This window comes from Gorilla gorilla, chromosome 2 (genome assembly GCF_029281585.2).
Source record: "Gorilla gorilla gorilla isolate KB3781 chromosome 2, NHGRI_mGorGor1-v2.1_pri, whole genome shotgun sequence".
NCBI classification, from domain to species: Eukaryota; Metazoa; Chordata; class Mammalia; order Primates; family Hominidae; genus Gorilla; species Gorilla gorilla.
Genome location: NC_086017.1, coordinates 118724801 through 118868979, shown reverse-complemented (window position 1 = coordinate 118868979; position 144179 = coordinate 118724801). Strand labels below are relative to the sequence as shown.

The window sequence follows — 144179 nt, the reverse complement described above, 5'->3', positions numbered from 1 at the left end:
TAAATATATATATATACACACACACGTATATATACACACATATATACACATATATATACGTATATACACATATATACATATATACATATATACACATATATATACATATATACACATATATATCTTATATACACATATATATACATATATACACATATATATACATATATACACATATATACATATATACACACATATATATACATATATACACATATATATGTAATGTCTGGCAGAATATATGCAAAAAATTATCTTGGTAAATTGCAGGCAATTTTTTATTGATTTTATTTTTTGCTAACTGATTTTTTAAAATTCCCTGTAATAGATCTGAATTACACTTATAACATGAGGAAAAAATTAAAAACAGATAAACTTAATTTAATCCTCAAGTCTATTAGGTAGGGTCTTTAAGTTAACAAGAAAGAGACCTACATGGGTTACCTTCATGGATGGGCTTTAAAAAAAAAATAGAAAACTGAAAACCCAAAAGGGACATCACAGCAATTTGTCTTATCAGCTGAACTGTCATCACTCCAGACCCAGAATTTCTAAGACTGGGGTGTAGGGAACATCTCCCTGACAATTCGCTCAGTTAGACAGTAAAATCTTTAGGGAGCTGCATCCTAGAGAAATGATTGATGTTATGACTTAGAGTTCATCATAGGGCCATGATTTTTAAACAACAGGGAATTCTTTTCAGACTGTATTCGGCCTTCAAGTTGCTCTCTTCTGGCCAGTGAAGGAGGAGGTATCAAAACCTTTCACATGTTGCCAAATTCAGATAGCTGAAGCTCAGAGACAGAGAGACTGAGAACTTTTTGCAATTAATATAAAAATTCCTAGAGCTTCTGGATAGCTGAATATGTGGGGTTCCTGGCAGGTGGTGGACCCAGGGAAGGCATGGAAGCTCCACACCCCTTCCCTGTACCTCGCCCTATGCATCTCTTCATGTGTATCTTTGTAGCATCCTTTATAGTAAAATGGTGAATGTAAAAAAAATATAGATATATAAACATATTTATTTTATATATAATATAAATTCCTGGAATTGACCAATGGAAATGGCCAATTTGAAACAAACTGAATGAAAATACAAAAGGATTAGCAAAAGATAGAGAATCAGTATGATAATCCCTAAGAAAAGATAGGAAAAGAGATGTTTTAGTATTTCTTAGGAGGAAGGGATTGGGTTTAAACATCAAAACCACACTGCATATTTTATATTGAATGGCCCATAACTGAGTCTCCAGGAAGGGCTTACGGTCTATACAAGTTGAAACTTCAGGGATGTCTACTAGGCCTGTGGGCAAACTTCAAGCCATCATTTGGATACCAAGGGGCCTCGTGGCATGGAAAATTGACTGGGCATTTTGAGGATGACCACTGAACCCTGGCTCTAAAATGCCTAAGACAGAGGAAAACAAAGTTTACCTCTAAACACCCTCCCGTCACCCAGCCTCCGGCAGTGTACAGGATGGGCAGTGTTCCCTCCAGGCAGGAGCAGGAGAGTTGAGTTAAGCAGTAACTTCCTTAGGTATGCAGGTTCAATAGCGGATGCCAGATTGGCTACAAAGTCAGCCTCATTTGGACCAGTTCCATAAGTTATAAGGAGAAAGGCCTATATGATACAGAGCAAAATATAATAACAGCAGTAATAAACATAGAAACAAACCTGAAGGCACAAGACAGCACTGCTTTACTTATGGTAAACTTGAAGGGATATTTCTTCTCTTCCATTTCAGAGAGAGATGTTTGGTATGGAAAGGAGGGGAAACAATGATCACACATTGGAAGAAGACTGGGAGAGACTTGGTAATGAAACTGGCAGTAGAAATAAAATGGGGTCCCACCGGCTCTGCAAGGCACTTCTGTGGCAGTGACAGACTTCCCGCTGTGGCCACTAGGATGGTAGGAAGGCAGCCATATTTGGCAGTGGCAGAGACTGTGCTACTTCTTCCACAAGCAATTGTGTGACATGCTATGGGTTTGTGCTGGAACCAAAGATGGAATTAGGGAGTGGTGAAGACCCTAGAGCTGTATCTGAGAACAAACCCAGGAGTTTCTTATATATCTCTTAGAAAGACTGATTTGCAGGTGTGGAATAGGCAAACTCCAGCTAGTGACTTTGATTATTCTTAAATGACATATTCTGTTGTCATGTATAAAGTATATGATAAAATAACCCCTTCTTGTAGATGGTTAGATGTCTTAGCTAGGTGTATCCACTAGAAAATTTCAGCGATCCTTCTAGTGTCCACCTTTATATAAGGATGTTGGGAAGATAAAGTAGTATCACCTTTAGGAAAGCAATTTACCAATACGTACCTCATGAATTTTAAAGGCACTTTTACTCTTTGTCCAGTAATTCCATTTTTAGAAACTTATCCGAAAGAAAGAATGCTAAATGCAAAGATCGATGCCTAAAGATGTTTATTATTAGTGTGTTATTTTCCTTTTTTTAAAAGACAGGGTCTCACTCCTTCACCCAGGCTGGAGTGCAGTGACTTGATCATAGTTCACTAGCATGATACTTATAAAAGTTGAAAAGTGCTATCAATCTAAATGCTTAAACATTGGAGATTAAGTAAATTATGAAAATCCACATTATGGATGTAATGGAACTATTAAAATGATGGTTATAGTTTTTTGAAATATCATTGAGGTCTGATATAATTTTAAAAGGAAAAAAGCAATCTAACAAAATTTAATATTCAATATAAATTCTCAGCCATGTAAAATAATATGCAGTATACATAGAAATGGGAAATAGATTAAAAATTATATCTCTGAGTGATAAGGGTCTCTGATTTTTATTCCATTATGTTTACTTTTTTAAATATTCTGTTTCTCAAATTTCTATAATAAACAAATAACTTATAATCTAAAAAAGAAATGCATACGTGTGTGTGTATTTCTACATACACAGGCATGCACACACACATATATATATTTGGTGTCTTGACAGGGAAACAGCTCCACCTGTATATGATGTTTGCCTCCTGTGTCACAAGCTCATAATCTTTATAGCTTTTTTCCCCCTAGTTTGAATAATAGTTGTGAATATATTTGTACTATTCCTTTTATTCCCTCTCCCCATAAACTACCACACACACCCTACATACCCACACAACACACAGACATACCCACACACAATTAAAATCTTTTTCGACAGGGACCTGACATCCATTTGGATAATGTACATAAACTCCCTCCTCTGAATGTTTTCTCTCGGGCTCCCTTCCTCCCGTTCTTCCTGCCTTTTTCACCTTCCTCTTTGCTGCCATTTTCCACTCAGGCATGCCTGTGGCCTGAGGAGGAACTGAGTGAGATGGAGGTGGGGAGGGGAAGCAAAGGCCAGCAGATTTCCTTGGCAGGAGCAGAGGTGGCCGTGTCAGCGAGCAATGAGCCAGAAGCTGCTGAGACGGGGTTCGGGGAAGTTGGCAAAAGGCCTGGGAGGCAGGTTGGAATCATTTGGATAAGAGGAGACAGGCCATTTGGAGCCCCAGTATGTTGCCCGGCAGGAATAACCAACATTCCAGAGAAGGCTCACTGTAAGCATCGCCCCTGGCCAAGGTGCACTGCACAGCTTGCGAGCCTGTCCTCACCTCCAGTGTGCCAGGAAACACAGCAGCAGTGCAGAGTTGTTCTTTTGCAGTGTGTTGAGGAGGATATTTCCTCTCCCCTTTCCCTATATCCCTGGCTTTGTGTACAACAGAGGTCACAGATTCAAGTGCCTCAGGATGAGGCTGTTATGTAAGTGAGGCAGGCTAAGTGTGATGAGACACGGAGTGACAGGGACTGCAACATACTGGGAAGGCTTGCTCCCTGAAGTGGTCAGGCATAGTTCCATGCCAGCACTTTTGCTTATCAGGTATAAGGCCAAGGGTTGCAGGTCTTCCAGTTTCTTAAGGAAAGCTGAAAAATCCAGAGAAGCTTGGAATTCTTGCATGTGCACACACTGACATGTGTGTATATGAAATCTAACTGTTTAAAATGTTGGCTCAATTACAAAAACACTGTGTAGACCAAATACAACATATCTGCTGGCTGGATTTAACCTATGTACCACTGGTTTGGGAATCTAAAATAAAATCATATAAGACTGCCTCCCTTTTTTATGGCTGGTAAGAAACATGATGTCTCTTATAAAGAGACACATATTTAGCTGCTATTATGTACCCAACGTTATCCTAGATACCACAAGGGATCCATGAGAAAGAGTGTTGTTCTCTGCCTTCTAGGAGCTTAAAATATTGTTGAAGCAATAAGATTTTCACTCAGGAAAGTTAGGTAATAGTGCTATGCTGGATATCAATATTGAAGCCTAAATGGATCAGATCAGATACACCAAAATCACCTTAGAAAGAAAGAATGGCTTTTAAATCTACAGCAAAACTCAGCCATAGTAAAACCAGTGGCGTGAAAGCATCTGGGGTATTGTTCACCTTTGTATTCCCAGCACTTGGCACATAGTAGGTGACGTTCAACAAATATTTCTTGAATAAAAGAATAAAATTAATGAGTCACAGGAGGGAAAAAGTCTTGGGGGCTTAGAAAAATGTCAAAACAGAGAGGCAGATAGTTTTATTGTTGATATGACACTATTCACTGGAGAGAGACACTGAATTTGGGAGACTGGAGCATTTGGTCATTAGGGTCTTCATTGCTGCTAGGGAGCAGAAGTATGTAACCAGCTCTCACTGTAACCCATATCATAGTTTACAGGACTATTTGCCTTCTTTGCTAAAAACATCTACTCAACCTCCTAATGACCAATTAAGCTTCCCTGACATTTTGATGCAAGGAGAAAGGAGCCTGGACAGGGGACCCGGCACTCTGCTGATATGAATGGTCTGTGTCTCTTCATAATGAGCATTCTGATTTACATTTTGGTGTCTGGATTATTGGGTTAGCCTCCTTCCATGTCCCCTGGTCAGCTGCCACTCTTTGGGATCCTGTCTTGGTAACTGCAACCAATCTTCCTTGAAATACCTCGATGAAATCAGACCCTGTCAGACCCTTGGTCCAGTTCATCATCTGTTTACTCCTGCAATTGGCATCACAGAATAAGGGCCCAAATAAGCAAAGCAGATAGGATGCACAGTTGTAGATCAAAGACGGAACTAATTAATTTGTTTTCAATAGTCAAGGGAGTCTCAGAAACAAAAAGGGGTCAGGGATGGGTTTTAAGAAAATGAATCTGTTCTGGAAAGATGGAGAGGATGGAGAAAAGATGATTTGGATGGTGGGGATGAAACCAATTTGCTTTATCAGAAAGTTTGTTTTGGGGGAGCAGGGAGAAAGAATGTTGGTTAGGTCAGCCTGAAAGCCAGGCTGAAGGTTTGTGCTTTATCCAACACACATATGGAGGAGAAACTAAAATTCTGAGGAAATGAATGACAGGATGAAATTGGTGTTTTACTTAGATTGTTTGGTATCGGTGGACAGAGCTTCATTGCATTCTCATTATTGTTCAGAATTAATGAATCAATCCTGAAGGGCTTTGTGGGAGTCAAACAAGGCCCTCGCCAGGAATGTGAGCTGATTGCAAATGCCTTACGCTTGGTTTCCGGGAGACAGGTGGACTATCTGAGAACACAATGGTCCCTGGATTCCTGGAACAAGCTCAGCCATGAAGAATGCAACATGAGAAATACCTCGATGAAATCAGACCCTGTCATTATTAATAGCCCATCTTTGTCAATCCTGATGGAACAAAGCTCATGTTTTCATGGTTGTCCTGGACAACATTTCCAACACAGCCATTTACACCCCTTAGAGGCACGCTTAGCCTTTGGCAATGCCAGGAAATCAAAGTTGTAGCCATGCGAGTCCCCAAGATTTAGAAGTAAGAGAAACTTCCCTGGGCCTCATGGTCACAGTTCCATGAGGAACTCCTGGCAAGCAGCAGGGACAGGTGCTCACAGGGCCACTAAAATGAGCTGGAGAACTTGCACAGGTCACCAATATCTGGAGCCACAGTTTTCCATTTGTTGTGAGCTTAGAACCCATTCTTTAAATGAGAACTTATCTAGAATTCCAATACATTGAATGGATAAAAATGCCAAGGATCTGGCTAGAGGATGGGGGCGTCTTTTCTGATGAGTTTTTACCCGCCACGCTGTCCACAGCTAAGAGACCTCTATCTCTGGGGAGCCTGAGCCATCTCCACCCAATCCCAGGGATCCCTAAAACACAATGTGAAGCCAACTGGCCTAGGGCATACACCTGCAGGTGAAAACTTGGCTTAGCTGTGGCTCACGGTAATGTTATTAATTATAGTCACACTTTTAAGTTACACTTATTTTTCACTTATTATGTGCCACAGATTATTCTAATAACTTAACATTAATTTACTGAACCCCCCACAACAACCCCATGAGTTAGGAACTATTATTACCCCTCTCTTAAGATGAGGAAGCCAAAATCAAAGGAAATATAGCAATTTACCCAAGCTAGGAAGTGGTAAAGCCAGACTTTGATCCCAGGAAGTTGCATTTCAGAACCAGCTTTCTGAATAACTCAGTCTAATTAGTTCTACCTCATTACCTTGGGCAAGTTATTAAATGTGTAGGATTTGTGTGCAAGCGTCTAGTTTTAGCTCTCTTCCCCTTCCCTAAAAAGAGAGGAATGGGCAGAAGAGCCAATCAGGGTTCGCAGGGGCCTGGACCCATGGCTAGGTTTCTTCTGTTCCTCTTTGCAACACTGGAAAACAAACAACTCCTCTAATAGTGCCAGAGAAATCTGACATCTTTGCTCAGTGTTTCACAGGAGGAAGAACTGTAGCATTGAAGCCATGGCTATAAATATCAGAGTTAATGAGGGAGGACTCCTGGAGACCTAAATGAATCTATTTTATGGGTTTGTCATACAGCAGGTTAATATGATTCTGACAAATAATTATATTGAAAACTGGACAGGGACTGAGAATGTTGTTATTCCTTTTGAATGTTACAGCAGAGTCGTCTGGCCAATTAAAGGGTGATGACGCCAACACCCAAAGTGCAGAGCAAAACTGTAACAATTTGTGGCATTTAGACAAAGGAGCTTGCAGCCAGCGCCCACCCTGGCACAGGCAATAGGATTGTCATTGTCTAATTCCTTAATGAGCAGAGAAACTCCCTCATATAGAATATTGTATGGTTAGACTTGGTGTGGATCTAGGAGGAAGGGGATAAAGGCAGATGGACTACAAATGTGGCTTTTCTTTTCTTTCCTCCTTTTTTAAACACCAACTATAAGGTTTTCACATGGAAGGACATATACATTGGGTGAGCCCCGAAAACAGATTTTCAGTTTAAATACGTCAAACCCTGATGGCAGCTGCTTCCTGGGCTGGAAGCATGGCTTCTTCTCTCTTGGGTTAATTACAGTGGCCTCTGAGGGGAAAGGGCTTCTTACTGAAGAAAAAAATTAAAAGATGTTCTGTGGCTGTGATATTTGCCCTCATGTAATTGGGTTGCCCAGAAGTCCTGGAGCTGTGTTCCAGCCAGGAGGGCTGGGACTCCCAGGGAAGACATTCAAGTTCATGAGTCTTTCCTCAGCCACTGGGGGCTTCTCTCCCAGGTCTACAGGCTGTTACGGCACAAGGGCATTTTCCCAAGGGACTGCAGAGAGGCTGAATTTCAGCCCTTCCTCTCTCACCCTGCCTGACCTCCTGGAGGAAAGGGGACATTTTCTAATTTGTATAAAGATGCTACCAGGGTTAGCAGGGGTCCTCAGCTCTTCCGTCATGGTCAAGGACCACTGCTTGGGCTGCAAGAGCAACTTAAAGGCACGATTTTTACTTGTCTTTCTAATGTTCCCACGCTACTGCCATTGCTCTCTGTATTTTTCTGCCGTATCTCTCTCCTCTCATATGGCGTAAAGAGAGTGAGAAACAAGACATACAGTTACTACATTAAGAACGAAATCCCATCTGGCCTTGACTCTGTTGGCGCTGTTTCTTTTCATCAATAAGATCCTTTTCTCACTATGTCCCCCTTCCCAGTAGTTTTCCAGCCAGGAATTGCAAGTGAGATATTTTTCAAATGTCCACACCAAAACCCTCTTCTCACAACCTGAGTCAATCTGGACCTTGTGCAAAGTAAAACTTAGGGGAACTGCTTTAGCAAGAAAGCAACTCAGACACTGTGACCAATCAATGGATCAATCAATCGATCAAATTTAAAAGTACAGACTTCAACAATGAGCTTTTCTTTATAACATCCTCTAAAGCAGTTCCATATTAAATTGTTTAGCTAAATTCTCATGAAGGTAAGTGTGGTGACTTCCAAGAGAAAACAAATCATAATATTGCCATGAGAAAAACTCTCAATTCTTGAGGACAGCTGCATCCTCCCCTTATCCAAAAGGTTGCAAATAGTGTGGGACTCTCTCCAGGTCACTGAGCACTGGCCTGGGGACCCTCTGCCAGGCACCTGTCCCTGCATGGCTCACACTCCCTTCCTGCCACCACCCAGTTTGAGCAGAGGGCCCTTGGTTTGAGCAGGTCATCCCCCAAAACAGAGAAAGACCTATCTGAAGTTAATCCCTCAAATCCAGTATTTGGAAAAAAAAAAAAAAAAGTCCGTCCTCCTTTATTTTCTTTCCCAGTTTCAAGCCAGGATAATGCCATATATTTTTCTAGACAGCATATACACAGCATAAGATAAAATCATTTTTTTTCCGGTTAAGCCTCCTGCTGGGTTCCCTAGCCAACTTTCTGCAGCTCATAAAATAAACACAATTCCCATTCATCCCCCTAGCACAGATCCATCATTGCTTGGCTATGGACAAACGGGCAGGTGGTGCTGCACAACAGGCTGGGATGAGCTCTTTTTTTCCTTCCTGGACGGAAAAGGTAGGATTAACACAAGATCTTTTCTATTAGTGGATGACAGGGCAGACAACTGGGAAGTTAGAGTAAATTTCATCCTGGAGGAAAAATAAATATGGAGGTGGTCATCAGAACAGTCTTGCTGTCTCCATAAAGGCAAGTCTGGAATCTTCCATATAGATCACTATCTCATGCACAGTGCAGGCTGGCTTTGTTAGATGGAGATAAGCAAGTATGTATATGTGGGGATGTGAGGCGGTGAGGGGGTGGGGATTGGAGAGGTAATAATTTAAGTGCATCAAAAGTGGACCCTGATGCCAGGCAGTGGCTCATGCCCAGCATTTTTGGAGGCCAAGGCAGGAGGATCGCTTGAGGCAAGGAGTTTGAGATCAGCCTGGGCAACACAGCAAGAACCTGCCTCTACAAAATAAATTTTTTTAAGTGCGCCCTGATCAGAAATATGATGACCTACTTACAAAGCATTACTTCCTGTTAGCATTGCTTCCTTTCAAATTTTGAAAGTGTGGGGGGGACTTCAATGAAACAGCCTCAGCAAAAGAAAGACATACAAACAGACATAGATTTTCTATAAAGTTAATAGAGCTTAAAGTCCCTCAACTGCTTGAACCTCTGAGTAGTGAGAATTGTTGGGAGTTGCAGAATGTTCTAGGTGGGGAGGGGAAGCCGGGCTGTAATTAGAAAGCATTTCTGTAAAAGCACACAGTAATTTCAAAGCTGCTGAAGCTTTTCTGTACAAGCACACACACAGCTGCCACGTCTTTGAGCTGCTGAGATGTTGCCATGAATGTGGTGGTGCCTGAGGAGTGGTCCTTTCTTTGGCATATGCAGGCCCTGATGCATGGTCTGGAACTGGAAGAGGAACAAAGGGTTGCTGAAGTCTGCTCTGCAGGTAGATGTCAAGTGCTAAGGTTGCTAGAGGAAGAGTTAGTTGTGCAAAATTAGTGCTGCCATTAGAAAGAGTGTCTCCTCCTCAGTTAAGATTCAGAAATTTCTGTCTCTGATAATTAATGATTTCTCTAGGACCTTATCTACCTGCAAGAATATGATGCACTTGATTCAGTGACAACCTATCGGATGACCTTGCATAGTGAGGAGACAATCTGTACCTCATCCTATAGGAAACACCACAAATAGTCCTGGACTTGGAGTGCAAAAAATGCTTTCTGAAGTATCCTAAAAGTCCCCATCCCCACTGTTTCCTGAGGGAAGGATGGGATGGATTCTAAGTCAGGGTACTCCTTCTAGCTGGGGAGCAGATTTGCTTGGAGGGGATCTACATATAAAATTGTTAAGTGAGAATTTGTGAAGGGTCAGAGATTTTGTCTTACTTCCAAGCTAACAAGTTAGCTGGCCACAGTTTTCACCTAATGGTTCTTTTTGCCTAAGGAGGCAATGTGACCTCACATCAGTTGCCCAAGTCAGCTAGACTCATTGGATGCCCTTGACTTCAACTACTGCTCACGCCTGGATAATTCTCAAATATGCATCTCCAATTCAGCTTCTCTTCTGACCTATCAGACATCCTCATTTGGATGTGACAAACGTACCCCAAATCTGTGATGCCCAAACACATATATATACAATATATAAATTTAACAGATTGATATGCATACACAAAGATAAATAAACATATATATATAAATACATAGATATATATGTATACACACACATACATAAAATATGAGATCTCTGGGTCAGAGGCAAAGATCTTTTATTACTCTTAGTAAAATCAGCAGGTTAGAGTAATATCCCCCACAGAGCTATGCAGTGAAGGCCAAATGGCACCTATATGCACAGTGGGGTATGTTATTGGAGAGAAACCCCACAATTAGCAAACTCTGGTCTTATATAGAGCTGCGAGTGACCTGCACATCATACTACCCAGAGAAACAAAAGTATTGTCTTTACTCTGAAATTTAAGCTGCCCTTCTTTGGGTGAAGGACATGTAGGCTTTTATCTATACTACCTTGAAACATCTCCAGAGAGGGAAACATCTCTAAGGTTTACTACCTTGGAATATCTCCTTATACAAGTGTTCTCAATTTGGCTGTAAATATCTTTGTTCAGAGGACCCTGACTTTGAAGAAATGTAAGATATTCATAGAACATTCTCTTCCCTAAAAAACATGTAGGCAAAATAAAAATCCCTGTCCCCCAGCACAACGTCCTTTTAGTTATACACAATCCTTAAGGAACATTTTGTATAATGATGCTGCCCCTCCCATATAGTAGCATTTTGGACGCTAGAAGTAAGAACAGTAAAGGGAAGTGTGGCTAACTTCCACATTTATCCTTTTATTACTGACCACATGTGGAAAGCAGCTTTCTATTAAGGGAGCCTGGAGTCCAGGTGTTTGAGGCTGTGACCATCAGTAATGTGAATCGTGGTCGGAAGAACAGCAATAAAGAACACATAATGTGAAGGAACATCTGCCCAGCAGATAGCTCAGTAGAAAACACTGGATAAACTCCCTCTTTCTCAAAGTACTCTAGAAGGATGCAACTCTTTATGCAGAGAAGCATTATACTTGGATTGCAAGGGCACATTTGTTTGCTCCAAGGTGTAGCTGGCTTGCTGAATTCTTCTCCTTTGTCTAAAGAGAGAGGCTGGACCATTCCTAATAAGGTAAGCTCAGGCCTGGAAAATATCGGCTCATCACCTAGCTTCTTTGAGCCAAAATGCTTTTGACCTACCTGCACACTGCTCTTTTGCTAACAACTCTCTTCCTATCTCTCTGGGTTTTCCTATAAAGAAGATAGAAGGGTCTGTTTCTCCTTAAGGTTTGTAGGAACTCTATCCCAAAAATGAATCCCTCCTTAACTGCATAGCGGAACAGTTCACTGACAGCTCCCTGTCTCACTGTGGGCTGACCTTCTCCTGACTGACCCTGCCAAGACCCTCATATTTTAAGGATGATGTCTTACTTCCCAGTTTCCACCCCACAGCCCACCTGCCTCTTCCATTCTTCCCTCTACTCAAGCAGGAGATCGATGATCTAAATCCCTATTTGCAGATGGTGAGAATGAAAGTAATATAAGATATAAAGTAATAAGGCATAAAGATGGGACTACTTTTAGTTTGAATCATTTGAAATTCCTTTCTCATTGGTCAAAAAGCAGTTAAATATTGGCAATTTCAGATGATTCACCTAACGGTTCTTTTTGCCCAAGGAGGCAATGTGAGGTGCACATCAGTTGCCTAAGTCAGCTAGACTTATTGGATGCCCTTGACTTCAACTACTGCACATGCCTGGATAATTCTCAAACATGCATCTCCAATTCAGCTTCTCTTCTGACCTATCAGACATCCTCATTTGGATGTGACAAATGTACCCCAAATCTGTGATGTCCAAAATGACATCATTGTTCCCCACTTCAGACCTGCTCATTCTATATTCCTGTGGCAAGTGCCTCCATTATCCAAAGTCACCAAATTCTACCCAAGGGAACATTCGTAGCTGTTCTCTCTTAAATCCTCCGTCTCAGTTGATAGACACATAAGCTAATAATATCTCCTTCATGGTGTTTAATCTCCTTTCTACCTCCCCACTGCTCTCTTCTAAATTCTCATAATTTCTTACTGGCATTCTAGTAACAACCTCCTAATTATTTTCTCTTCCTCCAGTTTTCTCACATCTCCAAAGCCTGTGGAATCCTTCAGTCAGGGACATTTTTCTGAAACACAAATTTGATGATGCTCTTCTTCTTGCATGTCTCCTATTGCCTTTTGGTAAAGGCCTCATTCCTAAACACCCACAAGAATCTTTTATCTCATGGTTATCAAAGGGGGTTGGGATCTGGCAGTATTATCTCTCTCTGTCTCTTTTTTTTTTCAGACAGGGTCTCGCTCTGTTGCCCAGGCTGGAGTGCAATGGCACAATCACAGCTCACTGCAGCCTCCACCTCCTGGGCCCAAGCTATTCTCCTTCCTCAGCCTCCCAAGTAGTTGGAACAGCTATCTGTGTGACCTTGGGCAAGTCACTTGGCATCTCTGTACCCCCATTTATACAAAGGTAAGGTAAAGATGAACTAAAGTTTATGGAAAGGTAAATTAAAATTTGTCCTGTGGGATTTTGGATGTTTAAATGAGGTGATACATGCCAAGTACTTAGAACACTGTCTGCTACAGGGTAAGTACTCAATAAATATCAACAAATATTATTATTAATAATAGCAAGAGTATTATAGAAAACACTAGCTTCCCTTATCAATGACAATCATTATTAATATTTTCTTATGTATTACTCCGGAAATGTTATATGCATACATAAACAAATGTATGATATACTTATGGTTTTTGATGAGCAATTGGCAGCAAATTACGCATATTTTACCTTTTTCATTCGACAATACGCTTAGGGACCTCTGCCTAACAGCTCATGCAGCTCTAACGTATTATTTTAATGGCTTTATTGTCATGGCAATACCATGATTTATTGACTAGTTTCATAATTTTTGGCCAGCCCTGCCCCCACCATTGATAAGTATTTCCAGTTATTTGCCATTCAGTGAAGTTTGTTGCTGAATGAATGTGCTCATCACAGATAGTTCTCTCTTCCTTGGTAGAAGGGAGCCTCAACTTACTCTTTAAACCCTCGAGGCTTTTGATCATCGGTCTTCACATGGTCTCCCACACTGCCCTGTGCTGATGGAGCAGAGACGCAAATGACGTGGGCCATCCACTTTAACTCTCTTTCAAGGCCGTTCCACCAGGACAGTACCTCACAGGCCTTATGGCCTTTGGAGTCTGGACAGCCTGAATTCTCATCAGTAAATACTTCCGGTACCTAATTACTACCCAGGGAGGAACAATGTGGAACTACAAGCCCAGAGATGGCTACAGGCGGGCAGAAGCGGGAGACACACACCGTCATCCTTCCAGAAGAGGAAAGTGATACGTAACTGTCAGAAATCTGATTAAAATTTGCACATGAAATCAGTTAGATAAATTATAGAACGTAAGTCATGATTCTACTTCTGAAAAAGAAATAATGGGTAATTTTTCATCAAAATAGAAAATAAATATGAATCACTACAATACCCAAGTAGTTGTTCCCATCCCTTCCACCCCCTGCAAATGTATGCACACCTTGTGCCAGTGGATGGGATGCAGTATTGGAAGTAGAGGAGGCTGCAGGGGGTGGAGGGTAGGAAGAAAGAACCCAGATGGGAAGAGGTGGGAAAATGTCAGAGAGAAATTTCCCTTGAGTCCCAATTTGCCTGGAGCTGCTTCTGCCTGGAGCTCTACAAGGAAAGCTGTTCAGAAAGGAGGCCAAAGAGAGAGGGGAGAAAATAAACTCCTTTGTGAGGTTTTCCAGGGGTACACATTTCTGAAAAGCTGATTGTATTTCTTCCTAATCATTCCGGTCCAGAGTCCAATCAGCACAAAGACTGAGACAATAAACTCACATCACAAAAGTTTCTGGGATCCAGGCTTCTTTTCAGGGACAAATAATACAATTTCCATCTGGATAATTTGTTCATCATGGCCCTATGTTTTCTTAACTGTCGAGTGGAGAAACAAAGGCAGGACTCAGTACCAACTTCTATCCTCTGTGGATAGCACAAAGACATCCTGCATTTGCCCTGGAGGAGCAGTTCATCATTTGACTGTATTTTGTACACAAACAACTATTTTTCAATCAGATCAAGATTTTCCTACTTTCATTCATCCTAATACCCTACTTCTGCACAATCAGTCAGATTGGCTGAGCAGAAAGGCTAGCTTGTTCATCAGTGTCTGGAAATGCCAGATGTACTTTTTTTTTAAGCCTGGAATGTTTTTCACTGAACTTGGCCAAGTGTCTGCCCGGAGGGGAGCTCCAGGTGCTACCCCTGGACTACCGGCTCCCGGGCTGCAAGGGGTCTGGGTCTCGAGTTGGATTGTGAGGGCTAGAGCATTCCCACTCACCCCAGTACCCTGCAGTGAGCCGGCTTGAAGTGGTGGCAAGAGCATACATTTCAGAGACAGTTTCTAGCAACCTTCCTTACTAGCTCTGTGACTTCATGTCTCATAGTTGGCACGCAGTACATGGTAGCTATTGTTAACATTTATTAGTGACAAATGCCACCAGCATTAAGACACTATTATCCTCTAGTCCCTTGCTACTCATAATGTACCCACAGATCAGCTGCTTCTGCATCACAGGGAGCTTGTTAGAAATGAGTCAGAATCTGCAATTTAGCAAGATCTCCGGGAAGTTCCTACACATTAACGTTTGGGAAGTGCTGCAGTCTAGTCAACACTCCCTAGCTTCCTGGAAGGGCCAACCCACCCAGTCACAATGCTTTTTTCAGGACAATCTCTCCTGTGTTCAACATTTTTTTCTACAACCCAAATCTTGGCACGTAGCCAAATCAAATATGAATTCATCTAATGGAAACAATGAGATAGAATATTTGACGTTGAGTTTCACTATCACTGTGTTTAACTCCTGTCTCATAACCATTTTGCTTTCCTATTTCTGAAAAAGGGGAAGAATTATTTTAAACAGCTCACCGCTCCAGCCCCTTTTATTCTAGTCATGGGTGAGGCTATATGTTAGCTTTTTATGCATTTCTCTGCCTAAACATTTCTTCTAAGGAAAAAAGATTCCCCAGCAGACACACCATGGGAATCTGCCTTCTTCTGGAGATCAGTCCCTGCACTGATGGAGCTGGCCCAGGTAACGCCTGGCGTCCCCTCTTCAGTGAATGCCACAGGCCCTGCCTTTTTGATGCCCCTTTATTTCGGCTGCGTGGGCAGGACACCAGGCTATTTGCAACAGCAATTTCTAATTTCTGAACATGACTTGCAATGCATACTTGCCAGAGAGCTACCACTTCATCAGGACTGACTGAATTAGAGGCAGAGACAGCTGCTGCTGCTAAAGCCTTGGTTTCCTGGTCCCAGGCCTCTGGTTCCCACATGCGATGCCATGGAGATCCTGTTTGGAAGCAGCGATGCCCCCTGAACTGTGAGCTATCACTCTAAATGTTTGTGCAAAGGGAGTTCAGTCCACATTCATTTTTTGTAATGATTTTCTATTTTTCCGATTTTCCATTCTAGAAGATATGTATGTTCACGATATGAAACTTTTAGCCACAGTGGGCCTCATCAAGTAGCCTTGACCAAGAACTATACAGTTCATGGGCTGCATGGAATTGCTCTGGCAACCACTAGAATCAAAGGAGGGGCTGACTGTGGGTTCTGGAGATAGTATGATATGATAGCAGGGATTTGGTCATTTCCAAGTAATACAAAACCAACTCAAACCAGCTCAGATTGGCTTGGTAACTAGGAAGAATGCTGGGTGGCTCACAGGTAGAAGAAAGAGTTATAGAACCAGAAATTTGTGAATTGTAATGGGGATCTTAATGTTTCCAGGAGTTTCTCTCCTTGCTGTGTGTGTGTATCTATGGATCTATATCACACCTACATACCTACATGTTTGCATGTATTTGGTTATAATGAAACCTCATTAAATGGTGGGGTGCTGGCTTCCTTTATTCTACCAGAGAAGAGGGCTATGAGTCTTTCTTTGTCTCATTTTTTCTCTAATACAACCCTAAGGGGTCAGCAACCAACTGGCCTGGTAGCCTGTTTCTGTATACCCCCCACTCCCACACCTGGCAAGTTAAAATGATATTAAATTTTTATAAGGTTGTGAAAAAGCAAACAAACAATGAAGGCTATGAGACTGGACCATATGGCCTGCAAAGCCTGAAATATTTACTATCTGGCCCTTTATAGAAAAAAGTTGCTGACTCCTAGAAGGTAAGAGACAGTCCCTCACCTCCTCCATCAATTCTAACAGAAACTTCCCTGGGAGAGAGGAGTCCTCCCTGAAGAGTCAATGTGGCAAGGGAGACCAGGGATGCTGATTGACCAGGCTCAAGTCCTGTGACCTCAGGGTACCTGGGGGCAGAACAGGAGCTCTCCCAAGAAAAAGCAGTGTACAGTTTCCCAAAGAAAAGGGAAGAGTCATTGGGAAAGCCCAATGGGATACCCTGTAAGAAAACAGATGTCACTCTTAAAAGAGGACTATTTGCAACAGCGTGGACAGCGTGGAAGGATGGAGAAGAGCATTGGGACTAGGAACAGAGGACTCTTAGGCCTGAAGAGGTAAGGGAGGGGAGTCATTACCTAAATCTACAGGAGCCTTGACTGTCAGCTTGGTCCCTGAGCTGGAGAGAGAGAGAACACAGCAACCACTAAACAGCAGCCCAGGGGTGAGAAAGCTCCCACTTTCCCCACCCTCCCGCCAAGCCAACCAGAAGCCAGAGGCCAAGTCCGAGAGGCCAACTTCCTGGGCACAGAGCAAGGTAGAGGAGTGTGGGGAGTGGATTAGGAGCAGCAAGTGGAGGAAATCCTGACACCACGTCCACAGGAGACAGCAGCGTTCATGTTTTGAATCTACTCTGGGTGGCTTACACCCTGAGCACTCACAGAGGGCCTGAACGCAAAAGGTTCCTCTCCTTGGTTTCATGCTCTGCTGTCATGTCTTGAAATTTTTAATAATATCTGAGACTGGGTGTGGCGGTGCATGCCTGTAATCGCAACACTGTGGGCAGCTAAGGCGGGAGGATCTCATGAGCTCAGGAGTTCGAGGCTGCAGTGAGCTGTGACATGCCACTGCACTCCAGCCTGGGTGATGGAGGAAGGCCCTGTCTCGAATAGAAAAAATAAATAAATAAATAGATAGATAGATAGATAGATAAATAAAAATAATAATGTCTGAACAAGGGGCCTCACAATTTTCTTTTGCACTCGGCCCCACAATTTACATTGTCAGTCCTAACTCTATTCTATGACTGCGTGATCTCAGAAATAATTTTCTCTCCTCTGACTTTCAGTTTCCTCATCTGTACCACGAACTTAGATACGCAAAGGGCCTGCTCCACAGGCATGAGCAACAACACAGACAGTTTCCTGCCTTTCCCCCAAGTGCTCTCTCTCCCTCTTTCCCAGGAGATGGACCTAAACAGCTCTGAGCAGCCAACGGAGGGAAGAAGAGATTCCTAGAAGGCAAGAAACAAAATGGCCAGGTAACCCATCTGAATAGTATCCGGGCCTTAGCACAGGCCACCAGCCAATCAGAAGCAAGGAAGTGAAGACGAAAGGAGGACTGAGGGATTGTTTTGGCTGCTGGTCACTCAGAGACTAAGAGAGAGAGCCTTCAGACTCCCTCGTTCCCTTGTGGGATTTATGAGGAAACTAAGACCCATAAATATCAAAAATGTGACCCAAGGCCTTGGATATAGTGATTGTCAGAGTTGCCCTCAACCTGGGACCTCTGGGATCAAGAGAAGCGAGCCTTGGACTAACTACATGTTCAGTCTTGCATCGGAAATTGGGTGTAATTTGGCTTAAATATGGGGCTTGGGGATTGTTATCAATTTGTTATGGCACAAATTGTCCTTTTTCAATTTGCCTTTTCTCTTCCCTTCTTCCCTCCAAAATATCCCCCTATTCTTTCTCCCTCTGCACTTCCAATTCAGAGGAACTCAAGTTTTTACTTCCTTAGGAGGACGTGCTAGCATCACCGATGTTGTGGGCCTTGAGCCGAGGACCTCAGGACTGTGATGAGGCTCAGGGCCGCAGTAAGAGCAGGGTTTCCTGAACACAACACTGCACTTAACCAAACCTGGGTGAAAATTTCATTTTCTTCACACAAAGACTGGGCTCTAAAGTGTCCAGTGTTCTGTGAGTCTCGATAAGGTGAAATAATTCTGTTATTGTTGACTCATAGATTTTCTGCTTGCATGTATACCTAAAGACTTTTTGCAGTTCTTGCCAGGGTATATATTTTTTAAGATACAAAACTGTCTTACACCCCACAGCAAGCTTTAATCCTGGGAGGACAATCTGTTTCTCCTGGCAACACTAAGGCTACTAGATGAACAGGGGTCAGCCGGGTAGTTTGAAGAGAAGCCTTGGTAATCTGTTAGACAAAGCTGAGAATTCTCTGAAGAATGTCTAGCAAAGATACTTCAGTTTGAAGTGAATAGAAAGGGTTTTGTTCACAGGCCCTGCCTTGCTGCTGGATTCAAAGAATGTGCAGCACCAGAAAAGGACATCAATGTCCTTCTTGAAAATGAAACACACACGCACACACACACACACACACGCACGCACGCACGCACACACACACACACACACACGTGTCTTCTTTTCTGCCTGCATTGAGCATTGCGTAACTGTGGAAAAGTTCATCACGCCTGAAAATATGTATCTTCCCTTTGATCCAAAGCAAGTGCTATATTGGAATAAAGATGCCATATCCTCCGCCTTTAGTAAAATGAATTGTCAAGGATTTTGCTTCAGAAAGATCAAGAAAAGACCAAACAATTCTGCAGGGTGAGGCCTCAGAGTTCAGGCTGTGGATTAGGAGTTAGGGGCCCTGTGAGTCTTATTGGTTCTCAGCTTTCTCACTAGCTCATGTTTGTGACCTTAGGCAAGGCACTTAAGCTCTTTGTACCTTCATTCCTCCATTTGAAAATTAGAGATAATACTTGCCGCCTACTTAACCTCAAAGGGATATGTGAGGATTAGCCAATTGAAGTTTGCCAAATGCTTGGGAATCAATGGAGGGAAAAATCTATATGAATATAAAGTATCATTGTCAGTCCCGCCTGACTTCCTCTTCACTCTCTTACCCCTCCTGTTTCCACCCTCTCTTTTAAAGGATTGCCTTCCTGGGAAACTCAGTGAGCATTATGCATGGTTTTACTTATGGTTGCTATTGTGGAAAGTGGCCATCTCCTATTATTAAGTGATTTGTTTGAAGTTGGTCCTTTCTATACTATCACGGGGGAGGTTTCCAAACCAAAGCATCCTAGACTGATTGTCAGTGAGGCACAGCTGGCAAGGTTTCTTTTAGGTTTACCTTTAGCATCCTGTAGAGAGGAGAAAACAACCATTTTAATGTAAAATAGTAAGTATAATTTGGAAATATTTCCCCATTAGGAATACAAAGCTAGTGAAGTACAAAAATAAAGTCAATTTAGAGCCCTTGTTACAATCCTTGAAGAAATTCCCCTTTTAACCAAAACAATAATAATGCTTCCTATTTCATAAACGTTGCTCCTCTGGCTGTTACAGCCATGTGTAAAATGAGTGTAACATAACTTTGGCATATTATGTTTGTTTCACAATTGGAAAATTGAGACGCAGAGAGATTAAGTGACTTGCTCACCACAACTTAGCTAACGAACGGCAAAGCCAGGGCTGGACTCCAAACATCTTTATCTTCTGGTTACAAGGGCAGTGGATTTCCCCACAACACCCTGATGCCACCTATGACTGTGGCCCAAATGTGATGATAAAAGTCCAAACCTTGTTACTTTGGTAGCCTTTCCTTTACTTCACAGAGCATTTGGACTTGAGCAATGTATCTAGTCTGATGTGAGAACCTCCTGGAAAGCCTAGAGCACCACTTCCCCTGTGCTGTGGGATCATGTAATGCCAAATATTCAGAATCACCTAATGGAAGATAGGAAGTCAGGACCTAGAATTCTTATTGAGAGTGTTTGTCTCACGGTGTTGCCACTCTCTAATTCTGCCCATTCTGTTGCTCTGCCATGTCTAAAATGGGGTACACAGTCCATCTGTCAGGAGTGTTTTGTAGGCCTAAATCAGAGTTGGAAAATAGTTTTTATCTTGTGGATCCTTATAATGGAATTTATGGTGTGCCAATCAGATCCCTCTTTCAAGCCAAAGTTCCCACTTCCCTAGATTCTGGACACTCTTGGCTGAGTTCCTCTCTAGCAACTGGCAACAGCCAGATAGTTGCCTCCACCAAGATCATCCTCCCCTCTCTGGCAGAAGAGTGTTTGGCTAAAGGAGAAGTTCAACACCTCTGCCTCAGGGCAGAACAGCTCTGACAGACCATCTCTTTTCCAGAAGTCCTCATAAGCTTGGCTGAGGCCTTTGTTGTAATTGCATTACAGTTCCATTTCTTACTAGGCCCAATACTTTTCCCTTACCTCTTATGGCTATTATTCTCAAAAGTATGCTCTCAATAAACCTTCTGCACGGAAATCTAATGCTATCAGAGTCTGTCTCCTTGAAAACCTGACCTGTCAAAGATGGTACCAAAAGTGGCTTGAGAGAGCAGACTTGGGCCTCCTGGAAATGATGACTCCACCATTGGTGGGATATGAGGCATGAATAGCCCTTGGCATGTACTTGCAGTACAATTGTTAAGTTTATGGGGGTGAACTGGGATGGGATATTGGTGGAAGGGAATACAGTAGCAAGTGCAGTATTTCTGGCATCAGACAACTTTGTGGTAAATAAAACTATTAGGACTTTGGATTTGGAAGATTTGCTAGGGGCCATCCATGGATTAGAGAAAATCAATGAAAAGCTGAAGACAACTAACCAACAGGGGAAACCAAGTATGGAAGCCAGAGGACCTCCTTGGCAGTATTTCAAGACTCTTCTGCAGCAGGAAGACAGAAAAAGCTGAGGGTCAGGACCACGATTTAAGTGGAAGAGTAGCAGAGCTTCCTGGAGGTTGAAATCTCAGCTCGACAGGTTGGCTGCACCAAAGTCAAGTGGGAAAGAGTGGGACCATGAGATTTAGGCTGAGGAACCTAAAATCTCAGATTTTGATGGGTTCTCTGGGACTAGTAAAAAGAAAAGCACCTTCTTTTCTGTTAAATGCTAGTGCCTCCTCCTTACTTGAAGTTGTTGCAGAAGCCTCTGCCTTGCAAGACAACATGCAACTCTAAGAATTTACCCCATCTCCCCTGCTAATCACCAGAATAACAATGTAGGGTCAAGCCACAACATAACTCGGTTGAGGAAGTGCTGGGATTGCAAAGCAAAGAAAGGGATTGTACACTAAGGAGCTGAAGGACCTAGCCAACATTTACTGGCAAAGGCCAACAGAATATAAATGGACTGGCTTCTTGGAGGTGCTGGATTAAAGGAGGTAGAATATAATGTTGGATTAAGGATACTTTATTATTGGTGCACTCATCTTTAGTACAGAATTTCTGACCCTGGCAAAAACCTCAAGAGACATACCAACATTATTGGGGCAAATGATGAAGAAAAGGATGGAAAGTGAGCATATTGAAGCAGATATATTTTGCGATGTCAGAAAACCTGTTAGCTGATTATGTTCTGCGACAGAGTTCAGAGGACATTCCATTTACCAAAGTTAAATGGGATGCACTAGGGAGACCAGTATTGTTAAGAATCTTGGTCGTGGCTGACCTCTGTAGACCAGGATTGATTTTGGAAGATGCTGTCCCCAAAATGGGCTTTCAGATAGCAAAGCATTGATAGATGCCTAAAAAAAATAGAGAACAGATGGTAGCACTTAGCTATCAAAAGCAAGGTGAGCTCAATCACTGTAAAGAGTGGCCAGGCTGGGGGAGGGTGGTATGACTCACATAGTGCTATAGAGACAGTTAATAGAAAACAGCGTTTCCAGGGTCAAGTTACAATGAACAGGCAACGAGGTTATTTCTCAATCTACACAACAAAAAGAAACAAAGGCTGAGGGCTGCTGTCCCAATAAAATGTCACAGTTTCTTGCTGAGTTTCTGTACCTGGTCCTGTTCTCAACCCTGAGCCCACATGACAGAAGGAAAGGCTGTGTCTCATCAGAAAGAGACTGCAAAATCATGGCAAGTTTTAATTTTTAATGATTCTTCCTGTCCTTCTCCAAAAGGACCTACAATCATCTACTTAGGTAACAATGTACTGGGGAAAGGGGAACATTTAAGCCTTTCAAGAACTGAGTGTTAACATTAACACCTGGGGGCCCAAAGCATCATCAGGTACACACTCATACACACACACACACACACACACACACACAAACACACCTATTTTAAAGGGTGCAAATGAGGACTCTGGATAAAAATTGACTCATAGTAGATCAACTACGCGTATGGGCCCAACCAGTGGTCATTTCCCTAGTTTCTGAATACCTAATTGGAAGAAGCAATTGACAGAACCCCTCTATTGGTTTTCTGGCCTATAAGGTAAGAATTATAATGGGAAAGCCCAAAGAAGCCTCTGATACTACTCCATCAACTCTGGACAACACATTAAATCAAAAATAATATTGCATCCTGGAGGAAATGGCAGAGATTAGAGTCCATCTTGAAGATCAAAAGGATGCAGGGTTAGAAGCCACACCCTATCCCTATTTAATTGACCAGTCTTACATCTATAAAAGCCATGTGGCTTCTTGGTATGAATTTTTGGGCAACCAACAATTCTACCAAGTAGCAGCCCCAATTGTAGCTGCTGTACAAATTGTGGTGTCTTTGCTAGAGCAAGTTAACACGGTGTCTAATACATGCTGTGAAAATGATAAGAAATACACGTATTGGTTTCTGCCAGCAGTCCTTGGCACAGAGCTCCTCAAGCCTTCGTAATTTCCTGATGAATAGGGGTGCTACAAGCATCTTTTATTTTAATATTTGGTCTTTGACTCTGGATCTTGACCCAGCGCTCCTAAGTCCTTTGGCATTTTCTGGGTGACAGGAGCTTCTTTTGCTCTAATAAGGTGACTCTTGGTGGGCTTTTGCATAGCCTCAAGATAAGAGCCAGTTATCAGGGAACCAGCTATGGGATTAGAAGGTTGGAAGTTTCGGCCCCAGCCCCTGACCTCCAGGGAAAGGAGAGTGGCTTAAAGTTGAGTTCATCACTAATGGTCAATGATATAATCAATTATGCCTGTGTAATGAAGCCTCTATAAAAACCCCAAAGGACAGGGTTTGAGTGGGCATACAGATAGCAGAACACATGGAGATCCCTGGAGGATGGTGTGCCCAGAGAGGGCATGGAAGCTCCTCCTCTCCCATTCCTTGCCCTGTGTATATCTTCCATCCGCCTGTTTCTTTGTAATATCCTTTATAGTAAACCAGATAGCATAAGTAAGTATTTCCCTGAGTTTTGTGAGCTACCCTAACAAATTAATTGAACTCAAGGAGGTGGTCACAGGAGCCCTGATTTACAGACAGTAGGTCAGAAGCAGAGGTCAGACAACCTTGAGCTTGTGATTACCATCTGAAGTGTGGGGCTGTCTTGTGGGACTGAGCCCTCATCCTGTGGGATCTGTTGTTGATTGTTGAGTGGGAGAATAGAAAAAGCACTTTGGTTCGGTTTTCTCCTATACATCACACATGGCATGGAGCCATTGATCTGCACTGAAATGAACAGCAATATATACTTATGATCTTGCCCCAGGACTGTGTTAACTCTTTCCCTCTCCCCTAGTATAGTGACCAGGCCGGTAACTCCGGAGAACCATACATTTCTCCACTTTAAGCAGGAAGTCACAAGCATTTTGGAGGCCTTGGTGAGACACATGAATTGCAGAATGTGGAAAATACATCTAATGAAGATTGAGGGCCCTGAAATATCAAGGAAATTTCTTGATGGGGTCTAGTGATTTGGGCATGCCATGACAACCCTCTCAAGGCAAAGAACAAAGTATTGTATATTACCCCTCCCACCACTAAGGAGGAAGCATAATGCCTGGTGGGCCTCTTTAGGTTCTGGATGTAGCATATTACATACTTGGTAACAGTGCTCAGACCAAGTGTTCATTGCTATGTTCAAAACATAGCTTAAAAAAATAACCATTTTATTGGTAGCTTCTGTGGGAATCCAGGAAGTCAGGAAGGTGTCATTCGAGTGAATCTGGTTTGAGTCTCTTGTGTACTTGCAGTCAAACACTTGTTGGACTTAAAATAGTGGGAGAGGAAAGAAGACAGCCAGAGAGAGGAAAGGAAGACTGGAGCCGCTGAGAACTGGCCAGAGTCCCCTCCCGCTTTCCCCCTTCCTTTCTCTCTCCCTCCCCACTGTAGTCTCAGGATCTCTCCAGATAGTCTCTCCACATGGACTAGGTTGGGCTTCCTCCCGACATAGTAGCTGGGTTTCAAAAACAAACATTCCCAGAAGGCAGGGTTGAAGTTGCTTGGTCTTTTCTAACCTAGCCTCAAAAATCATGCAGCATTACCTCTACCATTCTCCATTGGTTGGAGATATCACAGACCCCACTCAGACCCCTGGGTGGGGGACATAGGCACCACCTTCTGATGAATGGAGGGTCAAAGGATTTGGGGGCCATTTTTGGAAACTGCTATAGTATGATACACTAGAATCAGCACCAATTCTAGAAAAATCTTGGCATGTGTCTTGGCTCTACCACTTTCTGCTTGTGTGGTTATGACCTATAATCTCTTTTTGCTTTAGTTTTCTCAATAGCAATGTGGAGGATGACAATGCTTTTTAGTAAAACTCCTTTGAATGCAAGGAATAGAGACTCATTCGTGTTACCAAGGGTTGCCAGAAAAAAAAAACAGACTAAAAGCAGGAACTACAGCTGTCCCGGAACTGGAGGTGGATCTTCATGACCTTAACAGTAGGAGGTCATGGAATCTCACTCTAGTGCTCTTGAATCTATCTGACTTGGCTATTCTCTACCTTTCATTTTCTCCCTCTTACTCCCTAATCACCTTCTGCTGTCTCTGTGTCTCTTCCTTATCACTTCTGCTGACTCATAGTTTTTGCTCTTAGAACTTCAGCTAGCATCATGGCCTCTGCCACATCTCTCTACATTAAGACATTTCAATATCAGCTCTCACCACTCTCTTACTCTTTGGGAATTTCTTGGTTCAAATTCTCAGGAAAGGGATAATTTGCTGGCCTCAGAGTGGATTGTGTTTGGGTCACATCCTTTTCCTGTTCATTTAGCAACCACTCTTGTGTAAAGAAAAGCTTAGCTGGTAGCAATTCAAGATGTAAGGAAATACAGGCATGCCAGCATATTAATGTATATTAACCGGCATAGTCCAGTGGAAATGTCTACCTCAAAGGACTGTGGTGTGGATCAATTTAAATAAGGAAAGTAGGAGGTACTATAAAATACAAAACATATTAAGGAGATGTGATGCCAGGTTTTAAACACTGCTGTGGTTTAAATGTGTTCCCAAAAAGTTCATGTGTTGGCAATTTGGTCCCCAGTGCAACAGTTTTAAAGTTGGAATCATTTGGGGGTAATTAGGTCATCATGAATGGGTTAATCCATTAGTGGCTTAATGAATTAATGAATCAATGGGTTATAGGGGGAGTGGGCTAGTTATCACGAGAGTCGGTTTGCTGTAAATGCCTTCTTGGCTGTCTCTCACGAGCCCTCTTGCCATGTGATGCCCTGTGCCACCTCGAGGCCTGCAGAGAGTCCCAGCCAGCAAGAAGGCCCTCATCAGATGTGGCTCTTAGACCCTAGGCTTCCCAGACTCCAGAGATGTATAAAATATATTTTTTAAAATTAATTACCCAGTCTGTTGTATTCTGTTATAGCAATGCAAAACAGACTATGACAAACATACATTTAAATGTATCCACAGATTTATTTTGTAATAATCAATACATCAAGTTAACATCCTTGGTAATTAGCCCAGCAAATTGATATTTATAGATTAATGTTTTGTTTCCACAAATGATCATTGCATCCATTCTTCCTTAGCATCCAGCCATACGCTAGCTATGTCAGGACCTCCACCAGTTGAGACTGAATCTTGCAAATCTCAAGCAATTAGGCATTCAAATGAATGCTGTGCTAATATATAGATTTTAGCATTGTATTTTCTTGGGTTCTTTTTAAAAAGGGGAAACTCAAAAATTATTCTTTGTTCAATAATAAAGGCTTGACAATGCATCTGTTTCTAAGTGCATGCAGTATCTACTCAAATCTGTATTGGAAAATTACACTGTAAATGCTTTGTAGGCTTTTTTTTTCTTACTCATTTTCAGTCTCTCACAGTCTCTCACTTCTTAATCAATTCCTATTTTCTCAACACAGACTGCATTGCCACCAAGCTATCAAGTAATAATTTTTTTAGAACTCAGAATGAAAAGAAAAAGCCCAACCAAACAAACAAACAAGAGTGAAGCTTCAGGAACCTTTTTCTCCTGTACCGGTACACGAAGTCATCCATCTCTGCCACAGTGGTGGTTGAATTCAGATAGGCACCTGATATGCTGATTGAAATTTTTTAGTTCAAGATTTTTTAAGAATCTAAAATAAATTTCCTTTTCCTTGTCTTCAGGAAAGCCTACAAGTACCAAATCCAATTATGAGAAAAATGTAATTTCCCTTTTGGTCTGTGACACAGCACAACAGTTAGCTGTGGATGTTTAAAAAAATGCATGAAGTAGGATTCTCTTGGTTCACACCAGATAAAGTCCCCAGGAAAGTGATCCATAGTTGGCATCATTTGCTGACATTCATGTGTGATTCAGCACCTCTAGACAATGATTTGGGGGAATCTGTTTTTCTATTATAAGCCAGACTTTGTCTTCTTGATAGAAACTGAAAGGATCAGCATTCTCAGCTTTTAAAGTAGATGCTTCCTGTGAGACCCAGCGCCCAGAAGCCACTCACAGACCCTTGCGGGTGTCTCTCCACATGCTGTTCAGTGCCATTGTAGAGATGAGGCATCCAGGTGACTGACGAATTTCTCACTTGTCCTCTGGCTGCTTTTGCATCTGTGGATACACTCTCTGTATTTATAGGCGTGATTAGATTGAGAATTCTTGGGTCAACCACTAACAGATTGTATCAAAAACAATCAATCTAGTTTGACTGTCTTAACATTTTGGCTATTTTTGTTGTTAAGGCAAGCAGATCTGATGAAGTGTTCACTCATCAGTTTGATGTTCAGCAATTGTCTGTCATGGTTCTGAAGTTGGAGGGAAAAAAAAGTAAAAATCAACTGTCAAAACAGTCAATCCAGTCATGAATTTCTCCCTGACACCAGAGAGCATTGCTTCTCTTCTCCCTCCCCCTTTCTTCCCTCCTCCTCCTCCTTTCCTTGGGTCTGTCCCTCCCACAAACAGTTTCTCTCCTCCAGTGATGTTGATAAAAGGCAGAGAAGGGAGATATTTTAGGTTTGCAAAAGCTTACATTCTCCTCAAAGATTTCCCTTTCCTTTGTTTCGATGTTGATTATCTTTTGCTATTGGGTAGTACTGAAAGGATGGCTACACTGTATGTATGGAAAATGTGTATCTTAATGGAGAATTTAGGCAGAAATGTCCTCTGCTTTCTCTTTCAAGATGAATTCCACTTTTCAGGGCGCACAGTTCCAAAGCCAGTGAGAGGGAGGCGGCTGGCTTGCAAAATCCTTTCCTGTCCCTGAGCCCGCTCCAACCTCCTTGGAACAGAAGAGCTCTGAGCCTGGCCCTGGTGTGGGATGTGGCTGGCTTTCCAAGTTGGGAAATGTGTTAGTAATTACTTTTTACTGCTGTCTCCATTTGTGTTTCCAGACTTTTCCCCCTCAGCCGGTGTTTTTCTCCACCCAGCTTCCTATGTCATTCTCACTGCTAATCTAACCTTGGCTCCTTTCCTCCAGAAACGTTTGACCTTGTGCAAGAACTTGGCATCCACTTCTGTCCTCCTTCTTCCCCAGAAGGGAAGCGCTGGACTGGGATCATTAGCATGAGCAGGCAGTGCTGCCAGCTGCCAGCCTGTGTCCTCTGGGCTCCGGCTGGTACAACAGTAGCCCCCATTTTCTGAGCAAAAGGGTGGTGGCCACTGGTTGTCAGGAGACCTTGTCCAACATTTTGTTTCAAGATGGTGTTACCAGGGATGTGGACTAAGTAATTAGCTCCTTTAATTGAAGGAACTTACAGGAAAAAATGTAGAAGCAATAAAACCTCTTTAGTTCACACATCCTTGCTTTGGATTTGAAAGAGCTCAGTCGATATTTTTTATGAAGACATGATACTCTGCATTAATTTGAATCTGGAAAGGGTTACAAGGAAACTGGGAGTTGTTTAACCTGCTTAAGAGAACAAACTTTGCAATCACTTAAGAAATGCTCACATTTCTTCCTTCTGTTGATAAGCTGATTACATACCACTTTTATCTTTCCATTAATTAAGTCCCCAAAGACAAATACCATGTATAGTTTTACAACTGAAATACCATCATATAGATACTTGAAATTAATACTACTTCAATTCTTTAAAAATACTCCACAATTCCATATTTTCACTAATTCGGTCCAAACTTTCTTGATTAAACTGAACAAGTGTGATTTTACCATATCTGTTTGTGAGTGTATGTTCCTGGAGTTTATAGAATATAGCTATTTTTGTAAAATGCCTTAGGTTATAGGGATTTGGTATAGAGCTGGAAATTGGTTGAGTAGGGATGGTGATAGAAGCTGAGGGTGAGAACAGTGACTAGTCATTTACAGTACGCATTCAATATAACCCAGACTATGAAGGGGTATACAAAGTACAAAATTGTGGATAATCTATTCTATTCCTTTATTTATTGGACGGGGAGAGGGAAGAAACTTACAGGAGGGAGCAACTGTATGGGTCCAAGTGATAAGGTCTTTATATATTAGGAGATTCATATCCAGAGATATGATTTCTCCATCTCATTCCTCTCAGATAAATGAAAAATCGGACTGTTTTTCTGATAATGAGATTTTTCCCTACCCCTACTTTGGAGGACTAGCTTTTTAGTTCAACATAAGCTTTCAGTAATGCAGTATACTACATATGGCCAGAAAGAGTGGATGTGGGAGCAAAAGCATCAGCTCTAGAGCTAAAGCCCTGGCTTGCGTACTGGCTTTCCCAGTTATAAGCTGTAAGATCTTCAGGGTATAAATTATAGTAAGTCAAAACTTTGTCATAGAAAAATACAAAGATACACGTAAAATTTTATTATTAATGAGGGAAGCATTAGGATTTTAAAATTGATTCCAGAATCAAAGAGACTAAATGTATATTTACAGATAGATAAATAGGTAGATAGATAGACAATGTCCTCTGACATTATACTTTTTATTGAACAGAAATCACTTGCATTTTTATCAAACAAAAATCTACCAGCTAACCACAGATTCATAGACTCTCGTCCTAATCAATAGTAAACAGTAAATCAAACAAAGGTATAGTCTCCAATAGAATTAATAATCCCCTGGGCCCAGTTTGATATTGAAAGGATATATAGGCATCTTTTTGCCTATTTTCAGGTTTGAGGTAATGTTTTTTAACAGGAGGTAGGGCAAATTACTTCATCTCTCTGAACCTCTGAAAAATGAATATAACAACATCTACCTTACAGGTTGCTGCAAGATTAGCAGAAAATCATATATCTAAAGCACCTCCCATGTCAACCTAAATAGCAGAGAGAGGCTTTCTAAAAGAAAATTATGTTTATTTGGGAATCGAGTATTGCAATGGGAATACACGTGCCATAGTAAATTATATGCGTATTAAGGGAAGTAAAGGGAGACAAGGGTTTTTAAAGAAAAAATGAGGAGGACTATTACAGAATTGTTTTTAGGCAATTATCCTTGGCTACAAAAATCAATAACAAGGTGGCGCCTGTCTGAGGTTGACAGGCAGTTGCTGGGCAGATGTCCTTGCAGAAGTATTTTTTGTGTAAGGTTATGGTGGCTTTTGCACAAAGTTGTGGTTTTTGCAGAGTCTTTTGTGGTGGTTTTATTTTTGGGCATACGAGCATGAGAACCCTCTCTTCATAGCCTTCTCCAGCTATGTATGTTAGGGTTTTTTGTTTGTGTGTTTGTTTTTTAACATGACTGACTCCATTCTGATTCTGACAACTTTCACACCTACAATACCTCAATAAAGGGTAATTCTCGCCTCTTCCTGTATTCTCCTTATTCCAGGTTATCTGACATTTTGCCAATCAGTTCTCTTTCAATTAGTGCTTTCACATATAACCAAAATAATAACTGAAGACTATGATGATAACACTGAGATTCTTCGCAGTCACTGTGTCATTACAGATAAAACTGTGTTTTCAGCATAATATCAATGTTGGGTGTAATTGATTATGGTCTACATTAAAAAAAAAACTCATCATCCATGGACATTGACTTAGTTGAAACAAAATAGTCAGTTAACCAAAACCATATCTTCCAGATTATTAAGCATAAAGGAAAATTCTAGCAAGGGTTTTTACCTGGAACACCAACTTGAATTCAGAAGTGCCTTTGTTAAGCAGTAGATTTGAACAAATGTTCTCTACATCTCCTTCCTATTCTAGGAGTTTATAAAAAATGTGTAGAAAGGATACCTAAAAAAATAATATGCAGAAAGGAGAAAGCCCATGCATTTTAATCACCAGGAAAAAGAACTACAATAGAGTATTAAAAATAATGAAAGTGGTGATCATATTTTTATTTCTTCAAAAACATGTAATTATGAACAATTACAAATATATAGAAAATTAAAAAAAAACACTCAGGTACCCACTACCCAGATTTAACACATCTTAACATTTTGCCATGTCTCCTTAAGGGTTTCTTTTTCTTTTTTTTTTCATAAATAAAGAAAATAAAATAAAGCTAAACCTCTCTTCCTGTCTATTTCCTCCTGTAAACACATCTAATAGCATTAATTTAAGCGTACCCTTAGAATGACCCTATCTGGCAGATGCACCTGAATGTGTGCTCTGAGTTAGAGCATCCAGGAGTGACCAGCCCAGAGATTCATTCCTTGTCTATGAGGAACATCTGAGCCCCCTGCCTGTCCCATGGAACACGGGCTGTTAGGGAATTGAGGCCCTGAGTTTTGGGTTAAATGAAGGTTGCCAGATAAAGGTCGTTAGGGGGAGGGTATTAAGTGAAAATGCCATATCAGCTGCATGCTGTTTGCAGGTGGTTGTGGTTTTCCTGTCCAGCCCACCACCACTTGACAGTATGTAAGCCTCCAATAAAACCCCATGTTTTGTATGTAAGCCTCCAGTAAAACCCCATGTTTTGTATGTAAGCCTCCAGTAAAACCCCATGTCTTGTTTGCTGGCTCCCAGTCTCTTCTTCAGCCTCTTGAATCTGGTGCCATCCCTACTGAGGTTGATAGGGGTTTAGCACGACACCTCCCTACTCCCCTATCTCCCAAGAATTACCATTATTCTGAAGCTGATCTATGTATGGCAATGTTATGTGCCCATAACAATAGATAGTAAGATTTTATGAGATTTTGGGATCTGTCCAAGTGCTGTCATGCGGTATACATCCTGTTCAAATTACCTGTTCTTCACTCAACATTTCTTTTTGAACTTTATCTGTTCAGACACATCTACATGTATTAGATGCATTCCAAAATGTAATTATCTCACAATTTATTGAACCATTTCTTTACTGAGTTATTTTCTTCAGTGTTTTGCTATAGCAACTCTGCCAACACTACCTTTATACACACAAAGGGTTTCCTAGATTATAGGGAATGTATATCTTCTACTTTAGTAGATATTGCCAAATTGCCCTCCAAAGTGATTATACTGATTTATCTGTTTACTAACATGCATATTTTCATGTAATTTTGGCTATGTGCCTTTTTGACGAGTTGGATTTTCATAATCTGTGCCCGTTTTCCTATTGGATTGTTTCATAGTGATTTGCAAATATATACATATATATTCTTTTGATGGTTGCATGCATTGAAAAGATTTTCTCCTTGTATTTGGGTTGTATTTTTAATTAAATCATTTAATATGTATTATTTTAACTTGAATGTAATCAATTTTTCTATCTTGAGAGGTAGTATAGAGCCAGAATGCCTGGGTTCAATTGACACCTCTACCACTTACCACACAAGATATGGAAGATAATAGTCTCTCTAGGCCTCTGTCTTTTATGAAGATTATAATAATAACTGCTTCATAGGTTTTCATGAGAATTACAAGAGTTAGTTAGATTATATATTCAGAATATTGTATAGTACATAGAATAGCTTAATAAATATTGGCTTATTATTATTTTACTTTATGGTTTGTACTTTTTATGTCTCATTTAAGAAACACTTATCTTCCCTGATATAAAAACATTTTTCTTAAATTTTCTATTAAAAGTTTTAAAATTTTGCTTCTACATGGATCCATCTGGAATTTATTTTTAAGTGTAGTATGGGTAAGAAGTCTATTTTTTTCTCACATGAATAGCCACTTTTTAGCAGTATTTATTGATAGCTTAACTTTTTCTCATAATGCTACCTCTGCCATGGACTCCCCAAATATTTATGTTTTGACAATGGAGTCTTAATTCTACTCCAATGGTCTATTTGTCAATAACATACTGTTATATTTTCTGTAGCTTTATAACACACCTGCAGATGTGGTAGTATGAGTCTTCCCTCCTTATTCTTCTTCTAAATTTCCTTGATTATTCCTGGCCGTTTTCTCTTACACATGAATGTTAGGACCAGGTTGTCAAGTTCTGTGGAAAGTTTCACTAGTTCACTTTGGATTTGAGGGAGGTTCAATTACAAGGCTGTATTGAAGTTCATTTGCACTACATGGCAGGCAGTGTGTTAAGTGGAAAGAGCCCAACTAAGATTTGAAGACTTGGGTCATAATATGCAACTATCCAAGCTCCCGTGGACAAGCTTCTTCTTAACTCTGGGCTTCAGTTTCCTCACCTGTAGAAGAGCCTAGCTCTTGATCATACAATAGCAGACCAAAACCATGCTTCTCAGAATAATTCCTGGAAGCGCTGCCTCAGCATCACTGGGGAGTTCCTTAGAATTGAAAAATAGAATCTGAGTCTTGAGGATGGAGCCCAGAAATCAGCTCCCCAGGTGCTTCTTCGGCATGGTGGATGGGTAATTTAACATGTCAGTTTGGCTAAGCTACAGTACCGGGATATTTGTTCAAACATTATTCTAGAATTTTCTATGAAGAAATTCTTCAAATAAGATCAACATTTAAATCAGTTGGACCTTGAGCAAAATAGATTGCCCTCCATAATGTGGGTGGGCCTCATCCAGTCAGTTAAAGGCCTTAATAGAAAAAAGACTGACCTTCCCTTTGGATTCTAACTGCAACTCTTCCCTGGATCTGCAGTCTACCCTACAGATTTCAGACTTGCCTATCCCCACAATTACATGACACTCCAATTCCTTAAAATTTCATAAAATAAATTCCAATTCCCTAAAATAAATCTCTCTCTCTCATTCTTTCTCTCTCTGTCTCTCTCTCGCTCTGTCTCAGGTTCTGTGAAAAAGTCTACTAGTTCACTTTGGATTTGAGGAAGGTTCTAATACACTTCCTATTGCTTCAATTTCTCTGGGGAGTTCTGACGAGTACACACGGTAAAGTTTGAGAAGCTCACCCTGCAATGTACTTGGCATTAATCCATCCTTTTATGTATGACTTGTCCAAATTCACCTATTTATGGAAGAACTGTGTCTAGAATCTAGGTCACAGGATGCCCAGTTCTCTGTGTTTTGTTGTTTAATAAAACATGCTATAAAGAAAATAAACTGTTTATGTTGAGTGGGTGAGTTAAGGAGAGCAGAAATTTTATTTTCACAATGAATTAATTTAAGTGTTCCTTTTAAATAAGGAGTTCACTTGGTAATTCATTTATAAATTTCTATATGCTTGACAGAAAAAGTATCAGCAGGGGACTGAACTGTTAGAGCTAAATACCCATTTAAGGCTGAATCATTAATGAAAATAAAGTATCTCTGAAATAAAAACATAAGACTTCACAGGTTTTCAATGTAAGCATCTTTTAGCAAAATATTTGGTTGCCCTATACAATTTAAGAAGCTTTTTTTTTTTTAATGAAGCCATAGCCCTAAGTGTAGAAATAAGCTGTGCATCCTCATTTCCCTGGGCCCAGAAAGCACTTCATGGGGGAAATTAGGCCCTGGGGATGTGAGAGACCTCACTGACTTAGTTAGGGATCTCCAGAGACACAGAACCAATAGAATATACAGTGCATAGACACATAAGAGGAGAGTTTATTATGGGAATTGGCTCACATGATTGTGGAGGCTGAGAAGTCCCACGATATGCCATCTGCAAGCTGAAGAAACAGGAAAGTCGGTGGTGTGATTCAGTCAGGAGGCTGAGGAGGAGTGGGCACTGGTGTAAGTCCTGGAGTCTGAAGCTCCAACATCCATGGGCAGGAGAAGACAGACGACCTAGCTCAAGAGGAGAGAGACTGAATTTACCCTTCCTCTACCTTTTTGTTCTATTCAGTCTTTCAGTTAATTGGATGATGCCTGTTCACATTGATGAGGTCAGGTATTCTTTATTCAGTCTACTGATTTAAATGCCAATCTCTTCCAGACTCCCCGCCCCCACCGGCCATGGTGCCAACCCCGGCCCCCGCAGACACACCCAGAAATAACATTTTATTAGCTATCTGGGCATCCCTTAACCCAGTCAGGTAGACATACAAATTAACCATTACACCCACATCCAAATAAGAAGGGAGAGTGTGTATATGGAGCTCTAGACTTCATGCACTTCCCGCCCACATACCTAGGATGTGGGGAAAACAGCACACAAGGATGTAGGGTTAGCACACAGGAAAAGATTCCATTATGCGAGCATTTTGAGATAATGGAATATACTCCACATGACCCATATACAAATTCCTACCCAACAGGTCAATGACCTTTGTAGTCCCTGCTAGGTCTCACGTTTTATGTTTCTAAATGTACGAACCTATTACTGGCAAAGAGATTCTGCTGACTTGGCCTCAATAATGGATGAGGCCTTAGCAAGTAACCAGTGGATTTAGCAAAAGGAAAATTAAAAAGAGCATCTTTCCAATTGGCAGATCTGTTTTCTCACTGTGTGAAGCACAAAACACACAAAACCATGACTACTTATAACAACTGGGAGAGTTTGCAGAGAGTGAGACTAATCCTCTCATGTGGAATATGAGCTTGGACACACAGACATGTATAACCTTTTATCTTCACTGAAAAGTCTTCTGTGTTTTCAAATGGCTCTGGCTTGGCTGGGGCTGAACCGGGGCCTTAGGAGAAATTAGGCACTGACTCTCTTGCTAGGGTGGGGAGGCTGCACAGAATCAGTGGGAGAGGCACTGGAACACTGCATGAATATTTATAAGTAAAAATGTGTCAGAAGAGCTTAAAGAACTTCTATCCCCAACCCTCCAAGAGACAAAAGAATTGTCCAAGGAAGACAGCTGACTGAATTTTTTAAGCTTTGGATATTTTTAAACCTATTATTTTTAAATGGCACCTCTCCTCCCAGCCATTGAATGGGGAATTTCAAACATACAGTACCCCATCCCCTGCCTTTATCAGTTGTCCTCTTAGGGACCCTTTTGGGAAACTTTCTTTTGAGCTTATCAAACCCAACTCTCCAAAGGGAAGTCAACAAAGCCAGCATGTTTCAGAAATGCATATGCTGTCATTAAAATAGCTGTCCGTTCTCCCAGAGTGCCTCCCATAAAAGCATTTTAATTCTCTAACGAAAATGTAGTTCAGCCTTTATTCTGCAAAGCCAATTTGTTTATGTTTCCAAGTTCAATCACAATCTATTTGTAAAACCTATTTAGAATCAGAGTCACATAGCCAGAAATGATCATGCTCTAATTTCCCTATTAGAGAGATTCTTGTTGCAGCTGGCAGCTTGATTTGACTGCTCCCAGAGTCTGGAGCGACATGTTCTTAACCTCTTTTCTCGATTTTGTTCATCATTTCTTTTAGCTTTTTTCCCCCAACATACAAATATTAAGACAGAGAAGAATAATTCCAAACCTTGTTGCTAAGATGGAGGTAAAATAAGAGACTACCACCTTTTTACCTATGGAAAAAAATGAACAAAATTGGGCAACTCAGAATATCTGCAGGGAAAAGAAAAGGAAGAAAAGGTTCACAAAATACACCATGACAAGAAAAATGCTTTAGGATGCAGATGAAAGGTCAATTATTTCAAAAGACTTGAAGGGCTGATGTTTTCTGGATAATTGAATCCAGATTAAAGCAGAACACCAAGGCAGCATTCAAGAAAACTTATTTCATCTACTTTTTTTCTTTAAAAATTTTCTTTATAAAACAGGTGAGTCAATCTCTCTGATGCAGCAATATACGTCTTTTCAAGACAATTTAAAAGTTCTCCGATGATGCAGGGTCCTGAGGTACTCAATACCTGCTGCTTCAGTTGGTGAAGTCTTACTCATCCTTTAAGGCAGTGGTCCCCCACCTTTTTGGAATCATCGGGTCGGGTTTTATGAAAGACAATTTTTCCATGGACCGGGGCTGGGGGGATGGTTTCAGGATGATCCAGGTGCATTACATTTATTGTGCTCTTAATTTCTATTATTATTACATTGTAATATATAATGAAGTAATTATACAACTCACCATAATGTAGAATCAGTGGGAGCCCTGAGCTTGTTCTCTTGCAACTAGACAGTCCCATCTGGGGATGATGGGAGATACTGGCTGATCATCAGGCATTATAGTGGCTAAAGTAATGTCATATCATAAGGGTCACCCCTGTAATAGATTTTCAATTGGCTACCACCTTTCTCAAACTAGATTGAGAAGCAACATGGTCTACCAATAAGTAAGTGTCAGATAAATGTGTAATACTTGTCACTGAGCACTAAGCTTGTTCTCCAAAAGAGTCTGGAGTACAGGGAACCAGGCAAAATGGAATGTTCCAGATCTCAAAATGGGGTTTTAATTTGAATTGGGCAAATCTAGCCCTCCTTAAGGCCATAGAATGGTTTCCACAAACATCCAATCTAGTATAATCTCTTCATTCGTGCTTCCAAGTCTCTTTGGGATTGCTCAATGATCCACTCATTCTTTCTGTTTTTCTCTCATCCCTCTCTCTGTTGAAATGCCACCTCCTCCATGAATACCTTAAGACATGCTGATAATTGCCCATTCAATATTCATTCATTCACCCCCTTTTTCTTACTAATTTATTCAAGGTACAAGTGTCCAATTTAAAATAATTTTCCAGACCCCCAGCAATGACCATATGACCCAGTTTTGGCCAAAGTGATGAAAATGAGATTTACTGGACAGAATTTACAAAAACTTTATTTTTTAAAGAACAATTCATCTGGCATGCTCTTTTGCCCTTTAATCTTGGTCTTTACCTTTTTCCATCTTCTTGTCTGGGACCTGGACTTAGCATTTGGAAGTATAGCAACCATTTTGCAATGTTAAGAACTGTAAACTAAGGATAATTAAATTGTAAGATTAAAGGAATTTGGACTTTTGATGACATTGCAGATTCACCACACTAGTCTTAGACTGCCTAACTCTAATCTTCTGTGACATGGGACTAGTAAACTCCTTTCCATTTAAGCCACTCTTTTTTGGGTTTTGTTGCTTGCAGCTATAAACAATCCTGACTGATACACCCTTCATAACCAATTGAGAGGCTCATAGTAAATTTGTTTGGGATTTTCCCTGTCCAAACATACAACTCCAAAAACTCCTATTTCACTCTCCACCTGTATTAGTCAGGATTCTCCAGAGAAACAGAAAAAATATATATATATGAACATTTTTAATGTATATTTATGTTGTTTAAAAAATACATATTTTTAAGGAATTGACTCATGCAATTATGGAAGCTTAGAAGTCTTAAGATCTGCATTCAGAAAGCTGTAGACCTAGGAGAGCCAGTGATGTAGCCAGTCCAAGTCTGAAGGCCTGAGAACCAGTCCAGGGGATGCAGCAGTCCCAGCCCAAAAAAAGAAAAAGACTGATATCTGATGTCCCAGCTCATACAGGTAGGGGGAGTTTCCTCTTACTCAACCTTTTGACCTATTCAGATCTTCAGTTGATTGGATGAGGCCCACTCACATTAGAGGACATCTGCTTTACTCAGTCTTCCAATGCAAATATTAATCTCAATTAGAAACACCCTCACAAACTGCTATGGTTGGCTCTGTGTCCCCGTCCAAATCTCATGTCGAATTGTAATCCCCACAATCCCCAAGTGTCGAGAGAGGGACAAGGTGGGAGGTGATTGGATCATGAGGGCGTCTTTCCCTGTGCTGTTCTCATGATAATGAGTTCTCCCAAGATCTGACGGTTTTATAAGGCAGTGCTTCCCGCTGTTGTGTGCTTTCTCTCTTTCTCACCTGCCACCATGTAAGACGTGCCTCTTCCCCTTCTGCCGTGATTGCAAGTTTCTGAGGTCTTCCCAGTCCATGAGAATGGACTAATACACAAACATACCCAGAATAATCTTTGGCCAAATATCTGGGCCCCCTATAGTCCAGTTTGACATCAAATTAACCATCAAAACCACTCCATCAGCTTCCCTTACATGAATGTTTGGCAGGCGTTGTCCGAGACACTGGTAATCCACGTAAATGAAATTCCTGGAGATTATCAAAGCCCTCTGATTTTTAACCATTTTTAGGGTTGCCAGATAAGACATTTTCATTTGCTAAATCTAGGAACCCCATTTTGTTTAGAAATATCTAAAATGTTTTCCATGCTTTATCGTTACCTTGAACGTTTTATAGTTTTTATATTTTCTGCATGTTGCTGTGATTACTACCTTGTGCTTACTATACAATGCTCTTTATTGATTCTTACTGATGTGTTTCCCCTGTATTACATTTTTCCAATCCACACAGTTTTTGGAATATATAAATGAATATATCAGTATATATATAAGCATGTGTACACACACACACGCACACACTTTCTCTTCTTGCCAGCTGGCACTGCTTTACTATCAGAATGCCTGTCAACAACATCTTGACCTTTGTCTATACAATTTACTGCTGCTAATCTGTTTTTAATATGCCTATATTAGAATTTTGTCTAAAATAAGAAATGACTCTAAAGAATGATTTGAAGGACTAATTTATTAGTAAAAATGATGGACTTGGTAACATTTATTTTGACTGCTCCGTCACAGAAATGTTTCTGGGCTCCTGGTTCTGGATTGTGTTTGGTTGTAGTACTTCTATATTCAAGTGATCTCTTAATCAGAGAGGTACAGCTATACAATGTTGTCTCTTTCAATATTTGCCCATTCTGTTTGTGTGTATGCATGCCTGTACATGCTCATGCATATGCACACACACACACACACACACACACACAGACATACACATATAATCAGGAGTTATTTGATAGTTTTTGTGTCCTTAAAAATTTACCTATATGAGCATTATCTGTGCTAGCATTTAAGCTCTTAAATGACAGGGAACAATTTTACTGAATTCACTTGACATCCCAGAATTACTCATTAGCTGGGCTTAACCAGTGGTCTCTGTTGGTGTGAATTCCCTCTATATTCTTGCTACTATGCAAGGACTCAAGGCCTGGAAGCACAAGCCTAGCCAGGGAGCTTGTTAGAAATGTAGACTCAGAAAACCTTCCCCAGACCTACTGAATGAAAATCTGCATTTTAACAAGTTCCCCAAGTGATGGTTTATCAAACTTTAGTGTGTCTCAGAATCTCCTCGAGGGCTTGTTAAAACACAGGTTGCTGGGCCCACCCTCATCATTTCTGATCCAGCAGGTCTGAGGTAGACTCTAAGAATTTGCATTTCTAACAAGTTCCCAGGAGGTTCCCAGGTATTGACAACGTGTCTTTGGACCACACTTTTGAGAGCTTCTGCTCCAAAGGAAACATAATAACAGAACTGGCCAAAATCTATTGGCTTAATAACCAGAGGTCTGCATTTTAGCTTTTATTCATCAAGCTGTGTGACCTTGAGAAGGTCTTTTTTGGTCTTTTTTTTTTCTTGTGGGTAAATAAGACAATGTGAGGATCGAGTGTAGCACAGTGCTTGTCTTCTCAACATCTGTTTACATGCCTACTCTCTCCCCTCTGCACTGTCAGCTCCTTGAAACCAGGAAGCATATTTTATAATCATTTTATCCTCAGTGAGACCATGAAGTCTCTTTCTTGAATGAGTTAATAAATGAGCAAATAAAGAAATGAATCCAAGACATGAGATGATAATGTTTGTAAAAGTGTCTTTAAAATGAAGGGTATTTTTATTATTGTTGTATATGGTGCCTAATTCTTTAAGATGGCTGATAAACTACTATAGTTTCAAGGACATCTATAATAATAATAACAACAATTGCAGCAACTAACTTATATGGTAGTATTAGGCTCCATGCAAAAAATAATAATTGGTGGGGAAGACATATTCAAAATACTGAGTCCAATATGCATGGAAACTGTAAGACACCAAGAGGCATGATTTGGTGTGTGTAGAGAAAGGAGGATTGGAATGATAAAACCAGACTCAAGGCTAGTCAAAAATTCTAGCAAACTGGCAGCCAACTTCTGCATTAAGGTTGCTGCAGCTTGGGTGAGTCAGAGGACTTTGGGGGAAAGAACTCTGCAGTTTGAAGCTTAGCAATTTTGCTCTCTTTCTGGAGGAGGGTTGGAGAAATAAGCAATCATGGGAGGGGCTGGGAGAGCCCATGTTTGCCTGTATCCCATCCCCTATCTGTGCCAGGTTCCTCTTGGTTTATATGGCAGATGCACCCAACAGCAATAACTTAAGCATACTCTGAGAGTGACCCTATGGCTTAAGAAAATATGTGTTTGGAGTTCTCAGCTAAGGAATCTGGGAGTGGCCAACCCAGAGATTCATTCCTCATCAATGAGGAACATCTGAACCCTCAGCCCATCCCATGGAACACAGGGCGTGCAGGGGATTGAGGCCCTTTGTTCTGGGTTAAAATTTGCCAGCAAAGGCTGCTAGGGGAAGGGTGTTAAGTGAAAATAAGCTGCATGTTTTTTACAAGCGGTTGTGATTCTGTCCAGCCCACTGCCACTCAGTTGCCGTGTATCTAAGTCCCCTCCATAAACCCTGTATCTTGTTTGCTGGCTCTAGGTCTCTTCTTTGGCCTCTCAAACATGGTACCATACCTCTGAAATTAATAGGGTCCTGGCATGACATGGTTCCTTGCACGACCTTCAGGTGCAACTCAAAGCTCTGAGCCAGGCCTTAGCTCTCTAACTCTGATTCCACAGATCCTGCTATTTCCAAGGGACTCAGCCTGGCTTAGAATTCTGTTCCCAGCTGACCTTGTATACAAGGTCTGACCCCAGGAGAGTTTCCAACTTTTTTGTCATCTTGGAAACTGTGAAAGTTTCCCTGCAGGCCACAACCTTACCACATCTGATTGCAATAAAACCAAGAAGCAAATGTTTCTGCGCCAAGAGAATATAACTTTTACAAAGGAAGATTTGATCAACAGCTCTCTACGTAAGAATATGAGCAGCTGAATGTGATCAGGAACTGGCAATATCATTTTATTAAGGGAGAGTAGATGCCCTTGGTACTTGAGAACTCAAATCTGTTTCTTTCCAAAGTTTTCATTTTCCCCTGCCTTGTACATCTGTCACCTACTTGCTTGTATTGATTAAAAAAAAAAAAGAAGAAGAAGAAAAGAAAAAATTTAGCCTATGTCTAGGCTACAACGTGGTACGGTTTAATTCATGTTTGGAAAGTGGTAGAATTTATTTGATGAAAGGTGTTGGCTGTCACTCAGAGTCTTACAGCACAATTTCCTAGTGTTTGTTGAGGTTTTAAAGTGAAATAAAATTCAATTGGATTTGAAACACTGCTGATGGATGACTTTTTATTTAATAAGTTAAGGAAACTATAGCATGAGATTCACTTAAGCACCTGAGTGCATCTGTGATATTGTTAAACTATAACCCAACATATCTGCAGAAGAAAAAAGGTTACAAAACCCAGAAAAATGGGTATCAGCTTTCTATCAACAGATAATAGTAACGACGATTGTGGGTTCCTGAGAGGTATGGCAGTAGAATCACCAGGATTCCCTGGTGTTTTAGGCAATTTACGTAGGAAAGTTGAATGTTGCTACAACTTGTATTTGAATTTGCAGTGGAAATTGGTAAATCTAAGGAACAGAACATTTAAGCACAATGTGGGTGTAGCAAACACAAACATTTATGTATTTACGTGTGCAAATTAGTATAAACATTTGATGGGCTTCGGATTATTTTGAATGGCTTTTTCTTCTCTCTGATGAAACTGAATTGTCACAGTCTCCAAGCCCTCACGCTTCTCCAAGAGCTAGAGCGGCTCAAGCCCTCCTCAGTGCATACCTACTCTTATTTGAGGCACAGTTCTAACGAGTTTGTTTAGGTGGTTTCTAAACCCACGACGTGTGAGAGGTGGGAAATTAGATCAGGGAGTAGCCAGTTACTCATTCTCTGAGTCTGTTCCCTCTGTAAAATATGAATCATAACAGAACTTAACCTAAAGGGTTGTTCAGAGGATCAAATGAGATAATGTAAGGAAAGCACTTCGCACATTTACAAAGGTTGATGTAGGAAACACTTTGACCTAGAAGAGGTCCTGACAATCGACTGATCTTCACACCTCATTTTGAAAATTAGGAAAATGAGTTCCAGAGACGTCAAATGTAAAAGCCAAACGTTGGCAGAACAGGAAATTTGATGAAAGGAAAGAAAAACTTTTGGAGACCTAGTCTATACCAGGAATATCACATCTGCGTCATTTGTGAGCCTCAGAAAGTTCTATAAGTTATCATCTCTGTTTTCTGGAAGAAGAAAGCTCAGAGAGGTCCAGTGCGTAAGGCCACACAGTCAGTGTGTGCTGGAACTGGGTTGTACATTCAGATTTGCTTGACTTCAAAGCCCATGCTCATTCCTGTTTCCTACTCTGTCTCAACTGTGTCTTATGTAACCAACTTGATAGTGAGTATAAAATGCTTAAAACAAACCAGAACACTCTGGAGGTATTATTACTGGGGTTAAATCTCTTTAATTGTATCACAGAGGTATCCAATGGAATATTCACTTTTTAGCTGAAATCCCACTATTAACGTTTCTTTTTAGCAAAGTCAGGGAAATGTGGCTCTCTTCACAGCCTTAATATGGCAGAGAATGCTAATAGAGGAGAGAAACACAGACAGGGCATGGAGGGCACAGTTCTGAGCAGACAGAGTCACAGTGCCATGTAAACAAACCCAGAGAGAGGCATTTCTGGGCAATTAGAGGCAGGTTATTTTGCAGAAAGTATTGGCAGGAGCCAATCTCTATAGAAATCAACAGACAAAGAATGTATTTAAAGCAAAATCTAAGAAATAGCAGAGATGGAGAATGAGCTCCAGATAGCATCAAAGTTCCACAAAGAGCTGCCGCCATTCTAGCACTGGCTGCCCATCACCAAAACAGTGGAGGAGCCACAAGGACCAGCAGAATCTGATAGTGGACAAGTCCTGCTCATTTATAAGCAGCAATGACTCCTTTAGTCACAGAAGAAACTGGAGGTTTTCACTAGTCCGCATTCACCATGTATTTTTTGAGGGATGGTTATCATTTATCACATGGGATTCGAAATCAGACAGCTGGGTGTGAATCCCAGCTTCACTCATTGTCTGCTTTACAACCTGGGGCAAGTTCCCTAACCTCTCTGCGTGTACTTCAGTTTCCTTATTTATAAAATGGGTTGAAAAATCGTGCCCACACCACATGATACTAAATAACCCACAGTATTACTGGGAGAATGAAATAAGTAAATAAGGGCATGCATGGCAGTTGGAATAGTTCCTGGCACAGAGTGAGAGCTGAATAAATCTTAGCTGTTATTATGACCTCATAGAGTTGCTTAGAGGAAAAGATGAGATAGAATTCTTGCCTGGCATGTAGTAAGTACTTGAAAAATGTTTGCCATTGTTTTATACTTGATGTATTTATCATATACAGGTTTAATGGACATTTATTGTTAAATTCATCAAGTCCTAGGTTAACGAATCCAGATACAATTGTAGATAGATATCGGACTTGGCTAGACCCTACCTGACCTTTGCCGCTAAGATTCTAGTACACAGAATGGGCAAATGGGAAGTGCCAGCCCCCTACCCCCACCTCCACCATGACAAAGGCTGTTCTAGAAAAAGATTTCTTTCCAGTGCCTGCAATGTAATCCATCAGTATGAGATTGTGGTACACTTTTTTTCCTGATAACATTGGTAATTAAAGGACACCAAACACCCATCATGATTCAGCATTCTCTCCCAAAAAATCATATGGATTAAAGGCATCACAGTATCTATATGGCATCTGATCCTTTCCCATGAACCTCTTCCAAAATTCTCCTGCAGGAAGCAAGCCCTGACCTGCAGTGTCTTGGAGTGGGAAGCTCTAATACTGTCAACAAAAGATACTTTATTTTAAAACAACCATAACTGATCCTAATAGGCAAAAGCTGAGAAAGATGAAAGTAGTGAAAAAGTAGCAGGAAAATATACGGACTGTCTTTGCACGAGTCAATTGAGATTCAGAATGAGGTTCACACAAAGGCCACCCTCCAACCGAGATTTATATGGTCTAAGTAATAAAGCAGCCACGGGGGAAAAACTCACTAACAAAAATGTTGCTTCCTCTGCTGCCTGACTGCAGTTGGAGAATGCAAGAAGCCGTGTGATCCCCAGAGAAAGTAAGAGAATGTGCGGTGCATAAGGAAGGGGTTAGGGAGGAGAGCCAGATCCAAAGGCTCCACTTTAACCTGAGAAGTACTGAAATTATCAAGAAGCAAAGAAAGCCTTGGCACCCTGTGGTCCATGATAAATAAAGCAACATGAACCATGTGACAAATCAGATGCCAGCAAAAAGTATGCTGTCTCTGGCCATCTTTTCAAACCTACTAAATCAACATCCCAAAGGCAAAGCATCCATGATACTAAATAACCCAGTCTTAAAATGCCCAGTGTGAAGTTTGTTTGCTTTTTTGTTTTAAAGAAGCAGCTTTGTATTCTCAGGCTGTGTCTATATGCAATTGCTTTGATCATTTTCAGTGACACAGGCAGTCGATGCAATTGAACCAAATCAAATAAGAAGTGTCCTTGGTCAAACAACTTGTTGGATCTGAGTGGCGCACTTCTCTCAGAACGTTCACACAGGTGAAGATTGCAGCGTGGCTGGCAGGCCAGTCAGGCAGTCCATCATTCAGTCAGGATATCTACATCTCCTATGGAAGAGTCCTCAGGGTACAGTGTGGCTCCAGTGGAAACCTAATTTAAAGTGGTTACCAGATGACCAGCCTGGGGCCTCTCTGTCCAAAATACAGAGAACCTTGGGGCTGCGTCTTTAGTTTAACATGACTATCAGCCACTTTGATTTCTCCTGGCAGGAAAAGTAAAAATGAAAATTGTGCATATCCTGCTTTTGACATAATGAAACATTTCATAAACTGAAAATCTTGGGATCCAATTATAAAGGCCAAATTGCTATTTTACTCACTAAGATAAATAGCTATGGTCTCCTTGATCTTGTCCTTTCTAATTTACCTTATCTCATGGATTCCTCACAATAACTCCATGGAAAGTATTTGTTCTAGTCGGGGATCTGTTGGTTGTGGTAACAGAAGCTCAATTCAGCTCAAGAAAACAGAAGAATAGGGGTTGGGGAGATGACTGTACAGGTATAGCGTCTCACAGAATCTAGGAAAAGCTGACTGAACCATCAGGCTTCAGGACAGACAAAGTTGCCATGGTTCTGGGACCTGTCAGTCTCTCCTTCCACCACACCTCCCTTGAGTCAAGTGCCCACCTTGGTCTCAGCAGCCTCCATTTGGAGGCAGGATCACATGGTTAAAGCAAGAGGTGTCCAATTATCAGGGTCAAAGTGAAGGTCATATTGCTGAAGAAGAGGGCAGAAGCAAAGGGTTACCCCCAAACAATTCAAATACAGCAATATGATATCCATTTGTCCCATTAAAAAAACAGGCACAGAAGAGTCAGGAGGGTTTAGTTATATGGCTAGCAAATGGCTCAGGCCTTCCAAGACCATGGGTGTTGAATTCAGACAGGTTTAACTTTTAATCCTACAGCTTGCTTGCTGTTGGCTCCTGGGCAGGTTATTTAATCTTTGTGCTTCCATTTCCTTAAAATTGGCTCATGTCAAAGGTTTGTTTTTAGGATTAATTAAATGAGATAATTTATGTAACCCATCAAATTTAGTGCCTGGAACATAGTAGCGCGCACGCACACACACACACACACACACACACACACACACACACAAAATAGCTTTTCTCTCACCTCTGAAACCATGTCCTAAGCTGCATGACCGTTTTACCATTGAATTACACATGGTCTCCTGATGTTCTTCTTCCATGCCTATGTGCTGCCACTCCCAAAGACTGCCAGCTTCCTGGGGACCATGTCTCATTTTTCTTGCATCAGACACTGGGGCTGGCTGAGCACATTGGCAGTCTCTTCAAATTCTTATGGAATTAAACTGGCTGAATCAGTTTGCATGTCACTTCTTTTCCTAGAAAATCCCCTGAGGACCATGTACCATCTTGGTTTTATTGAGTCTTTCTCAGGCTATCTACTTCTCTGGAACACCAACCTATTTTTCCCTCTTTTCACTTCTCTCTTTCTTTCATGCAGCTCCACCTGGAGGCCAGTGGCTTCAGTTTGTCACAAAGACAAATTTATTACAGCAAAAAAGTGCCCCCTACTCAAGAGCTGTTCAACTCCAGAAGACTCCAAATGAGGAGAAGGGATCCTGAATTCTGCTTCTTGAGTATGTTATCATGGGATTTATTTGTTGTGGTGTGGAGTAGAGGGCGGGCAATCTTTATGCCACATAGATAATTGAGTAGTGTTTAAAGTGAAGAAGTACTTTTATCTTTTTAATTTTATTTATTTTATTATACTTTAAGTTCTAGGGTACATGTGCACAACGTGCAGGTTTGTTACATATGTATACATGTGCCATGTTGGTGTGCTGCACCCATTAACTTTTACATTAGGTATATCTCCTAATGCTAACCCTTCCCCCTCCCCCCACCCCACGACAGGCCCTGGTGTGTGATGTTCCCCTTCCTGTGTCCATGTGTTCTCATTGTTCAATTCCCACCTATGAGTGAGAACATGCGGCGTTTGGTTTTTTGTCCTTGCGATAGTTTGCTGAGAATGATGGTTTCCAGCTTCATCCATGTCCCTACCAAGGACATGAACTCATCCTTTTTTATGGCTGCATAGTATTCCATGGCATATGTTTATTGCAGCACTAGTCACAATAGCAAAGACTTGGAACCAACCCAAATGTCCATCAATGATAGACTGGATTAAGAAAATGTGACACATACACACCTTGGAGAAGTACTTTTAAAGCAAGTATTCACATTATGAGAATATATCAGGTAGGAAGTTGATAATTGCTTGTCCAAAGATGTCTTCACATTAGTCATCTCACAATCTTCTGTGAGTTATATGCAAAGTCTAGATATCAACACAGTGCTTAAAAATCTCCTAGACAAGGTTCTGACTTTGAAGAAAGATACAGCATAAGGATGCATTAAAGATAGAATTAAGAAGGGGAAGAAAACTCATATATGACAAACACTATCATGTGTCTGCATTGAATTAGGCACTGTTCATGCAGTATTTCATTTTCCTGCAGCAATTTTGCAAGATTGGTAATATAATCCTAATTTCAGAGGTGAGAATTATAAAGTTTATTGCCATAGGCTATGCAATTAGTAAGGTGATATGCTGGGACCCAGCAAGAGGGCAGCAATAAGAAGATACCAAGTCAATCTTGCTTTCTCAAACTGTTCATTTCCCTTTTTCATGCTTTAGGCAACACAACTTGACCACTGTGGACTGAGAGAGAAGACTGGTCATCAAGGTGACTGGCTGAGCACAACAGAAAGGAGGAATGGAGTTGTTTAGAAACCAAGCCACTGGATTGGCCATCATTCCAATGGAAAGTTTTGCACCACAGGTTTGGAGCTATTGAAAGACCATTCTGATTATTGCAAAATGATTAGCACATAGGCTTTTGAATCAAATTGAACTGGGCTCTGCCCTTTATTATATGTCCTTGGGCAAGTTACTTAACCTTGCTAAGTCTCCATTTTCTTACGTGTTAAAAAGGAGGATAATATTAGTAACTACCCCATAAAACAATTGTGAAGATTAAATGCAATAGCTTGTATGAAGTGATCCTTGTTTAGCAGCCTGGTTCATAATAAGTACTCCAGAAATGTTAGCTGCCATCAATAGCGCATAATTTTAAAGAAATGGGCATTTTTTTTATTACTGGAATTGCTGCAAAGATGACAAATAGACATCCTTCCTTAATAAAGGGATGTGATTCGTTTACAAATAGCAGCACACATTTGCATGTAGACAATAGTGTGATAATATTCTTAAATACAGTTTGTTCAGTTTGTTCTTCTAAGAAAATAAAAACATACTGCTTCCCGTTGATCCTGAACATTTCCCCCCCTCTTACTTGTTTACATTGTTAAATTGCTTAGCAACCTCTTTTTTAGGCTTGACTAGAGACATACAATTTCAATCAAGAGCAGGACAAAATACCACAAAACTTAAATAAATATACTACTGCCACATTAAAGATAAAACATAAAAATCACATATATTTTTAATCACATTTCTTTTATCTTCTCATGACTTTGACTTTCGGCAAATTCAAATGTTTTTCCTTCCCCATATAAGAGGTGAAGTTTGGCTTCAGTAGCTCAGCGTGTAAGTGGAAGGGTGAGGAGCATCTCGGGAAGGGATGGGTCTCTCTGCTCTCAGTTCCAGAATCTCATCTTGTCATTAATCTTGTACTTTTTCTTCCCTTACTTTGGCACTCTGGACTAGCTCAACAATCGTGGGGGGGGGGGGGGGAAGTGACAGTGATCAACTTTCCCTGTAGAAAAGGATTGAAACCTTTCCTTTTTATGTTTTCAAAGGACAGGAACCCGGTCTTGTCCCATTTGCTCTGTTGAGTGGAGTAATTCATGAGCCCACATCACCTAGTCCTGAAATTCCTTCAACTACCAATGTACCCCTGCCAAAAGTAATATTCTCAGCTTTCTAATAACAGCCTTTCTTACCCTCTATATTATCATCCTATTTGCCTCATCTGTAACCTTCCCCAGAGGAGCTCTCATCATTGGCAAATTATTTTAAATCCTGTTTTCAAACCAGGTAGAACAACAACAACAATAATAATAGGCAAATGTTAGATGTAATAATTGGCTCAAAAGACCTAAGTCTGTTTTCCAGTGTTTCTGAGGGTAGGTCACTTCTGAACTCCAGAATTGGAGCAAAAACTTCAGAATTGCTGTTTCAGGTAGAGCCTTCCACAATATCTTCTCTCTTCCTCTCTTTCTCTGCTCCCTGTCCTCTTGAATAATAGATGGGATCAGAAGACCTCCCTCAAGTTTACCTCAGGTCCAATTTCTAGCTTTATCGTTTTTTTGGATTTGTTTGTTTGTTTGTTTTTTGCCTTGAATACATCACTTTACAATTCTGAGCACATGCCAAAGTCCGTTCAAGCTCCAAAATTGCTGCCCCCTTATACATATGAGAGGGACTTTCATTTCTAGATAAGAAGTAGATGGGCCGGGCCCGGTGGCTGAAGCCTATAATCCCAGCACTTTGGGAGGCTGAGGCGGGCAGATCACGAGGTCAGGAGATGGAGACCATCCTGGCTAACACGGTGAAACCCCATCTTTACTAAAAATACAAAAAAAATTTTTTTTTTTAATTTAAAAAAAAAGAAGTAGATGGTCACAGCAGGCTAACACACACATTGTTGCAATAAGAAAAAAAAAAACAGGTAAACTGAAAGCGTCATTAAAGACACTATCTTGTTGGAAGCAACAGGAACTAGATAAACTCAAGTTCCTACATGAGCTTATAATCACCAGCTGTTTGCTTCCCAAGGAGCATTTGTTCATTGCAGGTAAAGGCTGAAGATGAGATTTCGGCCAAAGAGAAGGACTTCACTGGGTAAAAGAGAAATCAGCAGAAGTTTTGGTGAATGAATGGGATTGGCATAATAGATGGGAAAATAGAAGAGTGCAAAATGCAAGGCTCATTTCCATATGTTTTGGAATGGTGGGGAAGTCTTAAAGGGGCAGGACCAGAAAGAGAAAATAAAATCTGCTGTAGTCTGCAGTGCTTGAGAAACAACATCTTGTTAGAAATACGGGTTTAAAATAAATGTCCAGTAATTTTTCCTCATAAACCATTTGCCAGATTTGAATCTTTGTGGCATGGATATCTGAGATACAGCCTCTAAACCTCTGAAGAGCAGACTATTTAGAACTGTGGAGACAGGTAGCTGCTAGGCTTCTCATCAAAAGCCCAAAATTGACCTCTGCAAAAATCAGGGACAAATAAAAGGTGAGCTGGGATTTGCTAAAAACTGCAACTCAACCTCCTATCCAGCACAATCTCTTACTGTCTGCCCATCAGAGGATAGGAGGAACCCTTGCTGGTAGACATTTCATCCGAATATTTTGTTTTGTTGTTGTCATTATTTTGTTTTGTTTGGGGTTATTTTTAATACCCAATATCTGTAAGATAACTAAAAATTACTAACATGAAAAGAAAATTGAAGGTATTATTTATAATCGAGAGAAAAAAATCAAACAATAGAAGCAGACTCACAAATATAAAAATTAGCAGAAAATGACTTTAAAATAATAATTATTATGTTAATGGATACAAAGGAATTAGATATGTATTAAAGGTTAAGAGTTTCAAAGAGAATAAAAATGGCTAAGAAAGCCATATAGGTATTATGGAATTTGGAAAATGTAATATCTAAACTTAGGAACTTATTGCATGAATTTAATAGCATGTGGGACATAGCATATTCAACTCAAAGACAAGATCAGTTTTTAAAAATGCCCAAACTGAAATACAAATGTGAGAACTAAGATAGAATAGAAAGAATGGAAAAAAACATTACAGACATTGAGTACACAGTCAGAAGATCTAATACATGCATAACCGAAGTCCCAGAATGAGAGAAAAGAGGGACTAAAGAAGAAATTGTTGCAGAGAAAACAACAGAATTTTCCAAAACAAATCGAGGATATCAAGCCACAGATCCAAGAACAGAGAATATCAAGAAGAATAAAAACAATGAAAACCCCATTTAGGCACATAATATTCAAAGTGCTAAAAATTAAAGACAAAGAAAAAATATGAGACAAATCAAAGCAGAGGTGGAGGAAGGGGGACACATTACTTTCAAAGTAACAACAAAACTGATGGATGATTTTTCGGTAGAAACTATGGAAGCCAGAAGACAATGTCTTAACATCTTTAAAGAGCTAAAAGAAAAATATTGCCAACTTAGAATTTTATACCAAGTAAAAATATACTCAAAAGTTAAGTCAAAATAAATATATTTTCAGACAAATAAACCTTGAGCAAGTTTAAACTGTTTTCCACTTTTGTGTTTCAGTTCAGGCATTTGTAAAAAATGATCTCGTCTTTGAGTTAATATGTTGTGTCCCACATGCTCTTAAACTCATCCAATGAGCTCCCAAGTTTAGAGTAGCTAGAGAATGGCACTATAAGTTTTACTCAAGGAAATGTTTCAGGCTGAAGGAAAATAATCCCAGGTGGATATATTAAACTTTAGGAAAGAACAAAGGGCACAGTAAAGGAAAAGTCTGTGTGTAAATATTAAAAGGATATTGACTTTTTAAAACAAAAATAAGGAAAGAGTTGGAGGAACATAACAATGTGGAAATAAAACTAACAATATCACAAACAAACTGGAGGGCCTTAATGAGGTTAAACTGTGGTAAGCTTTTTGCATTGTTTGTGAAGCGTAAAATATGAATTTAAAATATATATATTGAGAAGCTAGGAAGGCATATTAATTTCCCGCATAAGAGCTAATAATGTCAGGAATATATAACTAATAGAGGAGATAAATGGAATGAATACAATATACTTAATTCAAAACCAAGTAAAGAAGGAGGAATAAAGGAACGAAGAACAGATACGATAAACAGAAAAAAAATAGCAGGTAGGTAGAATTAAAGCAACTATTTCAGTCATTATATAAGTAAGTACACTAAGCACTCCAAAAAAAAAGATATAGTAGATATTTTTAAAACAGAAGACTCAATTATAGGTTCTTTATAAGAAATATATTTTGAAGTTTAACATTCTTATCTGAGAAGCAATAAGCCATAGCTTTGGCGATGAAGCACTCTGGGTTTGAATTTTAACTTCTAATTATTAACTGTTCAAACTTTAGTTAGTTACATAACTTCTCTGAGTTTTAGTTTCCTCATCTATAATAAAAGAACAATAATATGTATCTAATAGGGTTGATGTGAGAATGAAATAAAATTAATGAGAAAATCTAGGGCAGTGACTGGTAGACCCTCAATAAATGATAGATATCATTTTCACTCTCAGCACCAACACCTCCCCATCCCAGTCTCTCTTAGGGAGGCACTGTTACATTTTGATTAATAACCAGGGTGATAGAATTACATTACTTGACTTTTAATTCCATCTCTATCAGTTACTAGCCATGCAACCTTGAGTAAGTTGTTAAAACTTCCTACACCTTGGTTTTCTCACCTGTAAAATGAGTACTTCTCAGAATTATGAAAGTAAAATGAGGTCCTCTGTTAAGACACTTAGTACATTTCCTGGAACATAATGAGTACCCTCTACATGGTAGCCAGAGTAACTATTAAAACATAAGTCAGGGCCAGCCGCAGTGGCTCACCCTTGTAATCCCAGCACTTTGGGAGGCTGAAGTGGGCAGATCACCTGAGATCAGGAGTTTGAGACCAGCCTGGCCAACATGGTAAAACCCCATCTCTACTAAAAATGCAAAAATTAGCTGGGCGTGGTGGTGGGCACCTGTAATCCCGGCTACTCAGGAGGCTGAGGCAGGAGAATTGCTTGAACCTGGGAGGCGGAGGTTGCAGTGAGCTGAGATCATACCATTGCACTCTAGCCTGGGCAACAAGAGTGAAACTCTGTCTCAAAAATAAATAAATAAATAAGATCATGTCAATCATTTGTTCAAAAGTTTCTATTGTTCCATTTTACTAAAGTTTCTAAAGTTCCATTGTACTTACAGGAAAAGTGAAAATCTTTACACCTACCTACAAGATACTTCAAGATCTATTGCCTCTTTGAACTCATGTCCTAGTTACCTCTCTTTACTCATGTAACTAGTCACCCCCTTGCTTATTCCAGTTACTTTAGACATACTGGCCTCCTTGCACTTCCTTCAGATTCATGGCAAGTCAGTCATGCTGTAATCTCAGGGTCATTGCCCTTGAAGCTTTCATTAAGGTTCTTCCCTCTGTGACCACCCACACCTGCCCCTCAGATCAACATAGCTTGCTGCTTTAGCACTGTTGGGTCTTGCTCAAATGTATTATTCAGTGAGGGCATACAGGACTTTCCTAAATAAAATGGTATCTCACTGCCCCACCAACTCCACTTCCCTATCTTACTTCCTCAGTTTATTTTTCTGCTTAGGGGAAATCAACAGTTAACATTCTTTTCCATGAAAATTATGTGTGAGTTTACTGTATGCCGTCCTCCATAACAGTGTAAAGCCATAAGGGCAGGAATTTTTGTCTCTGATCACTGTTAAAACTCCTAGCACTTTGACGACTACCTGGTAGATAGTAGGTACTCAAGAAGTATTTATTAAATGAAAGAATTTTAAAGGTAGTCACCATTATTATTTATTTCTTTGGTCATTTCTTCTTTCTTTAGTAACCATCGGAGACATTGGGCCATAACTGAATTCAAAACATAGCTAAGCCTAGTCGTCACTTCCTCAAGGACTTCTCCCCTGAATTCTCTGACTATGTCCATTCCTCCTGTTTTACCCACTCACAGCATTGAACTCTGTTTTGTGATTCTTTGGTTTAAGTCTTTCTTTTCCACAAGACCCGTATCAGTAGAGACCTCATTTATTTTTGCTTGCCGCTCTGTTCCCAAATTTTGTACAGTGTGCTTGGCACATAAAATGAATGCAACAATGAATGAATGATCAAAATGGGCTCTCATTCTTTTTTTTTTTTGCCTATAATAAAACTAATTTTGCACATTATTTGTCCCCGCTGGCTGTGCTATGTTTAGTGTTTGTTTGTGGATGATAAGCTTTCCTCATTGACACTGCACTATATGACTTAAGCTAAGCTGTGTGCTAGTAGGTATTCACAACTGTTTCTCTTTGGTTTGTATTCAGAATAAAAGTTAGAAGAGCAATACGTTGCTAGTTAGCAAAAATCCATTTACTATTGCTCATGTCTGTGAACATGTCCAATTAATATTATGCATTAAAATTTCACAATAAGGATGACCCTGGAGATCAGACTGGTAAGAAAAAGAACAAAGTGAAGATAGAAGCATTCTTCTTTCTAGGAATAGGAAGATTATGGCAACTGTAGCATGGCCAAGAGAAAGGAATGGCTGTGTATTGGAAGGCTGTCATACCAGATTCCATTCAAAGTACTTTGCATTTATGATCCCATTTGAACTAAGCCACAATGGCAAATGTGGAAACGTGTGTCTGTGTTTTTATGTCTGCATATTTGTGGGTGTTTGAAAGTAGTAAGCTCTATCCCTGTCTCTGCTTTATATTAGCTATGTAAGCTTGAGCAGGTCAATTAATGCCCCTGAGCTTCTGCTTATACATACCAGCTTGGAGATCAAATAAAATAATGGATATGAACAGTCTTTGAAAATATCGAAAACAAGTGTATGTGTGTCCATGTGTATGTGTATGTGATGTTACAGGGGTCAAAGCAACAACCTGTTCCTCTGCATACATAATAATTTTGCATGTCCCCAGGTGAAAGGTTAGACTTGGTGTAAAGTCATACTATATCATCTTATTACCCATTTACTCATTGCAACTCAGTCCAGAAAATATATTAAACATCTGTAATGTGCCAGACTTCATAAGGACATGGAGAATAAAATGAACTAAATATGATCCTGCCTCGTAGAGTTCACACTTGAGAGGAGGAAGCATATGGGCATAAAAATAACTATAAAACTCATGGCAGAGTATGCAGAATGCTATTAATGGCATTTTACAAACAAGACACTAGGAAATCACACTCAATAATTTATTTAATCAATACTTACTGATTTCCAACTATGGACCAGGCACTATTCTAGAACCCAGAGAGATCACGGTGTACAAGAAAGACAAGGAGCCTGTTTTCATGGGGCTTACATTCTAGTGTGTGGAGACAGAGAACACCCTGGTAATGCCATGGATATATAAAATAATGTCAATTAATTACTGTGTTGAAATAGAACAGGGTGATGTGATAATGAGTACAGTTGAGGGGTGGGATAGAAGGTGGTCAGCTCTGATACCTGAGCTGAGGCTGGAATAAGAATGAAGTAGATTTGCGAAGAATTTATGAAGGAGATCTTCCACACTGAATGAATAGCAAGAGCTGGGATTAGGAGACAGAAATGAGCTTGTGGGGCTTGGGATCTGAAAGAAGGGATATGTAAAAGCATGCTGTGACAAGTGAGAAAGCGATATGAGATGAGGAGCGATGAGCGAGGGTGGATGGGGCAGATGGCACATTACATTTTGGCTATGGTGAAGAACTTGGGGTCTAATCAAGGTGCCATGGGAAGGCACTGAAGGTTCTAAAAAGAGAAGAGATAGGATTTGATTTCCATTTTAAAAGAGCAATCTGGTTGCTATGTGGCAAGTGAGGACTGCAGTGGGGAGAAAATGAATTCAGGAAAACCAGACAAGAGGCTATTTTTGCAATCCAGGTGAATGATGATGAAGGGTGACCTGTAACTAAACTAGGAGCAGTCTAGGTGGTGAGAAAGAGACAGATGCAGGATATATTTTGGAGGTAAGCCAACAAGAGTTGGAAGAAGAGGAGAAAGGTTGTTTCTAAATAAAGAATGCTTCCGTTTCTATCTTTAGTTCAAAAGCCTTTTATGTCAAACAATATAGCAGCTAATAAATTGATTCTATAAATATATCTAATGTACATTTAAGCTAATATTAAATTTCTTTGGGTCTTCAGAGTTTTTACTGTAAAAAATAGCACAAAATAAAAATGCTTAATAAAGAAAGTTGTAAAATACAGAAATGCATAATTTTTAGATAAAAATATATATTATAAAATATGCTACATACATATCTAAGATGAGAATGCCTGTTTTTTCCCTTAGAAATGTGATTCGATCTCGTATTTGGGGGCGGGAGGGGCATGCTGCTGTGCTGTATCAGGTTTTGCCTCTTTTTCTGCAGCATCTTTCAAAAACTGAAAACAATTTAGCCACGTTATCACAAATGCTAGGTGTGGACATTTATTTCCTCATATATGGGCGGTGACTTCCACCATTGGGGCAAACGGACCTGGAAATGCCGAGATGTCCCAGGAAGTCTGGAGCTGATGGAGCCCGCGTCCATCTCACCAAGACCTTAAATATAATGCAGAGTCCCTGCTGCAAATCCATTCCCATCCGTGCTTTGAGACGGAAGGAGGGAAATTGCAGCTATTTACAGCAACCACCATCTGAGCAAGGACTGATTCATGCAGTACCTCGGGAAAGCTAGGTTGGAAACCCTTGTCAACATGCAGTCAAGTCTATGGTTAGAACTGGCCAGTGTGCGCCCTGCATCTGCGGGAGGGTCCGGGGGCCATTTGGAATTTGGGTTTTTTTTGTTTGTCTGTTGTTTGTTTATTTGTTTTTTTAGCGCTCTAAGGGCTAAGGATTCCATCGAGGTAAGGAATGGGCGGGAGTGAGTCCTAAGCGGGCGCTCCCGGGAGAGCGGCTGCGAGAAGCGGGGCCGCAGTTCGGCGGTATGGATCCTCCCCCTGCCCGCCCCGAGCCGACCCGGGCTTGATGAAGTCCCGGGCAGCCCGCGAGGCTGCAGTGTGTCACGCACCAGCTCCCGGCGGCGTCCTCTTCCCCGCCGCGCGCAGTAATGGATCTCTGCGTCCTAAAAGAGGAAGATAATGCCGGGGTTAGCTTATAAATAGATGGTTGCATGCTCTCCCTGCGAAGCATTGATTGAGGCCGCTAAGCTGACTATTGATCTAATTTTAACTTACATGTTCGCACGCACCCTCCCCGCCTCCCTGTCGCGGCTTGGTGGAGCGCGGGGCACGCTGTCTCTCGCGGCCGCCAGAGGGCGGGCCACTGGTCCTCCCGCCACCCTGCCCGTCTGGCCTCTCTGTTTACGCAGACGTACAATGCTGGCCTTTATTGGGTTTGAAAAATAGGAGTTTGATTTTCCTGCACCGGGATGACCTCATCACTCATGAAAGTCGGAGGAAAGCGGGGAATCGGATGACAGGCAGCCGGGAAAATAAAGCTTGCATTTCACCTCCTCCCACTCCACCACCTACACAGAGTACTCGGGATGTGCTTCTCATTTTAAAACCACCTTGCCGAAGCCGGGAAGTGGGAGACGGCGGTAGGAGTGGAATGTTAAATTCTTGTTGGTACTCTGGCACTCGGTGTGCAGCGGCTTCTGTTTAGAAGGTTAATGTCACCTACTCTCTGCCTACAGAGCCTCTTGTAAGGGCGCTCTCCTGAACTGTCACTAAATGGCAGTGCAACAACATTATCTAGGAGTGACTTGACTAACATATTACTAATTATTTCTAGACATAATTCATCTTGCCAAGTTTAAACAATGGTCATCAGCAATTTTATACTGCTGGCTTGTAAATTTCAAATCCGCTTATGATTTCAAATTATTAAGGTAGGGAATTACAGTCTATCATAGTTTTGCTTGCTGCCTTTTGGGACCACAGCACATCAGGATGGGGGTATAGGGTAAAGTAAATGAGAGGGAAAGGGAGACAGAAGACAAAGAAAGATGCCTCCCCTGAAATTCTCCAGCCCTAGAACTCAGCACGTGAACAAACTTTCCTCTGGGATTCAGTGAAACATATTAATAGGAGTCAATGTTTATCAGGCACTTGCTATGTCCCAGGCATTGTACTAACCGTTTTATATTTGTTACTTCATTAAATCCTCAAGACAACCTATCGGTTAGATTATATTATTATCCATATTTTAGAGTTGAAAAAAACTGAGGCAAGTTAGTTGCACAAAGTCAATTAGCTAGAAAGGGACAAAACCAAGATTCAAACCTCAGTAGAGACTGACCCAGAGCCTTGCTCCACATCACCATGTCGAGTGTCTTGACGACATACCTCCCTTGGCAAAGTCTTAAACTCTCTGCATCTCTAAGCAAAGGAGGGTGCGTGTGAAGAAAGATGGCCACTTTCAAATAAGGCCTATCTAGGCTGAAATGGAAAAGCTCTTCATAGGGAGAGCTCTTGCAAAAGTGAAAAACGTACAAAGAAATGATCATCTGCAGCGTTGCTCCTGATAATAGCTTATAGGATGGAAATAAAGTAACCAGAAGAAGGAAACTTCCATTAAGGGGACCTCACCTGGCTATTGATTCCACAAACATTTGCATCCAGTGGACTGGCCATTGTGGTTGCCATTGAAGTATGGTAATGAAGAAGACAGAAGTGCTCTATCCCCTCATGGAACCTCGTGAGAGAAAGGGGTTATAACTAAGTGAACAATCAAACACATAATTGTAATTTGTGATGGTTACAAAGGGGCCTGGTATACTTGCGAGGAGGGAGTCAAGAAAGCCTGTCCGAGGAAATGCCATTTACACAGACAGATACAGCATGAGTAAGGGTTAGCCGGGTCCAGGATGGGCCTGGGCATAATATGGAGAAATATGAGGAAGCCTTGAGGAGGAAATGGTGTTGGGGAATGAGTGGGAGAGGAAGCTGGAGAGCTCACGTGGGATCTGATAAACCAGAGTAAAGATTGGTGACATCATGTTAAGTGCAATGGGAATACCCCCTTAAGAGATTCAAGAATGAGAATAAAGCGATCCAATTTGTATTTTAGAAAGATTGCTTTGTTTGCAGTGGGGAGAATGCATAGGAGGTAGGATGAGGGAGTGAGTGTGGAGAGACTTCAGGAAGTTTGTGCACTAGCTCAGTGAGGGTTGATAAAGGTTTGGACAAGGCCTGCCATAGTGGAAATTGAGAGAAGTGGATAAGCTATTTGCAGTTTGGTGATGGATTGGACAGGATGACTGATGGACAGAGCGAGGTCAAGGATCTCTCCCAGTTTCTGGCTTGAGGCACTGGATTGAATGAGGCATCATTTACTAATCCAGATGACATGAAAAGAGGAGCAAGTTGGGGAACCCTTGGTTTGGGCCTTTCCTATTTGACCATCCAGACAGAAAAGAGACTTCAAAAGTAAGGTTTGAGTGACTTACTGATATGGACAGAAGACAGGGAAATACTGGGTAGAAGAGGGCGATTCCCCAGCAAAGACCCCACCCTCAAGCCTGGATACCCACGGCCCTAAATGAGGACAGGCATTCTTGTTTTTGCTCCCCAAAAGTTGCCTTTTGGCCCACCATACCCCCTAACCTGTACCCATATAAACCCCAAACCCCAGGCTCCAGAGGCAGACTAGGAGATGAGGAGACACACAGATGAATGGCGGAAAGGTGAGGCAGAGAAAGAGAGAAGAGAAGGAGCATCTGAAGGCTGAGAGGAGTTTGGCTGGGGACAGTCAGAGAGGAGTTTGGCAACTGGATGGCCAAACTCCAGGGTAAGATCATCTTCCCATTCCCTTGCCACTTTCAGCTCCCTATCCATCCTGCTGAGAGCCACCTCTACCACTCAATAAAACCCCTGCATTCATCCTTCAAGTCTGTGTGTGACCCAATTCTTTTGGGATGCCTGGGTACCAAGGGGCCAATGAGCTGGTTAACACTTAAGCCATCTGTGGATGGCAGAGCTAAAACAGCATTGTAGCACTAGGGTTGCAGGCACCCATCCCTAGACGCTGCTGTGGGGCCAGAGCCCAAAAGTGCTCGCCCCAATTCCTGCGCCTGCCTGTCTGCATGCTCCCCCTCCCGTAAGGGGTTTGAGCTCATGGAGGTCGAACAGAGAGCTGCACCCCTTGTCACACACCCTGCAAGGGGGGGCCAGAGAACTCTCCCACCTCATTATCATTTCTTTATTGAAGTGACCTATTTGTCATTGTTCTTATCATTGCCACCACTGTCAAAAAGCTCAGCTTTAGTATTGCTATGTGTGAAGTGGAAGAAGAAAACAAGAAAGCTATGGTATATGTATTTGCTTTTTGATATGTTTTGGATCTATGTCCTTACCCAAATCTCATGTTCAGTTGTAATCCCCAGTATTGGAAATGGGGCCTGGTAGGAGGCGATGGGATCATGGGGACAGAGTTCTCATGAGTGGTTTAGCACAAGCCCCCTAGCGCTGTTCTCCTGATCCTGAGCGAGTGAGTTATTGTGAGATCTGGTTGTTTGAAAATGTGTAGCATCTCCTCCTGACACTTGGTCCTGCTCCTAACCATGTAAGATGCCTGCTCCGGCTTTGCTGTCTACCATGAGTAAAAGCTTCCTGAGGCCTCCCCAGAAGCAGATGCAGCACCATGCTTCCTGTAGAGCCTGTGGAACCATGAGCCAATTAAATCTCTTTTCTTTATAAATTACCTGGTTTCAGGTATTTCTCTATAGTAGTGCAAGAAAGGACTAATATACTTTTGTTACAAAACCTGGAGTCTGTGGTGGCCAAACTGAAAAACACAACAAGCAGCAACTCTTTACCTGTATGTCACTTGCAGGACTGGTAAGCAGCATTGTGGTTTATAGCCCTACATATGAGGAGGATCACAGAAAGTTAGAACTGGAAAGGATCTCATTACACTCATTAGGAAACCGAAGACACAGAGATGAAGTGATTTGTCCAGGGTCACACAGCAAGTATGTAAGTGAACAAAAGCGGGGGTCAGCGAATAGGTCTCTGGTTCTTTCTTATGCCACCGTGCCTCTCAAGGGTTAAGACTTTCTCTGTTAGACACATATGCCTTATTCATAAGGACAGGATGCCAGGTTATTATTAAACCTGGGAATACACTTTCATTCAACCTCTGAGAAATGCAAGTATCTAGACAATACATTCTCCCTACCATTCTGCAATTTTCCAGGACAAGAACCCCAACTTCCCTTAGCGTAGCTTGGCATTTGGCTAGGCCCGAAGTCATCCAGCTTCTGGCAACAGATCATTCTCCAGGCAGTGGGTATGGACAGATCATTTTCTTCCTCAAGTCCAGTAGGATGTGCTCTTGCCTGTGGGAGCCTGCCAATAATAAAGGAAGAGTTGATCACCTGCTATGCATCAGACCCTTTACCTACTGAGCTCTCCTAAGTTGTCATAAAGACTGGTTGCTCCTTTCCTTCTTGCTCATTCCTTTTCTCGCCTTCCATTCTTTGAAAATTTCAGAACTGGAGTGGAACTAGAAATCATTGTTCTGTACTAAAGAAGCGTCTTTGCTTTAGAGTCATAGAAATGTCTGTTTCTTCTTCCTGATATGTGTAGAAACATGAGATCAAATCAGTTGTCCCAGGACTTTGACTTATTAAGAGTGGCAACATAATTAAATTTTGCCACTACCAAGGTAAATCAAGAAAGATGAAAATGGTTTAAGTCTATTTATCCATTTCACTGTTTCAAAATAAGGTTTTCTACAACTATGATTTGTGGAGGTTATGGATCTTAGATGTTAGATACGAACAGTCCTATATCCCCAAATTCATTAATTTATTTTTGTCTCTTCAAGTAGTAAATACTACTGTTCATTCATTCATGATTATTCTGAAATATTTCATTTCTAGAATTATCACCCTCTCTTTCTTCTATTACAAGGACAGTAATATTTAATGGCAGTAGTTTTGGAAAGAAGGATACATTCTGTGCTATGATTTACAGAAAAGCATCTGATGGCATTTCTCAGCAGAGATTGGCATTTATGTAACAGAAAACAGTCAAAACAGTTTTTAAATTAAAAAACTATGTAAAAACAATGGCACAGAGAGATAGTTAGGAGTCATTCCTGCAGTGTAGAATTCAATCACTGGGGACTGTCAATAATTTAATCAAATTACTTAAGTGCAAAAAGTTGCCTCATCATTCAGTCATAGTTCTTTTCAAGAATTCTTCCCACCTTGTCCATGGGAGATTTAATATTTTTATTTATATTTTTCTGCATTTTAAAGTTTTCTATAATGCAAATATGTTACCTTTTTCAAGAGAAAAAAAAGCAAAAACATTTTTTGAAATGTATCCTGCATTGGAAAGACCACCTCAAAATTTAGAGGATTATTGAGTAAAAGGTAGATGCTCCTTTGATATTAATCCCCAACAAAAGTCATTGGGGGCAAGATGCCTGCAAAAGCAGGGAGGGTCTGCCATATAAATCAAGCTTGTCCAACCTGCAGCCCAAGGGCCACATGTGTCCCAGGATGGCTTTGAATAGGGCCCAACACAAATTCGTAAACTTTCTTAAAACATTATGAGATTTTTTCGCGATTTTTTAAAAAGTTCATCAGCTATTGTTAGTATATTTTATGTGTGGCATAAGACAATTCTTCTTCTTCCAATGTGGCTCAAGGAAGCCAAAAGATTGGACATCCCTGAAAACCATAGGAAGAGTTTAAGAGTTGGAAATACTATTGATGAGGCTGCCCTTAAATGGGAAAAACATGTTTATTCTTTGATATTGGAGAATAACAGTGATTTACCATTCACATACCAAGATACACCAAAATGACACTGCTTTGAGTTATTTCTCCAGAAGAGGCTAGGCTGGTGCTGGCCCGGAACATAGACATTAAATTGGAAGATGTCTATTTGGGATTAGGTGTCCAGTTTCTAACTATAAAATACAATCAGTTAATGATCCTAATTAAGTTTATAGTCCTTAACCTTGACCTCATTAGCAGACAGTGGCCCTTACTGCTCACTCGCATGCAAGAACATTCTTAACATAAGGTGCAAAGATTAATGAAGAAAAAGGACAATTTAACACTGTAAGAGACCTTTCCCAATCAGCCAATGGGCAAGGGATGGCAATTTCTTTCTGGAGATTGTAAGCAGATGAATTTTTAAGAACAACTCTCTAAATAAGCAAACAGAAGCATTTTTTTTTTCTGCTTTTCATGCTGCTTATCTGGCCTTGGCAAGCTGTTCATTGAAGGGAAAACATTTCTTTAACAACAAAGATTTTAGGAGGTTCCATTCTTTTCATGGCCATCTTGATACCCTTTGACATGCTGAAACATAAACACAGAAACATGGTGCTTTCATCATCTCTCCCTACTGGGCACACACAGCGTTTTTGTTTGTTTGTTTTGTTTTGTTGTTGTTGTTGTTGGTAGGAAACTAAATCTGGCTTCCTGATGCTAATCAAAGAAAGAAGACTGGGAATGAAAATGTCTAATTTTTGTTTTCAGTTGCATTGAGGCAGAAACACCTTTTCCTACTCTTCAGTTGTTTTAATTGTTTCCTCTACTTTTATTCCTTCCGTTTGGAGTTGTAGTTCCCCATGCTTTTCCTGCAGAGATCCACATATATGCATGTGCCACCCACTCCCTGGGTGCAGAGGCAGGATGGGCTGCAGGCTGGTAACACTCCTCCACAACCTTGCAAAGGCTTCACCCACTTCTCTCCTACTCTGAGAGCACATGGAAATGTGTGGGAGTGAGGTGACCTTAGGCAAGGATAATCTCACATCCACTCCAATTTACATGAAAAATGCTCCATTTGCAAACTTCAGAACTTAATTACTTATAAGAAATTACTTGTGGCAAACTCTACAACTGACTGGGGCAGTATGTGACAGCGCTGTACTTGGGAATTAGAACTGTAATATAGTCCCATTTTCACGACAGAGTGTGGGACAGGGTCTATAGAATTTTGCCGCAGGGGGCCCCAAGACCATCCAACCACAGGATTTCATATTCAGAGCAGAAGTGTCTTTGTCCGTGGTGAGTCGGTGTTTAGTCTGTATAACAGAAAGAACTTAATTCTTTAAGACCTGATGCAAATTAAAGAATCACCATGTACAGAAATACTGAAACAATCCAGATAAGAATGACACATATTAATACTGAAAAGCTACATTGATCAAGGCACTTACTGTTTTGGTTACTCAGTTTCCTCTTCTTTAAAATGACAAGGATAATAGTACTTACATCATAGGACTGTTAATACCTGTAAAGTACTGTGAATGCTACTTGCCATACAGTAAGTTCTCCTTAAAGGTTAACTCCATTATTATTACTCTCATTACACCAACACGGCCATTTCTGTGGCTAAACTGAGGATAAAAAACACTGCTAGTGTTGCTAATTTTAAGTTCTAAAGTCACCCTAAGTATAACATAATAATGAAAGAAAGATGGATATATGAGCATCCTTCAGCCAGTTCAATTTATTGTTGAGTCAGAATGAGATACAGATAAATAGAAAATTAGCCTTTAAAATTATTTCTAGTGGAAGTGTAAATGAACACAAACCTTCTACAGGGTGTTAAGAGCCTTAAAATACAAATATCCCATGCACCAGCAATTCCTTAACTGTGAATTTATCTAATGGGCACAATCAGAGATGTGTGAAAAGATACATGTGTAAGATTCTTCATCAAACTTATTTATAATACTGAAAAATTGGAACAGCCTTAGTGTTTAACAATAAGCTACCATTTAAATAAAACACATACATTCATGTGGTAGATGCTGCACAGACATTAAAAACCATGTTGTAGAAGACTATATATTGACATGGACAAATGTTCACGATATATAACCCAGTGAAAATAGCAGGTTGCAAAAGAGTGTATCATAACAATCCTATTTGAATGTAAGTGTAACAGTTGGACTGAAGTAGATCCATGCAAATTTTTTTTAATGAAGCTTGCTATATTCTCAAAACTTCTTTGAACCTTAAAATCTACCCAGAGCATATGTCTTATTTTCTGTCCTATTTTTGTTTAAATCTTAGTCTAGTCCACTGATTTTTGTAATCTATTCTTGTTAAAGTCTTAGGCTTTCTCTGTTGACAATTCTGTCAAAATTCAATATCATTAGCTGTCCTTACTCATAGGTACAAGCTTTTTCTCCCTGAACTAATACTGTCTATCCCAGCTTCACCGACTCCAACCCCAGCGGGGAGGAGAGAGAACTCCTCTTCTTGTGGCTGGGAGCAGCAGCCTCAGTAGTAGGAGGTGCCTGTGTCCTGATCTGGTGGCACTTTGTTCCGTGGCATCTGCTATCTTGCTGTAGCTGTATGCATGGTTTCCTGAGGCCATGTTCAGCTTCATGCCAGCTCCCTCATGGGACGCTTTTGCCCTAGAGGGGCAGCTGCATGTCCCTTCGGCCCCCACTCAGGTTGCTGTACACCTGTGATCTCTCTACAAAGCTCTGTGCTTCCAGCAGACATCGGGGTCCTCTTCTGTGCCTGAAAGTCACAGAGAACAGGGGAAGGTATGTCCACTTCCTCCTTCCTCCTTCCTCTTCCAGGCACACTAAAGGATCTCTTCAAGCCCCACTGGCATACATTATGCCATCAAGCCTTCTACCTTCTGCAATTGCATGGGGCAGGAACCTTCACTGTCAAAGAGATGCATGTCAAACAGCTCCCTTACTTTCTGGGGTGGTGGTGGGAGGAGTGGGATGGCATGGGATGGTGTAAGGACCATGGAGCAGAGAAGGACAATTTATCATCCCTGAGGGATCCCAGAGAGCCACCCTCAGAATCCCTTCAAATACTCCCTCTATTTTTTTAAACAAATCAACTATATTAAATTGTATTACATAAGATGAAATGCACCATTATAAATGTACAGTTTGATGAGCATTAACAAATGCATACACTTATGTAAGCACTACAATCAAGATATGGAACACTTTTATCTGTCCACAAAGTCCCCTCTTACCCTTGTCAAGTCAATACCGGCTCTCCTATCCTATGCACCACTGGTCTTCTTTCTGTCCCTTGAAATATAGTGCACACTTGCTAGCATTGCATGTAAGTAGCATAACACAGCATGTACATTCTTGCATGTGGCTAAGCATGATGTCGCTGAGATTTTATGATGATGTTGCTGTAGTTTGTTACATTTCATTGTCAAGTTGGGTCCCATTATATGGATATGTGACAGTTTGTTTATCCATTCACTGATTGATGGATATTTGGGTTGTTTTTCTGAAGGGGGGGGCTATAAACATCTATGTACAAGTCTTTATTTATGTGGATTTGTGCTTTAATTTCTGTTGGGTAAATACCTAAGATTAGAGTGACTGGGTCATATGATAGTGTATATATAACTTTATGAAACTGCCAAACTGTTTTCCAAAGTAGTTAGTTGTACTATTTTTTATCCCTATTGGAGGTGTATAAAAATTCCTGTTCCTCCACATCCTTGCCAACACTTGTTTTTTCAGTCTTTATAATTTTAGTCTAGTGGGTTTATAGTAAATCTCATTATGGTTTTAATTTCATTCCCCTGATGATTAATTATGTCGAGCATCCTTAAAGTGCTTATTAGCCACTTGTATGTCTTTGTTGGTGGGGCGTCTGTTCAAACCTGTTGTTCATTTTTTTTAAATAAACTTTTTATTTTAGAAGAGTTTTTGATTTACAGAAAAGTTGCAAAGATTGTGCAAAGAGTTCCCATATGCCACACACCCAGTTTCTTCTACTGTTAACATCTTACATTAGTATGGTACATTTGTCACAATGAACAAGCCAATATTGATATATTATTATTAAAGTTCATAGTATATTCTGTGTCTTCCTTTCCTTTCTTACCTAGTGTCATTCCCTACCTCTCCCAGGATCCCATCCAGGATAGTATATTAAAAATGGTTGCTATATCTTTTTAGGCTCCTTTAGACATCTGTTTCTCAGACTTTCTTTGCTTTTGATGACTTTGACACTTTTGAGAAGTACAGGCTAGGCATTTTATAGAAGGTCCCTCGATTGGAGTCTGTGATAGCTTTCATGTGACTCTACTAGGGTTGTGGGTTTTGTGGAAGAAGACCACAGAAGTAAAGTGCCATTCTCCTCCCATCATATCAAGGGTATGTGCTGTTGGGAACAGGTCCCCCAAAATCTGGCCATAAACTGGCCCCAAAACTGGCCATAAACAAAATCTCTGCAGCACTGTGACATGTTCGTGATGGCCATAACACCCACGCTGGAAGGTTGTAGGTTTACTGGAATGAGGGCAAGGAACACTTGGCCCGCCCAGGGCGGAAAACCATTTAAAGCCGTTCTTAAACCACAAAAAATAGCATGAGCAATCCGTGCCTTAAGAGCATGTTCCTGCTGCAGATAGCTAGCCAGACCCACCCCTTTTATTTCAGCCCATAAGGGATACTTCAGCCCATAAGGGATCCCTTCGTTTCCCATAAGAGATACTTTAACATCTATAGAAACAATGCTAATGACTGGCTTGCTGTTAATAAATAAGTGGGTAAATTTCTCTGTTCAAGGCTCTCAGCTCCGAAGGCTGTGAGACCCCTGATTTCTCACTTTACACCTCTATATTTCTGTGTGTGTGCCTTTAATTCCTCTAGCGCCACTGGGTTAGGGTCTCCCCGACCGAGCTGGTCTCGGCAATGTGCTATCAGCATGACTTATCACCACTGATGCTAACCTTGATTACACAGCGAAGGTTGTGTTTGTCAGGCTTCTCCATTCTAAAGTTACTCTTGTGTTTTCCTTTCCCATACCATACTCTTTGGAAGGAAGTCGCTATGCAGTGCCCACACTTACATGATGGGGAGTAATACTCCACCTTCTCAAAATGGGATGTATGAATAAATTATTTGTAATACTTCTTTATTGTAGGTTGGTCTATTTAACCAGATTTTTAAAATCCAATGATTTTTTATATCCTATGGAGAGTATGCACTCAGTATTTATTTTCCACTTTGGATGGATTATAAATCAATATTTCATTATTGATTTTGTTGCTCACATTGTTTCAGCTTTGACCATTGGGAGATTCTTTACTTAGTTCCTGTATCCATCTGATATATCCCCATCATTGTGTTTTCTCGAGCCCTTCCTCACATTCTGAAACTACAAGATAAGCCAGGCTCATCTAGTATAGCCCTTGCCCCAGCCCTGAGACCAGCCATTTGTCTCAGGAGCCACAGTTCTTTTATTGGAGAATGTTAAAAGAAACATAGAAATGGGTTCTGAGTGTGATTATTTTTACTAAGGTATCTGTTGTCTATTTGTAAATTGGATTGTTTATCTTTTCATGGTGGAATTATAAGGAATGTTTTGGGTTTTGTTTTGTTTTTGATTCTGGATACATATTCTATATCTGATATGTGTGTTGCAAATATTTTCTCCCAGCCCGTGGCTAGTGGAGGGAGGAGGGTGGGTGGAAGGGAGTGTGAGTATAAAGAATTGTTTTGGTTACTTGGATGAGGCTAATCAGGACATCATTGAAATATCTTTAAAATGTTCTTTACATGGAATTCCCGGTGCTCAGACTACAATTGTGGGTGTCGTTTTGCCTCAAGGTCCACTAGTCTCAAAGGAGGAAAGTGTCCCCAGGGTTTGTTCCTTCTCCTCGGATGAGCAACAATGTGGAAGGAATGGCTGTGAGACACTTGAAGAAATGTTGAATTCAAAAGTGAGTCCACAAAAGACTTAAGCTTCAATAATGGCTTCAATAAAATCTGAGCTGAAGTGAGCATGATTATTTTATATGACATTGAAAAAACTCAATGTCAAATATGGCTGCTGTTTTTAGGCTTAAAACAGAAAAGAAGCTCATGTGTGGAGATAGATGTGTAGCCACTCACAGTCTAGAGCAAGAGGAATGTTGACACTAAAGTTCTGGCAGTTTTAAATCGTTTCTGATGACGGAGATTTCAGTGGCATTTTCTCAAAATATAACAGTAGGCTAAAATATTCATTTCCACACCAACTGAATGACTACTATGTGTAGGCAAGGCATTATGAAGGAAGAAAGATCAAAAAGTACTTCTCTTTTCTCCATAAGCTTATGGTTTGGTGCAATGATTTCTGGATTTTTAAAATTGTACACCCACATTTAATTATACACCCATGAACTACAGTATGACCTAATCCTAAAAAATAAATTCAAAATGATGAAAATTGAGTGAATTCAAATCAGTTAATTAATAGTATCATTTGACTATAATTGTTTTGCAAGCTTAGCTACTATTTAGAAACTCAAGCAAGATGGAAACAAGTTGACTCAGGACTTACCTTTAAAAAATGATCATGGTTGTCGGTATACTTTCAGCAAAAAGTCCTCTGCCATTTAACTATATCTTATTGTACAATCTTTGTACAATAGGAATTATTGATTGTTATACTGTGCCTCTGTTCTAAGGTAATCTACCGAGTCATTAAAGAAAACGTGACATTGTTTCTAGTTTGCTCTTTTACTGAGGCAGGGAAACCTTTAAACAAGACGTGTTAGAAATCCAGACTTTTTCAGATTTTTGAAAGGTAACATAATGCATGAATAGTACATTACATAACCTCCCAAGCAGGATCTGGGACAGATCTCATAATCAAACTCATTAATATCTCTAAATGAATATTTGAATATAAATAGTATGCATAAGGGCTATACATAATCTCCTGTCAAACCAGTTAGGTTTTGCCACCAAATGACGATGGCACAAAATACATTTTTTAAAAGAGAAAAGTTTTATTTCTAGAGATTTGGGGATTTTGAAAATTCAGGTAAGAAGCTGTCAAACTGAGTTATGTTTGAAAAAAATTTCAACAAAAGAATTAAACCCAAAAGGAGTTTTGGGTCTTGTATCAATTAATAAAAATTGTTCATCAGTCAAAACATCTTCATTTCTATGAAAGATAGTCATTTGAGATAGGCTCTTCACTAATATTTGTGGGGGCTGGAGCAAGAACGTAAATGTGTTGTAGAAAAAAAATGGTTTCTTGTCACATGACCAGGAAAGATTAGGCTCATGGACACATAGAAGGGTTAGGAGTGAAATTTTTTGGGTGAAAAGGAAAAAGGAGAAACAACCCAGCAAAATAAGATACAGTGCCAGTAACAGTCTCTCCACCTCAACGATAGAATCCCAGGTCCCCACCCAGGAACAGGAGAGGCCAGGCACCTCCCCTGTACAAATGGTGAGAACTTCTCAAGGTTCCACCCTGTCCTCCCAGAGCACAGGCCAATAGGAGATTCTCCGGTGAGCCCTTTTTACTTGGCTGTCTCAAATGGGGACCCTCATACCGTATGCTAACAAATTGTTTAATAAATATGTCCTGTCTGTCTACCTTTTTAAGGATACCTTCATAATGAGAAATTTTAAAAAGATGACTGCATTTGATTTTTTTTATATGACTGGGTATCCTGAAAGGGTGAGTAACAAAATAAGGACATATATAATTTATGAATTATTATTTGCTTGCTCCATAAAATTGAATATTTCTCTTCTCAATATAAAAATACAAATTATGTTGTTATAATCAAATTTATACGATTGACAGTAATGAACTAATTGATTAAAATCTTCAATATAGATTAATAAAAATGTAAAAAAGTTAATGTAAAACTTTATATTGGCAAATAAAAAAATTTTACGTTTCCCAAAAAATATATTTTTATCTATTAAAATTAAAAGGCAGAATATGAATTATATGACAATAAATTTTAAATTTAAAAAGTATATGAAACTAAAATTTATTACTTTATTTTTAAAATGTAATTACCTTTTAAAAATGCATGTATAATAAAATATTCACAATTCTAACATTTGATGTTTATCTAGTTGCCAATGTTAAGAATCAGTATCTTGATTCTTGCATGTTATGTCTAGACCTACATATATACATTTATGCATATATACACATTTAAGAGTAATTCAAACTTTTTAGCATTGCAAAGTGTTTCTCAGCTACCATGTGGAAATGCTGTGAACATCACATTAATGCATGAGCCCTTCTGGATCATGAATCAGATAGAACACAGAGGGAAACAGGAAGGTGGACTTTTAGCCTACTGGCAGAGGATTCTTCATTGTGCAAGAATCTATTGCATTTTTGCTATTTGAGAGAAAAGATTTGATGAGTTAATTTCCTTTTCTCCTACCCAAGTGCTTGAAGGGCTCAAATCCTCCCACTCTCTGTGGCCATGACCCTCTTAGCATTCAGACACAATCTTTTGTTTAGAAGACATTGGGTAAGACCTGTAGAGAAAAATTTCCCTGTAACTTAAGTGAAGTTCATAGAAAAAGAGGATTAGGTGACTGGTAGTCCTGTGACAATATTGAGTAGAAGATTCTGCATGTCAGAAGCACCAATGTGTTAAAGGAGGAATTAGCATATGAAAGCCAATCCAAACAAGTAACTGCCCAATCTGTTTTTAAAAACATACAACAGGCCTGGCGCGGTGGCTCACGCCTGTAATCCCAGCACTTTGGGGAGGCCGAGGCGGGCGGATCACGAGGTCAGGAGATGGAGACCATCCTGACTAACACGGTGAAACCCCGTCTCTACTAAAAATACAAAAAAATTAACCGGGCATGGTGGCGGGCGCCTGTAGTCCCAGCTACTCGGGAGGCTGAGGCAGGAGAATGGCGTGAACCCGGGAGGCGGAGGTTGCAGTGAGCCGAGATAGCGCCACTGCACTCCAGCCTGGGGGACAGAGCAAGACTCCGTCTCAAACAAAAACAAAAACAAAAAAACCTCCAACAGCAGAGCATTTCAGCCAACGGTTCCAATGTTTAAATAACGTTTTCCTATGGATGCTCTATATCTGTGGTCAGCAAACCCTAGCCGGCAGGCTGAAACCAGATCACGGACTGTTTTTGCAAATAAAGTTTTATTGGAACACAGCCACGCATTGATTTGTGTTTATGCCTGCTTTCAGGCTAAGATGACAGAGCTGAGGAGTTAAAAAGGCTGAAATATTTACTCTCTGGCCCTTTACAGAAAAAGGTTGCTGACCACTGCTCTCTTTTTTTTGTTTTTATTTATTTATTTATTTTTGAGACGGAGTCTCGCTCTGTCTCCCAGGCTGGAGTGCAGTGGCACGATCTCGGCTCACTGCAAGCTCCGCCTCCCGGGTTCACGCCATTCACCTGCCTCAGCCTCCCGAGTAGCTGGGACTACAGGCACCCGCCACTACGCCCGGCTAATTTTTTGTATTTTTTAGTAGAGACGGGGTTTCACCGTGTTAGCCAGGATGGTCTCGATCTCCTGACCTCGTGATCCGCCCGCCTCAGCCTCCCAAAGTGCTGGGATTACAGGCGTGAGCCACCGCGCCCGGCAGGCCACTGCTCTATTTCATGACTAGCTGAAATCTTGCACAACAAAGTGGGGTCATTCTCTTCAGTTAGAGCCTCACTGAAAAATAGAGAACCACCCACAATGCCATCTCTACAAATAACCTTCGTATGAGAAGTCTTAAATACCCACTCTTAAAATGAGGTAACCTTGTTTATCTAATCCCCTTGATTTAACCTTCTCTCTCTTACCTGGAACCAAAATTTACAATTCCCACATGTGCTTAATTGTTAAACAGGTTCACAGGTTAAAAGTACGTATGAAGAAGGCTAAAACGTTAATCACATATTATTCAAAAACTTAGGAGTAAAATTAATTTTCTCCTTAACCAGAGGCCCTTGAACATTTAAAGAAGTGAGCCATACCTAGATACGTCATGGGGTTCAGATCATTCCCATTTTTCTGCTCCCCTAAATTCTGAACACTGTGTCAATTTTCAGAAATGCTTTGGGCAGTCTGTGTGGCAGGGATACCACAGGTATAGCAAGGTCTTCCACACTAAAATGCAAATTGGGTTTTGATGAATGCAACTATTGCAAAACTATGAAGTGATTAGAAAACTTTTTGTTCTTTCTGCTTAATGTGGGTAAGCACTAATTTACTTTCTTTTCCTCTCTGTACATGTTTCTCCACAAAAATGCACAGACTACTGAGAATGATTATGAGAGCAATAAAGAAAGGGCTAAGCCTCCAGATAGCTATCCTAACACAAGGATGATGTGACTAAGAATTCTGTTGCCCGAGGCTAGCAGAAGGTGTGCTTGCCTTTGTGGACAAGTGGTGCAACCTAGTGGAAAGATGGTCATGCCTGGCCTTGATTGCTAGCTCAGCCACCCACAGTTCTGTGAACTTGAACAAATTCTGTACTCTGTCTGAGCCTAACCTGTAAAATGGAGGTTTCCTGTGTCTTGCAGAGTTACTATGAGGATATGAAATAATAGCCATCCAGCATATGGCATTTGATAAATGACAGTTTTCATGACTGTTATTCTTATTGCCAGGACACTACACAGCTACCTACTCCAAGAGTAAGAGTGTCAGAGAGTGAGGTGAGAGGAGACAGACCACAGGCATTCTGGAATAACCACTATGGTCACCACCTCACCTCCCTTAATGTTGACAGTTTGCATGGCCCCGGAGATGTTTAGAGAGCCCTTCCACAGTCACCACCCCACTCCCTTTCCTTTTCTCCCTCTGCCTAGAAAGTCAGGGACCTCTGTGACAAATTGCAGACACCCCTGGAACAAATGCAATGAAAGCTCAGAACCACAGGGAATTCCTAGACATGCTACAGCATGGCTGGGTCCTGCTTTTACTCAAAAAGTTCATTTTCTCTAGCTCCAGAGAAACAGACAATTTAGGATTGAAGTGGGAGCTTCACTTGGTTTCTCTTCCAGTTCCCCTCACAGCCAGTGGGCCTTTGGTTTCATCCTGAAAGTGCCCTAATAAGTCCACATCCTGTTCATCTTTCTCTGAAAGATCAAGAAGCAACAGAAGCCCGTGGACTCCATGACCCTCAGGAGGCCAGACCGGGGACTGAGGCATGAGGAAGCCAAGAAGACAATCTGTAGTGCTCACCCCAACAAGGCTGGCATTAGTAGGTGTGGGAGAGGCAGCTGCCTGCATCCTATAACCTGGGAGGAAGGGGGCGGGGGTGGGACTTAGAGAGAGTATATTATTTTGCTAGGGCCACCACAACAAAGTACCACAACCTAGATGGCTTAAAACAGCAGAAATGTATTGCCTCACAGCTCTGGAGGCTGAAAGACTGAAATCCAGGTGTTGGCAGGGCCGTGCTCATCTGAAACCTATAGGGGAAAACCCTTCCTTCTGTCATTCGTGTGCAGCACTCCATGCTGCCTGTGACATCACATGGCACTCTCCCTGTGTGTCTTCACATTGCCTTCCCTCTACGTGCCTCTTCTCTTCTTATAAGAACACCAGTCATACTGGATCAGGGCTCACTCTACTCCTGTGTGACCTCATCTAGACTTGAATATGTCTGCAAAGACCCTATTTCCAAATAAGTTCATATTGAGAAGTTCTAGAAGTTAAGAGTTCAGCCTAACTTCTGGGGGAGGACAAAATTTAAACCCATAACAGGTAGTGAAAGGGGGGCGGTGGACTCCGGAGGTCTAACTTCCTCAGGTCTCCCCGCAAGCCCGGCACGACCACTCCTTTTTGCGGTAATATCCTTAGGGTTTTTTACCTTTAACCTTCAGTCAGTTTTTCCCCTGCGACACCCAACATTACAATCCTCTGTGGGATCTTCTTCACAACTAGATTCCTGGGGAGTGGGATAGGCAGAAGAGCTGCAACCTCAGAATCTGCATTTTCTAGCCAGCCTGAGAATCACAGCCTTCAGGAAGAAAATAGGAGATTTGCTCTATTGCTGAGTTGGAGCAGGGACCCCTCTCTAAGAGGCTTGTGGTCTTCCTAAGCAGAAAAATAGAGGAAAATCTTGAGCTTCTCCAAGGGAAATTCCAGGCACCTAGCTAGCCCTGAGAAGTAAATAAGCAACTTGTTAAGCTAGAAGGTAATAGTAGCCTACAAACAGTAGCCAAGGAAGCTAGATTCACAGGATGTTTGGTTCCCCTATAGAAACTAAAGACAACATCTTAACATATATCTCTGAGTTGTTATTTTAGAAACCTGGACCTGCACCAAATGGATCCTCCAGCACATAGACCTCAGATAAGGGGGAACTGAATACCGAACTCTACCTATCATTCTTCGTCCTAAATTTCTTCCTGAGGGGCCTGGAGAAAAGTCACACTCAGGGAGCTAACATTTGTTCAGCCAATCCTAAATTTTTGTTATTTATTTATTTATTTAGACAGAGTCTTGCTCTGTTGCCCAGGCTGGAATGCAATGGCAGGATCTCGGCTCACTGCAACCTCTGCCTCCCTGGTTCAAGCGATTCTCCTGCCTCAGCCTCCCGAGTAGCTGGAATTAAGGACATCTGCCACCATGCCTAACTAATTTTTATATTTTTAGTAGAGACAGGGTTTCACCATGTTGGCCAGGCTGGTCTCGAACTCCTGATCTCAAGTGATCCGCCCGCCTCGGCCTCCCAAAGTGCTGGGATTACAGACGTGAGCCACCGCGCCCAGCCAACCCTAAATTTTTAAACAAAGCTCCTCCTTAACCAATTGCAAATCAGAAAATCTTTGAATCTACCCATGACTCACAAGGCCCCACTTCAAGATAATCTCTCCCTTTTAGGCCAAAACCAGTGTGTAACCTCCGTGTATTGATTTATGATTTTACCTATAACATCCGCTGTCCTGAAATTTTCCCCTGCCTTGAAAAACACTTGCCTGCAAGCCACTGGGGAGGTCAGGATTTTAGTGTTAGCTGCCTGGTCCTCATTGCTTGGTGCCCTGCTAATAAATGCCTGGCTTTCTTTTGCTGCTATCCTGATGTCAGTGTTTGTCTTTGCTGTGCCGGGCAAGCGGATCCCAGTTTGTTTTTATAACATTGCCAGCCACATCTGCTATATGGTGAATGATCGCAGATCCTTTTGGGGTTCAGATATGGATAAAGTAAAGGAAAAAGAGAAGGCTTGGGGAACTTGGTGTGGGATAAAGAGGACAAGGGATTAGAATAAGGGTGCTGAGAATCTTAGATGGGGGAAACATCTTCCCACTACTCTCTTTTGCCAACAACTGGCCCTGGACACCAGCCTTTATATGTGGAAGCCAAGATAAATATTCTGCTATGTTGCTCCCATTCCCTTGTCAGTTAGCAAGTAAGGGCAGTCAGCCCAACAGGCTAGGCCAGGTTCTCCATTCCTCTAAGATTCTCAGGGCACAAACTGAGGCCCCCTCAGTCAAAACACCATTACCTGAGTAGACTCGGACACCTTGCTGATGTGGAGATGTGAGAGTGGTTTAAGAAACAGTAACAGGGTTTGTCCTCCCCTACTTCGTCATATGCTCCATAAGTGATAGATGCATAGGGCATCTGACTAGGAATAAGCCTGTTATTCCACTCCAGGGTAGGGATGTTCCACTCCAGGGGAGGGATGCTGGTGTTTATCTTCTCTGCACACTCTGGGCCCCAGAATTTTTATTGCAAAAAAGAGTTGAGGGGGGACCTCCTTTGTAGTAGCTATCTATTACCTTTGTCGTAGCTGAAGACGTTCTTCCATGGAACTCAGTGAAAATAACAAAAAGGAAAACTGAGAGTGGTTGAGCCAATACAGTGAAATGAATTATCCACAATTTACTAAGTACACAACAAGCTATAAATAATAAGAGTTATAGCCTGGTGTACTTCCCGTGCATCCTGTTAGAAAGATCCTGAGCTTCCAAATATTGGAAGGAGACTCTGGGTTCCTCTTCTTCAACTTGCTTTCAATATTGCTTAGCTTCCTGGAAGGCTGGTGGCTGCCTGGTAGAGGAGAAACATATAGGAAAGCATTCAAGAAACGAGTCATTGATCTTGAGCAAAGTAAAGAAGAGAGGCTGTCCCAGAAGTGAAAGGACAGAATAGACTCTGCATTTCCAGAAGGAAGAGTAATATTAAATGTCCAAGTACATGGACAAAGATGCCCCACTGAGGAAGTAGGGCAAGGAAAGGAATACTGTGGCCATTCACAAGAAGGGCTGGGCTAAGGGTAAAGATGTCAGTGTCCATCAACGAAAGAGACTTCTGGGGAAGGGGGTGGGAGGAATATACAATCAGTTTCATGCTTCTGTGTTTAGGGCCTAGAACACTAGGATGTAGTCCTGTTTTCCACAGTCGATTAATTGATATAGAATAAACTGTTGTCACTAGTAGCTGTCAGTGGAGCACTGACTCTGGAGCTAAGACTCTCTGGGTTTGAATCCTAGCTCTGCCATCCTAGTCGCATGACTTTGATCCAATTTAATTATCTGTTTCTTAGTCACAAAGGACTTATCTATAAAATGGAGATAAAAATAGTACCTACTTTGAAGTGTTTTGTAAAATTGAATTCATCTGAATAAAACAGAGCGTCTGGAACATAGTAAAGACTCTTAAACATTCTTTGTAAGAAAACTAATTAGCCAAAATTGCCTTGAGGGTCTGGTTTGATTCTGGTTTTGGCTGGGGATCTGATTCTGCATTGTCTTCTGACCCCTTTCTAATTTGTACTTGACCATATTTTCCGATGTCCCATCATAATTCATGCTGAATAAGTCAGAACCTTATGAGGGGGGAAGATAAAATTTCAGAGAATGTGTGTGCGTTTGTTTACAGTTGAAGGTTTTTCAAATCTCTCTCTCTCTTTTTTATTTTTTTTAGTATTTTTAAATATGTTCCCCTATATCTAGCTATTTCTGTTTGTGCTACTGCATAGATTCAGGCACACTTCTCATCTTCAAGAGGGATAGCTCTTCTGTAGTTCTTAAAAATGTCTGTTGTAGCTTCCTGAGAATGCCTCTTCCACTTGCCCTGCTATGATGGGATGGGTTTGTGGACTCTCCTGGCTTTCTGTGGGAAGAGAAAAACTTCCAGATGAATTTAACCCAGTAGTTCCCCCACTACTTAGAAGTCATTTACTAGGTGCATATTTCCTATATTGTACTGTTTATTATCAGTATCCTCTTCCTCTCTCTCCTTTCCTACTTTACCCCTACTGCCGTATCTCTCTCTTTCAATATAATAAAAATGTCCACAGACATCTGTGCCCTGAACTGTTTTCTGTTTAGAGTTCATGTCCACTTGTCTTGCTTCATATACAGTATGATTTGATGGGTGCATATGGCTATATCTGCCCCTAAACATCATCTATTTTAGCTTCTCCCAAAGTCTGAAATTTCCATGATTAAACACTCTTCTCTGGCTCAAGGCATCTTCTCCTAAAGACTCCTGTACAAATACAGGTGATCTCCCCTAGGAAAGTTGACTCATGGGTAACATCTCCATGGTTTGTTAGATTCCTCCTTGACACAGTGTGGCAGCAGGCTCTCAAGGGCACCAAATTAGTCTGTGAAAGAAGAAGAAGTGTGGTTCGATAAGAAGAAAAATCCTTCTGCCCAGCAGGCCCTAACAGCCCAAGGAAGGGGGCTGTCCATGCATGATACTCTGTGCTGGGATCATGGCAGTACTGGGCCATCAGACAAGGAAGAGTGGGGACAGACTGTTCCAAAGGGTGAAGAGAGAATCACCAAAGATGAACTCAACTTGTTAGCAAAGGGCCTTCAATGAGATCTACTGTTTAGTTTTGGAATTCATTTCTAAAAGGCATGCTTTATGTTTTAGGGACTTTCTATTTTTTACAGCTTAGAAGAACATGTTTTCATTAAGGAGAACTGTGCCCAAGATAATGTTACTCAGAATGTTAAAGTTGACATGCAGACATTGCCTTGAAAAGGATGTGTTTTCATTCCTTTGCTTGCTTTTAGAATCCCCGACACAGGCACAGCCCCAGGGCTCAAGGGTTTCCTTTCGTACTGGGGTTGAATTCCTTTCCCCTTCTCATTCCAGCCTCCCTGGGAGTGCTCTCCTTGGCCTTGGGGCTCTTCTCCCTTCTGCACAGAGCACCCCTAGATTGCTGGCTCCCTGTATCCTTCCTAATAAGACTCTGTTTAACCCGAAATTTTATTATTGTGCATTTTGAATTCTACTTTTATGAGAATGAAAGAGCTGATGTGAAATACACATAGGACACATAACAATTAAACAAATATAACATAATCCCTTTTAAAATTTTGTATAAGATTACCCTATCTGTTTAAAGCAGATCTCTGCTTTAGAATAATTTGAGATTTTTTTCCCTTCTTTTCTTTTTAAAAGAAGGCAGCAAGTCACAATGAAAAAAACTATGAGCTATGGGCCCAGACACACATGAATTCGAACCAATTCTGTCTCACTCCTGAAGTGTGGCTGGAGAAGTTGCATAAGGTCTCTGTGAGCTGCACCCATTCAGCTCGGCTAGAAATCGTTATGTCGTAGAGTTGTTGTGAGGATTAGGAGTAATTCTTCCATCCTAAGACTGCTTTGAGGACTTAAAAAGTTCATATATGTCAACTAATTAGCAAACTGTCTAGTACTTAGCAAAAGCTATAAATACCATGTACTCTTATTCATATTACTGATAAAAATCATAAGCTGTAAGGAAGAAAAACTAGAGACAGAAAAATAAAATTAAGCCAGAGAACAGAGAAGAAACACTGAGCAGAGAGGAGTAAAGTTAGATTCTTTTTCACTTTGAGTTAAGGTCCTGACTTTCTGACTCTGGGCACTCAACAGCGGAAGAAAGATGAGAACCTCCTATGACAGGGAAGATGGAGCGAGGAGGAAAATGACAGAGGAGAAGGGGGCATACAGGCTTTCAAGCAGCTACAGGGTGGAAGCATTCGGTAATAGCTTGAAAATGGAAAATGCCATTATCATAAAAGCATACAAACAAGGAAATAGAGTACTGTTCATTGTTTTAAAGTCACTTAGTCAATGACATTTATATTTTTGTCTGATTATGAAAGTAGTACATTTTCGTATTGAAAAATTGGAATATGCAGAAAGACACAAAGACTAAAATGAAAATAATCTGTAACACATAGAGGAACATTCATCATTTAGGGTAAATCCTTTCAGCCTCATCTATATCTATTTACATTTCTTCTAGAAATTTGAGCTTATTTTATGAAAGTAGTACAGCTAATGATACAGCCAAGTAAAAAGGGGTCACCGGAGGATCTCCTACTGGCCTGCACACTGGGAGGATGGGGTGGAGCCTGGGGAAGTTCATGCCGTTTGCAGCAGGGAGGAGTCTGGATCCTCTTGTTCCCGTGTGGTAACCTGGGATTTAGTCAGTGAGGTAGACAGCCTGTTAGCAGGACTCCATCTCACTTTGCTGAGCTGTTTTTCCTTTTTTCCTTTTCGCCCAATACATTCCATTCCCTCTCACCCTTCAAAGTGGCTGTGAGCCAAATCTTTCCTGGTCGTGTGACAAGAATCCAGTTTTGTCCTACAACACTAGGTTTTTACTTAATTATATAGGAACATTATCTATGTCATGAAATATTCTAGCATATCTTTCTTTAAAATGTCCAATTAAAAATTCAAACATATGAAAATAGAGAGACACCAAAATAATAACCCTCATGTTCCTATCACTCAAATTCAACAATTGTCAACTCATGGCCAATTTTCTTTCATCCATACACTGTCTACTTTCTCCTACTCAACTCCTTAGATTATCTTGAAGCAAATCTCAGACATGATGGAATTTTATCTACAAATATTTCAATATGTATGTATCTCTGTAAGACACGGGATTCTTCTAAGGAATAGAATTAAAATGGTCACACTTAAAAATTAAAATTAGTTTCTTAGTATCACGAAATATAAATATGCTGCTTACTTTTTCCCGATTGTCATATCATTTTTTAACTGTTTGAACCAGGATCAGATTTTTGATGTTTAGAGATTAGGCCAAAACTCTGAGTTTAAATTGAAAGTATTAATATGAACTCACAATATATTTTATCTGAAACAAAAACTGTATTTTTTTAAGCTCTGCATATTGAAAAAGCCTAGAGACAACGACTAACCCAGGAGCAAAGAACACCTCTAATGCCAACATTATAGACTCCAAATATCATTTTTCACTAAAAGAAAATAGGATTAATTGAAGAAATGTTGGATTCCAGGTCTGGGGCAAGAAAAGAACAAGATAAGCCTGAAACATCATATATCAGAAAGCAAAGAACGTGTGCAGGAATATTAGGGTGAAGTCCAAATGATTCAGGTTTTTGTTTTTAATTCTGTATATGTGATGAATCACATTTATTGATTTGCATATGTTGAAACAAATTTGCATCCCAGAATAAGCCCGCTTGATCACGGAGAATTAACTATTTGATGTGCTGCTGGATTCAGTTTGCTAGTATTTTGTTGAGGATTTTTGTATCTATGTTTGTCAGGGATATTGACCCATAGTTTTCTTTTCTTGTCATGTCTTTGCCAGATTTTGGCTTCATAGACTAAATTAGGGAGGAATCCATTCTCCTCAATTTTTTGGAATAGTTTCAGCAGAATTTGTACCAGCTCTTCTTTGTACGTTTTGTAGAATTCAGCTGTGAATCCATCTGGTTCACAGGTTGGTTGGTAGGTTTTTTATTACTAATTCAATTTTGGAGCTCAATATTGGTTTTTTAACCAATTGTTCAGGGTTTCAATTTCTTCCTGATTCAATCTTGGAAGGTTGTCTGTTTCCAGGAATTTAATTTCCTCGATATTTTCTAGTTTGTATGCATAGAGGTTATCACAATGGTCTCTGAGGATCGTTCGTATTTCTGTGGGATTGGTTATGATGTCACCCTTGTTGTTTCTGATTGTGTTTATTTGGATCTTCTCTCTTTTTTTTCTTTGTTAATGTAGCTAGCCATTTATCAAACTTGTTTATCCTTTCAAAGAACCACACGATCATCTCAATAGATGCAGAAAAATCTTTTACTAAATTCCAACATCCTTTCATGAGAGAAATGCTCAATAAACTAGGCATCAAAGGAACATACCTCAAAATAATAAGAGCTGTCTATGACAAATCCACAGCAAGCATCACACTGAACAGGCAAAAGCTGGAAGCATTCTCCTTAAGAACTGGAGTAAGACCAAGGATTCCCACTCTCACCACTTCTATTCAACATAGTACTGGAAGTCCTAGCCAGAGCAATCAAGCAAGAGAAAGAAAGAAAGGCATCCAAATAGGAAAAAGAATAAGTCAAATGATCTCTTTTCACAGATGATATGAGTATAAACATAGAAAACCCTAAAGAGCCCACCAAAAGGCTCCTAGAACTGATGAATGACTTTAGTAAAGTTTCAGGATACAAAATCAATGTAGAAAATTTACTAGCATTTCTATACACCAATAACATTCGAGCTGAGAGCCAAATCAAGAACACAATCCCATTTACAATAGCCACAAAATAATGAAATACCTAGGAATTCATGTAAACGATGAGGTGAAAGATCGCTACAAGGAGAACTACAAAACACTGCTGAAAGAAATCATAGATGATACAAACAAATGGGAAAACATTCTATGCTCATGGATTGGAAAACTCAATGTCGTTAAAATGGCCATCCTGCCCAAAGCAAGATGAAGATTCAATGCTATTCCATCAGACTGCCAACATCATTTTCACAGAATTAGAAAAAAAATCTAAAATTCATATGGAACCAAAAAAGAGCCTGAATCACCAAAGCAATCCTAAGCAAAAAGAACATAGCTGGCGAAATCACATTACCTGACTATAAACCTTACTATAAGGCTACAGTAATCAAAACAGCATGATACTGGTACAAAAATAGACCCATAGACCAATGGAACATAATAGAGAACCCAGAAATAAGGCCACACACCTACAACAATCTGCTCTTCAACAAAACTGACAAAAATAGGCAATGAGCAAAGGACTCCCTATTTAATAAATGATGCTGGGATAACTGGCTAGCCATATGTAGAAGAAATTGGACCCCTTCATTATACCATATACAAAAAGCAACTCAAGATGGATTAAAGTTTTAAATGTAAAGCCTCGAACTAAGAAAATCCTAGAAGAAAAGCTAGGGACTACTATTGTAGATATTGGCCTTGATAAAGAATTTATGGCTATGTCCTCTAAAGTAATTGTGACAAAAAAATTGATGAGTGAAACCTAACTAAACTAGAGCTTCTTCACAGCAAAAAAACAAGCAAACAAAAAAACTATCAAGTAAACACACACTACAGAAATGGAGGAGAAAATTATAGATGAAAAAGAGACCTAAGAGACATTCAAGCAATTACACTGTATACTACAATTTTAATTTATTCAAGCTGTTTTGCTGGATACCTAGTTGGTCCAAATTTTTGTTTTAACAACTAAGACTATGACAAATATCCTGTTACATGCATACATCTTTGCACAAATTTATGTTTTTTCCCTAACTGAAATTCTCAGAAGCTAAATTCCTTGGTCTAAAGTATATACTCTTTAAAGCATGGTACAATTTTGTTTTTATTCATTGGTGATTTAACAAATACCATGAGACTGGAACTCTTAGGCCCTATGAGATAAACAAACAAACAAACAAAGGCATGACTGTTACTCTCTAATCTCAATTCAATTCGAGATATAAAAAGAGGATTTCAAATGGTGTCAAATTAGTGGGCTGCATTATAAGTACTAGAACAGTTAAGAGAAAAAAGAAAGTTCTATGGGTTGGAGTGATTCAGGAAAGCTTCAAGGAGGAGGTAGAATTTGAGTCCATGATTGAAGAAAGGAAAGATTCACAGAGTTGGAGGGAAGCATACAGACAATATCAGGTTACAGAACATACACAGGCCAAATTGGAGCCACAGTGGAGCTTGATTTGGACAGCAGAGTGTTTTTCTTGTTTAATTTTAATTAGTTGTCAATATTTCAAAATCAAGAGATTTCTTATGAAAAATCTGCATTTCTGACCTAATAGAAGACTGACCTGACAATACTGGGTGCACAGTCTTTCATGCTACCAGTTGACTGGAGTTGAAAATTGGCACCGCCATTTAGATGAGGCTTGCTCTCTCTAGCATTCTGTGGGCCCCACTTGGCCTATGGCACTCATTTATTTACCCAGTCCCTGTGAACTTGGGATCTGGTATGTAGCATGAGGAAAGTCACATGGGTGGATGAGGAAGATCATGCCCCAAAGACATGTAAGTGGACTAAACTGGTCACTGTGGATGGGTCACACCTGGGAGTAGTATGAAATGATGTTGAAAAAGTAAATTGGGATCAGATCATGAAAAGTCTTCCATGCCAGACTCAGAATTGCCCTTAAATCTTGCAAGAGAGTCTTTCCCTTAGCCTCGTGTTTGAGAAGGCCCTGCTCTGACCCTCCTCCAGCCATACCCCTCTACACAGGATTAGTAATCCACAGGGATAAGGGACCATGTCCACCTTCTCCCAGCACCGTCCTCCCCCTCTAGACCATGCTCATTCTCATGTTCAGGACCCTGGAATTTGCTGCCTCCATGGCCTTACCCCACTTCCAGGTCCTGAACAAGCCTCTTCTTCTAGTCCATCCTCTTAAGGATAGAGCACACCACCAACATACATCCCTAAATCCAAGAATGGCCAAGAGGTGACCGTTTGCAGGTGGAGGCTGGAGGGTTATGGACAACATTTGACTGCAGGGTGGCTATTCACGCACATGCCTATTTGGCCCCTTGTGGAATTGAGAGAGAAGAGGAGTGAGTCAGAGACCTTATTTGTATTTTTATTGCAGTCCTACAAATGTTATACCAATGTCTGATGGTCTAAAACGTTTTTAATACAGCATTCCCTAGGCAATGGGGAGCCAGGGATGGGTTTTTGAACACGGAAGTACCATGGTGAGAAAAAGAGTTAGGAAGGTTTCTTTTGTAGCTCTATAGAGGATGGATTGATTGGATTGGGAAGGGAGGCAGGAAGCTCAGCTCAGAGGCTCTTGCAATAATGTAAATAAATAAATTATGAGTCAGCTGGGATGGGGATAGAAACAGAAATTCAGGAAAATTCAAACATCACTAAATTGCATGGCAGTATAATCTCCACTTCTGAAAAATTACAGTATTGCCCAAATATTCCAGATCCGCATCTACGTGATGGTTCTATTGGCAAACCTCAGAAAGTCGGGTTTATAAAATCATGATGGTAACTAGATTAAAGAATCAATTAAAAATTTGTGGACTTTGTGCCTAGATATGATTTCAAAAGGACAGTTAAGGCAGAAGTGAAGTGTTCATTTAGAAGAGGGCACACAGGATGGCTATAACAGAGAAAACTTTAATAGCGAGATGTACCAGAAGTTGGTAGGAGAAAGCTAACAGTGAAATTGTGGTGATGGAGCAGAGAAAATTTTCAGCAAGGGAGATGGAAGGCAGATGGGAGTACTGTGAAATTAAAGAAGGAGGCAGGGTAGTTATTCATAGCTATTCTTCTGTTATAACTCCGAAATATGTGTGCTTAAAGAATGAATAGAAAGTAATTGATTTGAAATAGAAAAGCATTAAAGCTTAGAAATATGGAAACATGAGAAATGACCCTGAATTAAATGTGTTTGAAATGGTTTTTAGGGCTTTCTTTGGTCCATGTAAGTCACCTTAACAAAATATTTAAATAAAACATTTTGAAAAAATAGTCACTGGACTTTTTGAAAGAAAAAAGCCCTACTGACACAAGGCAAACTGTATGGCTAAAAATTATGAAAACTGTTGTAGGACTCCAAAAGGCAGCCCTTGCCTCAATGTGGGTGCTAGTTTTTGTTCCCCAGAGGGGGGTCATGTTATCAAACACCACTTGTCCCAAGTCCGGTTTTCTAGATGAGACCCTGCAAGGGGTGAAGTGACCAAAGGCGATTCTCTATAGAGGAGGACAGCTAGGAATGGTTACTAGCCAGCATTGCAGCCGCTGGGAGACAGGTGCACCAGCTGGTAAGGCAGAGCTGGCAGGGCACTGAGAGCCCCCACTACACCACCTAATCACCTTCAACCTGGTGATGCATCCCACCACGATGAAATTGTGTGCTTTCATCACAGTCAAAATTAAAAGACCATGAGGCAGCTTAGTGCAGAGAAAAGAATCCCTTTGATGGAGGTAGCTGACCTGGGAAAAGGTTTCTCTTCCACCACAACTATGAGATTCGGGGCAAGTCACTCAGCCCCTCTAAGCTTGTTTCCTCATTCATAAGGTCAGAAAAATTAAAAAGACTATTTTGAGAGTCAGACTAGGAAATTAATGTAACATACATAGACAATATATTGATGCATGATATGCAAGTGTACCATATATTTACTTGTTTATATTAATAAGAAAAGATCTGGAAAGCTATATGCTAAGCTTAACTGTAAGTTATCCCTGAGGGAGGGGCACTGTGGATGGTCATAGACAGAAGTACAACAGTGTGGTTAGCAGTGCAGACTTTGGAGCCAGGCTGTTTTTTGGACTCTGGGCAAGTTGTTTAACCTCTCTGTGCCTCAGTTTCCTTTTCTGTAAAATAGGGATAGGTAAAAACCTACCTCATAAGGTTGCTTTGACAATTAAATGAGCTTATATGTAAAAATCATTTACAATTTTGCCAGGCATGCTGTAAGAGGAATATAATTGTTAGATATTCATGTTCTTTTATTTTGCTTATTCTTGCCCCTAATTGTCAATAGTGATTATACATTGATTTTACAAGAAAAACGTATAAAACATAGAAAAAAGTTCTTTTTAACATGTGAACTATTAATAGCTGGTAGACATTTTAATTAACCTTTATTTTAAATGGGAATAAAATAATTAAAACTGTCCAAGCAATACATCAAATAGAGAATAATGGTCATAAGCTTTCTACTGTTCCACTCAGGAGCATTAAGTTTCTTAGCCTTGAGGTTGATGTATTTGCATGAGTTTTTGCTGCTATTATTTTTATCTCTCCTTTTGCACAGCAGTGGGAATCCGAAGTCCTGCCTTGCATTCTGTTTTTTCACAGCCAACTCTGTGTAAATGCAACATCAGTATTTCAGCTTTTAGCAGTGGGGGTCATCTTGTATAGTTGTCTAAACTGTGCAGTGTTTTTTTTTATTTTAAGAGTATAAAACAGTAACAGCTGCTGTCCCACTCATAATAGACAAATGAATACAAAATGGCTGAATCATCAGCAGCTCCTGGCAGACCCTAAGACCTGTGGACAATAAACCTCTCCTGAGACCAGACACTTCGGTCACAGCCTTGTGCTGTCATGGCCATATGTGAACTCAGCATGTTCTCCACATACCAGGTGTCTCTTGCCTAAGGTGTGGGTTCAGGACAGGCAACTGCTGTTTTATCAAGAATATTCAGCTGGCTGAGCAAGGCCAATATTGAAAAAATTTATTATTTGAATTGTTCAATTCCCTGGGAACTTTCCTTTTATTGCACAGGAGGAATGAGGAAGTGACAGCACCACACACACACACACACACACACACACTCACACTCTCACACTCACAATGCTTTAGGTCAAATTATCATCAAGGAGCCAGTAGGATTTCTAAGAGAAAATGGGCTGTTGCAATCATGCTTTCAATCCAGCCACTACACTTGGCAGGTAATTGCAAGCCAGGGGCAAGCCACAAATACCATTAAATACAGACATTATCGTTCCTGACGCCCACAAGCGCCATCATAATAATGAACTACCAGTATACTCAGATTTCCTGATCACATGGACTATACATTTCACAAGAACTTTTAAAAGTCCAGACGAATGGAGGAACTCTCCAGGCTGTAAGATTTCTTTGGAGACTAGATGAATTCAGCGGGATAAAGTTAATTGAGGTAAAACAAAAATGGTGATGGATTTATTCTAAATTTAGAGAGCAGAAAGGTTTTTCTTTTTCAGTTCAGCTCTTTCCTTCCAAGATTTCTTTCTGTTTTTTTCCAGTGAGTCTATTAGGAAGGCTCTCTAGACCTAATTGGCAAACGGAAATAAATAAATCATGGGCACCCACCCAAGCATTTTGAGGGAATTTATAGCCAGAATTGTGTACATATTGATCAAAACAGGCATCCTGCCACAGTCGATGAGGTCCCTGGCAGACAGACCTCAGGAAAACTGAGCAAAATTATAATACCATAAACCATAGAATCACTAAACATTTCAGCATGTATCACAAATAAAGCATTACAATTTTTATAAGAGGAAATTATTCCTGATAGAGCCACCAGACTGCTTGGAGGTGGTAGGCGTGAAAATATGAGATTCCAGGAAACTCAATTTATTTCCATGTTTCAAAAACCTTAAACAAGGCTTTATTTCAAAAGTAATTTAAAACATTGTCAGCCTGAGTTGGGATGGGGACTTACTGGGGGGAATGTTCATTAAGAGATTTTGAAACAAGTCAAAGTTTAATTTAAAACATTGTCAGCCTGAGTTGGGGTGGGGACTTATTGGGGGGAATGTTCATTAAGAGATTTTGAAACAAGTCAAAGTTTAGGGCCAAATAAGTGTTTTTCTGGAGAAAGAAGCATACAAAGTAGCATCTCTGGAAAAAAGTGCCACTTAATATATTTTATAAATGATCAGGAAGAGGGAATACAGAAGAAGGAATACCTTCAGGGTTGCAAAGACAGTAGATGTTTCTAGGTGGTTTAATGGTAACTGAAGGAATCAATTGAGTCTGTGTGGAGTACAATATGACATGAGAGCTTCAAGATGGGTCACTCAGAGGAAAAATTGCTTCCAAAATTATAGTCTCTGACATAATTGGTTCAATTAACAAATATTCAGTGCCTTTTATGTGCAAGGTACATGTATGCAAATTCTGGAGCAGAGCAACATTGCTTTACAAAGTATCCTGAAGATGTGGGGCCAATGTGTTGCTAAAGCCAAAAGGGACACTAAGCTCTAGTTATCATTAGAGTGAGAACCAGAAACAAATTGGAAAATGTCTTTAACTTTTAGACAAAATCGTGGTGTGTGCATATCTGGAAAACTGGTTCAATTTTGGACATGAAATGTAGCGAAGCGACTGAATAGGGAAAATATCCTGGGAGGTCAGAGAGCCTGATTCACACATAAGGGGAGACACAGATCTTAACACTGGGCTAAGAAGAAATCAATATCTGTTCAATGACATTTCAAGGGCTTCTGAGAAGGTTCATATGACCTTAATCTCTATCCTTCCCTTCTTATGCAAACTTCTTAATAATGTATATCTTTTACATTTCCAATTTTGATTTTCTTCCCTCCATTTCAGTCTTTAATCATTTAATCAAGTATCTGCACTCATTGCTCCAATGAAGTAATTTTCTAAGGGAATTAACAATTTCCTAACTCCAAATCCCATAGAGAACTTTTCTTCTCATTGATTTGCTTTCTCCATTGGCCATTCCCTTCTTAAAGTTCTCTTCTTCCATAGCTCCTGTGGTGCCACCCTCCCTGGTTTGCTTTCTGCCTTAGATTATTTCTTGTCCCACTAATGGCTCCTTACCATCTGCTTGCCCCTTCAGTTAGGTCATGCCTGCCTCTTCTCACTCTACATCCTATGATCCTATGATCCTAATCCTATGATCCCACCTATGATCCTAATCATGCTCATGACTTGAATTACCACCTGTTCTCTGATGAGTTTCACAATCCTGCTCTCTTCTCTGGACCCCAGCCCTCCTCTGAGCTCTAGATCCATATTTTTGATTGTCAACTAGACATCCCAGCTGAAAGTCCTTAATAAGTACAGAGACAGCATGCCTAAAATCAAACCTGAGTCTCCCTGCACCCTCAACCCACTCCTCCTCAATCTCTGTGCCACTGGATGGAAACACTACCAGAGATCTTACGGGCACACATTGGGTTTTAGATGAATTAACAAAAGACAGCACTTCTCTAGCCTGCTTCACCCCAGCACCAGAGAGGACAGAAGACTTTAGCTTTCCCACCCCCTCTGCTGGGTATCGTTGTGAAGGACACAGATGGAACAACTGTTGGTGGTAAGCGGTCCTGTCATCTCCTTATCACTCAAACAAAACTGAAAACTCTGAGTCATCACTTCTATAACTACTCAGTCATCAAGTTCTGTCCATTTTATCTTAGAAGTGTCCGTACTATATTCCCCAACAGAAATATATGTTACGGAAAATGCTTTTCCCTAATGTACCAACCTTCAGTTCATAAAGTACAGATTAGCAAAGCTTAATTTCTTTCTTATTTGTTGAAAAAAAAATTATCAATACAAGTTCTCATATTTTCTTTCTCAGCCTAGTAGATAACTCTGTGTAGACTGATTTATCTCACTTTGGAGACTACTGGTAATGAAGTCCAAACTCCATAGTGTAATGTACAAGACCTTTTATAAGTGGCAACAGAATGCCTTTCCAGCCCCTGTTTCATTCCTCCATGCTTACTCCACCAAGGCCATGGCACGTGGTGTTTCTTCAATGGATCCACATAGCTTCATGACTCTGTACATTCGCACATGCCCTGGGTCTCTGGAATCTCCTGACTCCTCCTTTCCTTAGAGCCCTTTTTATTGTTCAAGGTTTAGCTCAGATTACTTCTTCTGTCAAGCTTCCTCCAATCCTTCTCTCACCTTCTACCTACCCAGCTGCCATCCAGGGAAGAGTTGCTCCCTACCTGTGCTGTGGCCCCTAGCTCCTTCCTCCTACATGAAGTATGTACAACAACCCTCTCACACTAGTTGATTACTCTTTTTTTACATGCATTTCTCTCCTGTTAGATTTTTCTCTCTTCGAAATAGAAATCATGTCTTATCCATCTTTGTATACCAAAGACTTAGGATTGTTTGACACATTGTATGTGCTTTGTGACAGTTGAATGAATGAACAAATACATGAATGAAATACACCTAATTGAAGTTCTCGTCAGGCTGTCCCAGGAAGCTGGAAGTTCCTTTTCCCTGTGTCCAAGCAGAGGCTGATTGAAGGAATTCAAACATTAACTACATATGTGGAATAGAGATGCTTTGACATACATGAATAACATGTATGTGCCAACAAGACCCTCTGTAGCCCTCTGAGTTTGATGTAATGACAGACATACATGACTTCCTTCTAACCACACTCTCGTCTGGGAGAGACCTGGGCTGTGAAGTACAGAATTAGGAGAGTATTAATTATCCCCGCGTAGTTCAGGTTTTTGAGTTGATCACTCACAGATGCCTAAATAATAAGCCTAACCTTTTATCTGGAGCATCAAGAGAAGCTCCTTTCATTTTCAGAGAACAAGGCATTTCCTCTCCACGTAGCGCTCCAGACACACAAAGGAAAAGTAGAGATCACAGAGCATCAGTATAGTCAAAAACCTAGAGGCTCATCCTGCTTTTCCCATACAGAAATTTTTAGACATTTTAACAGGAAATTTGTGGCACAGATGGAAAACAAATTTCATCTAAGTTAAGCAGAGTAGATGAGGAAAAAAAAAACCCTCAAAGATTAAAAAGCTGTGTAAGAGATACTCTAAGGACCCAGATTATATAAATGCCTGTAAGCTACGACTGTTTTCATACAGTGCTATTAAGGAACCTGCAATTAAGGTGTTGGAGGTTTTTCTTAAATACACACACACATCCATACACTCACAGGGAAATCAATCTCCTCTCATAAAAGAACAGTGGTAGGTGTGTGGAGCCGTTTCTGTGCCCCAGGAAGACACAGCGCTTCTCCTGGAAATGCAGCCCCCCTCAGGTCAAGTCGATCTAACCCATGGAAAGATAAAATTTGCTGCACCACTGAGAGCTCGCAGACAGCAACACCTCCCTGGGAGCCTGCCACTTCTACAAACCCCAAACAAAGAGGTATGAAAAACCCTGCCACTGAGCAGGGGAAATGTGTTTTCCTATCTGGAGCCAAGGCGGGGATTTGTGTGACACTGCTGTCATTCCCTAACTGAATTACACACATGGGCTGCACACCTGCAGCCTCTCTAGCTTCAGGCCTCCATGCCTTGGCTTAGCCAGATTGCATTAAGGGTACAAACGGACTCCAATTTCAGCAAGACCAATGTCACTGCCAGTGCTCTCTTCCCAGTGCTGACTCACAGTTAAAGTGTTTGAATAATTTAGACCCACTGTCATCTAAAAAATCCAGCTTACACTTGGATAAATGAGACTCACCCAAAAAAGCATGATATGGGGAGAACCAGAATTCCAAATCATTTCCTTATGATAGTAGCTCTCAGAGTGTAGTCCCTGGACTAGCAGCATTGGCATTAACTGGGAACTTACAAGAAATACAAATTCTCCAGTGTACATACTCCAAAACATATAGTACATACCCAATACATATGATTTTTTATTTGTCAATTTAAAAAAATAGAAAAGAATAAAGGAATGAAAAAAACCCACTCTAGACCTCCTGAATCAGAAACTCTGGGGGACAGCCCAGCAATGTGCATCTTAAGTCTTCCAGGTGATTCTCACTTAGCACCTGGTAAGTGAGATGCCGTAGAGATGAAAGTCATGTATGATCCCATTCTATGGCTATTTATAGAATAATATGAATGCTAGAGCAGAACCTGGCTGTTTCCAAAGGTTAAAAAGCAATTATGCTTCTACACTTTCAGATGAGAATTTGCAGCTTCTTAGCTTACCTAACTGATTTCAGAAACCATGGTTAAAATCCCAGAGAACATCTAGCCCTACTTGTTAGGCTGATGGCTGCTGTGATGTTTGTGCAGCCTGCATCCCTTAACCTTAAACTTTCCAGGGATGCATTATAATTGAGTCTAGTTCATCACGTTCCATACGGGATGAATGCTTTCCTAGAGACGAGGAAACTGCGCACAGTCAGTGCTCACTGTGTGTTGATAATAGGTAACCGTGTTTTGGTTGTGGACATACATAAAGCCCCACAAAGAGGAAAGTAGTTGTCCCCCAACAAACAGCCACATCCAAGCATCACAGAATAGCACGAGCTTCAGGGCAAAGACAGGTAGAGAACCACAATACTGTGGCATTATTTCCTCCTGTCACTCAAACTTCTTCACTTACAAAATGTAAACTTTCTTCAGAATTAAAGAGGTGGAGGACCCATGGCTTCCACTTACATTTAAAATAGCCTCTCAATTCAAGGCTTTTACAGCTATTAAGCTAATGTTAGTACAATGCTTCTGACTTACAAATGCAGAGAGCTAAATAACTGCATGTGTAATATGATTAAAAGCAACAGGCAGCAAAATGTCAGGGTAGAAAAAAACACAAATCCTATATCTCATTGTTCTTCTGACATGCTTGCTCTGTTGCACAGGTGTCATTAATCCCAGGGAACTGACCTGTAATTTCTTTAATCATAATCACCGAGTATTATATTACATAGCTCTGAGGGTAGGATTTTCTTTTCTCCTAATGTGTAGTGAAAAGGATTTCTGCAATCTGGACATTATGCACAGACTATGGTGGCAGTTGTGTGACAACTTGAAGATAAAATGTGACTGTGTTGAGAATGTTGAAGTGAATAGATGGAAAGAACCTGAGTCCCTACTATGGTCACTGAGTCACTGGACCAAAGCTGGAACTGCCTACCTACTACCAACACACTGACACGTAAAATAATTAAATATCTGTATTGATTAAGTATTGCTGTTTGCAGCCCAGGTCATTTGAAATTGAGATATAACCATAGGTCAAAAATTTTGTTTTAGTTTTTGGTTTAGAAAATGTCAATGTAAATTTTGGTTAATCAGTAAGTCATCAAAATATTTTTTGGAAGAGATTTCCTGTAAGTGCCTTTCTCTCCATTCACATTGTCACCTTATGTGATATGTGGATCAAAACCTGTTTGGGCCTAAGAATCTTTTTATAAGGAAGCTTGATATTAATTTTTATTTTAGAGGTATTATAGACAACAAATGAGGAAAATATAAAATAATACTTATTGATCAATTTGTATATATCAGGAGCTTTTATTCTTAACTTCCTCATAAATAATAATTGTTGTTATTGTTATTATAATAATTATAATTAGAAATGGGGAAACTGAAGCCCAGAAATGTTATGAAACAATATGTCCAAAGTCTCTTTAATAAGAGTCAGGGTCAGGACAAGTCCCATAATCTTTTTTTTTTTTTTTTTGAGACTGAGTCCCTCTGTCACCCAGGCTGGAGTGCAGTGGCATGATCTTGGCTCACTGCAACCTCCATCTCCTGGGTTCAAGTGATTCTCCTGCTTCAGCCTCCCAAGTAGCTGAGATTACAGGTACCCACCACCATGCTTGGCTAATTTTTGTATTTTTACTAGAGACAGGGTTTCATCATGTTGACCAGGCTGGTCTCGAACTCCTGACCTCAAGTGATCCGCCCGCCTCGGCCTCCTAAATTGCTGGGATTACAGGCGTGAGCCACTGGGCCCGGCCAAGTCCCATAATCTTAAAGCACTGACTCCATTCTTTCCTCCTTACCCAAACCCTCCCTCTCCCACATTCTTACAGAACTTGGCTTATTCTATTCATGAAACTCTTTACATATTGTCTTTCAATATAGATATTTGTATAGATGAATGCACATAATCATTGGCAATATAATGAATATACAGTCCAAAGCTTATTTATCTACCTTATTTATTTGCATACTTTTTTTTTTTTTTTTTTTCAGTTTGAGCCCTTGAGAACAGGGACTGTGGACCTGAGAAATTATGCCTGCACACTGAGGTGCCAGTAACTTGAGTGCCTGGTGCTTGATGAGAAACTTACATTCCTGTTAGGAAAAGTGTAAGTTTATAATCATTTCTCAGAGTTAGAGTTTTTATAATAAAAATGTTATTAAAATAAAGATTGAAGTCATTAATTTTAAAAACTAAAAACCTTAATGGATGACAAAGGTAAAAAGTCGGGGATAAAATATTTTGCAAAATTGAGTTATTGTTTCACCATTAAAAGTGATAGGGTATAGAATAATATGTTTTTGAATAAGACTGTGAGTAGGAATTTGCCATGTTATAGGTTCTATAAAACTCTTGGTACCCTAAGGACATCTCACAGATGGTAATGGTTATTATCACCCATAAAAGTACCAGTGATGAGATCATCAGAATACTGTCCAATCTAAATCTTAGTAAAATAAAAAGTATTAACTAATATAAAAGCAAAGTACTTGAAAGTTAATTATATTCATCTGCCAGAAAGTTTAATATACATATACAAGTATTACTTATAATAACAACTGGGCTTAAATAGGGTAAAGGCTCAAAATATTTTTCATCTCATTCCTTTGAAAAGCACTGATTTTATTTTAGGTAGATGAACATAAGAAAGGAATAAAAAACACCCTCAACTTTAATACTCTGGTACTTTTCAAGAACCATCTAGCCCTTGTTCTAACTGCCTAAAAATAAAAATGATTTAGGAGTAAGACAGTTTGAAACAATCTTTAAGTCAAGTAGTATATAAAAGCAATTACAGGGGGTAACATGTTCTATGCTATGTGGAGAAAACTGTATAAAAATATCCAAATAGTAGCAATAAAAAGACAATAAACTTCATCCTCATGACCAGTCAGGAAATGAAAGATCTTTGTACAGGCTGTGCTTTGAAAAAGTTAAAAGTGCTCATGAGTTAAAGACATTGCTGATCATTACTGCTTCCTAGAAAGGATAAGGAGGGGAAGGTATACACAACATAAAAGTAGTCATTTTATAACTTTTTTTCCATTTCTTTGTACATGGGATTTCATGAGGAAAATAAAAGGCACGTGGGGTTTGTTCTCATGTTTAGGTGCAAGCAAGCTCTGTACAAAAGTGACAGTGTAGTCACACATCCTTGTCCTCCTTTATCATATTTTCTGCACTTATACTTCCCTTTTGTGTTGTACCCTCTGCCTCTGCATGGTGCGAAAGCTTCTCTTTGTAGATCCCACCCGTACCTGTCTCCCAAGAACACCTCTATGTCTTTGTCTTCCCTATTCCTGTCTTTCCCTAGCAGCATTAACCTACCCTGAACTCCATTCTCTTAGTCTTGCTAAGTAACTTGCCAAATGGATAAATCATATAAGCCAAATATGTCTCTCACTGATAATAGCAAAATGTGTTATCCAACCTAGAAGACATTTCATTTTAATGGCTTATGCCAAAAAGAAAATAACAAGGCCAAAAGAGGAAAATTCCGTAGCTTTGTTTGAAATTTTTTTCAATTAAACTTTCTTACTCAGATTCCTAAACCCTCCCTAATTCAATGAAATCTCGACTTTTTAGTCTCATCAACTAGTTCCACGTGAAAACACTAGATGTTAGAGTCTGAGATCTCCCTACCTGAAAAGATGCTTTCATATAAACGCGCACACACACACACGCACGCACATGTTAAAATTTAATAAACTGAGTCTTTAAGCCGAAGTAGAAATTTTCTGTGATTGTATTTGTTTTTTATTTTTGCATAACAAATTACTGCAAACATAGCAACTTTAACCAACATCCATTTATGAGCTCAGAGTTCTATAGGTCAGAAGTCTGGGCAGGCCCAATTGAGTTCTCTGCTTAGGGTTTCCTAAAGCTAAAATCAAAGTGTCAGTTTAGGCTCTTCTTTGGAGCCTCTGGGGAAGAATTGCTTCCAAACTCATTCATACTGTTGGCATAATTCCATTCCTTGTGGTTATGACGGAGATCTCCATTTCCCTGGAGGCTGTCACTTAGAGAACCACTCTCAGCCCTTAGAGGCCACTCTCAGCTCCTTCCCCTGGGGCTGTCTCCATCTCAACAACAGACAGCTTCCTGCACATTCCTTCTCTCTCTTGCTTTACTCTCTGACTTCCTCTTCTGCCACCAGCCAGAGAAAACTCCCTTCCTTTAAAGGGCTCATGTGTTTAGGTTAGGTCTATCTGGAAAGCTTTCCTGTCTTCAGGTCAACTAATTACTAACCTCAGTTACTCTGGAAAATCCTTTTTTTGCCACGTGAGGTAACATAATTTCAGGAGTAACACCAGGGGGCAACGTTCATTGGGACCATCTTAGAATTCTATCACAGTGATCTCACAGAAATTTGCTTACAACACTTTTATGGTCTTCTTCATTTTTGCCTTTTAGTGTAGGTGATTTTTGTATATGTCTTGGCTCTCTCTACTAGAATGATAACAACTTAAGAGCAGAAAAGATGTTTTTGTTCTCCAAAAATTACTTTGGGATAGAGCTGAGACACAAAAAAAAGAGGGTGCTGAATTTCTTATGTCAAACCAGGCAGCAAAGATGTAAGTTACAATATAGATAGAGAATTCAGATTCCGTCTATGGAAATCAAATAATACAAAGTTGAAAATGTAGGTAAAGATGAAACTTGAGAGACACATGATAAATTGAGTTGTGAAATTAAATTGTATCCCAATTGAGATCTACAAGCTTGGAGTCTGCCAGGGATGAAGCAACTAAAACCAGATTATAGGAGGAGACTTGGAAGGTATTATTTGGTGGCTTAGGAAGTACCATTCTTTAAGTAACACCTAGGTAGTGTCCCCAGGCCACAGTCCCTACCCCAACCTGAGTTGGTAACCTTCTGATGATCCCAAGTTTTACACAAGTAACCACAGCAGGCCCTTGATGATGGTTACTTGGGTAACCATCCTCTTAGTTGGGTAACTAAGTGCCCAACTCCAGGAAGCATAGATTTAAGTGGAATTGATTTTTGCGTGTGTAAGCTATTTTATAGTCATTGTGTTGCTTCATATATGCTTTATCTGCTTTAAGATGTTTGAAATGGATAAGAGAATCTGCTTTGTTAAATTTGTCTAATTTATTAAATTTATTAGATATTCATAAAGATTGCAAATATCTTGCATGTTAGATTTGTAAGTTTGCTTAATAGGTGTTTGAATTATTTGGGAGAACTGGTTTTCAAATTGGTAATAATTGTTTGAAATGTCTAAAAATATCTAGTTAATAAAGTTTCTATATACTGTTAACATTTGAGAGATCTGATCCATAAAATTTATAAACTAATTGAGCATTAATTAAATAACAAATGAAGTTAAGTGCTTAAAATTCTTACAACATTATTAGATTTGCAAATATAGCAACAAGATTTGTGAGTTAAAAGTAAAGGCTTATAAAAACTAAGTTATAAAATTTATACCTTTTGTCAGTTCAACATTAACACAATCATAAGAAACTATCAGCATTAACTTCTGTGCAAGAAAAAAAGTCACCTTTTGGGAACTAAAAACCCAATTACCATTATTAAACACTGAAGAGCAATATAACTGAAATGGAGATGAATCATCATAGCTATCATTTATTAGTTCCAACCACATAACAGTTCTGTGATAAGCTCTGCATTTGTGAGTTTGTTCATTTGTTTGTTTTTGAAGGTCAGAGATAATATAACTAAAGTATCTTGCCTCTTAAGTATATGTTAAACTGAACTGACAATCTTTTTAAATCTAAAGATATTACTTCACATACCAATCACAGTTCCTTTGCTCACAAGTAACAGAAAATCGGTCTAACTGTTTAAATCATAATAACAGCAACAACAGTAATAATATAAAGATTTTGTGGTTCAAGTAATTTAAGAAACCCAGAAATGGAAGGAGGTGTACTACTTACTTGGATCTCCCTTCAAAAAAGAACAAACTATCCATGCGTGCAGGATGCCGGTAACTGACAGCCGCCAGCCAGTGGGCATTAAGGGTCCTCTGCAGTGTTGAGTTGGAACAACAGTGTTGAGCTTTCTTGACAGCCCTGGCGAATAAGTACAGTGGGAGTACTAGTGTCTGGGCATTTCCGCCCATTGTCATACTCTTCCAACAAGCAGCTTTTGCTCTAGATCTCCCTTTGGTGCTGGCGGAGACTTTATGAAATCTGCATCACAGTTTGAGGCCTTTCCTGCCCAATCCTGCAGGCTTTCCCTCTGTTTTCATAGGCGTCAGGCCTGGATCAAGGTCTGAAGGGTTTTGCTGCCCATATATTTCCTGTGCCTTGCTTTTATCTTTCACAAACATTACCTCAATAAAGCTTGGACACTGGTAATTCCATCTCCATATCTGCTTACCAGATGACCCTTCAGGTAAGCTTGCTCCAGGAGTTTAATGATGTCCCAGGACCGACTTCCTTTCTGTGTCTCTACTCAGCCTTCCCCAGTGGCAGAATAGCCCTGAAACTATTTTGATAGCTTCACCATATTAACATAGTTACCAGACCAACTGGGGTGGTTGCTTCCTGATTCACAACCAGTGGATGAAGGGAGCATCTTTTTTTAGCATCCATGAAAGACAGAATAATTTTATTCTCCAGATGCTCCCCATCAAACATCTTCTCTCTTTTTGACAAAGTTTGGATCATAATGCCATCCCGACCACTGTAACTAGGGCCCATCCCTGGAGCTGCTGTGAGATTAGTCCCAACCAATCTGCATGTCCCCATCAGAAAGGGAACAGAGAGAATGAATGCTGGGGAGGCAATCACTAAATTTCCATGACTACGAACATAAGCATCCTCAAACAATATCACACCACGGAATTAGTCTCACGAAGACACCGCTGCTACTAACAATGTGTATAGAAATTGGAGCATAAACCACTAAGAATACAGGCTGTAGAGGCCAGAAACCATTGGAACTGCACCGCTGCAGTTTCTGGAAGCTGAATGTCCTGTTGCTTCTGTTCCCGGTCTTGCCAGAGTAGACTCTGTAGAGTTCTTCCTTCTTCAAGTCACTGTATTTAATTCAAACAGGAGCTGGTGCATCCTGCAGGCAGAGCCTACAGCTTGAGCCAATGTACTGGTTTCAGGAGAAGCAGGGGAGAAACTGTCTATTTCATCCTAGAGTGGGAGAATGTCACCTGTGGCATCACATGCAGAAGATTCCAGATTCTGGATTCTTTTGCATTTGCTTTAGTTCTGCTAAAGTCTCCTGTGTATGATCCTCAGAAAGACATATGAGGGTTTTCCTCAGAACCTAAATTCTGTGAGTAAAGAATGCACTAGTGCTGAAACATTTGGGGCAAGAACAAGTATCAGTCACAACCATCAACAATCACTCTCAGTTTTAACTTCTTTGGGGAAGCTGGTTACCATACTTAAAACACTTGTATTCCATTTTGTTTTGTTAGTAAGACAAAAACGTTTTGCCTTTATTAATACCAAACCCGTAGACTTTATACAGAATAGTTGCACTATTACCTCACTATGCCTATAAACATTCATCCTGGAAATATTAAATTTAGACCAGCAAATGTTTATTCAGCTCATAATAAATGCAAGACCTTGTGCTAGGCGCTGGGAGATGACAAATTTGTCTTAAATTGTCACTGTGGTGACTACTTAGTCGTTATTTTAATTCCTTCATCATGGAAAAATTGGGTATTAACTATTCATGATCTACTTTTATATTTCACTGTCAATTTTCCATTATTTCCAATTCTACAGAACAGCTGCATAATCTTCACAATACATTTTTAGAGGTTAATCTTACTATAATTTCTCTTTTGTTCATATCACAAATATCATTTTGGAATCCAAGGCAATAGATTATTTGAATAGAAAATGCAGCTATTAAAGATGTAAATTATTCTTATACTCAAGTTATTACTATTATTTTTGTGACAAAGGAATGTTAGAAATTCACAAATGTTTGTGTATGTTTTAAGGGGATATACTGTTTATGCTTGCGTTTGATGCTAACATATTTAGTAAGTGTCAACAGCAGAGAAGCCTTATAAGAAAACATTGACCAGAGCTCTGTTTTAATGCTACAGCTTGGCACAATCCTATACTATTTGAACTGGATAAAAAGGTAAAGGTCAGGACATATCTTTGAACTGAGCTTTGAATTGACTTTCATCTCCATATATTTGTCACTTTGTGACCCACATCAGTTTTTCCATATTGATTCTATATAGTTTTTTCATGTTATACTCGAATCTTTCCATTTCTCCATCTGAAACCAAGTCTACCACATTTGATCACAGGGGTGATGAGGCTATACTTTTTACTTTTATTTTCATGGTGGTTAGCCATTACCTGGGTAAAGTTAGTAGTAACTACAGAAGAGGTAACAGTTAAGGCCTCCTTCTCTACAGTAAAACAGCCTGGGCCAGGCCTGGTGGCTCATGCCTGTAATCCCAGCACTTTGGTAGGCCAAGGCGGGTGGATCATGAGGTCAGGAGATTGAGACCATCCTGGCTAACACGGTGAAACCCCATCTGTACTAAAAATACAAAAAATTAGACAGGCGTGGTGGTGGGTGCAGGTAGTCTCAGCTACTCGGGAGGCTAAGACAGGAAAATGGTGTGAACCTGGGAGGCGGAGCTTGCAGTGAGCCAAGATCGTGCCCCTGCACTCCAGCCTGGGCAACAGAGTGAGACTCCTTCTCAAAAAAAAAAAAACAAAAAATAACAACAACAACAACAAAAACAGCCTGGGTTTATCTGCACTAGCCATGTAATTTTAGGCATACCTAACCTCTGTAAGTCTTAGCTTTGATTCCTGAAAAAAAAAAACCAAAAAACTAACAATAGTATGTTTTCCACAGATGACTGCTGGTGAGAATTAAGTAACATAATATATTTAAAGCTCTTTGGCTGGGTATGGTGGCTCATGCCTATAATCCCAGCACTTTGGGAGGCCAAGGCAGGAGGATCGCTTGAGCCCCGGAGTTCAAGACCAGCCTAGGTAACATAGTGAGACCCCCATCTCTATTTAAAGATGATGATGATGATAGATAGATAGATAGATAGATAGATAGATAGATAGATAGATAGATAGATAGATGATAGAGATGACAGATAGATAGATAGAGAGATAGGTAGAGAGATAGATAGATAGATAGATAGATAGATAGATAGATAGATAGATAGATAGGTCGATAGATAGATGACAGAGATGATAGATAGATTTCAAGCTCTGTCACACAGCCTGACAATTCATTTTTCTTGGGTAAATACCCATTTCTCTTTGGGTAAATACTTAGGAAATGGGTAAATATTTAGGAGTATTTACCCATTTCTCTTGGGAGTATTTACCCGAAAGAAATGAAGGCACATGCCACCCAAAAACCTGTACACAATTTTTTAGCAGTTTTATTTATTATTGCCAAGAACTGGAAATAAACCAAATGTTCATCAACTGTTGAATGACCAAGCAAAATGTGATGCATCTATACTATGGAATACCTCTCAGCAATAAAAACGAACAAACAACCAATAGACGCAACAACATCAATGAACTTCAAAAGCATCATGCTCAGTGAAAGAAGCCAGGCTCAAAGGTTACATATTTTAGGATTCTACTTATATGGCACTCTGGAAAAGGTAAAACTAGAAGGACCAAAAACAGTTCAGTGGTTGCCAGAGTCTAGGGGTGGAGGTAGGAGACTGACCACAAAGGGGTACAAGTAAACTTTTCGGAGTGATGAAAATATTCTGTATTTTGATTGGGTACTAGTTCCTTGATGGCACATATTCATCAAAACTCATAGAACTGTACACTTAAAAGGGTGCATTTTACTCCACGTAAATTATACCTTAATAACCTGACATTTCAAAAAATCACTGATGATATCATTATATATTGATTAAACATTTTAAAAACATCCTCATGAACAGTGTGCCTAGCACTCAGTGACATTAATGTTAGTTGTTGTTGGTGTTGTTACCATTGACTAAGGTGACAAAAGTATAGAAAAACAAAAATAAATTAGAAACAGTTTCATTTATTATAGAACCAAGATTAGGATCTAGTCAATGTAAGGGTCCAAAACTTTCATTGATTCTATAAATTCAATATTTTAATTTAATAAAGTAAAATGTCTTGTGTAGAATGTTGCTAAACAGTAATAATCATTACAAATAGCAATTCTGTTAATCAGATGTAAGCTGAATAATTAGGGCTGTGTGTGATACCAACTCGGACGCCAGAGTGACAAAGCCTTTCAGGAGTTATCAGGGTGCTTTTCCACTTGTCGGATGTGCACATCTAGAAAATCAATTTTTATCAATGCACTCTGAGATGATAACGTTATAGGAGACTGATTTACGTTAACGAATCTTAGAAGGCACTGATGTATAAACCCGATGTACAATGTGTCACTCAACAGAATGATAACTGCCACTTGGGTCACCACAGTACTGTGCGCTGATGTGATCATCACATTTTTTCCTTGTGGGCAGGTTTAAAGGGGAGCCGAGCATTAATCAGCTTCCTCGGTGGGCAGGTGGTCAGAATAAGGGAGAGAAGTTAGTGTTAGAGGACACACAACCCAGGTCATAGAAAAAGTTCCACAAATCATTCCTGTTCCCATAATTCACCAGATTCAATGTCTTTCTTTATTAAACAATGTGGTATAGAAACCAATATAATCTTGTTGGTAACTGTCTTTTATGTAGATTTCATGTTCCTCACTCTTTAGTCTTTCTGCAGATCTGGTACATTACCATTGAGAGAATCAGCTTTCATGATGACAGTCACTTCTGTTCCTTCCTCCCTGAGATTTTGCCTTTATTGAATTTGGTGTTCCCAAGTCTCCTCCAATGCACACTTAATAGATATCATCTGATGTTACTTCTACAGATAATCTCATCCTTTCATGGATTGCTTTTGCTAGTTTAACAATCAAAGAGTGTTTTGGTTGCCTATTGCCCCATAACAAACCACTCCCAAACTTGGTGGTGTAAAATACCACCAATCATTTTATCATTAACTCCCACAAGTTTGGGAAGTTGCCTGAGCTCAGTTAGGCGGTATTCACTCAGAGTGTCTCACACACTTGCTGTCAGACGATGGTTGACACTCAAATATTCTGAATGCTTGATGCTCACGTGGCTGGCATGTGGGCTGGGACCACTCAAACAGCTGGAATTTGGAACTTCTAGGGACCCTAGGAATGCTTCTTTGTCTCTGTGTGGTCTCTTCAGCATAGCAACAGCAGCGTAGCTGAACATCTTACGGATGGCCCAGGGCTCCAAAGGCTCGTTTCCTAAGTGAGAGAGAGCCCAGCTGAAGCTGTATTACCATTCATTCTCCAGCCTCCGAAGTCTCAAAGCATCACTTCCACCATACTCTAGCTGTCAAGACAAACACAAAGGCCCAGGTAGGTTCAAAAAGAGGGGGAGTAGTCTCTGCTTCTTGATGCAGATGTGGCCAGGTTCTGGAGGAGAATGTGGGACTGGAAATATTATTGCAGTTCTGGAAAACACAATCTGCCATGAAAGGCAATCTCAACTTTCAGTTATTAGAGGACTGAGGGTATTTTATTACATACCAGTCAGATGCCTATTTTCAGGAGCACTGAATAGTAAATATACGGCCCCTCAGCCCTGTGAGGTAGAGTGAAAGTTACAGGAATGGCAAATGAATAAATGAAGACATCAAGATGATTTACAAATTCATAAATTTCCCACAAAATATAATATAATATATATATAATATAATATATATATTGGGATCTCTGACTCTGATCTAAATAGACAAATGTTTTTCAAAATGATACTTTGATTTAGAAAGAAGAATACACTATCGATGTTCCTTTTAAACAAGTATTTGAGTAAAAGCGATGTTTCCAGTGTGTGTCAGAAAGTGAATACTTGTATATTTCCGCATGGTTAGAGCTGAGCTTTCCGAGCAAATTTTACTGGGACCCGGTTGAAAGACAGGTCTTGGAAGTGAAATGATGACTGACTAGATGGTAAGAGATTTTCCTTCCAGGAGGTTTGTGTTTTCATTTCAAGTGGGGGATGAGACCCAAAGCCTTTGAGACATTCCAGAGGTTGTAAACTCAGAGATGGTTGTGTCTTCTTTCCTCATGGAGACATGTATTTATATTTCAAAGAGCAGCAACCCAGAATCCTCCTTTTTTTCTCAAGGAGAATTTGTTTACATTAGGGAGATTCAGTTTGCTTCTCATCCTCAGAAGGGGAAATTTTATACACGCTCCCAGGTTCATATTTTTGGGGCTTCCTCACGACAGTACCAATCCCATTACATGTAGAGTGGCCTCCAGCTCTGTTCACATCACTCCAAGGGGAAGAATTGGGAAAAAGGGCAGCTGAGGAGATTGTTACTGTGAGTAACTAACAATCTGTCAGTCCCAGAAATCTCATGTCTATATAAATACAGAAATCAAAAATTTATCAATATGAAAACAGTACAAAATATACCCAAATATGTCTACATAAGTATATTATTTTGAATTCTCTTTTTCTTGCTGATAAATTTAGTGTTGCACTGGTTTTGCTCACAGAGGAAGTTAGAATTCACTGAAGTTTCTTTATGTGTACAATTAAGGGGCTTGTAATATATTCACAGAGTTTTGCAGCCATCACCAGAGTCAATTTCAGAACATTTATATTCCCCCCCAAAATAAACCCCATACCCATTACCGGTCGCTCTTCATTTCTCCCCACCCAGCTCCCAGCCCCAGGCAACCACTAACCTACTTTCTGTCTCTCTAAATTCTTCTATTCTAGACATTACATGTAAATGGAATCACACAATATGTGATCTTTTGTGACTGGCTTCTTTCACTTAGCATAATGTTTTCAGGGTTTGTTCGTGTTGTAGCAGGTATCAGTACTTTATTCCTTTTTATTTCTAAGCAATATTCCATTGTACAGAGGTACTGCTTCTGTGTATTCATGCATCAGTTGATGGACATTTGGGTTGTTTTCACCTTTTATTATTGTGAATAATGCTGTTATGTTATTCATGCGTGTACGAGCTTTTGTGTGGACATATGTGTTTATTTCTCTTGGGCATATACCTAGCAGTGCAATTGCTGGATCAAATGGTAAATCTATATTTAACATTTTCAGAAACTGCCAGACTATCTTCCGAAGTGGCTATAATATTTACACACCCATCAGCAGTGTGTAAGTATTTCAGCTTCTCTACATCCTCACCGACACTTACTATGTCTTTTTTATAGCAATCTTAAGGGTTTGAAGTGGTAATCATTGTATTTTTTAGTTTGAATTGTTCATATACTATCTTACTTTTATTTGTATGCATTTTGCAACTTTTGTACAAAGCACCTTCACATAAACTCTTTGTTTCAATTGGTGTGTGAGATAGATATTATTTTCTCTAAAATCAAAAGGGTTGAATGTATTGCCCCAAGTCATATAATTAATAAATGGCCTAGCCAGAATATTCTTCAGCCTAGGTCTTCTAATTCAAACCCTCAGATATTTTTCCTTTTCTACCCAAATAGTCTGATCAAGTGATCATTTCTTTGGTCTTACAGATGTGAGAAGGGAGGAAAAAAGCAACCAGTAGTAATCATGACTATTCTCTGTCTTCACATTTTGTCATTTGAGAATCAGCTACACATTTTCACCATCTCCTTCCATTCTACCCAATATCAGAAGGAACTTGATGAGGAATTTGCCTGTTGAGTAGTCACGTTACATGGAATGATCACCTTTTCTTCCCATCTTCATTGCCCCAGTTAAAGGGAAGATTGCTTTCAGTTTCTGAATACCCATGGAAGGACATGGTTATATTATGTCATATCATTATATCTGACCCAGTTTCTAAGGATCCAGTTGCTGATATAAATCCGAGGTTGGATCTTGCTTCATGCACTACCTGGCTTAAATCCTCACCCAGCTTTCCAGGGGTTTCAACTGTATTAAATTTCCCTCTTTCTCGTTCTGAGAAAATGTTCTCATGAAAAAACAACAACAACAACCACCTCCTAATCTCCTCCTGCTATCTTTGGGAATTTTGGAGGCCTGGTCCAGCAGGGTGTCTTCTGATCTGATGCTCAGATCATCTCCAGGCTCTGCTGTTCCTGGTGACTCCATCTCTGGCACCTCCTTGCACCAGTTGACAACTGCTCCAATCCTACCTTCTGTTTCTGGAGCTGCTTCTTCCCTCTGCTAGGCTTCAAAGGACCTTCTCCCACTCATCTGAGAAGGTTTGCATATGGTCCCAAAATCTGTGCTTCTCAGGGTTCCACATTCTCTATTTTGCTGCCACCAGGGAAGATTTAAGGCAAGGTATCCCAGAGATGAACCAGGAAGCTACTCACTATAGTTCCACACATGGCACCAATGTGCCTCCTTCTGAAAGGAATCAGAATGTGCTTTCTCAAAGGAAGCCTCTTTGGCATCAGGATTATTTTGAGCTGAAGACAACTGAGAATCGGCAGATGCTAGACAAGTTCTCCGCCTTTCCCTTATGTGACTAAGGACAAGGCATAAATTTCCCATTGAGGAAGGTACCCTGACCCTGCACCCACCACCCTGTACCAGGAAGAGAAAAGGGAATCTTGTCATCAAAAATGGGGAGTCAATACCAAGATAAGTTTGCATAAACAGACCTTACTAAAATAGCTCTTATGTTCTGTCAGTTCCCCCATATATTTCCTAGTCACTTCCCCGCAGTTTATCATCCCTTGAAGCCCAAACTCTCTTTCTTTTGTCAAGAAAGGAATACAAGTTTCCTGGTCAAACCACTTCTCTGAGCTTTACTTATCTTCTTTATCTCCTGTACACATAAAATATTAATACAAATTGTGTGCTTTTTCTCCTATTAACATGTCTTTTGGTAGTTTAGTATTTAGGCCCCCAGTTTCTGAACCTAAGAGAATAGAGAAAAAGCTTTTCTTTCCTGATGCTTCACTAATAACAACCTTATGTCCAGAAAGGGAAAATCACCTTTAAATTTATCCATATCAGGGTACTTTCCCTAGGGACTAAAAGATAGTCTTTGGTATCTCCTCTTTACCTGGACGTCTTAATCCAAGGGGCCATGATTATAGGTCCTGAAGTCCTTTTGACTGGACCTATCATGGGGGTAGAAAAGCCTTACTTCCCAGAGAAGACAGGCACAGACCCAGTAGGGAACAGTGTGCATATTTCATGTCAATATAGTATGAGATTAAAAGTTTGATGGAGTCAGAAACTTTTTATTTGTCTTTTCCACAGTGCCTTTTTAATAAGTGTCAGTTGAATTGAATTCTATTAATCCACAAAGATCCAATTTAAAGACAATGAAACTCTCTGGTCTGCTTAATTTAGTTTGCATCTCACCATTTACAGGAACTACTTGTGCTAGAGACCACAATTCAGAAATGGAGTATTTTGCTATTTATGTCAGTAGGCAAAGGCACACCATTGCCCTGCCCCTGAGTGGGCCTATTTATTTTATTATTATTATTATTTATTTTTTTTTTTTAGACAGAATCTTGCTCTGTCGCTCAGGCTGGAGTGCAGTAGCATGATCTCAGCTCATTGTAACCTCTGCCTCCTAGGTTCAAGCGATTCTCCTGCCTCAGCCTCCTGAGTAGCTGGGATTACTGGCGCCCACCACCACGCCCGGCTAATTTTTGTGTTTTTAGTAGGGACCATGGATCTATAATCACCATGTTGGCCAGGCTGGCCTCAAACTCCTGATATCAGGTGATCTGCCTGCCTTGACCTCTCAAAGTGCTGGGGACCTATGTTTTAAGGACATTTGAGGCAGGAAAGAAAGCCCAATGATTTAAAACCTTCACATGTAACCACTACATTTCCTCTAATCTTTGAAAGTAAATCATGAGCTTTTGTCAGTCCCACTTTCACTAGGTTTTCAGGCAAGGCTGTGGATCTGAGCTACAGAGACAGTGAAATGAGGCAGGGCTAACAGGTTTTTCTCATTACTGTTGTAGTAGCAACACAATTACAGTCATGCACCAAATAAAAATGTTTTGGTCAACAATGGTATACAATGATGGTCCTATAAGTTTATAATGGAGCTGAAAATTTTCTATCACCTAGTGATGTGGTAGCCATTGTAATGTCATAGCGCAACACAGTACTCATGTGTTTGTGGTAATGCTGGTGTTTGTTTATAACAAACCTACTGTACTAATAGCACATACAATTATGTACAGTATATAATACTGGATAATAAATAGCTATGTTACTGGTTTATGTATTTACCGTGCTAAACTTTTTATTGTTACTTTAAACCGTACTTTTGCTTTTTTTGTTGTTTTTTAGAGAAGGGGTCTCACTATGTTGTCTGGAGTGCAGTGGTGGAGTGGAGTGGCTATTCACAGGTAAGATCATAGCCAACAACAGCCTTGAACTCCTGGGCTCAAGCAATCCTCCTGCCTCAGTTTTCTGAGTAGCTGGGACAGGCAGGCACCACTGTGCCCAGCTACTTATTTAAAAAAAGTTAACTGTAGCCGGGCACAGTCGCTCACGCCTGTAATCCCAGCACTTTGGGAGGCCGAGGCGGGAGGATCACCTGAGGTCGGGAGTTCGAGACCAGCCTGTCCAACATGGAGAAACCCCATCTCTACTAAAAATATAAAATTAGCTGGGCGTGGTGGCCCATGCTTGTTATCCCAGTACTCGGGAGGCTGAGTCAGGAGAATTTCTTGAACCCGGGAGGCGGAGGTTGCAGTGAGCCGAGATCGCGCCATTGCACTCCAGCCTGGGCAACAAGAGTGAAACTCTGTCTCAAAAAAAAAACAAAAAAAAGTTCACTGTAAAACAGCCTCAGGCACGTCAGGTATTCTAGAAGAAGGCATTGTTATCATAGGAGATGACAGCTCCCAGCTCCGTGTGTGTTACTGCCCCTGAAGACCTTCCAGTGGGACAAGATGTGGAGGCGGAAGACCATGATATTGGAGATCCTGTCCCTGTGTAGGCCAAGGCTAGTGTGTGTGTTTGTGTCTCAGTTTTTAACAAAAAAGTTTAAAAGGTAAAAAATGTAAAAATAGAAAAAAGCTTACATAATAAGGCTATAAAGAAAATATATTTGTGCAGCTGTACAAAGTGTTTATGCTTTAAGCTGTGTTATTACAAAAGAGTCAAGTTTTAAAAAATTAAAACGTTTATAATGTTAGGAAGTTAGAGTAAGCTCATTTTATTATTGAAGAAAGAATTTTTATTATAAATTTAGTGTAGCCTAAGTGTATAGTGCTGATAAAGTGTACAGCAGTGTACAATCATGTCTTAGGCCTTCACATTCACTCATCAGTCATTCACTGACTCACCCAGAGCAACTTCCAGTCTTGCAAGTTCCATTTATGGTAAGTGCCCTATAGAGGTGTACCACTTTCAATCTTTATTTTATTTTATTTTTTGAGACAGAGTTTCATTCTTGTTGCCCAGGCTGGAGTGTAATGGTGCAATCTCGTCTCACTGCTACCTCCGCCTCCCGGGTTCAGGAGATTCTCCTGACTCAGCCTCTTGAGCAACTGGGATTACAGGCACCCGCCACCACGCCTGGCTAATTTTTGTATTTTTAGTAGAGACGGGGTTTCACCATGTTGGCCAGGCTGGCCTCAAACTCCTGACCTCAGGTGATCCACCTGCCTTGGCCTCCCAAAGTACTGGGATTACAGGTGTGAGCCATAGCACCCAGCCCATTTGAAATCTTTATAGCATATTTTTATTGCACCTTTTCTATGTTTAGATATGTTTACAGACATAAATACTTACCATTGTGTTTTAGTTGCCTATAGTATTCAGTACAGTAACATGCCATACAGGTTTGTAGCCTAGGACCAATAGGCCATACCATTTAGCTTTAAGCAACACGTGACTGTACTTGGTAAGTCCCAACATAGGGCCAGCACAGGAGGCTACTCAATTGGTTCCCCTGATATGCATGAAAGATGAGACCCTATGAATAAGTAAAATTGTACTGAACTGAGAAAGTCCATCCTGTGTTGATTCTATCCTCAAATGTAAGCTGCCCTCCAGCAAATTACATAGACATTCAAGCAGGAAAGCCAGTTAAATATCAATCCTCAGAGAACAGTGATGTTTCCTGAATAAATTACCTTACCTCTTAGCAACGCTCAGTTTTTTCCCCTTGACTCAATTCTCACCCACTGAGATATGATGATGCTCAGATCAGATAATGTAATGTGGCTGCCTAGATGAAAGTAAAATCCCATCACAGAGGGGCATTTACACTGGTGAACTCACATAACAAATGGTAACTGCACTTTAATTGGTCTCCACTGTTTAAATTCACAATTACTTTTGATTAGGATATGTTTACAGCAAGATGAGAGACTAAGTAATCCCACAAAGGAAGATATATATTATTCACATTTGTCTGAAAAATTAAATATACTTTCAGAATTATTCACAACCTGATATTTCAGCAAAGCTAGTTGTTCCCAGAATGGTGTTCAGCAATTACAAAATAAAGACAGGAAAGGAAATATCCACATTATAGGTTATTTCAATGACTTGGGAATTTTCTCATATGTAACATTTATAGACATTTCCATTTAGCCCTAGTTTAAGTCACTTATTAACAGATATAAGAAGAAAATTAAAAAGAAGGAAGGAACCGAAGACTTTTTCTTTTCAAGATAGCTATAGAGATGTGTCACCCTAAAGAGTCAAGCTTAGGGAGGAAATTAATTTATTCAAAACACATTTGTTGAACTGCTAGGGATAAAAATTGGTGCAACCTACTTTGGAAAACTGGTGATTTCTATGAAAGTTGGAAATATGTGAAACCTATTATTTATCAATTTTTGCCTTAGAAATGCAAATATATGTGTACCAAAATACATTGTTAAGAAAAACTGATGGAAGGCCCTTAGGCTGAATTGGCTCGAGTGCCTTGGGTCTTTTACATAAGCAAGCAAAAGCCCAACTCAATGTAAACAGTAAAATGAAACTTAAGCTTAACTAATCAGAAACCACCAAACTAACCTCTAACTAAGGACTTTCCACTTTAACCAGTCAAATATATTTTCTTGGTCTTGCTTCCAAGAACACCTTATAAAAGTTTTCCCCTTATGTCCCGTGAGTAGAGCCCAACTGCTTGTGTTCTGATGCTGCCCAATTCATGAATGGTTGTCTGCTCAAATAAACCCTTCAAAATTTTAATGTGTCTAAATTTATCTTTTAACAACATGTGTCAGAATGTTTATAGCAACACTATTAACACTATTTATAACAGTCCCAAACTAAAAACCTAGAGGTCCAAGAACAATTGACTGGATAAATTATGGTGCATTTATATAATAGAAAGTGATCAAGCTAGGAAAATAAACTACAGCCATACACCCAAAAATACTTAGATGAATCTTACAAACATAATGGCTTGTGAAACAAGGAAACACAAAAGGATGCAAAATTTATTATTCCATTTACACAAAGCCCAAAAATAGGCAAAATGAATGTATGGCATTAGGACTCAAGATAGGTGTTAGCTTCGAGCAAGTGAGAGGCATTGAAAGAAAACATAAGGGGTGCTTCCAGGGCTCTGCAAATGTTCCATTCTTTGATCCAGAGTGCTGGTTACATGGGTGTGTTTACTGTCAGAAATCAACTGAGCTGTACATGTATGACTTGTGTAATTTTCTACATCGGGTAATGTTAATTTAAAAGTTTACATTAAAAAATAAACCAAACAATTTTGTATGTGCTGGGTACTGAGTGACAGAAGAAAATAATGTATGAAGACAGAGCCCTGTAGCAGCTCACAGCCTTGAGGGGAGATTGGCATTCAAGGATGAGATTTTAAATAATAGTGAATCACTGAGAGATATTGTGGAAGCTCCAGAGCAGGGGCCTTGAAGTGGGCAATAGGAGTAGGGAAAGAAATCAGGAAAGATTCCTGAGGGAGGTGAGGTCCATCTGATGCTGAAATGACAACCAGGAATTATATGGTCTAATAAAGCCAGTAAGGTAGCTATAAAGGGGGAAATCCTGAGGGGCCCCTGAAAACAGGGAATATAGAGGAACCTGTTAGTTCTAAAATGGGGGTTTTAACGTTTTTGCAAGGTCTTTGACTGTGTCTCAGTTAATAATAGATGAAATCTTGAAAGTTTCTGCCTGAGAATTAAAATCACCTATATCAACACCATTGTAAACCTACATGGGATATGGCACCATTTTTTAATTTCCTCCTCTTTTCCCTACTAAGAGATTACATCTCTTTTAATCACTAACTACTCCACAATGTTTACACAGAAATATGCACCTATGGACTTGAGTTTTGTAGGATTTATTTAAAGCCGGTGAGCTTAAGTCCTTCTAAGGGAAAAAGCATTCCACATTATGAGCATCTCAAGAACTTACAGCAAATTGCTGTCCTTTTGCAATTTGATTTATAATTGAATTAACCAACCTCTTGCATGGGTGACCTTAGCTTGTTCTCTGCAGCCTCTACCTGCTGGCTCAGTTTCAAAAGACTGTTTGATGAGCAGCTCCTTGAGAGGAACCAGAAAACATCCCACCCACAGTGCTTGTTAAGGGAGCTTGACCTGAAGCCCAGAAATTAAGGTTTTAATATTCTTATCTCAAGAAAAAGGAGATACTTAAAAATAAAGTGCTCCTTTTAAATACTCAGATACTAAGGCTTCTATACTCCAACACAATAGGGTTTCTTTCTTGGGAGTTGCTGAGTCATGCTCATCCATTCCTTTTTCAGGAACTAAACTAGAATATTTGACAAAATCCTTTAATTCTTGTTCACATGCACCTCCCCTCCCCCATAAGTCTTGGGGTGCCTACTCAAATTAAGTCCCAAAGATTGATCACTTGGGTATCCCAGTTCTTCCAAGTAATTATGCAGATTTGGCTGCAATATGTCCCTGGGTCAAAGCTATATATTGAAAAAGAGCAAGCTATATCACCAAGAAGGAGATGGGATTTGCAAAATCCCTTCTCTAGAGGAGAAGTCATAAACTGAAGTCTTGGGATAAGGCAGAGGCGGGAGGAAGAGGTGGAAAAGCTGATCTGAATCTGTCAAAATCTTGCTCAGTGTTGCTTAGGATGAGGGAGGCAAGTGCAACAGAGCCACACTCCAAAGAAACCCAGAAGTGGAGAGTTGTGGTACTCAAGAAGATAAGTATTATCAGGATCACACACAGGAGAAGCTGGGTAGACAGCATCCACTGGGCTCAGGCAAATCTGCTGTGAATACCATAGCATTGCTGCTTTCCCACTGGGCCCAGGACTTGACAGTGCTGAGAGGCTTCTCCATGCACCATGACACAGTAATCAGGTAGTCAGGGGCAGAACAGCAAGCAGTACCAGGGAGTTCCAATTCCCTGCCTAGGGCTTTGCCTGGGCCAGTGGGATTTCAGGAGTCACAGCACCCACCAGCTCACCAAATATTTGAATAGAAAAATTGGTAAGAGGCTAGTTTTAGCAATGTTACAGACTAAATAATCTGAAAATTGTCCATCTACCAAGAAATGCCAAGAGAACATAAATTCACATCCTTATACATTTTCATTTGAGAATAGTAGAAAGTAAAGAAAATTCCCAAAGGCCAAAAACAAAAAGGAAACTGGAAGCCAGAGTAGAAAATGCATGAGATGATGCTGTGCCAGCTGTGGAGATAGAATGGTGCCTGCTTCCATTACCTAGGGGCTTGGGTGTTAACCCCATAAAGGAACAGGAACTGGGACTTACATCATGAGGCAGGGAGGACTGAAACTGTGTCCATTCCTCTTCCACATGAATCCAGGATTCTTGGAATGGACTGTAAAAGTCTGGAGTCAAGACTTTGTGTTTCCTCTCTAACATGTAAAGAGCTTAGAAGTTGTCGCTATTGCCCTTACAACAAAATGAAGCTGGACAAACTGAAAATCAATGACTTTTCTTGGACTCACTATAGAGCTGAATTTGCAGAGTAAACCACTACCCTGAAATCTGGAAAGGCAGGTGAACCCATAGATCCTCAGCTGAGATCCAATTACCTGAAATAGAAGCTGCCATTAGGAACACTTAAAAGGTAATTTTAATGAATTGCTGGAAGCTGAGTGTGGAATAACCTAAGGGTCAGAAACTCCTGGAAGACATAGTATTGGGGCCCAGGTGGGGCACATTTTTCAGGGTCATTACCTCCAGGGACTCTACCAGATTCTCCTGGTGAAGATCTAAGAGAGATTCCCTGATGACTCTGACTCTGGCTGGGAAGAGGGCAGGGGTGGGCCAGGAGATCATTGTGAAATACACCCAGAGATCTCCTGGGGAAAAGACTTTGCCAGAGCCTTATCCCAGATAGAGAAAGTACATTTCTCCAACTCTAGCTCCCTTTAATCTTCTTGTTTTCTGTAAAGGGGCTTGGGGCATGGGGAGGGAGAATAGAAGTCAGGGTTTGAGGAAGTAGACTGGGAACACTGCAGCTAGGAAAAGAGTTAGAGACTGGTGCTGGGGGCGGGATGGGGGAAGCTATACTATTGGAGAAATATTTCTGAAGGTAAAAGATTTGAAACATAGACTCAATGATGGACTGAGATTTAATTTAATTGGAAGATTATAGAACATTTTCCCTCCCATACATCTTAGTGCCACACAATCGGGGCTCCAGAATAACACTGGATACAGCTAAAGGAGCTGCAAAACAGAGACTGGGGATAATGAAAGCCCTAAGTCACAAGTGGAGACAAAGCAAGGACACTAGACGAATTTGAAGCCTCTGGCACCTACAGCTACAGAAAACATTAAACACAATCTGTCTTAATCTGTTCAGGCTACTGTAACAAAATACCTTAGACTGGGTAACTTATACACAATGGAAATTTTTTCGTTCACAGCTCTGGAGGCTGGAGTTCACCATTCAGCATCTGGCAAGAGCTTGGGTATTAACCATTTTTGCTTTGAAGATGGTGCCTTTTCACTGCGTCTTCACATGGCAGAAGGGATAAATGAACTCCATTGGGCCGCTTTTATAAGGGCACCAATCCCATTCATGAGGGCTCCATCCTCAAGACCTAATCACTTCCTAAAAGCCCCATCTCTTAATACTATTGCACTAGGGGTTAGGATTCAACATTTGTGGAGAACAGAAACATTTAGGCCATAGCACAGGTAAATTCCTAGCCAGATCCTCATACAGGCTTGTTTACCTCAATCCATATTACCTGACACAACATTTTCAGCTTTTAACAAAAGATTACAAAGCCTACCAAATGGGAAACAAAAATACAATCTGAAGAAATAAAGCAATCATCAGGATCCAACTCAGATATGAAAACGTTGAAATTATAAGACAGAATTTAAATAACCATGATTAAAATGGTAAAGACTCCAATGTAAAGAGTATACACTGTGTAAAAACAGAGGGCAAATGTAAGCAGAGACATGGAAATTCCATGAAAGAACTAAAAGGAAATATTAGAAATCAAAAACTTGGTAACAGAAATCAAGAATACCTTTAATTTGCTCAACAGTAGATGTCACACAGATAAGGAAAAAATTAGAGAGCCTTAATATAGGTCAACGGAAACTTCCTAAACTAAAATGCAATGAGAAAAGAGAACGTATGTATTTTTTAAAGAAGTTGTGCTCACATTTGCCTTTTTTTCTTTTTTTCTTATATGAATTTATAGGGTAGACATGTAATTTCGTTACATGGATATATTGCATAGTGATGAAGTCAGGGCTTTTAGTGTATCCATCACCCAAAGTAACTTTTTATTATCCACTCCCTTCCAATCTTCTCCACTTTTCCAACTCTTTACTGTCTGTTATTCTGTACTCCATGTCCATGGGCACATGCTATTTAGCTCCCACTTGTAAGTGAGAAGAGGTGGTATTTCTATTTCTCAGTTGTTGCACTTAAAACGATGGCCTCCAATTCCATCCATGTTGCTGCAAAAGACATTTCCTTCTTTTTTATGGCTTCATAGTATTCTGTCATATATATTTATATAGTGTGTGTGTGTGTGTGTGTGTGTGTATACACACACCACATTTTCTTTATCCAATCATCTTCTAATGGCCACTAAGGCCAATTCCACTTTGGTATTTTCAATAGTACTGTGATAAACATGAGTGAAGTTATCCTTTTGGTACAATGGTTTCTGAGAAAAGATAATTTAAAAAGGAGAACAGAACATTCAAAAAAATTGTAGAACAATTGCAAAAGGCATAACGTGTGTAAATGCAACACTAGAAGAAGAAAAAGAAGAAAGTAAAGTAGAAAAAAATACTTGGAGTAATAATGGCTGACATTTTCTCAAAAATAATGACAGACACCAAACCACAAATTCTGAATGCTCAAGAAACACCAAGCGAACACCAAAAATGGACTAAGCATATCATATTCAAATTGTATAAAACCAAAAACAAAAAGAAAAATATTGAAAAAAAACAGGGGAAAAATCTTATCTATAGAACACGAAGAATAATAATTATAAAAAAAATTCTGATTGCACACCATGCAAGCAAAAGAGAGTGGAGTAAAAGACTTAAAATGTTGGAAAATAACCCCACCATCCCAGCATTCTATATGCAGCAAAATTATCCTTCAAAACTAAGAATGAAAAAAGATTGCTTAAACAAAAACTGAAGGAATTCATCATCTGTTTTGCAAGAAATGTTCAAATATTCTTCAGGCAGAAGGAAAATAATACATGTTAGAAATTTAGATCTTTAGAAAGAAAATCATCGGAGAAAGAATGGATGAAAGTAAACCATAAACCATACCAATTTATCAGTTGATCTAAGAGATAATTTAAAACAATAATTACACCAATTTATTGGGTAATCATAGCATATCAATAAGTGAAATCAGGCCAGGCGCGGTGGCTTACACCTGTAATCCCAGCACTTTGGGAGGTCGAGGCGGGCGGATCACAAGGTCAGGAGATCAAGACCATACTGGCTAACACGGTGAAACCCCGTCTCTACTAAAAATACAAAAAATTAGCCAGGTGTGATGGCGGGCACCTGTGGTCCCAGCTACTCGGGAGGCTGAGGCAGGAGAATGGCATGAACCCGGGAGGCGGAGCTTGCACTGAGCCAAGGTCGTGCCACTGCACTCCAGCCTGGGCAACAGAGCAAGACTCCATCTCAAAAAAAAAAAAAAAAAAAGTGAAATCAGTGACAGCAATATCTTAAGTCACAGGAGAAAGGAATTTAAAATATTCTGTTGTAAGGTCCTTGCACTACCCCTAAAGTAGAATAGGGCTATTTGAAAGTAGACTTGGATTTGTTGTAGGTGTATATAACAAACTCAAAGGAAACTACTAAAAAAGTTGTGTAAAAAAAGTGTAATTGATATTCTAAGAGAAGAAGAAAAATTTGAAATAATATAAAATGCTCAATTAAAAGCAAAGAAGGCAGAAATGGAAGAGGAAAAAAGAAAGCATAAATGCAACAGATAGAAAAGTTATAAACATGATAAATATTAATTCAGCAACATCAATAAGTTGATATTTAGATGTAATTATCTAAATACAGCAGCTAAAAGACAAAGATTGTCAAAGTGGGTTTTAAAAGATCCAATTATACATTGCAGCAAGAAACTCACTTCAAATATAAAAACCCAGATAAATTGAAAGAAAGAGATAGAGAAATACATAACATCTTAGCACTAATTTAAAAAACTGAAGTATCTTTATTAATTTTAAGCAAAATAGGCTTCAGAATAAAAATAAGTCAGTATATACTTGTTATTATTTGAATAGGAAGGAAAATACCAGAAGAAATACATAAAATAATTGGAAATGATTGCCTCAGATATTGGATGATGAGCCAGGTACCAAGTGCTTTCCATTATAATGTTAGTGGTACAATTTGATTCTTAAAACTATGTGTGTGTATGTATTACTTTCATATAATATTATTTAAAACAGGGTATAGTCATATAAATGTATCTTCTTAGCAGATTAAAAGAAAAAAACCATATAATCTTCTAGTAGATGAAAAAAGAGCACATGATAAGATTCAGCACCTTTTAATGATAAAAAGTCTTAGCAAAATAAGAAGAAAACTTTCTAAACCTGATAAAGGATATATATAATAGGAACTCACAAAAAACTCATAGCAGACATAATTCTTAAAAGTAAAACATTAGAAGCATTCCCTTTGTAGTTAGAAAGAATCTAAGGGTTTCTTTTATCACAGATTTTACCAAACATTATGCTGGAGGTTCTAAACAGTACAATAAGATAAAAGAAAGGTACTAAATTTATAAAGCTCAGAAAAAAAGAAAACTATCACTACAGGTAATATGATTGTCTCCAAATGAAAACTGAGAATATACGCCAAATCTCCTTAAGCTAATAAGAAAATTCAGCAAAGTTGCTGGACCCACAATCAACTCACTAAAACTGATTTTATTCATATGGACCAGTGACAAATACGTGATTGAAGGATACCATGTGCAATAGCAGAAAAACTCCAGATATCGAGGAATTATGCCAACACAAGGTGTGCACGATCTTTACCAAGACATATAAAAGACCTAAATAAATGAATAAATGAACAAAATTCATAAACACAAAGTCATATTGTTAACATCTGCCAATAGGAAGGTGGACAAATAACATGGTTTATTTAAAAGTTGAATGCTATATAGCCGTTAAAATGAGTAAGTTATAACTACATGCATAAATATTGATAAACCACAAAAAGGTAAGTTGAGTATAAAAAGCATATTATAGAATATAAAATTATACAACGTGTATATTTTAAAACATGCAAAACTGTATTTTGTTTATAAATACACATATGTAGTAAAAATATAAACATCAAATATTGGATGGAAGTTACCTTTGGAGTGGGAAATAGGACAGTATTTTCCAAACTTTTCACATGTAATAATTACCTGCAGAGCTTACAGAATACTAAAGGCTGCCTCTCCCAGACATTCCAGTTTAATTGGTAGGAGGTGAGACCTGGGAAATGGGAGTTTTAAATTTCTCCAAGTGATTCTAATGTGTAGCAAAGTCTGGGAAAGAGTATGAGTTAAGGGCAGTGTCGTTATAAAGGTAGCTTCAATTCTAATTGTGAATTTCTATTTCTTAAACTAAGTGTATTAGTCCATTTTCACACTGCTATAACTGAGACTGAGTAATTTATAAAGAAAGCAGGTTTAATTGACTCTCAGTTCCACATGGCTGGGGAGAGCTCAGGAAACTTACAATCATAGAGGAAGACAAAGGGGAAGCAAGGCAGGTCTTACGTGGTGGCAGGAGAGAGAGAGCACTCGGGGGAAACTGCCACTTTAAAAACCATCAGATCTCGTGAGAACTCCCTCACTCTCACGAGAACAGCATGTGGGAAACCAGGGAAACTGTCCCCATGATCCAGTGACCTCCCACCAGGTCCCTCCCTTGACACAATAGAGATTACAATTTGAGATGAGATTTGGGTGGAGACACAGAGCCAAACCATATTAGTAAGTATTGGATGAAATATCAAAAAATGGTAAGACTTAAAGTCAGGTGACAGATATATGGGTATTTGCAATATCGTTTTCTATATTTTTCTGCTTCCTTGGATTTTCAGAAACGGGAGGGAGGGAAGGAAGAAAGGGAGAAAGGGAGGGAGGGAATCATAGTCTATTCCTACTGACTCAGTCACTCATACCAGTGCTATATCTAGCTGTTCAGAATGGAAGATCATACCAGTTCTCTAGTTCACCTGTTGTCTGTTTACCAAATTTATTGCCACTTAACTGGAACACAAAAGTGGTGACAAGAAAAAAAACCCTGGAATGCTGCCCTTGTTAGCTAATCCTGGTCCTACACTAATGGAAAACACTCAGCTCAGAGTACGGGTACATGGTAGCAGCTGGATGTTTACACATTTTGTGACAGATAGGTAGAATTATTTCTAGATTCTTATTGTGACATTAATCATTCAGTGTGAGCCTACTGTGTGCAAGACACAATAATAATAATACATTTTTGTTATTAAAAAAAAAATAATAACACATTGGCTGGGCATGGTGGCTCATTCCTGTAATCCCAGCACTTGGGGAGGCTGAGGCAGGAGGATCACTTGAGCCCAGGAGTTTGAGACCAGCCTGGGCAACATGATGAAACCCTGTCTCTACAAAAATACTAAAATTAGCCAGGCATGGTGGCATGCACCTCTGGTCCCAGCTACTTGGGAGGCTGAGGTGGGAGGATCACGTGAGCCCAGGAGGCAAAGGCTGCAGTGAGTGATTGTGCCACTGCACTCCAGCCTGGATGACAGAGCAAGACCCTGTCTCAGAACACACACACACACACCCCGCAAACAAACAAACAAAACAAACACATGTAAGGTAAAAATATGCTCTAACATTGTATAACAATCTCAACACTAACAGTTGTTGGTGGACATTTATAGATTTACTAAAAGACACCATCTTTTGTTTTTTGTTTTTTGTTTTTTTTGAGATAGACTCTCACTCCCTCACCCAGGCAGGAGTGCAATGGTGCGATCTCGGCTCACTGCAACCTCTGCCTCCCAGGTTCAAGCAATTCTCCTGCCTCAACCTCCCAAGTAGCTGGAATTACAGGTGCATGCCACCACACCCAGCTAATTCCTTTTTTTTTTTTTTTTTTTTTTTGTATTTTTAGTACAGATGGGGTTTTGCCATGCTGGCCAGCCTAGTCTTGAACTCCTGACCTCAGGTGATCCACCTGCCTTGGCCTCCCAAAGTGGTGGGATTATAGGCATGAGCCACCACGCCTGGCCAAAAGACATCATCTTAATTAAATGAAACCCATCTCTTCTCGATAACAGATAGAAATTCATAAAATTAAATGATAAAGTCAATGGTTTGAGAGTCATAGCAGCTATTACTTGAGGGATGTCAAGATGGGAATGTTGATTTATATAGGAATATGGAAAAAAAGAATAAACTAAGCTCTATAAACACAAATTTTCCTGGGAAAACTGTCCTCTGGCAGAAAAAAAAAAAAAAGAAATGCTTCTCCTACCCATTTCTACCTGGAAGGAAATCAGTGCAGTTGGACTAAACAATACATCTCAACCCTGGCTGCAAGTTGGCATCCTCTAGGGAGATTTTTTTAAATGTTAGGGTCCCGCATTAATTTACTGAATCAGAATACGTGTGGATATAATTTGTCAGCGAGGGTTCAGAACTAAGGACTTCAGTGAACAGGAAATTTAGAAAGATCAAATTAGGTGATTTTCAAAATAATCTACCAAGATATAAAAAAGAAGATACAAGATATAGAAAAGATATTAAGTTGTTGGAGACTCTTCTTCAAACCTAATTAAAGCAAGCCAATTAAATATATAAAATTTGTGTTATGCTAGCTTAATCAAGGTTGGGAGGGGAGTGTTAGGGTTGGTGAGACAGTAAATCACATCTGTTCCTGCTCATACATCCTACCTCGCTTTCTGTTCCCCAAGTTGCTGAGTGGTTCTGGACTCCTTGGAGCCCACATTTAAAACTTCTCCTCTGAAAGTTTCAAACATCTCATTTGACAGGTTAGGTATCTATGAAAAAATACACACTGATGATACAAAGAAAAAGAAGTCTCAATAATAAGTGCAGGCCTAGTGTATTAGTCAGCATTCTCTAGAGGGACAGAATTAATAGGAGATATATATATATATAAATATAAAGTGGAGCAGTATTAACTCACACTATGTAAGTATTAACTCACTTGATCACAAGGTCCCACAAGAGGCCATCTACAAGCTGAGGAGCAAGGAAAGCCAATCCAAGTCCCCAGACTGAATAACCTGGAGTCTGATGTTCAAGGAGAGGAAGGGTCCAGCACAAGAGAAAGATGTAGGCTGGGAGGCTAGGCCCATCTAGCCTTTTCATGTTTTCCTGCCTGCTTTATATTCTAGCTGCGCTGGCAGCTGATTAGATGGTGCTCACCCAGTTTAAGGGTGTGTCTGCCTTTCCCAGCCCACTGACTCAAATGTTAATCTCCTTTGGCAACAACTTCACAGACACACCTAGGATCAGTACTTTGTATCCTTCAATCAAGTTGACACTCAGTATTAACCATGGCACCAGGCAAAGATTATTAAATGTCTTATTAAGACCATTACAGTGAGGGCTTATTTGTCCACAGTGGTTCAATATGAAGGCAGTAGGAGGGACCAGATGAACTCGCATGATTACACATTCACATCCGATATTCCACCATTCAGCTCTTCTTCCAGCTCTTTTCCCAGTAGGAGAGCACTAAGACTCCTGGTTTGTGTGGGTTTTTTTACAGATATTAACTTAAGCTGTTAATTACTGTTGCTGTTTAATGATTCACTTACGATAATTAATATATTAATTCTTTGTACTTGTGCCCTCAAGCAATTCTGTGAAGGGTGTAATTTTTTAAATTCAGCAAATACAGCTAACAAGCAGTAACTGTCCAAGCAGTACTACTTAAGTGCTATTTCATGAATTATAATATTTAAATTCCATTAACTTAAAAGGATTAGCTTCCAAGGGACTGTTGTCTTCTGATCCTATTCCATATTAATTACTTTTGCAATACCAATAACACTGGCATTTGGACAGCATCTTTCTTTCACTGGGTCTTCATTTGTAGTGAAGATGAGAGCTTACAAAAAGAAAGGCCAGCCTGGGCAACACAGTGGGATCTTGTCTCTACTAAAAATAAAAATTAAAAAAATTAACCGGGTATGGTAATATACACCCATAGTCCTGTTACAGTAAGTTAGGTAGACATGAGCAGGGCAGGAAAGCCCCGTCCCCCATAAGGAATATCAGACAACTAAGAGGCAAAATAGCAGAGTTTAACTGGTATACGACCTTCCTCTAGGAATACTTTCCTGGTAAGGGAAGAATGCCCCTTAGTGCTTGAGCCCACCTGGCCCAACTCCTGAGATCTTATTGGGAAGCTACTAATCACCAACTTCAGGTGTTTCTATCTATTGGGAGACTGCCTTTTCCTGGCACCACCTACAACCAATTATTATTTTAGAGAGAGTTTAACAACCACCTGACCATCACCTAATGGTTGCCTGATATTCCAGTGGGGTGAGGTGGGGACCTTTCTGTCCTGCTCGTGTCTGCCGGACTACCTACTGGAACAGCTCTAGCTACTCAGGAGGATGAGGTGGGAGGATTTCTTGAGCCCAGGAGTCCGACGTTGCAGTGAGCTATGATTGCACCACTTCACTCCAACCTGGGCAACACTGCAAGACCCTGTCTCAAAAAAAGGAAAACAAGAGAAAAGAGAAAGAAGGAGAGAGAGGGGAAGGAGAGGGCAGAGAGAGAGAAAGGGAGTGAGGGACAGAGAGGGGTGGGGGAAAGGTCAGTGTCCTCAAGTTCAATTAAATCCAACAGCTTTTTATGGAATGCCTGCTATGTGCTGGACATGTAGACAGATACAAAGATGTGAGTGACAGTCAGTGGTTCAAAGCAGGGTAATGGGCGTTATAATATAATTGCTCCAATTCATTGGGGACCTACGATATACCAGATTTGCATATATTTTCTTTAATCCTCATGACAGTGGTGCAGGGTAGGAATCAAAATCTCTATTTCACAGATGAGGAAAAACTAAAAAGAGTTAAATGGCTCGCTTACAACCACCCAACTAATATTTGGCAAAACCAGGATTTGAACCTAGGCATAACTTGCTGGGAAATTCTGCCTTTTCCTCATAGAATATGTCAGCAGAAGACTCCAAGCAACACTGTGAAACAGGCAATGCTTGCCTTTGGTCTCCCTACCACTCTTATTTTATGTGATCCTATTTCTCTATTGGAGCTCTTCCCCTCCCCCACCTACATTTTTTCTAGTACTTTCTTGGCTGTTCTCTGGATTCCAAGTACAACATAGAAACAATGTATTTAGACAAGCTCTCCCCATTAAGTCCCCTACACTCTAGACCAGAGCTGTGCAATCAACTTTCAGCACATTCAGAAATGTTCTGTATCTGCACTCTCCAATATGTCGGCCACTAGCCACATGTGGCTACTGAGCCCTTGAAGTGTAGCTAATGTGACTGAGGAACTAAATTATTTTATTTTAATTAATTTAAATTTGAATTTAAGATTAAATAGCCACGTAGGGTTAGTGTCCATCGTTTTAAACAGTATAGCTCCAAAACATTCTCAATTCACTCTGTGCTTAAAATGTTCTTTTTCCATGTTTTGTTTTTCAGAGCCTGTTCTGCTGGGACACAGAATCACTTGCTCCATCTAATACATTGATGATGATTAATTTGTATGTGTACCTTCCAAAAAAGATGGTTGTGTTTGAACGGAGGCCTCCTGGACAAGAAAATGTAAGTTTTCAGATGAAATGACAGGCCACTTGGGGAGGTATTTGATGATCAAAAGGGCCTTTAAGCCTCATTAATTCCTTACATGGGAATGGCCAGATGTTGGTCCCACTTAATTTTTTGTCACATTCACCCTTTACGATAATTGAGCAATTTGTATCACATACCTCGACACAGAACACAGATGTTTTCACATGCTTTTTCCAAGTACTTTTCCCAGGGTACATGTATTCTGCTTTCTGCTTTTTTTCTAATAGCCCAAATAGTTAACACCAACTGGAGTGCCCAGTTTCCTGAAAAGTACTGTTGACAGGAGCCCAAAAGCAATAGCCCCCACCTGTCACAAACCTGTAGCAGGTCTCTGGGAGATGCTAGAAGCTACAACAGGCTCTCTGCCCCAGGGATATTGCATTTTCTCCCTAGAGTTATAAAAGGGAAAGTTTTCAGAGTACAAAATTGAAGGCTTTTACAGTATAAAATTGAAGAGGCACAAAGTATATAGCTGAGGCACAAAACCGGACACTAAGGGCTGACCTCAGCCAATTAAGAGATTTTGAGAAAAAAGAAAGAGGCAGAGGGCTGGAGGAAAGGTGGATCCGGAATCAAAGCAGAAGCCAAAATCCAAGGACCAACCAGACAAACTCCAAATCATGTCCAGGTGGGAGGGGACAAGCTCCAAGGGGCTTACAAAACAGCTCAAGGTTTTCAAGTTGGTTTTAGGGTCTGTTGGTCTGAGAGTACCTTCGCTTTCCGGAAGGTCACTTGGTCTGAACTTAACATGGCCTAACACGAGGATCTGTGAGGATTTTTCTTGCTATACATCCTTTCTTTCGTGTGTACAAATTGAGTGCAGATCCTTAAACGAGTTATATGCTGTTGGTCATTAACTTCAGGAAACTGGCATGGGTCCGCCTAAGGAGAAACTCGGAGAGATGGGCCCTCCAGAACAAATACGTTTATTTTGCAACAGCAGGGGATGGCAATACAGGATATGTGTGCCATGACAGATCATACGCACATCCAAGGGGGTCGAGGCAAAGGGGAAGCTTTTAAAGACAAAGAGAAGTCCATGTGAGTTGCTTTTTAGTAACGTTCATAGGCCACAAGCTCATGGCAGTTAGTGTTTGTTCGCTGGTGGAGACTGTTGCTAAGTACCTGTCCTTGTGTGAGTGGCTTATCCAGAATACTGCCATCTCGAGGAAGTCTTGAGATAGGTCCTGTTACTGATCTATGTGCTAGAGTGTCTTCTGTAAGGCTTGTTACAGGCATGTGTGCTTAAAGGCTTCTTCTTCATGGCCTCCCCTGACTCCGTTTTGTTACAGTTTGACATAAGTGACTCCATTTTGGCACCAGCACCTTTCACACACGGTAGGGAAAGAAAGGTAGGAACCCACAGAGAACAACTGAACAGAATTCTTAAACAGATGCCTCCAAATTTTTACTCAAATACGACTTAGGGAAAACCATCCTTCCATCCTTGTAGGTATCATCAGTGTTTATTCTCAGAAATGTTTTAATTCCTCCATTCAGAATCAGCAGACCTTCACTCTGGGTTACTCACATAAAAGCACCACATAGCTCAATTCTTACTGAAATTAGAGGGTTGCCCTCCACGAAGAGCATTAGGGCTTATTCGTCTATCCATCAGACACAGACAGCTCTTGAGGTATCTGAAGCCTGTCTCTTCAGGTACACAAAGCATTACAGCATTAAGTCAGCAGAGCGAAGGACCATGATTTTGCAATGAAAATAATAATTTAGGTGAGTAAAATAAAACATCGTTTTAGAGGGTTCACAACCATTAATTTTCTGTCTTTCAAAAATTACGTTCTGCATTGTTTTAGATGGAGAGTGCGTGCTTTGGATTCAAGACTGGGAGTGAGGGGACCAGAAACCTATTCTGTGGCTGTTTCTTGTTAGGACTTTCCTAAGCCTCTGGAAAAGGTGACTCTGCTGTGCTCACTGCTCTAACTCTTTAGGTTTCTTTCTGCATACATATTAAAAGGAGCTTATTCTCCCTGACAGAACCTTTCTGATTTGACAGAACGGTGTAAGATATATTCACTCAAGTGAGAAAAAAAGAAATTGAGGTCTGTTTGTATTTCCTTTAGGTTATAAGCTTCTTAAGAAGAGACTGTCACATTTTTACTCCTTAGTGGACTGTAACGGTAGCATAATATTCTGCATCTAATTAGTCATTTCATTAATTTTATTGGAACCAGAATGGTGACTACTGGCCTAATTAGAAGGAATCGCCCTTGGCTTCTAGGCTTAAAGATAAGCTCTTGCCGTTCGGAGAGAGAAATGCACTTTACAAAAGACGTGACTATCAGAGGCACAACCCTGTTCTCTCTGCTTTGCATTTCTCATTTCCTTCAGGCTCAATCCTGCTGATGCTCTCCATGGAGATGGTCAGCAAGGTGGGCGCCCACGAACCAGAGAAGAGTGAGGAGGGAACAAGGTTCCTCTGTGTGGTGATTTGTGGCTTTGGGATAGCTGGTGTCAGTTTTATCAATGTATGATTGGGTTTTTTAAATTATGAAACTATTTGAATATACATATGTGTGTATGTGTGTGTATATATGTGGATATGTGTGTGTGTATATATATATATTTTAATCAAAAGACATTGCTGTCAGAAAAGATGACAATTGTTTAAGAGCCTTTACCAAATTTATAATCTACATAATGGTGAATATTCAAACTGACTTTCCTCAAAACACTTTTTAGCTAATTTTTCAAGCTTGCCCAAGAGTGCTCATGACAAGCTTCTGCCAACACCCAGGGGAGTTCTGTTGTGTCCACTACAATTCCAAAGCTATAAGTAGAAGGAGATTTCATTTTCACACCTCAGAGAGTTTATTTTGCTGTTCTCAGAGGCCAGTTCCTGCCCCCAGTTTCTCATAACAATTAATTATGAAAAGGTGATTTCACAAGGAACAAATGGTTAAGCACAAAGATTTAGTTGTCCTAGCGTTTGCATGGTTTTATATCCACTGTTTAATTTTTCCAGTGCAAAGTACAATTAACATTTGAGTCTGTCTGAGTCATGAAGAAATGGAGATTACTGAAAATAATTCATTTTGGTATCTTCTTACATCCTGAGAGACTAATCTTTCCAAGTTCATCTGAGGCTCCTCTTCTCCATGACAACCTCATCCAGGGATTTCTTCCTGTCCTGGTGTTTTATGACATGTAAGTGAAGACCCACATGCTGCTTTGTATATTTTTGTCAAAAGAGGAAAAACTGTCTTGTCGAGGACAGGAACTAAAGTATATGCAGTATTTCTTTAGAAGCCCATTCAGCATCTTAAAGTGTTAGGTACAGAGAAGGCCCTCCATAAAAATTTGCTAAATTGAAACTAGGAGCAAACGTTAAGTCAAGATCAAACTCAGGAACGACTATGGCTATTAATCATCTTTTACCCAGAATTTAAATAATTTCATAAGTATTGCCTGAAATCTTTTTCTTTATGTCAATAGTAGCATGTTTTACTGGTGGTAGGATGTCTGGGGTGAATATCGAAGATCTGGCCCAAGTTGTTCCTGGGAGCTGGGGGTTAGGGAGTAGGAGAGAAAGATATTTAACTCTTCCAAATACCTAGTGGATTAGGATCCCACAGGGAACTACTGAAAATGCAAATGGGGCTGGGGTAGGGGCTCACACCTGTAATCCCAGCACTCTGGGAGGCCGAGGCTGGCAGATCACTTGAAGCCGGCAGATCACTTGAAGCCAGTAGTTCAAGACCAGCCTAGCCAACCTGGTGAAACCCTGTCTGTACTTAAAATACAAAAATTAGCTGGGTGTCATGATGCATGCCTGTAATCCCAGCTACTTGAAAGGCTGAGGCAGAGAAACATTTGAATCCAGGAGATGGAAGTTGCGGTGAGCTGTGATGGGGCCACTGCACTCCAGCCTGGGCAACAGACAGAGACTCTGTCTCAAAAAAAATTAAAATGCAAATGGGATCATATCTTAAAATCAGCCAATAGCTTCCCATTATCTTTAGAGGAAAAGTCCAAAGTCCTCCTTGAAGTGGTACCCAAGGCCCTCCTGAATCTAGCTCTTGATTTCTTTTCAGCTCCTGTCTCACAGCTCCCCAATGCACTATCACAACCTGAAGCATGACATTGAAGTTGCCTACGGTTTGCAATGCTTTTCCATTTCCCTGTCCTCATTAATTTCCATTTATTCTTTAAGGCCCAGATCAGGCTTCAACTTCTCCAGAAATCCTTTTCAGACACCTCTATTCTGGATGAGTTGCCCTTCCTATATGCCCCTACGCTAACTTTGCTTACCTAAGTATACTAATTGTTGCATAGTATCATCATTTTCTGTCTTCCTCACCTGTCCTACCATTTAGTAGGTTGTTTTTTAATAAACTTTTTGTCTTAGTCCATTTGGGCTTCTATAACAGAACACCATAGACTGTGTAGCTTATAAACAACAAAAATTTATTTCTCACGGTTCTAGAGGGTGGGAAGTCCAAGAGCAAGGCACTGGCAGATTGGGTGTCTGTTGAGGGCCCTCTTCCTGGTTCATACACAGCCATCTTTCTGCTGTGTCCTCACATGGAAGAAGGAGCAAAGAAACTCTCTGGGACCTTCTTCCTGAGAGTACTAATCTCATTAATGAGGCTTCCACCCTCATGACCTAATCACCTCCCAAGGCCCCATTTCCTAATACCATATCATTGGGGATTAGGTTTCAACATATAAATTTGGGGGAAAGAGGTCACAAACATTTAATCTACAGCAGTTTTATAGTAGTTAAGAACATAAGCCCTGAAATAAGATTTCCCGAGTTAGTATTTCATCTCTGCCTCTCATAAGCTTTGAGACCTTAGGTCAAGTTATTTACCCTCTCTCTCCTTTATTTTACTCATTTGTAACATTAAATGAATATAGTAGTTCCCACATACAATGCAATTAGATGCTTACCACAATGCAGAAAGAAGGTAGTTAGCTTGTGCATTTATTTGCTTATTTTTTATTTTTATTTTCTCTCTGGAATGTAACCTCCAGGAGATATTGGAACTTGTCTCCTCATTCACTGCTGTATCCCAAGCACCTAGAACAATACCTGTAATATTCTAGGAGCCCAGTGCATATTTGCAGACTATCTGTTGAATGGATATATTGATAAATGGCATGTGAGTTAGTCATAGCATCTTCAAGCCACTGCAGGCCTGCCAATTTTATTTTTATTTTTTTTAAATTTTTTATTTCCATAGGTTTTGGGGGGAACAAGTGGTATTTGGTTATATGAGTAAATTATTTAGTAGTGATTTGTGAGATTTTGGTGCACCCATCACCCAAGCAGTATACACTGAACCCAGTTTGTAGTCGTTTATCCCTCACCGCCTTCCCACGCTTTCCCTCTGAGTCCCCAAAGTTCATTGTATCATTCTTATGCCTTTGCATCCTCATAGCTTAGCTCCCACTTATGAGTGAGAAAATATGATGTTTGGTTTTCCATTCCTGAGTTACTTCACTTAGAATATTAGCCTCTAGTTCCATCCAGGTTGCTGCAAATGCCATTAATTCATTCCTTTTTATGGCTGAGTAGTATTCCATCGTATATATATACCACATTTCTTTATCCACTCTTTGACTGATGGGCATTTGGGGTGGTTTCATATTTTTACAATTGCGAATTGTGCTGCTATAAATATGCGTGTGCAAGTATCTTTTTCATATAATGACTTCTTTTCCTCTGGGTAGATACCCAGTAGCAGGATTGCTGGATCAAACAGTACTTCTACTGTTAGTTCTTAAAGGAATCTCCACACTGTTTTCCATAGTGATTGTACTAGTTTACATTCCCACGAGCAATGTAGAAGTGTTCCCTTTTCACTGCATCCACACCAATGTCTATAATTTTTTGATTTTTTGATTATGGCCATTCTTGCCGGAGTAAAGGTGGTATCACATTGTGGTTTTGATGTGCATTGCTCTGATCATTAGTGATGTTGAGCAATTTTTTAAATGTTTGTTCAGCTCTGCCAATTTTCTACAGAAGTAGAAGTTCCCTGTCTTCCTGGTATGGTCCCACACATAGTAGATACTCAGCAAATATTAGTTTCTGTCCTGCCCATTGTCAGCCACAAGGTCTTGCATGAGAATGAAACCCTTTGGCAATATCCATTTTGGAGTTTGGTGACAGTGACAAATATGAGTACAAATATCAGCAACTGCAATCTCTGTTTCAGACATGCACATATACAGACTCGCAATGAACAATGGAATAGTCATAACAACTATTTCAAAACAACTCAAGCAAAGCAACTTCCTAGTTATCACTCATATCTCAACAGATATTAGAATCCAAATCTTTGTAGAGTTTCTATCCTCAAGCAGAAATTCATATTTTATAGTCACTGACATCATCATATAACAAATAGAGCTTGACATTTTCAATATGAGAAATTTATCGTGACTACTTTTTTCTACAGAAGAAATTTTTAAAGCATCTCAAGTAAAGAGAGCATTATATGCCAACTTTTTTTTTTTTTTTTTTTTTGGTTAAAGGGCTATTTTTTACAAATAGAGTTTGGGGAACATTGCTAAATTCATCAAAGTTTGAACTTATTTTTGCTCAAGCTAACTTGAAATCTTGTGTATAGGAAAGAGTATTGAACAGCGGATAAGGAGGCCAGGTTTTATTACCCCCTCAGTTTGCCCCTGCCTGGCTGTGTGACCTTGAACAATGACTACCTTTCTCATTCTAGGTGGAAGGGGACTGTAGCAGGTGGTCTCCAAAGTCTCTGGAGACTTACTAGTGTGGTAATACTAACTTAAGAGCTGTGGGGGTAGGTGAAACGGGCTTTGAAAGCAAAGCAGTGCTTTGTTCCATTGCCTTGATGCCTTGGTTTTATTTCAAATACACCATTTGATTTGTTTCAAAAGACTGCAAAATCTTTAAAAAGATTTGTTATGCTAAAAAGGATGTGAAATGTGTTATTTCTATGGTAGGGAAGGGGTACAAGAAGTGGTAGGTGGTGGGAGAAGATGGTGGTAGGATGGATTTAAAAGGGTCTCGTGAAACAGGATGTGGATACCAGCTGTGTGATGTTAAACAAATTCCTTCACCTCTCTCCCTGTCTTCCAGCATCCTCATCTCGCTTGTAAGGATAATAGCCTTCCTCTAAACCTCACACACTTTTGGAGGAGATCACTTTTTTTAAAGTGCATGGAAATGTTTTGAAACACTGAAATCTATAATGATAGGTTTCATAATTCTAACATCCACACCATATGGTAAGGACAAATAACACTAGGTGACATGAATCTTATTCATAATTCAAATGTACAAAAAAAATGTAAACTTTCTACCACTAAACTTAATGTCTATTTTAAGCCTAGAAACTCAATCTCAGTCACTCTTGTGTTTCCTTCCTGTGGAATTCTGGGGGTTCACAGAGTCCCAGGGTGTGGATGTGGTAGGAGTCGGGGGCACCTGGTTGCCAGGGTCATCTCTCCACACAGATGTCTGCTGGGGCATCCACTTGCCCTCAGTTGTTGATCCACAACAGGCTGCAAGTGACATCCTTTCTTTCTGTCCAAATGGCACGTTTAGGCCCCACCCCCTCCCTGCTGTGTCTATGACTCCTTGGAGGTGCACAGGCTCCTGTGAGGCTATCTACAGCCCCTCTTCCTATATTCTCTCTGAAGTCCCTCTCTGGGGTCTTCCTGTCCCTGGGCTCAGTCAGCTTTTCTCATCTGTCACTTCGTTCTAAGATCATCTCTAGGGCTAGCTAGGTATTAACAGGAAGGAAACACCTGTCCTCTGCTCTTTGGCCTCCTCATCCAGTCTGGGAAATCCCTTCCAGTCCTCAGAGGAGCCTTGCTTCCCTTATAATATCCTTCTTCCCAACTATTTTGTTTTTCCTCAAAGCCTTCACAATTTCCCCTGAGGCCTGAGGTTCGGCTTGCTCACACTTCTCTCTCCCCTGCTTCCCACAGAATCACATCCTTCCTGAGATAATGAGCACACAATTGCCTGGATACCTGAAGGAATGGAGACAGTGGCAGAAAACACTGCAGAGAGGTGGAAACATCCGTTAATATTTTAAAATCCCATTACTGCTACCAACAATAATAATGGATGCATAGAAATAGATCTGGATTAGCTGAGCTTGAAACAGTCCATCTCACACACACACAAAAGAATTTCAGGTAATGAAGAAAAGAAAAGGAAAAAAATAACACATGGCCTCTGTAACATTGTTGCTTTTGAATCTTATTGGATTTGTGGCAAACTGGGTGATTTTGGGACATGAGTCTCCTACCACTCACCTGCCTCTGAGCTCTCCTCTGAGGCCGGTCACTGCCCAGAAGGGATGCACCTGTCGTCTGTCCTCTGGTCTCTGGGTAGCCCCTGGGTCAGCATTTTGGGTGCTAGCATTTGATGCACCCGCTACAGTTGCTGATGAGAAAGTAGCTACCCTCCTCCACTCCACCCCTGCCGCCCAGGCCCTGCCACTCCTGCTAACCTGTCAGGCTACATTTTCAATTACTGGCTTTGAAAAATGTCCAGGTGGACCTATTAAATCAATGAATGCGATGAGCTGAACACAAGGCAATGGCAATTCTGTGGCCTCCCTCGGGATAATTGGTGAGTGCATGGGGTGTTGAAAATCCAAGCCTGAAAATCATTGCTTTGAAGAAAGGGAGGACAACAACCAAACTATTTCTTCCATTAAAATGCATAACATTTAAATAATGTCCCCGTTCTTCTCAGTGCCCATCAACCTTCATTTTTTTATGCACTGAAAAGTCTAAATATTTATTAACTTCAATTCACAGGATTTATTACAGCTGCATTCAGCTAGGGCACATACACATTTTTTAACTACATGGCACTTTTTAAATAGCATCATTTAAAAATAATTACGAAATAACTGTGATTATATTCTAAAGATGTAAGATACTATCTAGTTTTAAAAAGTAACCAGAAAGTGTTCTTAAAGGAGGACCCATAATCAACAGCTAGAAACAGCTGGCATTTATTTTACATAGAAAAACAGTTCGCAGGTAGGGAATCACCATCTGACTCACTAAACTGCCCAGTGTTGTCAGGGGGAAAAAATAGGCTGGTTAGAAAGTCAGCTTGTGGCTAACCATGTTCCAGACCACCTGGCCTTGCTCTGCTATGAGGTCAAAAGGCTGGTTTTGTGTTATCATGGAAAGAGGTGAGATTCCAGTCAGACACTTGCTGCTTGCAAGGTCACCTGGGCGTCACCTTTTAGGACGGCTAGAGGAGATGTCAGGGATTGAAGGCGGTGGCGAGGAGGAGCTTTGTCCATAATCTCTATAAGCCACTCTCCTTCATTGTTAACATAGACAATCAGAATTGTCATTTTCTGTTTCATCTAAAGTGCTATGAAACACAGCTTCAGCTCGCTCCTTCCAACAGATCCCTACATAGATGCTCTGGAACGGCCTCTTTGTGTTTATTAATGGAAATTTCCCACAATAACTGCAAGTGACTAAAAAGATGCTGTGTCTTTCATCCCTGTCTCTGTCATCATCATGCTTTCTTAACTAACATAATTTTTGAGAAATATTGGGAAAATGCCAACAAAGAAATATAATTTGAAATTCCACCATCCAGAGAAAATCACTTTTCCTAGGGAATAGAGACATCTTCCAACTTATGCAATTTATACAATCATCTGTTTTTCAAAGGTCTTAAGTAAATCATATTTCATATACATTGAAATGCTTTCGATTTGCTTCTGCGGCTTTTTGTATCACCATTCATGGTGTTACCATTCCTTTTTAAAATGATTTTTTAAAAAAAAAGACAAGGTCTTTGAAATTATTGAGCCACTCATGCCTAGCCACCAGCTTTGTACTAGGGGTGCTGTATCTTTCCCCTTACGCCTTCAAATAGACTGCTAGCCTCTGTCCTTATCAGCAATTTCCAGTTGAAATTAGAAGGCAGTAAAGGGGAAATGACACAAACAACATGGAATTAGCGTGGCTGACACACAGAGATCACAGCAGGTAATGGAGACAGGTGAGGACCCAGTGAGGGCCATGGGGAAGGGGCTGTGGAGCTCTGAAGTGCATTTCCCACATTTAGCCTTGCACTGGATGTACAAATGTCCACATCTCTAAAATTAAATTATGTACCTTATGGAGCAATTTGCATAAAACAATTTTGTATCTGTTGTGTGTTTCATAACCTGCGGTACATCTGTACATTTATAGATTTTAAAAAATAGTATATATCCTGCTTTGTAACATGCTTTTTTTGTTGGCACATGCCTCTTTATGTCCATAAATAAATACAGACATCATAATTGCCGATGACTACAAAACCCTCTGCTGTGTGTATCTATAAGAATTATTTAAACAGTTTCCAGTGAGTGGATCTTCTGGGTGTTTCCAGTTCGGCTTATAATGGACGCCTCGGGTTCCCAGGGTTGTGTTCTTTGGCCTGCCTCTGGTTTCAGCCATAGCTGCAATGAACATGGTCATGAGAGCTCAGACTCACATGGAAAAGCTAGCAAAGGGGCTTTTCCGATGCTAAAGAGCCTTGAAGCAAAGGAGAGTCTTTCTCCTTGCTCCTAGACAACCTTAAACCAGTGGGGACGGACTGGTGAATAAATGCTTCAGGAGACCTTGTGCGTGTTTCGCGAGAGGGCGCTGTGGAGTTGAGTCCCAGCAGCCCAAGGCATCAGCCTCACTAAGTTTGCTTTTCCCTCTTCCCTACCCTCTCCCTCCTGCTTCCCAGGATCATGTTGGAAATAAACTACCTGTATCCAGACAAGTCCTAATCTCTCCTGTTCTGAGCCAAGATAGGGACTATGATAAACAATGATGTGGACAATATGCTTGAATGAACATCTCTGCCATGGATCTAGTTATTTCCTTAAAACAAATCTCTAGAAATGCTCATTGCTGATCTGGTTATTTCCTTAAGATAAATCTCTAGAAATGTTCACTGCTGAGTCAAAGGGCATGGACTTTTAAAAACAAGCTCAAACAAGTGCTCTGTTTAACAGAGCTCTTAACTGTAAGGCGATTGATTTTATTTTATTTGCCTTTGCCTATTCAATCCCAGAGCTATCATGAAGCTCTCTTCCATCAAGAAGCAAAACATTGATACCAGCTTCCTGTAGTCTTTTAAGCCACCCTCTCCAGAGGCCCCAGAAATCCCTCCCCCTTGCTGTCCTGCAAACACGATGAATGGAATAGTTGGAATGCACACCCACTGTCTCCCAAATAGACAGCTCACTTTATTGCCTGGTAGTTATTAAGAATGAGTAGTAATTTTGCTGTAGAAAAGACTACTTACAGGGAAAGTAAGAAACGAGAGAAACATTCACTCATAATTTAACACAAGGAAATAAAACCAACCAGAAGATAAAATGTCTGTTTCTCAAACAGCTCAATCCTTATATCACTAGTAGCACCGGAGCTCTTAATTATAGATAGTAAAGCCTCTGGATGTTATTTTTTACCCAACATCAGTGGTAACAGACGCATAAGGAACTGCTCAGAGTAGTACAGAAGGAACTCTAATGCGCAGGCGCTTCGGTGGGGCAGCAGCAAATGTGCGTGATCTGGCTAAAGAGGGAACCCAGAAAGGGTGTCAGCTCCAAATATGGATTAGCCACAGCCTTTCCACGAGGGGGAATGGTGAGCATATGTTTGCAAGTATAATTTACAGAAACATATATGTGATTATTTTTTAAAATAAGTGAACTATTTATAAATCTTAGCCAATGAATCTTTGTGACATCTCCTTTCAGGAAGCCTAATTTTAAAAGGTATATAAAACCGTTCTCCTGGCCAACACTTGCAGGTTCTGCCCGCTTGGATGGCTTCCCTAAAAAAGGAAAAAACAAACAAAACCAATCTTCCTTGGCTGTGTTTGCCATCAACATCAAGAACTGCAGCAAAGGCATTCTGACTGCTGTTTATTACTACTGTTTATTCTGTCATCATTACTATCACCAAACTCACATGATTACAGTGTTAGTAATTTTGTTGATTATAAATAGCACTAATGCTGTAATACATTAGCAAAGACACAGCATTAGGGAGACATGGTCCATACTCACTTGGAGAATTGCACCTTTGAGGATGATTGTTTAAACCATCCTGGAAAGCATTATCCTTACATGGCCCCGGTTTCCAATCACTCCAGTGAAGGTTTCTTTTAAACACTACCGCCATTCTCCCTGCGCAGTGTTTCTGTGGCCTTCTCAGATGTCCTTCATGCAGTCTAGGCTGTGCTTTGTATTCAAAAGAGAATCCCTTGATAGTGTATGGACCCAGTAATGTCCTAGTTTCTTGAATTTGCTAAAAGCAGGGGCATTAGATTGTGAAAGCCCGCTAGAGCCATTTCTATTTTAATAGTGATACATCTTCCTTTTGGCAAGAGTACTATTGAGTGAATTCGTATAGTCTTGGGCCCTTCCCTGTTTATTTAAAAATTGTATTTTCTGAGGGAGGAGGACAAAGGGCACAATTGGGACTTTACTCAAAACACTCACATATCATAGAGGAAATCTACATTTACTGTTTAATTTTGGTTTTCAAAATTTATTGCAAAGAGTCACCTGGATAAAGAGAAATCCCCCCCACAGAACAATGTCTTCCTGCCTTCTCCAAAGCACACTCCCTTTTCTGAGGAGTGATGCTTTCACTTAAAATGGTGTATATTGATTAAAGTCAACATATTTCCTGTTTTTCAGCTGTCTGCTGGGTTCTTGGGAGCATTTTTTTTTTAACATAAACCTTTCTTTATTGATTCAGAACTAGAAAACATTTTAATATAGTGGTAACATTTAGTCACAATGGGGAGTGTGCTTTTGGCAATTCCCTGGTTAACGGCATGAATGTCTGTGTATGTGTGTATAGAAATCCATTAGACTCATTTTAAGGTGGTTTTTTAAAAAACACTAAAATATGTAAATATCCTGATGATTGAGACTACAGGTTGATATTTTATAATGTTGTTTTCTATTCACATTCAGATACAGTGAACCCACATGTTGAAGCTTTCTAGTATAATAAAAATTTCAACTGTTCTGTTGAATCATTTGTCCTGATTGGAGGCTACAGAAAAGATGTCATCTTAGGTAAGAACTGAAGGGTAAATGACTGTAAAACATGATTTAAAAAGACACTAAATGTAAGAAAGCCTTAGCCCAACGTTTACTTCAAAATTTCTATTGATTTGTTATATCAGGAAGAGTCTTAGAATAATTCTTTTGATTGTCCTCTAAATTTACTTCAAGTTAAATTCGTGTTCTCTCGAATCTTCTCACCATTCTCAGGCTGTATGTGGACACCAAATGGGTGCAAATAATGAAACATATTCTGTAACTAGCTGCCTTGTATAGACCCAAATTAAAAGAAACAAAAAAAATTATGGATTTTTGGTACTGTGCTTTTATTTTAAAAGGATAAAGAAAATTCAGCCCCATCGTGGAACTTATCTGTAACATGAATTAATCTTCTTAACAAATAAAGTCAGTCCTCCTATTTTACTTGACCCTGCCCCAAAGGGAATATATAGCCTCCCAGATTACTACTGAACATTTTGAGTAGCAACAAACTTCAGATCCTTGCATATCTTAGTCTGTGTTGCAATAAAGTAAGCTTGTCCAACTCGCGGCCCATGGGATGCATGCAGCTCGGGACAGCTTTAAATGCGACCCAGCACAAATTCGTAAACTTTCTCAAAACATTATGAGGTTTTTTTTTTTGCAATTTTTTTTCACTTATCAGCTACCATTAGTGTATTTTATGTGTGGCCCAGGGAAGCCAAAAGATTGGAAACCCCTGCGAATACCCAAGGCCAGGTAATTTCTAAACAAAATGGGTTTATTTGGCTCACAGCTCTGTAGGCTGTACAAGAAGCACGGTGCTAGCATCTGCTTCTGGTAAGAGTTTCAGGAAGCTTCCAATCATGGCAGAAGGGGAAGGGGAGCCAGTGTGTTACATGGTGAGAGCAGAAGTGAGAGAGAGAGAAAGGAGGTGCCGGACTCTTCTCAATAACCAGATCTCACAGGAACTAAGAGTGAGAACTTAATCATGAGAAGGCCACTAAGCCATTCATGAGGGATCCGTCCCACTGGGCCAAACACCTCCTAATAGACCCCACGTCCAACTTTGGGGATCCATTTTCAACATCAGATTTGGAGGGGACAAATACCCAAACTATATCATTGCAATGATTGTGACAAATGTCAAGTGGAGAGAGTCTGACTTCATTTTATTATAACTACTTTACATGAAAAGTCCTTTTATGAGGCCCAGAAATTTCTATGAAAAGTAAAATGTCCCCAGTGGCTCAAATGGCTGTGTGGGGTTTTATGTTGAGGTATACCAGACCATGACATATTTCATATTTACTCTGATTTCATATTTACTGTAATTTCATATTTATTCTGATTGAAGATCTCATGACTTGACATAAGGATGATATTATATAGACTCAAATTCCAGAATTCTTATATGTTCCCAGAGAGAATGGGCAAAAAGCCTTCAGTTAGAGTCACATATTGCTTACTTTTTTTTCTTTTTAATTCTAGGAGTGCTTGCTCTGAGTGAGGCTCATCTTCAAATCTGAATGACCAAAAGGAGATTTGATTATACATGTGAACACCTCAGAAGGCACAGCCCGCCCAGAAGGCAGACAGGTCAGGCTGCTTTTTCTTCATTGGTTGGATTCAATCCTCCGGGCGGCTCAGACATAACTTAAGCATGATTAAACTTTAGAAGAAGCTGCCAGGAAGACTGTGAAATCTTCATGCCCAAGGATCCCTAAAATTAGGAGCAACAACCACTTGGCTCAGATGGTTTATGGAGGCAAAGGTTTGGATGGGATTAGAGATTTCTAAATGTGAGTTCGTGTCCTCTGCCAGACCACCTTACTTCCACCATTCCTCAGCAAATCAAGAAAAACAGGAGAAAAGACATGCCTTTCTATAAGTTAAATCTATTCTGTTTTAATTCTATATTATATCTGCTGTACAACTTCTTTTGTTTGTAACACCATATTGTTGCTAGTAACTGGAAATTAATTTTCACATGCCTCAGCTTAGAAAAATAAAAAGCAGCCCTGCATCAATCCCAATTTCCTTTTTAGTTTTAATGAGCCTTGAAATCCGAAATTTTGGAAACCGTTGGTCTAGATAATCTTCATTCAACAAATATTCATTCAGCTGCCTGTTCTTATGTCATACAAAGGGAAAATAACTTTTTCCACAGGATTATGAAAATAATTAAATGAACTAATATTCATTGCACATGGCACCATGTTAAGCGCTTTACATATGCAAATTATTTTATTTAATTCTTGCAAAAACCCTAAGACAAAGACAACCAACAAAAAGCACGGAGGGTGGGATTTGTGCCAGGTCACCTCTGGCATAGGCTCTCATAATTAATCTAGTTTTTACTCTCGTAAGAAAATGACTGGTGTTTCCAGGGAGGTGGCATGATAGCAGAAACACATTTTAAACTTTTTAGTGTTTTGCTTTTTTCATGAAACCAAAGCTTGAGTGGTGGGATGGCTGGGCATAGTGATGCAAACAAACAAACGGTGGACGATAGAAACATCAGTGGAATTTGTTGATGTGTGAAACACCTCCAATCAGTCAGAATTCAGAGTTAATCAGAGACCACTTGTTCAGAGGCCTGATCTTTCTGGCTCAACAAGCCAATCACATTCCCCTCTGTTTCACATGATGTCTGTCTTCCGCTCCCTGATTTGTGAGAGCAATTCTGCATGTGCTGAAGAACTACAGGATATAAACAGGAATTAACAGCTAGACAACTAGCTATTGGCGATGGCTAATTATAGAATGGAGAAAAATAATACTTTGCTTTGAGCCACTTCAATCTGAATTTTGAATTCAAAATCGAGGGTAGGAATGTTATATGCCAAGGCCTCTTGGAGCTACCATCCTTAAAGCACTAAGCCCCAAACTAAGTGAGTTATCATTTTGATACTATTTTTCACAGGTAGAATGAGAATGTCTCCTGCACATTAAAATGACTTTTTGTTCTTTTTATGCAGAAACAAGACGGGGATCAGAAAGCCACTTTGGCTTAGGCACAATAAGGGAAGAAAATAACCTTTAAGTTACCAGAGTTAGTTCTCCCCCTGTTAAAGGGGAGTGATTACCCTGAAGATATTCAATTAGCTCTTGCTATGGACTGAATTGTGATTTCCCCTGCCACCAAAAAAAAAAAAAAAAAAAAAAAAAAAAAAAAAAAAATTCATATCGCTGAAGCCCTAATTCCTAATGTGATGCTATTTGGAGATGTGGTCTTTGGAGATCATTAGGTTTAGATAAGGTCATGACGGTGGGCCCCTCATGATGGAATTCGTTTCCTTATAGGAGGAGACAGACACTAGAGCTCACCGGCTCGCCCTCTCACTCCTACTCATGTGAGAAGGCAGCCAGCTAACCCTTCAGCCAGGAAGAGGGTCCTCATCAGAACCTGGCTATGGTGGCATCCAGATCTTGAACCTCCGGACTCCAGAACTGTGAGAAAATAAGTGTGTTGTTTAAACTACCCAGTCTATGGTGTTCTGTTACGGCGGCCGCATAACGAGCACTCCCTGTCAGAATGAGCAGCAAATCTGTTCTCTCTCTTTCGAGTGCTCCTCTCCCACTGAATCGGCCCGTGCTGCAGGCCACACAGGACAGGAGCGATGATGCTCCTTGCTTGACCAAACTTTGGACTGTGAGCTGGTAACTCGATTGCAATGGAAAGGAGTTGTAACCAGCACTTTTTATCTGAGGTTTGAAAAAGGAAAAGAAGCTTGACCCCAAGATACCTGAGTTTTTGAAGAGTAGAGTCGGGAAAGGTCTGCATTCATGAGGCGCTGGATGCCTGTTCCACTTCTGACCCAGTGGATAGAGAGCTGCAGCTCCAGCCAGTCAAGCAAGGCGCATCATCCCTCCAATCTTATTTATGCTACCTTCACCTGCCTCAAGTTCCCTAGTGATTCTCCCCCCTGCAACATACCCACCAATCTCACCCTTATGGCAGATCTCTCCCTAGACACAGGATCCTCCTGCCCTGACACAGAGCTCCTCTTCTTCCTGAGATTCTGTATAGGACTGAGTTACTTCCAGGCGCTGCCCACATCCCGTGGAATCCAGCAATTCCTCTGGGATCCTGGGGTCTTACCTTTCCCAAGGCCTGAAGTTAACCATTCATTCAGCGCATGTTTGCATGTGCCAGGCACTGTTGTAGGGACTGGGGATACTGCAGTGAACAAGATGGACAAAGTCCTTGCCTCCTACAGGCAAAAGGGAGATAGGCCAGTTCAGTGGGAGAGGAGCAATCAAAAGAGAGAGAACAGATTTGCTGCTCATTCTGCATAGGGAGTCCTAAGCTGTTTTGCACTTTTTTTTTTTTTGAGATGGAGTCTCGCTCTGTCACCCAGGCTGGAGTACAGTGGCACGAACTCGGCTCACTGCAAGCTCCACCTCCTGGGTTCACACCATTCTCCTGCCTCAGCCTCCTGAGTAGCTGGGACTACAGGCGCCCGCCACCACGCCCGGCTAATTTTTTGTGTTTTTAGTAGAGACGGGGTTTCACTGTGTTAGCCAGGATGGTCTCGATCTCCTGACCTCGTGATCTGCCCGCCTTGGCCTACCAAAGTGCTGGGATTACAGGCGTGAGCCACCGCGCCCGGCCCTGTTTTGCATTTTTTAATCAGAGAAAAAGAGAAGATATGTCCCCTTAGTTTATTGAGTTGTTATAATACATAGAAATAAAGAAACAAAATGGCTTCCTTTCATATGAAAATTATCAACTCTGAGCCCTGGAAGTTCTCTTAGAGAGGCAGTATGGCATGACGCTTAAGAACAGGGGCCTGGTACCTCATCACCTGGCGAGGCACTCCAGCCCTGCCCATTTGCCAGCTGAGTAACATTAAGCAAATTCCCTTATCTTCATCTGCCTCATCTGTCAAATGGATGTAATGATAATGCCTTCCTTCAGGAGTTGTGGTATTAAGCATAAATAATTTAGAACTGCACCTTGCACAAAATAATTTCTTATTATCAGTTTTGGCCTCAATATTTTATATAACAGGTTATCAAGACTCAGAGGTAAATTCCAGGAGGTTACAAAGCAACATAGTATCATTATTATTGCAAACCATGTTAGGCTGACTAGCTGATCCCAATTTCCCAGGACTAGCCCCAGTTTTAGCACTGAAAGTCCTGCATTCTGGGAAAACTGGGAGGGTCACCCTACAATGATGAAGATAAAGTCACATAAAGTGGAATCAGCTGAATGAGGCCCCAACCACAGAAAAGATATTCATTTGGAAGGCAGCAATGTCACTATGGAAGATACGACTCCAAATGCAGGCACCTGGTGTGAGACTCTGATAAGAGTTAAGAAAGCATGTGTCGAGTTATGTGGAACTATATAAAACAAAGGTTCTCTAGAAATGTATTAGTTTGGTGGTCAGGAATTTTCCAGACATGCTTTCTATCCTCTGGGGGAATTCCAGCAGTGCAGATGTGGTCTTTATGAACCTGGTCTCATAAGCTGCAGGTCTGTCCTGATATTTACAGAATAAAATTTTGACTAATCATCTAAGATTGCATTTGTAGAGCGTTTATCTCAAAGGAGCTCGGTGTTCTTGGCAGTCATTATTTAATTAATCCTCACACTGTCTCTGTGCGACACAGAGCAGGCAGGTGTAATTATCTCTGTTTTGCAGATTACATGACTTGGAGTTATGCCTGGTTATAAGGTGCCTTGGAAAGAGATGTTTCACTGTGATAACAGGTTTGATTTGGTTCTTATTCTTTCCAGTGAGTCTTAGACTTGATTTGACTCTAGGGAACCCTAAATGAACATCATAAATGATATTCTCCATATCCATAGTTCATCTTTCTTTGCCTGTCACCTGATATATTTGGTGACCACGTTAAACAGCTTGTGTCTAACAGGCAGGAAACTCAGCCGTGACACTGTGATCATTAGGTCAGGCCTCCAGAGGTCAGAATCAGCACTCATTCCACTCCCTGCGCTAAAGACGTTCATGCTATGCCTTTTTCTAAACTGCAGAGATCTTTACTGACTAAGTAATGGATTAATAAATGAGAAATGTCATAAAACTCAATCCACATCATTGCCTCAAGAGCTGTAAATCCAAACAGGAATAGGATAAATGAGAGAATAGACATTGATTTCCCCATCAGAAGAGATGGGCTGAAAAAATGGTGACAAGAATAATGAGATG

General features: G+C 40.1%; 1 protein-coding gene and 1 long non-coding RNA gene across 8 annotated transcripts; one reads left to right on the top strand and one right to left on the bottom strand.

The window, feature by feature from the left end:
* Positions 1 to 56344: 56344 nt before the first annotated feature.
* On the bottom strand, positions 56345 to 98789 carry LOC109026155 (uncharacterized). The gene is made up of 3 exons (XM_063703465.1): positions 98605 to 98789; positions 61434 to 61603; positions 56345 to 57375 (listed from the first exon to the last, which is right to left on the bottom strand). The coding sequence occupies exons 1-3, from the start codon at positions 98787 to 98789 to the stop codon at positions 57314 to 57316; spliced, it is 417 nt and encodes a 138-aa protein (XP_063559535.1). The 3' UTR covers positions 56345 to 57313.
* Positions 98790 to 103915: 5126 nt separating this feature from the next.
* Positions 103916 to 140033, top strand: LOC101127694 (uncharacterized). 7 transcript variants are annotated; one of them, XR_008678578.2, is made up of 11 exons: positions 103916 to 104083; positions 108978 to 109036; positions 124811 to 124933; positions 125824 to 126001; positions 126775 to 126874; positions 127944 to 128125; positions 132042 to 132190; positions 132896 to 133108; positions 136415 to 136582; positions 137926 to 138030; positions 139489 to 140033. It is a non-coding gene; the product is annotated as an uncharacterized lncRNA (long non-coding RNA). The 7 variants fall into 7 exon arrangements; XR_008678579.2 differs by lacking the exon at positions 125824 to 126001 and adding an exon at positions 114436 to 114702; XR_008678574.2 differs by lacking the exon at positions 125824 to 126001.
* Positions 140034 to 144179: the final 4146 nt, after the last annotated feature.

What these genes read in the sequence shown, in the direction of transcription:
- LOC109026155 (XM_063703465.1), bottom strand. Translation starts at nt 98,789, where the DNA reads ATGGGCGGAAATGCCCAGACACTAGTACTCCCACTGTACTTATTCGCC. An exon ending in TTTTTTGAAGGGAGATCCAA is followed by an intron (nt 61,604 to 98,604) that starts GTAAGTAGTACA and finishes TATTATTGGCAG; the next exon opens with GCTCCCACAGGCAAGAGCAC. An exon ending in TCCTGGAAAATTGCAGAATG is followed by an intron (nt 57,376 to 61,433) that starts GTAGGGAGAATG and finishes TTCCTCTTTTAG; the next exon opens with GACGCAGAGATCCATTACTG.